This window comes from Canis aureus, chromosome 31 (genome assembly GCF_053574225.1).
Source record: "Canis aureus isolate CA01 chromosome 31, VMU_Caureus_v.1.0, whole genome shotgun sequence".
Lineage (NCBI taxonomy): Eukaryota > Metazoa > Chordata > Mammalia > Carnivora > Canidae > Canis > Canis aureus.
In genome coordinates, this window is record NC_135641.1 from 6761902 (window position 1) to 6906080 (window position 144179).

The window sequence follows — 144179 nt, forward strand, 5'->3', positions numbered from 1 at the left end:
ATAGGAGAGATAAAGAGCTTCCAAGATATGCAGAAACTGAAAGAATATGTGACCAACCACCAAACCAGCTCTGCAAGAAATATTAAGGGGAACCCTGTAAAAGAAAGGGGAAGCCCAAAGAAATAATCCACAAAAACAGGGACTGAACAGGTAATACGATGACACTAAATTCGTATCTTTCAATAGTTACTCTGAATATGAACGGGCTAAATGATCCCATCAAAAAATGCAAGGTATCAGACTGAATAAAAAAGTAAAACCCCTCTATATGCTGTCTACAAGAGACTCATTTTAGGCCTAAGGACACCTCCAAGCCTGAAAATGAAAGGGTGGAGAATCATTTACCATTCAAATGGTCTCCAAAAGAAAGCTGGGGTAGCAATCCTCATAGCAAATAAATTAAAGTTTATCCCAAACACCATAGTAAGAGATGAAGAGGGACACTGTATTATACTTAAAGGATCTATCCAACAAGAGGACCTAACAATCATGAATATTTATGCCCCAAATGTGGGAGCTGCCAAGTATATCAATCAAATAATAACCAAAGTAAAGAGATGCTTAGATAATAATACACTAATACTGGGAGAATTCAACACAGCACTTTCTGCAAATGACAGGTCTTCTAAGCACAATATCTCCAAAGAAACAAGGGCCTTAAATGATACACTGGACAAGATGGGTATATACAGAACTTTCCATCTGAATGCAACTGACTACACATTCTTCTCAAGTGCACCTGGAACTTTCTCCAGAATAGACCACATACCAGGTCACAAGTCAGGTCTCAACCAATACAAAAAGATTGGTTTTGTCCCCTGTGTATTTTCAGACCACAGTTCTTTGAAACTAGAAGTGAATCACAAAAAGAAACTTGGAAGAAACCCAAACAGGTGGAGGTTAAAGAACATCCTACTAAAAGATGAATGGGTCAACCAGAAAATTAGAGAAGAATTAAAAAGATTCATGGAAACTAATGAAAATGAAGATACAACCATTCAAAATCTTTGGGATACAGAAAAAGCAGCCCTAGAAGGGAAATACATCACAATACAAACTTCCCTCATAAAATTGGAAAAAAACTCAAATGCACAAGCTAACCTTGCACCTAAAAGAACTGGAGAAAGAACAACAGGAGAAACCTACACCAGGCAGAAGAAGAGAGATGATTGCACCCCAATGTTTGTAGCAGCCATGTCCACAGTAGCCAAACTGTGGAAAGAGCCTCGGTGTCCATCGATAGATGAATGGATAAAGAAGATGTGGTCTTTGTATTCAGTGGAATATTACTCAGCCATTAGAAAGGACGGATACCCACCATTTGCTTTGATATGGATGGAACTGGAGGGTATTATGCTTCTCCTCAATCAGAGAAGGACAATCCTCATATGGTTTCACTCATACGGGGAATATAAGAAATAGTAAAAGGGATTATAAGGGAAAGGAGGGGAACTGAGTGGGAAATATTAGAGAGGGAGACAAACCATGAGAGACTCCTAAATCTGGGAAATGAACAAAGGGTAGTGGAAAGGGAGGCAAGCGGGGGGTTGGGGGCACTGAGGAGGACACTTGATGAGATTAGCACTGGGTGTTATACCATATGTTGACAAATAGAACTTCAATGAAAGAAAGAAAAAGAAAAGAAAGAAAGAAAGAAAGAAAGAAAGAAAGAAAGAAAGAAAGAAAGAAAGAAAGAAAGAAAGAAGAAAGAGAAAGAAAGGAAAGAAAGAAAGAAAGAAGAAAGAAAGAAAGAAAGAAAGAAAGAAAGAAAGAAAGAAAGAAAGAAAGAAAGAAAGAAAGAAAATATATGTTGTCATTTCACTGAGATTATAAAGCAACATTTCTCTCAAATCTATGCCATGTCTTAATAAAATCCCTCTTGAGATGTTTTCATCTACCTTTTATTTACTCTGCTTTCCTCGCTTTTCATTTTGTTTTTTTTTTAGAGTATTTATGAATAACATTATGCTATTTCTTTTCTGACCCATATTCAACTTTGATTGGAACAAAGAATGACACAGGGACGTTCATGGAAAGTGAAACAGATAATTCTGTCAATTTAAGTTCTGCTTTGCTCTTCTAAAAAAGCCTTACCAAGACTACATCATTTAGTTTAGATCCTTAACATTTAGTTTGGGATATTAAGCAATTTGTGTTGCTCACTGAAAAATCTATTTTTGTAAGCTCTTTGTACCAGGATATCCCAATCTCCACAGATATAGGAGGCAGGGCTTCCAAAAGGGAAATGAGTCAGACTCCCACCTCCTTCCACTCACTACTTACCCTTCAAACTCCATCCAGTTTTGGGAAAATATAAACCATTTATTTACATTTTAAGATTTTGGGAACTGAAAAATTATGCTTCTCAAAGTCGTTTCCAGCTTTGCTTTTTTTATGCCAGCTTTATTGAAATATGATCGATATACAAAAAAAATGCACACAATAAAGTATACAATTTGATAAGCTTGCACATCCAAAAGTTTACTTGTGTCCCTTTGGTCTTGAGGTGTATGTATGTGTGTGTGTGTATGTGTGTGTGTGTGTGTGTGAAGAACATTTAACATAAGATCTAACCTCTTAACAATGCTTAAGTACACGATACCATATTATCTACAGACACTAAGTGGTACAGCAGATCTCTAGAAGGTATTCACCTTGCATAATGGTAGCTTTATTCTCACTGAACAACAATGCTCCATTTATCCCTGTCCCCATTCCCTGGTAACCACCATTCTATGTCCTGCTCTTACAAATCTGAGTACTTTGGATTCCTCATATAAGCAAAATAATGCAGTATCCATCCTTCTGTGCCTAACTTACTTCATGTAACATGTCTTCCAGGTCTATTCATGTCAAAACAAAAGGTAGAATTTCCTTTTTTTCTTAAGGTTGAATAATATCCCATTAAATTCTGTCAATGGACTTTTGGGTTGTTTCCATATTTTGGCTTTTTTGAATAATGCTCTCATGAACAGCATGGTAGGATTTCATTTCCTTTGGACATATATCCAGCAGTGGGATTGAGTAATTTTATGGTAGTTCTATTTTTAATTTTTTGAGAAGTTTCCAAACTGTTGTCCGTAAGTGGCTGCACTATTTTACATTTCCATCAACAGTGTATAAGGATTCAGTTTCTCCACAACCTCATCAACACTTGTCATCTTTTGGGTTTTTTTTTTTTTAAGATTTTATTTATTTATTCATGAGAGAGAGAGAAGCAGAGACATAGGCTCCATGCAGGGAGCCTGATGTGGACTCAATGCCAGGACTCCAGGATCACTCCCTGAGCTGAAGGCAGGCACTTAACAGCTGAGCCCCCCAGGTGTCCCACTTTTGGGTTTTGATGACAGTCATCCTAAAAAGCAGAAGGTGATAATCTCATTGAGATTTTGATTTGCATTTCCCTGATGAGTAGTGATGTTATACAACTTTTCATATATCTGTTGAATGTATGTCTTCTTTAGACATCTTTTAATTGGGTTACTTATTTTTATTCTTTCCTATTTAGCTGTAGAGGCACCTTATATATTTTGGAAATTAACCTTTTATCAGATATATGGTTTGCAAATACATTCTCCCCTTGCATAGGCTGCCTTTTGACTCTACTGATTATCTATTTTGCAGTGCAGAAACTATCTTAGTTTGAGATAATCCTACTTGTCTGCTTTTGCTTCTGTTGCCTATGCTTTCTGTGTCATATCCATGAAAACATTGCCAAGATCAATGTCAAGAAGCTTTTCCTCTAAGTTTTCTTCTAGGTGTTTTGCAGTTTCAGGTCCTACATTTAAGTCTTTAGTGCATTTTGAGTTGATTTTTGTGTATGGTGTAAAATAGGGTCTAATTTCATTCCTTTGCCTATTGATGTCCAGTTTTCCTAACATCATTTGTCAAAGACACTGTCCTTTCCCTATTGCATATACTTGGCACCTTTAAGAAGGGTGTTGATATCTATTTAATTGTCAAATTGGTCTCTCAGTGCACACTCTCCCTCTTCAGCAGCACACTCAGTATTTCTGAAATCTCATTCGTCTAATGCTGGATTACAGGGGAGGACTCTTAGGATTCATACACTTAATTTTGCTTCCTCTTCAAGATCTGCATGTCTGTGTCATTTGTCAGCTCCCTTTTTTATTTTGATCCACATTCCACATATTTGGCATGTTTGCTTTCTATCTGCATTCAAGATTTTCACCGTTTCCTATTCCTACTAAAGATATTTTCTTCAATGTTTGTTATCATTTTGTTGATTTGGGTGGGTTTGTGGGGATGGGCTTACTCTAGTATGATTAACCAATGTTTTTCCTAATAAAAAATATTTAAAATATTATTTTCTACTAAATCGTATGTGGATATACAACGTTGGAGCATGTGTAAAATACAGTTAAAATGATAAGAACTCATGAGGTTTCAAAGAAATTAGAACTATCATTTACACACTTTTCTAGTCAGTGTTAATTCAGAAGAAATTATGAAACGCTGTGTTACCATAATGAGATTCAGAAATTGACCCTTTCTGGAGACAGCTCATATAGAATTCTATAATTTTAACTTTCTCATTAGCTCATATTACTTTTTACCTCCTCCCAGAAAAGAACTTCTTTCAAAAATTTTGCCTCCAAGACTTTGTTTCTTACACCTCAAATGCTATCTGGGCCCACTCTTTTGCTTGGCTACTTTTAACATAAGGTTCAGCTTTTTATTCTCCTCTTCTGGATAAACTTCCCTCACCACCAAGTCCATGACTCTAACTGGCTTTAAAGTCCTTGAAAACAGGATCTCATCTCTTTTTTCAACATGTCTGCAATGCCTAACAAGATAATAACAATGAAACATCTCTATGTGATAATGTAAAGATATTCAAGAAACAAATGAATGAGTAGATGAATTAATTCTGTAGTTACTCCTTATGGTAGATTGTGATACAATGCCTGGATCCCCCATTAGGAACAAAGGATTTATATTCCAGCTACTGGGAATGTTCCTAGATTATAGCCCCCAGCTGCATGCTCTCTTTTGGATTATCTAATTGAAAACAAGTTTCCCACCAAGGTCGCATATCCTTCCAAGAGAATACTGCATATAATGACTAATAAAAATTAGAAGCTCAGTGATTTATGGCATCACATCAAAAGGTATAACCCCTTGCATAATTGGAATAGCAGAGAAGTAAGAGATGGGTGATATAAAGAATATTTGAACAAATATTGTTTGAGCTTTTCCAAATTTATTTTTAAAGATTTTATTTATTTATTTATTTATTTATTTATTTATTTATTTATTTATTTAAGTGAGAGAGAGCACAAGTGGGGCTGAGGAGCAGAAGGAGAAGGAGAGGGAGAAGCAGGCTCCCCACTGAGCAGGAAGCCTGGTATCACAACCTCAGCCAAAGGCAGACTGAGCTACTCAGGTGCCCCTGAAATTTTACAAATTTAATAATAAGTACAAAAATACAAATATGAGGAATCAATGAAGTTGATGCAAGATAAACACACCACCCCACTCACAAACTTAAAAAAAAGAAATTAGCATTGAAGCCCTTCATAAATGAATACCTTAGAAAAAGTGAATAAGGGAGAAAAACATAAAATCATGGAAAAGAAAAATAGGTACCCATACAACAAACCAAAAATGATAATTATAATTATTATATATATATAACATTGTTATATATATGATTATATTTAATATAATTATAATAATTATTATTGACTTCAGACGAGAAAGTCTGAAAGTTCAAGCCAATTTAGTTCTTTGGAAATTACCTTGGCTAAAGAAACTGGCTTCCTTTGAAAGTCACACTTATTTCCAATGGAAGCCTGTGATTTTCCTTAGCTGATTACGACTGAATAATGCTGGATTATAAGGGCCTGAGTTTCATATTCCAAAAAAAGAAAATGCCAAAAGACCATCCCAGGTCCAGAGATCCCAGTATAGTCAGCTAGACCTTTATTACAACTGCATCACTGCTCAAATTCTCCCTAAGCCCTCACCTGCCCCCTGTCACAAGTAATGCCCAAGATAATTTCCTCATAAAGCTTCTGCACGTGTTAATCTCTACCTAGAGTCTGTTGCCCAGGAAACCACCTTGCAACACTGACCATGCTCCTTATCTTTGTTTCAATTTTTTGCATGTGTTGTTATTCCTGGCAATAATCTGCAGTTACTCAAAATTGTGTCCTTTATGTGGTTCGCAATAATACCTTAGATTTTGTTTGTCTACTTCTCTCTTTTTATTTATTTATTTATTTATTTATTTATTTATTTATGATAGTCACACAGAGAGAGAGAGAGAGAGAGAGGCAGAGACACAGGCAGAGGGAGAAGCAGGCTCCATGCACCGGGAGCCCGACGTGGGATTCGATTCCGGGTCTCCAGGATCGCGCCCCGGGCCAAAGGCAGACGCCAAACCGCTGCGCCACCCAGGGATCCCTGTTTGTCTTCTTCTGAAATCTGTCCACAATCTCAGCTTCATCACTTCCACTGTAACTTTTTAAAAGGAAAAATAATAATGTTGTAAAACTCCGGAGTTGGTTGAAACACCTAAGGCCTAAGGCTAACTTAACCCAAAGCTTTATGTTCTAGGTTTTGGCAGTTGGTAACATAATTTTGAGCAAGTGCATAAATTATTCACATTCTGAAGCAATATTTTCTTTTGTTTAAGGAGGGTAAATGATTTTCCTTACCTTGCAATATTTGTTGAAAGGATTAAAGGAGATATTGCAGAGAAATCACATTTTCTGGCATCTAATAGAAACTATAAAATTACAGCTATTATTTTTCTAAAATCTGAGAGTTAGGTAGCCCTGGTTAGCCCAGAAGAGCAGAGACTCTGATGTGGGGTAGCCTGGGTTCACATGACATTTTTGCCACTGACTTGTGCAGCCCTGGGGAAGTATATGTCTGTCTCCATCTGAGTTTCCTAATCTCTTATGTGATGACCACGACAGTCTGTCTCTCACAGGGCTAAATGGGATTAAAGGAGGAGATTCATAAAATATTCAGGATCATCCCTGATATAGTATAACCAAAAAGAAACAAATAGAAAATTGCTACATTATTATGGGTCAAATTGAAATATTTATATATATATATATATTTAAATTCAATTAGCCAACATATAGTACATCATTAGTTTCAGATGTGGTGTTCAATAATTTATCAGTTGTGTATAACACCCAGAGCTCATCACATCCCATGCTCTCCTTAATGCCCATCACCCAGTTACCCCATCCCCTCACCTACTTCCCCTTAAGCAAGCCTCAGTTTGTTTCCTAGAATTAAGAGTCCCATGGTTTTTCTCCCTCGCTGATGACTTCCCATTCAGTTTTCCCTCCCTTACCCTATGATCCTCTGTGATATTTCCTATATTCCACATATGAGTGAAACTATATGATAATTTTCTTTCTCTGATTGACTTATTTCACTCAGCCTCATATACTCCGGTTCCATCCATGTCAATCTAAATGGTAGGTTTTCATCCTTTCTGATGGCTGAATATTACACACACACACACACACACACACACACACATACACACACATCTTCTTTATCCATTCATCTGTTGAAGGACTTCTCAGCTCTTCCCACTGTTTGGCTATTGCGGACATTGCTGCTATGAACATTGGGGTGCAGATACCCCTTTCAGATCACTACATTTGTATCTCTAGGGTATATATCTAGTAGTGCAATTGCTGGGTGGCCAGGTATCTATTTTTAACTTCTTGAGGAACCTCCACACTGTTTTTCAGAAAGGCTGCACCAGCTTGTATTCCCACCAACAGTGCAAGAGGGTTCCCCTTTCTCTACATCCTCACCAACATTTGTTGTTTCCTTTATTATTAATTTTCACCATTCTCACTGGTGTGAGGTGGCATCTCATTGTGGTTTTGATTTGTATTTCCCTGATGACAAGTGATGCAGAGCATTTTCTCATGTGTTTGTTGGCCATGTATAGGTTTTCTTTGGAGAAATGTCTGTTCATGTTTTGTTATTAAGTTCAGTGTTCACAACTATGAATAAAACAAACTTAGCCAATGCAACCCTAGTTAAAATGTAAGTCTTATATATCCCTAATATTTACTACTATTTTAAATATAAATCAATATCAATCAATTAAAAGACAACTCTCAAGATGAATAAGGGCATTGCTTCAAAGCTGTTAAAATGCTCCTCTGAAAGCATGCCCTTTCTTTCCAAAAAATTTTGCTGTATCATATGTTTTCTTGAAACATTAAAGCACAAATAGTAGAAAGAATAAAATCAGTCATTATTTGGTGGACTTATTTTACCCAATTAATATTTCTTAGGAAAAGTTAAGTATTAAAAGATATCTTATGATATTGAAAACAAAGATTTTGAACTCAATTTTTCTGCTCTTGTTTTATAGTTCAAGCTTTAAGTTAGAAATAATGAAACTATAACATTCTGAAATATTTGACTTGTTATTCACTATGTAAGATCAAATCTGGACACTTCCTCTGACTTTACATCTCACAACAGTCCTGATTGGAATAACCTGCAAGCTTGCAGTTCTCAAAGAAGTTATTGATTGACTTCACTGAGAGACCAAGAGACCACTGTTCTCCAATACTTTTTAAGCACAAACTAGTTACTTTCTCATACATAGAACCTAAGTCTGAAATAAAAGCAACAGGAAATTTTCCAGATTATTGGTTTATTCAATAACTTTTAAAACCATTTTTTTTAAATCATTGTTGTCTAAAAGTTAGAAATTGAAAAATTAATACAAGGGGTTATTTACACAGAATTTATACTCAAACTGGTTAGCATATCTCCTAAGAATTATAATTATTTATAAGAAAATATAAAACAGTTTAAGGAAAACAGCTTGTGTGAAAATAAATACCAATGTATACTCTGGCACACTAATTACTCTTTGGAGAGAAGGGTAGGATTTTAAATATATTTTTTAATTTTGGTCAGTTCCTCCAGGGTTAGATGACTGTGTCTGATGTTACCTGGCAACAGTGAATTAATATTTTTCAAATATCTCATGCTAAAGATCTCCAGGAGTTATACAAGGTCAGTGAGTCAATACGGTTTCCTTTTCAATTCTAAACCATTAGGAAGTAAGTTAGATGTCTGGTATATTTATTGCCAACTATTTTAAAATAGACTGTGATAAGTGTAAGGAATTCCTTGTGGATGTTGGTGGTGTATGATTTCTTCGAGAGAGGAAGAAAGGCTGAAACCAATAGGATCATTAGCTCATCCATTGGAAGGATTAAAAAGAAATAGGGACAGAACTAGAAAAGAAAGAAAGGGATGAATGGATCCCTCGCTGCTCTACAAATACTTCTTAGCTTTATGGTAATTTATTAAGTACAAGAGATAAACATTATAAGAACCTCTATTTTTTTCATGTCTTAAATGTCGGCACACCCATTTCCTCAAAATTTAACTATCACTCTGATAACAATCCCTTTAACCTGGTTAATTTCTCCCAAGACCTTGTGTTTCCATCAAAGGCAGGAGACCTTGTCAGTTCATGTGGGTTGTTTACTACAGCAGTAGGCAATTTGACATACAGCAACAACAACAGAAGTTTCAGTAACACATTTTATGAAAAAATTAACTACACTATAAAATCCAGGCTCTAATCCTATCATTTCAAGTTGAAGTGGATCATTATGAAATCAAACAGATTTGAACTTTGCTTGTATCTGAAGAACAATTCCAGTTAGCTGCAATAAAAAAGAAAGTATGTTTGAATTAATGGGAGAAATCATTCCAACCCAGCAAAAGAAATATTAATAATCCCACTTAGCCTCTAAGTGTATAAATGTTCTCCCACTAAAAGACATTTAAAAAGCAATGTACATTTAAAGGAGGACACAGAATTGCACCAAAGTAGTACCTGTACTGCCCAGATATGCACAATAATGTTCTTTTAATAAATAAATTAGAAGAAAACAAGCAATAAAATATATTTTATTAATGCTGTTCAGTTGGAGAAATAAAAGAGATTTGCAGGAGAAATGAAAATCTTCCTTAGCATATCAGCCAAGGTAAACTCGATGACCAGTCCATTGAGTACCATTAAGGCAGAATGACCTCTCCCATTGACTCTGCTCTGAAGCAAGAGCAGCAGGACACTGAACAAGAAGGAGAGTTTATATGTACCTGGCTGCTGGCAGGTCGACAGTTTAGGGTGGAACTGCCATACACTCCTCCTCTTGGAAATTAAAGGCAGCGACCCTTGGGAGAATGAGTAAGGTCTACACCTTCATTCCATTAGAAATTCAAAATATAACACTGACTTGGGGACCAGAGAAAGAATAAGTGTCAGTGGGATTGTAACAAATGGAAATATTCAATCTATAACTAAAGAAATGTAACCTTACTGCTTCCAGGTTATGCATTCTCCATGTGATTCCACGTGGCACCAGAAAATCATCACAGACGAGAGAATAATTTATAACAGTCATTCACTCTCAGTGGCCTCAGTGTGATTGGTCTGCATGTAATGTTGGCAAAGTATGTATTTAAAACAGCAAGGATAGATATTTAAACACACATACATTTCTTTCCTAAGCATCTAACATCTGTTTGTTTGTGGCCCAAATCCATTTTAAATAGATAAATGAAGAAAATTAAAGTTGTCCAAGGGGTCACAATAAGTATCACAATAAGTTTATATTCTAAACATGTATTTCAGAATTTAAAAATGCACACATAAAACAGAACTCTAACCAGAGAAACATAATACACTCTTTGAGACGGAGGTAAAAGGATATTCGTAGGAGACATTTGGCTATTTATATGGCAGTACTTGCTGAATTGACCATTTGTGTAATTATCTTACATTCCAAAGTGACATAAACACACTGCCCCTTCCCTCAAAGGACAAGGGTATGGCCTTTATGCACAGCCTTGTATATATCTAAGTTATATAAATAGATTTAAATTATATCATCTGCCCTGGACCTTATATAATTTCAAAAAAATCAGGCATTTATTAGATTCCCTCTATTTTACTCCCAAAGCCAATAATTAAAAACTATGACCTTGGAAATCCTCAATAAATATGTATTAAATGAATAAAAGGGGAAAAAAGGACTTCAGTCAAGTACTGTAACCCAAATCATACAGTGAAATGTTTTTGAATCCCATGAAGGGTTTATAATAGGAATTCATCATCGAATCACATTATTAAGCACCCAGGTGTGCAAGGCAGTGTGTCGGGTGCTAAGTGGAGCATAATGAAATCAGTGTGAAATCAGTTCAGTGCTGTCCTGAAAAGAAAAATTATAATTTTAAGTAACATTTGCAGAAGTAAAAGTCTTACAGTCCACCAGGCATATTCCTTAGAGAAGTAACACATGTACTGTTGGGAACATAAAGGTTTGCAACTTCCAACTAGATGCTTCTAAAACATATACACTTCTAGATGTGTACCCAGGGAGAACTTGATTTTATAACAGAGTGCTCAGGTTGAACATAAAGCCAATCTTCGATTGTCTGTGGATAGTGCTGCTTTTATTTCCTTATTTAAAGCTCAATCAGAAAGGGTGGCAGAAATGCTTATTTAATTTTACTTGCACATGCTTCTGTCCACTCAGGTGGCGTCTTATAGCTACAGGGTAATGGCAACAGAAATGGTGCTGTGTGACTTTTGAGGATGGGTCTAAAGTTTGGCATAGCTTCTGTCTGATTTTCCTAGAATATGCACACCTGTATCCAAGTCACCAGATTGTGAAGAAGCCAAAGCCTACAGGGAGATGCTCACATGGAGAGGCGCATGCAAAGAAGTGCTATACCCCAGCTTCCAGCCATGAGTGACCAAACTGTCCCACTTCAACACTGAACTGCCCGCCACCCAGTAAGTGGCTCTTCTATCCCCAGTAGAGCCATCCCAGCTAATGCTGTGCAGAGCAAAGATAAGCCATCCCTTCCGAGCCCTGGACAAGTGGAAGATTCAGAAGCAAAATTAATAACTATTTTTAAGAAGAAACTGCTGGAACTGACCGTCTATGTTAACTACTGCTGGTTTGCTAGGCATCAGACAGTATCTGGGCTACCGAGTTTTATAGACATAAAATTTGGGTCCTTGTGTATGTATGTACACATATATGTGTGGATTTTTTTCCTTTGTTGAGGGTTACAAGAGTTGCTGTTCAGTATCACATGCAGAACAAAGAACAGTTCTTTTTTTAAGGAGGGAGATAGATACATAATTAGAATGTGGGAAAGCTTCTCTGAATTCCCATTATGATTTCAAATCCCAACGTCTTTCATTCTACTTTTAACACAGAGTTCATTGCTATCTTTGAAATGTTTGATATTCCAAGAATACATGCAGATCAAAATTTGAATTTTGTATAAAATTTAAACAGCTCATATAGAGGAGGGGTGAAATAAATTGGCTCAGGCTGAACCATAGTTTTAATTATTCCATAAACCAGCTGGGCAAAATTGCAGATGAGTTAATTTTACCAAATCTCCCTCCATTCATCCATAAGTGGGCATAATGACTAAATGAAGCCATATACCAGAGACATAAATCCAACTTGTTAAATGGTGACCACTATTAGGTTGAGGGGATTATCCACTATTCTACATTATTTGCATGCTTTAGCTCCTATATTAATGTAATACATTGGAAAATTAAAACTGAGCCAAGAATACATGAGTCTCATATGGGTGAGAGAGGAGAAAGCATGTTTTATTTAATGTAAAAGGTGTCATCCATCAGCCCATATTTAATTCAATGGATAGATAGGAACAGCCAGCTGACCACACGATTGCTATAGATCATGATCTGTCATTTCTTCCCCAATTTGGAAACTTCCTCCTCAGCCTTTACTCAAATCTCAAGTGGGATCCTCAAGACACTTAAATGCCACCACTACTTAGTTGAGGAAAATTTATTCTTAGAAACTCCTCCATGAATATAAATCAATGAAAGCAAAGATTTATATAAGCATAGACTTGGGGGCAGGGAGAATGACATCATTTGTCTTCTCAGAAATGAATTCCTACTGTATCAATTAAAAAGCATTCATGTGTCTTAAAACAAAACAATGGCTTACTATTTTTCAGAAGAAAATAACACACAGTGTCACTAAGAAAAAGTAAAGGATTAACTTAATGTCCAATAAAACAAGAGTTTCCTTCTAAACTTGAGATTTTATCCTCACTTTTAAGAAATGTTGGGTCTGTAGAGGATAAAGACTAGATGGATTTAATTAAAACAAAGAAGAAAACCAAATGCATTATCGTTGTATCTACAGTAGTCTGTACCCCCCGGACATTTTGACTTGTATTCCACTTTATCTTGTTTCCTAATTTCACTTACCTTCTCACAAAAGAAATTAAATAGTTCTATAGACAGTAAGGTCTTAAACTATTCATGATCTTTATTATCATTGAAAACACTTGACTCCTCAACAGGCCAGGGCCTGCATGGACAGCACAGCCTATATATATATATATATATATATATATATATATATATATATGTCACCAGGTCACCACTCTGCTGGACCCTTTCTACCAGGAGGCAGAGTTCCTGAGGCAAAGATGGGAAAGTGCTACTCATTGGTTTCCTGGGAGTGTTTCTTGTTTGATGGCTACTGAATGTTCCTCAGCATCATTGATTGGTTTATGTGAGGGCAGGAATGGTCCAGGGGGAGTATGAGCAGCACCAGGCCTGAGGAGGATAATGAAGAAAAAATGAGGAAAAGGCTATTATTTCCTTGCATTAGTTTGGCGGTCAACACTAATGCCATTTTGCTGTTAGTGACCATGGCTTCCTCTCTTGGAAAACACTAGATCAGAAGATAAAAAAAAAAAGAGACATAGGAGAATTGGCTCTCTTCACTGTTGTGTCTGTTATTAACTTTCTTCTAATCTAATGAATGCTCAGAGTGAAAACGTTAGAAAATACATATTAAAAGTAAAATGAAGTAAAAGAACGTGTGGTCCTCCCATACAGAGATCAGTACTGCTCTTCCTTTGGAGCATCTTTTTATTTTATGTTATATGTGAATACATGGTACTAAAATGAAGCAAAACAAAGCACACTTCACATTCTCTCTCTGGTCTAGTCTCTAAGTTCCTCCATACCATAAAGGTCTACCACCCATATTCCACCTACTGTCATTATTAACTAAATATGTTCTACACATTGTTATCAATAGTTACAATAGTTATATAGTATTTCTTTGAATGAAAACACTTATTTATATTTTTTATGATATTGGTCCTCCATTGTTTGTATTGTGCCCTGGTAGTACCGAAACTTATTTAAAGCTCTGTAGAAAGGCTTGAAAAAATTTTGAGTCCTGCGCTTTGAAGGTGTTGGTCAAGCCCAAATCAACTCAATCAGAGCTCAGTGCATTGTCTGTGGCCATGTCCACCTGTTATGCAAAGCTACATAACATTTTTAACATTCACAGTGCTCCAAACAAAAACCGCATGTGATTTTACTCCTGCCTGCATGACACCTACAGACTCTTGACATTTTCCTTTCTCCCTAGCATTGACCTTCTCTCATTTCTCACGGCTTTCAGCAACTACATGTTATTTTTTCCCCATCACATAACATGTCTTCACTTTCTTCTCATGATTTCATTCTGATGAGAAAATACTTCTGATGATTCTCTGCAGAATGAGCTTTTCTACCCAACATGCACCAAATAATGCAGATTGGATGATGTGATGATCTCTCTCAGATCAAATTTGAATGAAATAAATCCTCTTTTTATAACAGGCTGTGAGAATTGGCAGGTGAATGGTGTTGGTTACCTAAACAACACTTCTGCTCTGTATTCTTTATAGTCATGTTCCTTTCAAGATTTAATCTCTGGATATTAACACAAGCTGGCTAGGGTTAGATATTGGAGAATCTCCCCATGGCAAGACCTACCACCAAAACATAATTCTTCCAGGTATGATGATTATGTAAGACCCAAGTATATTCCTTTTCTAAAGGGTTTGTTTTTATGTGGTCCTAAATAACTGTACATTAAACACACTCAGCTTAAAACAGACATTATTGTGACTGTTTGCTGTTATAAATGCCTCAGTTAGTGATTCTCTTTGTAAATGACACAATTTAGTGCCTTCTGCCCAAACATATCTGAAAAAGAAAACAAGTCCATCTATTTATTGATGAATTTCCCCAATGATATTATTAAAAGCACTGGTTTAATTCAATTTTCCTGTTGTGATGCAACTAGTTTTGCCAAGACAAAAAAGGAAAGCAAGATTTTAGTGCAAATCTGCTCCTAGGTGGCGAATATTCAGAATGAATGCCTTCCCTTTTCTCACCAGCTCAATTTGAAGTTTTCATGTTCTCTCAATTTACCCAGAGATTTTCACAACTTTCCAATTGAAGCTAAATGACAGAATGCATCGATTTGGAACCAGTGTAGATGAGTGGAACCAAGGCATATAAGAAAGGCGGTTGGACTTGCTTTGCTCTCCCTAAATCCCCCCCAAAAGAGCAAGTGTTCTGACACCTTTTCTTTTTTTTTAATGCAGAAGCAGACTTGAATGCCAAAGCCGTACTAGTTCTTGTTCGCACGTGGGTTGCCAGGTTACATACATCATCCCATCTGATTATTGGGGCAACTCATTAGAATGTGAGCTATACAAGGATGAGGCATTCAGATTTGGGCTGATTGAATGAACTTCAGGAGCAGGACAGGGAAGGTTTCATTAGTAGAGTGGAGAAGAGCAATAAGATTCAATTTAGCACTAAGGACTGCCTTCTCTTTGAAATTGCTTAATTCCTTCATCCCTAGTTATCTCATCAGGAAAGTTATTATTAGTGAAAATAAATAGGATAACATTTATGAAGTGCTGAACACACAAGCCTACAATCTATTGAGTACACAGTATATGTATAGTTGTTATTTCATTATCGTTTCTAATTATTAAAGATGTTGTCATATATGACAGGACCTAAGCAATGTAGGTTAAATTGTACCAGGCACAGAATATGATTGACTATCCTGGGAAATTTAGAAATTGGGGATACCTGCATGTGTTATTTGGGAAGAAAATCTTTGGGATTTTTCAGGAAATTTAAAATGGACCCATGATCATAAGAAAAGATTTTTCTTGTGGTCACTGGAAGTAAGGAAATTGTTGTCTCTTAGGGTCAAAGAATAGGTGTCTTTTCCCAAAAAATAACTGCAAGGGGAATTGTCATTAGAAATAGTAAGTCATTTTCCAGTCGAAAAAATAGATTATTTTCAACTGAATAGAAAAATATACATACTGGTACTTTACGACTCTGGAGCTCTACCAGTACTTTGCAACTCTGGAGCACTACACCAGTAAATTATATTTATTTATAAATTACAGAAGCTCAAAGCAAACTAAAAATCTGACACAGGAGCAGAATAAGCTATAAACCACAGAGGAGACACCAACAGAGAATTCCAAGACCAAACGAGTGAGGCCACTAGGCCTTTTTCAAAAACTTGTAGGAGTGTTGGATAGGTTTAGAAGGGGATTCTGAGCTGACTGGAGAGATTTTCCTGAACAACAGACACCATGAAACCTCAACAGACACACGGCAGAGGTGGTTTTGAAGCAGGAGAACATTGTCAAGGAAAGGAAAAGATGACTCTGGTTACCGTGGAGCCATAGGAGGTGAGAGTGTGAGGCAGCTCATGAACAGAGCTGCAGGAAAGACTCCTGCAGGGAACAATGTGTGCAGTGCCTCAAGGGAGTAGAGCATATGCCGCTAATTTAGCAAAGTTGAATTATACAAGGTCCTCCAATAGAATGGAGCTTACTATCTGGGTAAGAGAAGAGTTGTATACTTGTTTCAACCACAGATGAATTCATTCATTAAACCGATATCTACGACTTGCATCCCAAAGGTGTTGGAATGGAACAGAAGCAAAAACATGACCTTCTTAGTGCTTCCCTGCCAGTGCGGAAAGACAATGATAATTAAATAAGCAAATTCATACATAATGTGCCAGGTGGTTTCTGTGCCAGTATGAAAAATAAAGCAGAGTAAAGAGATGGATTTGGAGAGAATTATTAGAGATGTTCATCCTGCTAAAATAATTTTAAGCAGACACAGGAATGAAATGAGTTAGCTTGGAAGGAAAGGCTAGATCCAAGCACTTCTGATGAATCGTAAACTGAAGATACAAAGGTTACCAGGTCTTGCTTGGACAGTGGTAACATGCTGTAGCTTGTGTCTCTACTACTTATTTCATTTGTATTTAACCCTATATTACATACAAGATATACACAATCTTACACCCAAATTTTTCATCTTAGTACAGTATGTTATTAGATTTTAACTCCGTATTTTATTGGTGAGCTTGAAGGTGTGTCTTTCTTAGGACTTAAAACTTTTGCTAAAATAGTTGCTGGCCTTGCAAATGTATTTTTTATATTAGCTATGGCCTAAAATAGACATAAAAAATTTGTGTATAGGGCATTCTTAACTAGAAATGTCTGATTGTATTAACATTTAGAGTTGAAATTTCCAAGGAATCCTAATAATCTTCTATTTATCACTATGCAGAGAATGTTTCTCAGTAAGATACAAAATGTACCTTATCTGTGTGAGCCACAGGTACTAGCTACCTATTTTTTTTTTTTTTTTTTTACCATTTACAACAGGGGAAAATACACTTTGTAGAATGTTATGATAAGCTAAGAATCAGATGAAACATTAAATAAACAACAAATTTATCCATAGCAAGCTTTTGTTCCTCTAAATCATAAGGAGTCTATTCCAGTAGTATACACATGCAAATTCAATGACAACACTAAAAACCATTTCAGAAAAAAATTGTGATGCTATTCAAAGGATAGAACGTTCTGCCAGAATGTGGTTTTAATTTATAGCATCAGATAATCTTTTTTCTCTGTAATACACCCAGAGCTCTCCTTGGAGCAGAAACTTCATTTGACAGACATTAGAACGACTAAATTACTTTCATCGTGTAAATTCAGTGTATGCTTTGAATTCTATTATTTCATACCATGTAAATATAAAATGAGCATCTTATTTTTACCTTTAAACTGGAAAAAAATTTTCCAAAAAGCTTTAGTATAGACACAGTTGTGTCTATAAAATAAAAATATACTTTGTAAAATTGAAATTCGAGGGTAAAATAAAGAGAGCAACTCTTCGAACATGCCAGGAATATCTTGATCTCAAAGAGGAAGGCAGCCCTGGTTCGCTATTGGCTCCTTTTGTCTTATTTCTGGTTCTCCCTGAGGAATGCGCTGCAGTTACAGAAAAGGCCAACAGAGGACAAGAGCCAAAGAGGATGAACCCACACCAGGTATTTTTCATTTGACCCTCATATCTTTAATTGATATTTTTAGAAGTCTTTAAGAGAAGTCTTAATTACATAGTTTTTTTTTCCTAACAAAAAAGCATAAATTACACCTATTAAAGGAGTTTTAAAGAAAATAATTGTTTAGTTTCAGTGGTAAAACTTAAATAGACATGCACCAAGCAAAAATATTCTCCAGTACTTCTTCCACACCTTCTGAACAAAATCTCAAAATGTACTTTAACAACAACAGCAAAAAACTAGTACCTGGAGTTGATACTATTGGAAGCCTATTCCTACTGAAAGCTTCAAAAAGAATGTGGAAGAAATATTTATGGAACACTGCACCTCTCAAAAGTAAAATATACTTTCTTTTCATATCTGTAGGATTTGTCTTTGTGAATAAATTAAGAATTTTAAAAATAACATGATCGAAATAGTATGTTCTCCGAACAAAATCCTCAAAGATATTTTTTAAAAACCTCAACTACTGGAAATTCAAAACACACTCCTAAATAATACATTGTTCTGTGGATATCTAACAAAGATTGGAATATACTACAATTTGAATGGAAGTTCAAATACAGTATATAGAAAGTTGTTGAATTTAGCTAAAACCATGTTTATTAGGAAATTAATCACTTTAAATACTTACATTATTTGAAGGGCTAAAATAAGTGACCTATGGTGCTATCTTAAGAACGAGGAAAGGGGAGAAAAATAAATCCAAATTAAGTAGAAAAAAGAAAATAATAATAACAAGGTCAATAAAATATAGTACAAAAAATAGAGAAAATTAAAAAGACAAAACAGATTCCTTAAAAAGACCAACAAAATCTATTTTAAAAAGACCTAGCTAGACTAATTAAAAAGAAATAAATAGAGAATAAATTGTAAATATTAGAAATGAAAGTGGGGGTGGATATTACTATAGATCGTATAAACAAGGAAAGGATAATTGTAAACAACTTTGATAACAAAGTAGACAACAAATGATAACAAATTGGAGAAGCTGGATGAAATGTACAAGCATGTTAAAAACACAGCTTGCCAAAGCAGAAGATGGAACAGAAAATCAAAATGGCCTTACATTAAAAAAATACTAATTACATTTGTTTTTAAAAGAATCTTCCTATAAATGAAACTCTAAGCACACAGAATTTTAATTGAGTTCTGTCAACTACTTAAGTAAGAAATAAGACCAATTTATACAAACTTGTTAGAAAAGAAAGAAAACTTTGCCAGTTCATTATATGAAGCCAAAATATGTCTAATACTAGAGGTTCCAAAAAATAAAAAAATTATAGGATAATTATCAACCAACGTCCTTTATGAATATTTATGGAAAATACCTAACACAATATTAATATATCAAAAAGAGTGATGATTAAGAAGGAGAATAAATCATGGCCTAGTAAGTTATTCCCAAGAATTCAAAGTTGTTTTCACTTTCAAAAGTCAATTCCCACCACAGGGCATGGCCAAACACTGCATGAACTCTGTCTACCTGGATGACCTAACAGTATGCTGACTTCTAAATTGCATATCCCTTATGACTTTCTACTTTACTCAATTCAGTGCCTAAGTTATAGTTACTTCCTAGAATTTTTCATCATCTAAAACTACCTTGGATCTGAAATTTTTAAGACCACCATCTAATTAATTAACTGATTTTCCAAATATATCATTCCTATTCTTTTTTCAGTCTCTAACTTAGATTCCAAAGCTGCCATTTCAGGCGCTCCATTCAGGATAACTGAAATATCATTCATCTGCCTCATGAATGTTTTCTGGCTATAGTTCCATTCTAGGAAATCTAGTAATCTTAGTCAATGCTTGAAACTAATCAGTTTTATGCAATATGGAAAAAAATTATACAATCACAGATGTGTGGTAAAACCTAAATTCTATCCTAAGCAGGACCTTCACCACAAATAAACAGAACTTACAAGCAAGTAAAACCCTTGGCATTCTACTTCAAAGAAAATATAAATCACTAGACTGTAATCTCCTCAACTTTCCATCATCAAATATAAAACAATTGAAATACGTCAGCCCCATCATTTCTATATGACAATGGAATGAGATTCCATCCACCTACCACAAAAATCCAACTCTACCATATGCTATGGTATGCTGATTTCCATATCCTGAATTCCCAGGAAACTCTTTTTTTTCCCATAATCTGATTTCATACCAGTTTGCCCTAGTATCTCATGTCTCTTGTTAAAACAATATCTCCATGAATCCCACACACTTCTCTAGGTACTTGTATTTCCAACCTTCATTAATAGTTGTCTATAATAGATGCTGTCTCCACTTTGCCATTATCAAATGTATTTCACTCCTTTCACTTCTCATTTTGATAAAGTAGCTCTAAGTATAAACATAGATATCATCATCATGAACCCAGTGGACAGTGTTTAAAACTCATCATCATACATTGGTTTGCCAAATGTGTCCATTTTCTTTGTATTGAAGTTGACTACCTTCTTTCTTTATTGTTAGTGTTTATTGAACTAGCTTCTTTACTTTCCTTTTGAAACTGTAGTCATGATTTCTTTTTCATTTAACAGTGAAACTTGGCTTTCATCAGATATTTATCATGGGCTATTTTACCTCTCTCAACATTCTTTTCTTGGCACTTCATAATAATCCATATGAATCCTATTTCCAATCTCTCCAAATATAGCCTCCATATTATTAGCCCCATCTTAACCCACTCATATATCCACCTCCTACCCCCAATTTTCATATAGATGCCTCAAATATCAATACATCCCAAATCAACCTAATATTCTTTACCCACTATAATGTATTTTTGTTCTATTACTTGAGAAAATTTAAAAAGAAGCACAAATAGTATAGATTAAGACTCATCAGAAGTCTTCTAGAGTATGAGTAAATGAGTAGCCTTTGAGATGTAAGCAAGCTCATAAGGAGTTACAGATGGTGAGTAAGCAAGTAAATATCTCAGAAGACATTGGCTGAATCTATAAGATATGTTAGATTTTAACAGTAAGTTAGCAATCTGTAAGACCTGTTGAAGATGTATATGATAAATGGGATATATAATTTAAAAAAACAGATGAGACAAAAGTGTTACTTATAAACAGAACAAATGGAAAGATCAAATTATAAATTCTGGATCATGCCACTTCCAGAGAAACTGCTATCTTCTCCACATCAGCCATCATTTGGGGACACTGCTTATCATCCTTTTCTGGCCCTATGTCCTAAAAAAACTAAGATGATATTTAGAGCTATTCACAGGCTCATTGGAAAGTGACAACTGGTAAACATACTTGACCAATACAGCATGGGTTGACTCCAGGTTCAACTTGACTGCTAAACCACCTTCTTTAACCTCAATTCTGCCCCTAATGATCACACTGTCAGTGGCGGAAACCGGTGCATCTGAAGGAGATGGAACCTATAAGCATTGCATAACACAGGATGCGGGTAGCATGTTCTTTCTATCCTTTTGCACCTCATTCTAAGGTTGCTAACTCACCCCATCTCTTCCTCCTTGCTTTGCTTTATGCGTTAAAAATGAATTAAGTGAAGCACATAATGTTAGCAACTTAATCTAGTCTGTGAACATTTCCAAAATAGCCTGTTTAATAGTACACTTGGGAAGCTACTGAGACAATTTTCCATACAGCACTCCCTACCTCAATTCCCTCTATTATATTTTCTATCTCTCTAAATGGCACCAACATTTATATAAACAACTCTTCTTTTAGAAGTATTTCTAACAATGGATGTTATCGTTGCAGTCTAGGATTTGTCATACTTCCATTCCTCAACCCCTGCCTGACATTTTTGAGTTGAGTTACCTTTTAATTCACACTGCCTTTAATTTGTTAGAAATTAGTTGAAAAATATTTGTCTACTAAAGTACACTATACATTCTGTGAAGCAGAGGCCATGTCTTCATTTCCAACATTGCTTTACTAACATCCATCAGAGTGCTTGGTACTGATAAATGCTGTCTATATTCTCCTTTGCTACAGAAATGCTGACTAGTCTTCCACATAGTAGGAATTTATAATGTGTGCAGAGCTGCCTGGACCAGAAATAGTTTCTAAAGGGGATCTGGGGTAGAGTGCCATTTTTGCCTTGAAAGGAACGCATTGCCACTGTGACAGGACACATTGATAATAGTAATAGAGGTTGAAGTACAGGTTATCTTTTGTTAAAAAAGAAGTCACTTCATGCTGGGAAACTCGACATGCAAATGAATGTAACAATTTCATTGAAAGTTCAACCTTAATCTATTTTGAATGTTAACCCAGATGGCTAAGGGATATTTTTTTAAATCTTCCCTTTTTTGTCTCCACGATTAGAAGCAGCTCTGAAATTATTAACAATTGATATTCCCTACTTCAGTTTTCCCATTATAGAAGTGATTAAAATATTCAAGTAAATTAGTATTTCTAATTAAGAATTAGAAAAATCAACTATGTGAGGAAGCTTTGGTGGGATCATCATGTCTTTTTACACTTTGAATTTTAAAACAATTCTTTCCACACACCCCTATAGAGAAATCTATTTATACATTGGAAACCTTGTGCCAAAATAATAATTTGAGGCAAATACTTGTATTTTCCAATGTTCCATAGGAAACTGACTATTTAAAAAATTAGACAAAATGTTAGTAATTAACTGAATGATAATGACTCTTACTAAAAATAAGAAGTGTTATTTCTTGTGTGTGTCCACATATGTATTTAATTTTGAGTTAATTTAACCACAAACCATAAAATGTGAATTCATTATGATGTGTTAATGTGTCTGAATCTTTCAGCTACCTTAAATGAGGTAAAATCTTAATTCCTTTCTTACATTTTTTTCCCAGAGAAATATGACTTTATGACTCATTTTGTTCCTCAAATGAGAGTTTTCACAAATATAATTCCTTGGCACCCCTCTTTTTTCTTTTTCATGTTTCCAGTGATCATATCTATTTCAAAATCTTCAGCTGAGAGTCAACTAACTTTCTACTGAGTTCCACTTTTATGTTTCCATATGACTGCTCCCATCGCAATTCCTAAACAACAACAAAACCCCAAGTTCAAGGCAACCACAATTGATCTTACATTGTTACACTATGTTAGAGTAGTATTCCTGATTCACAGTTCTGACTGTTCTATCACTCCGCTCAGAAGTCACATATTGCTTATCATTTCTTATTAAAGAAAGTTTCTTATTTTCAAGGAAGTCCACAAGTCATTCCTAAAAATCTCTTATTTACCCTTACCTCCACTTTTCACTACACGCCTTTAAGAATTCTACCTTCTAGCCAGAAAGCAGATGTGCCTTCTTCATGGGAACATAGAACAGTTTTCCATAGATCTGTGGCTTGAATCACCCACTCCATATGTTTGAAATGACTTTCTAAATGCACCTAAAATTGTGATATTTTATCCAAAGTTTAGCATCAAATTAAATGCACTTTTCTTTACCCTGAATGTACCAGAAAGGAGATAGAACTTCCTCTAAGCACCCACAAACCCTGTGTGCTTCATTTAGACTTCTGACCACATCCTGCCTTGTTAGCTGGTTCTTCCTTCTTTCACTGCCTTTGCTACTTTATAAAGTACAGAGACTAGGGACATTATCTTATTCATATATAAATTCTTCACAGAACCTAAAGCTGTGATAAGTAGCCGAACATCTTGCAAGCACTCAAATATTTATTTGTTGAATAAATGAATAATGCAGCATGTACATAAAAAGTGAAAGAAACAACATCAAGACTGCTTCACAAATGCATTAACCATCAAAGAGTTGAAGATGCCAGTAATCATACACTCTGGAAAACATTAGTTCCCTATAGTTTCTTGAAGTTTACTGAGATAACTTCATTATTTTTAAAAACTGTTTCTAGTTCATATCATTTAAAAGCAATAACATATTTAAATATGAAATACATATACATAATTAAAAATCCAAAAGATACAAAATAAAGTGGGCCCTAACATAGTTTCTCAAAGCCTTTCTCCAGTCCCACATGCCATTCCAAAGGGGTGACCAATATTACCAATTTCATGTATTTTTCCAAAGATAATCTATGTCTATACAAGTTTAGCTCTGTGCATTCTTTTGCCCTTTTATAAGAGTAACATAGTTATACACGACGTCCTGCATCCGATTTTTCCCCTAAAGAATCATTTTGGAGATATATTTAATATACATACTATCTTCATTGTTTATAATGTTCTTTAGTGATTATACCATAATCTATCACTACTGATTAGATATTTATTAATAAACATGCAGAGTTTTTTCCATTCTGCTGCTATTACAAAAACTTACTATAATGAATTATTTTTGTACATATTCATAGTAAAACTGTAAAATAAATTCCTTGAATAGGAATTACTGACCAAATTGTTTATTAATATTATTTATATATATCACCAAACTTTTGTGCATAGATGCTGTATTATATATTGCTATATATCAAAATACCAAGTGCAAAATAATGGGCTTAAAGAAGATGAATTTATTTTCTCACAGTTTCCATGGGACTAAAGTCCAGTCACAGCTTAGCTGAGTTATCTGTAAGATCTCAATCAAGCTGTCAGCTGGGCTAGGATCTCATCTGAATTCTCAACTGGGGAAGAATCCTTGTCCAAGATCATTCAAGTTACTGGCAGAATTCATTATCTTGCACTTTAGGATAGAGGGTCTCAGGGTTTTGTAGACTGTTGGCTGAAAGCAAACCTCAGATCCCAGAGGTCAACCCCAGTTCTATATATCATGCGGTTCCCTCACATAGCCATTTGTACCATCAAAACCAGCAAGCCAAGAATCTCTCTGCAAGCTTGGCATTACATCTTTAATAATGCAATCACATACATGAAACCCTGTACATCCCAGGGTTGTCCTCTCAGGCTCTGCTAGCCACCAATGACATACCTCTTTAGAATTATATCAAATATGTGAGAGTGCCAGTTACTATCCACACCCTCACCAAAAGTATTATCAATGTTTCTCATTGCTGCCAGTCTAATAGCTAAAATCAAATGCTATCTCACTGTGGTTTCAATTGACATTTCTCTTATGCCCCTTGAATTAAAGCATCTTTTCACATATATAAATGAAATAAACATTTCTCTCTTTGCGGACTGTCTGTTCTTAGAAGCCCACTTTTCTAATGCTGTTTGGTTTCCTTCTAGTTCTTTTTGTATTAATCTGTAGGAATCATCTACATGGTTTAAAAAGCCATTTATGTCTAATAATGTTGCAACATTTATCCTTATTTGATCATTTATTGCTAGATTTTGAAGATTTTTTTTCCTATGCAGAGATTTTTTTCCCTTCATTTTAATAGACTAATGAAAACTACATAACTTGAGTTTTATTTCATTATAAAGAACTGAATCCAGGTGGATAAAAGACTTATTTTTTTTTAATTAATAAGGAACAAAAAAAAGCACTACAGGGTAAAATTCTTAACTTATAATCTACCAGGAATGAAGTTTATAAACCAGCGCATTTTCCAGAGTTCTGTGCCAAGTAAGGTGGGAAAGTGACCTCGAGTTACATATACAGGTTATACAGCCAGCTGAAGGCAGATCAATTATTAGGACCCTCCAAGAGAAACCCAGACCTGTTTTCCCAGCCAGAACAGTTCTCCCCAGCAGAACCCTCTCACTGCTGGTGGAAGCCTTTCCAGCCCTCCTGTTGTTGCCCAGAGGTAAGAAGTCTGGACTCCAAAGTCACATCCTCAACAGCATCATCTTTCTTGTCTAAAATTCCAAAATCCAGCACACCTTCTATCTCATTTTCTTCATTTCTTTTCCTTTGTGTTTTTTATTTCACTAAGATACAAACTGTTTAACTTGTCTTTTGGTCTCCCCAGAAAACAGAAAGTTCCATCATCACAAGGATTTTGTCCACTTCTATCAGTGTTGATTCACCAGAACCATGCACCGTGCCTGACACACAGAGCATAGTATCCACTCAACTCCATTCTCTTTAATAAATAATTGAATGAATGAATAAAAGAGAAACAAAGATAAGATGTGAAAGATTCTAAGTGGAATCCATTCAGATTATCTCAGAATAAATAGGCCTAGGAATAAGCTGCCCAATTAAGCATGATCAAGATTTTTTTAAATGGTGGTAATTAACCATATAACCTTATAATAAATATATCTGCATACAAATATGCATATGGCACACATATATACATTTTTACAAGAACACAGAATGCAAATATCTGATAAGGAACCCAGAGTGAAAGAAGTTACCTCAAGAAAGCAGAAGAAAAAAACTCCTTTGAGTGTTTAATAAATAAAACCTCACAAAAATGTAACTAATAAATCAGTAAATTGAGAGATTAAAATTATGATAAAACAATGAAATGTAAGCAAAAGGAAATTGTTTGCCAAGACAGGTAGTTAATGATTCACATTTAAAATCCATGAAATAGGGATCCCTGGGTGGCGCACAGGTTTGGCGCCTACCTTTGGCCCAGGGCGCGATCCTGGAGACCCAGGATCGAATCCCACATCGGGATCCCGGTGCATGGAGCCTGCTTCTCCCTCTGCCTGTGTCTCTGCCTCTCTCTCTCTCTCTCTCTCTCTCTGTAACTATCATAAATAAATAAATTTAAAAAAATAAAATTATAAAAAAAAATCCATGAAATACATCAGGAGCAGCAAAGAACAGAATATACAAATTTGAAAGGAACTTGAATCAACATAATATTAAAATTACTCTAAATTCATTTAATAGGTCTCCAAAGGGTTGTCAACAGAGAGGAGGTAATTTCTGTTGAGACTGACAGATATTTAGAACTTGATATATTCCACTAAAGAACATAATTCCTCCGTGAGAAAATATGAATGATCTATTTGCATTGGGCCCTTTTCTCCTTTTCATAGTAGGTTGTTGTCTTACAGAAGCCTTAAACCAAATATCAAAGATTATTTTTTACGCAAATTGTGAGTTATTTTCCTTGGGTATCCAAGGTAATCTTTACTTGGATATACTTTATCTTAATTTAACTCTTTAAATTCATCTTGTAGAAATCAGAATACCTATTATAGAATTCTCAAATAGCCTCCTGATATTGAATTTTTTTTTTGCTACCTAGACACTTTAAGAACTCTTTTTACCTAACTTTTTTTATTCTATGATTTTTAATGTAGCTTCAACCACTGGGAAAGTCATAAGGTGATTTAAAAACATTTAAATCATTTAAAAATACATTTAAAATAAATTTTAAGTGTTTAAAATAAAAATTCAAACAAACCAGGGCCATTCCAAGTTCATGGATAACCAGAGCAATGATGTCTTTGAACCTGTTATTTAATGGAAAAAGTCACCATCCTGGTCAGCCAAGGCTTGGCTTACAAACCTTAGGATGCCAGTACTTTAAGTCCCAATATTTGTTTTTGCTTTTGTTTCCCTTGCCTTTATAGATGTATCTTGGAAGAAGTTGCAAGAACTTGTGGCCAAGTTCAAAAAGGGTGTTGCCTGTGTTTTTCTCCAGGATTTTGATGGATTCTTGTCTCACATTTAGATCTTTCATCCATTTTGAGTTTATCTTTGTGTCTGGTGTAAGAGAATGGTCTAGTTTCATTCTTCTGCACATGGCTGTCCAATTTTCCCAGCACCATTTATTGAAGAGACTGTCCTTTTTCCAGTGGATATACGTACCAGCTTTATCGAGTATTAGTTGACCATAGAATTGAGGGCCCATTTCTGGGTTCTCTATTCTGTTCCATTGATCTATGTGTCTTTTTGTGCCAGTACCACACTGTCTTGATGACCACAGCTTTGTAGTACAACCTGCAATTTGGCATTGTGATGCCCCCAGGCTCTGGTTTTCTTTTTCAATATTCCCCTGGCTATTTAGGGTCTTTCCTGATTCCACACAAATCTTAAGATTATTTGTTCCAACTCTCTGAAGAAAGTCCATGGATTTTGATAGGGATTGCATTGAATGTGTAAATTGCCCTGGGTAGCATTGACATTTTCATGATATTAATTCTTCCAATCCATGAGCATGGAATATTTTTCCATCTCTTTGTGTCTTCCTCAATTTCTTTCAGAAGTGTTCTGTAGTTTTTAGGGTATAGATCCTTTACCTCTTTGGTTAGGTTTTTTCCTAGGTATCTTATGCTTTTGGGTGCAATTGTAAATGGGATTGACTCCTTAATTTCTCTTTCTTCAGTCTCATTGTTAGTGTATAGAAATGCCACTGATTTCTGGGCATTGATTTTGTATCCTGCCACACTGCCAAATTGCTGTATGAGTTCTAGCGATCTTGGGGTGGAGGCTTTGGGTTTTCTATATACAATATCATGTCATCTGCAAGAGGGAGAGTTTGACTTCTTCTTTGCCAGCTTGAATGCCTTTAATGTCTTTTTGTTGTCTGATTGCTGAGGCTAGGACTTCTAGTACTATGTTGAACAACAGTGGTGAGAGTGGGCATCCCTATCTTGTTCCTGATCTTAGGGGAAAGGCTCTCAGTTTTTCCCTATTGAAGAATCTTCTGCATAGCCAAAGAAACAGTCAACAAAACTAAAAGACAACCTATAGAGTGGGAGAAGATATTTACAAAGGACATATCAGATAAAGAGCTAGTATCCAAGATCTATAAAGAACTTATTAAACTCAACGGCAAAGAAACAAACAATCCAATCATGAAATGGACAAAAGACATGAAGAGAAATCTCACAGAGGAAGACATAGACATGGCCAACATGCACATGGGAAAATGCTCTGCATCACTTGCCATCAGAGAAATACAAATCAAAACCACAATGAGATGCCACCTCACACCAGTGAGAATGGGGAAATTAATAAGACAGAAAACCACAAATGTTGGAGAGGATGTGGAGAAAGGGGAACCCTCTTGCCCTCTTGGTGGGAATGTGAACTGGTGCAGCCACTCTGGAAAACTGTGTGGAGGTTCCTCAAAGAGTTAAAAATAGACCTGCCCTATGACCCAGCAATTGAACTGCTGGGGATTTACCACAAAGATACAGATGCAGTGCAACGCTGGGACACCTACACCCCAATGTTCACAGCAGCATGTCCACAATAGCCAAACTGTGGAAGGAGCCTCGGTGTCCATCGACAGAAGATAAAGAAGATGTGGTCTATGTATACAATGGAATATTCCTCAGCCATTAGAAATAACAAATACCCACCATTTGCTTCGATGTGGATGGAACTGGAGGATATTATGCTGAGTGAAGTAAGTCAATCAAAGAAGGACAAACATTATATGGTCTCATTCATTTGGGGAATATAAAAAATAGTGAAAGGTAATAAAGGGGAAAGGAGAGAAAATGAGTGGGAAATATCAGAGAGGGAGACAAACCATGATTGACTCCTAACTCTGGAAACAAACAAGGCTTAGTGTAAAGGGAGGTGGGCAAGGAGGTTGGGGTGACTGGGTGACAGGCCCTGAGGGGGGCACTTGGTGGGATAAGCACTGGGTGTTATGCTATATGTTGATATATTGAACTCCAATAAATGTATACAATGTATAAAAAAAAAAAAAAGATATCAGTACCCAACCCCCACCTAACTAGTCTCAGTATCCACTGATGGACAGGAGATAAACATTCCAGGACTTTTTTTAGATGGAAAGAAAAAGTGACAGAGATGCTGCTTATTAAGTAGATGCTCTACTTTAAGAAGAGTAATAAAATCCAAATGTTAACAAGAAACTGCTTAGGATGAGAAGTTACATGATTATAAATACTTGCTGCCCTTCATTTGCCAAAATATATTTAACAATTTACCTGAATTAAAGCAATGATCTTGAAATTTTCTTAGCAAATCTGTTAGAACTTTATTTTATTACCACAGCATTCCCAACACTTAAAACAGGGTCATGAACAAATAAACACTCAATAAATATTTATCAAATGCTATTTATTTGATGGATATATGTAAGACATTTATTTTTAGTTTTCCAACAGGCGTAAGAAAGCTCTCATAAAATAATTCATGATTATTTCTGGTAGTAGGAGTAAGAAAAATTCAATTTTTTTAGGTAGCAGATGGGGATTTTCACATCACAATTTTAATCATCCAAAATGTATCTTTTTCATAACGATTTATGGAATTTACTTTGAATTCCATTCTGCTTGCTAACAGAAAAATGATATATTCAATTCCAGGAAAATTCAGTAAAGTATTTTTTTTACAAACTTATTACAAAGCTGAAGTTTTCTAAATTGAAAAAAATTAATCAATTCATTACATTCTTCATCCTCATCTTCCTCTATAGGCCAGTCCACATTTATCAGACTCTTGGCCACACTCACTGGACTCTGGGGACCATGATTCTGCCTTCAGTTTCACATGTGCACCTGGATCCACGAAGCCATCGCTGCCACATTGTTTACTTGGTTACTCTGTCCTCTGCTGTAGCATGGGACTTGCAGCTTCAGGAACAGGTCTACAATTTGCCTGTTGTTTATACCTTTAAAAGCACTTGTGGACTGTGCCAAAATTATCTGTTCTTCCCTCACTCCACCCCTTTAAAGTTCTGTCTTGAGGAAGGTGAATAACTTTTCAAAAACTTCCATCTGTAGTGAAATCTACTGACACTTCTTCCAATGACAAATGGAGTTTATGCAGAGACCATTATTCAGGGTTCAGTAAGACACAGAAATAATAAAAAGTGAAATTATAGTCTTGCATACTAGGCTATTAAAATTCACAGAGGACACAGTGGTCTTAATGAGAAAGGCATTCTCTCTCTGGAGAGAATGTTTTGATTTTAGAAAACTTGGCTTTGTATTTCGCTACAGGACTTGACACATAAATGCTCTGCCCGAAAGCTCAAGTGTCATATTTTGGATTGTCCAACTTCATTGGAGAAATGACGCTAATGTAGCTATGTATTTATGTATAAGTTACATGCATAAATGTCTATAGTAATCTATTATATACATTGGAGATTTCATGCTAAAATACAAAAGAAGATAAAAAGATAAATAGAAATAAAATTCAAATGTGGATTGTTTCAAGTGCCCTCTGGGCAGTATGGCTCATGCTTCAGAAACCAAGACTTCAAATGCTAGCTTTGGGAACACAATGTGATGATGAAGGACTTTGGTCTACAGCTCCAAATGAGGAAATGCTCAATGTCTGGCAAAAGGGTGGAGAATTTTGGAAAATTTTAAACATACGATAGAGTCGAAAGAACAGTATGATGAATAGCATTTACCTAGATTTACTTGATTTAATAATCATTATTACCATTACCATTACCATTATTAGCATTGCCAAATTTATGTGTTCTCTCTCTTTCTGTCATTCATAACTCTAAAAACTTGAGAATATACTGCAGACATGTGATTTCATAAAGATTTCAAGGTGTAGCTAAAAACAAGGACATCTAAAATACAATCATCAAGTATACACAAATTAAAACTGATATATTGGGACACCTGGGTGGCTCAGTGGCTGGGCGTCTGCCTTCGGCTCAGGATGTGATCCTGGGTCCTGGGATCAAGTCCAGCATCAAGCACCCCACAGGGAGCCTGCTTCTCTCTCTGCCTCTCTCTGCGTCTCTCGTGATTCATAAATAAAATATTTAAAAATAATAAAATAAAATAAAATAAAACTGATACATTATCTGAACTTCCCCACTTTTGCCAATAACATCCTTGAAAACTGCCTTGCTCACTCCAAGTTTCAATTATGTGTCCCCTGCTACACACACTTTGCATTTAGTTACCACTTGCTCAGCCTTACAATATACACAGATTTGTGTCAAAATCGCTGCTTCTGAAACATAACGTGACATAACATACATAACATCAGTAACAAACTAGGAAATATTTAAAATTACTTTGCACTAGTTTGCATGCTTAGAATACATCATACCAAGAGTGGTCAATCAGAATACTACGTCCAAAGGCTTCTTAGATCATGTCTTACTTTCTTTATCCTAATTTATTTGATTAGATCTGAGCAATAAAGAAAATCTAAGAAGGCCTTAACTTCCCGTCTTCAACTAAACTTAGATTTTTTTTTCCCTACTCTAGGCTGGACCTCCCTTTCTTAGTACTTACGTTAGAAACGTAATCTTAAATTCTTTCTCTTCCCTTTTGAGATATAAATCTTCCCTATGCCAGGAACAGCTTTCTCAAGGACCTGGGAACCATAGCTCTGAAATGTGATCAGGGAATCTGGCTCCTAACTGCTAGGGCGGCATCCAGCCCCCCAAGCTGCAAAGTCACCTCCAGCGATGAAGAGACAAAGTTGACTTTATTTTGGGTAAAGCCAGCTAGCAAACACAATTCACCTCTGAACCTTGTTATATTTTAATACTTGTCAGCCAGAATCCTGAACTTTTTCTTCACGTGAGGATTACAATCCCAGCTTTCTTGTTATTCCTATTTTTGTTTTCTTTTGCCCATCCTCTTGCTTTTAAACTTTCTGAATCTCTTCATTTTAGGGTTTGTCCCTTGTACATAGCATTGTGGGGGCTAATTTGAAATTTCTCTTTTTAATATTTGAGTGAGGACCATATGCATTTAGTTACATGACTGATTTGATTATTATTTATCAGAATTTTTTTATTCATGTGATTCTTTTCTTCATTCAAGCTCTAACTCATTTAGTTCTTTTGCTTCATTTTGAGTCTTTAGGGATGCCTGTATTTAGCTCTTGAGGTTTTTACATATTTACTGATATAGTTATAATGCTGTCCTTCAATCTCCTTTATCCTCACTTGGGCGTCTAACACTGGGGTCAGTTTTATGTGATTTATTTGACTCCCACTTATTAACAATGTGACAACAAATCATTGTATCACTTTCTTTTTTGTACATTACTCCTAATAGTTTCACATTACCCATACATTTTTTTACATTACTCACAGCAGTATTTTTATATTGTTAAATAATATTTTCCACATTAGAATCCACATTTATTTTAGAATGAGCTCTACAATTAGATATATTTACTTCCCTCCCTCAGTTCCTTTAGAAAATTTTCCCTTTAATGTTTGATTAGATAAACAGACCTCTCTTTGGTATTTTTCATAAATACTCTCTTTATACTTTATTTTTCCTATTTTATTGAAAATGCTGAAGTTTCCCTTGATTTGTAGATTTCATTTAAGTGCACTGTCAACTTGATCTTTCCTTTGAAGATGACTTGATCTCTTTGCCTTAGGCCTTGAGACTTTACTTTCATTTCTTATTAATATCATCTTATCAGAATATGTCCTAGTTTTGAAAGCTGGAGGTCAACTTTTCCAGGTACATGGTGGCCCCTTTAAAAATAATTTTAGATCCTTTATTTCCAGAAAAAAAATTGGATTATAGTATTAAATATTTTTATTTAGCATTACTTTTTCCTCTCTAACTTTCCAATAAAAATATAATTGAATTTGTTTCCTACTTTCTAGATAGATCATTTATTTACAGATCCATTTTAAATCATTAAAAATTTATTTCCTTTATTATTTTGAAAATATCTTTATTATGCTTTTGGTCAAATCTTTTGGTGATTTTGTATTTTAGTCCAAAATAGTGATTTTTTCTTTTTCTACAATTTTTTCTTCAATCTTTAAAAATGTTTTCAACTTTTTTTTTTGGTTTAATTCTCATTTAATATCTTCCTAATTTTTGTTTATTTGTTTTAACTTTGTTCATTTATTTTCTGAGTTTTTGTCAATATTTCTGAATAAAGATTTTCATCATGCCTACAATTGCTTATTTAAGGATATTTAATTCTGGTTCAGAAGATATGTTAAAGTTTTGTTCTTTATAATTGGTGCCTATGGAGAATTTTTGTGACCTGTTAAGTTTTAATTCTCATATCCTATAGTCTTCTTACTGTAGAAATCATTTGCTATTTTCTCTTTGCTTTGCAATATCATACTTTCCTAGATCAGAAACAGTGGCTATATGTAGGTGGGTGTGTTGTAGGGAGTGGTTACTTGCAAGGTACATAATTATTGACAGTGTCCATGGTCCTTGGTTTGAATTGTATTTTTTGTGTTGTTTTCTTTTGTTTTGTTTTAGAGACATGGGGAGAGAGAGAAAGCAGGTGAAGGGCAGAGGGAGAGAGAGAGAGAATCTTAAGCAGGCTTCACACTCAGCATGAACCCCAATGTGGAGCTTGATCTCATGACCCTGAGATCACTACCAACTGAGCCACGCAGCTGCCCCCGATATCATTTTATTTAACTGTAAAAGATACAATGCAGACTCTTAAATGCCTTTATTGCAACTTTTGGAAATGCATCCATCTATAATTAAAATTAATTTTAAACAAAAGGTAAATTTATTCTCAAATATGAATGGCCATAAATCTGTCACACTATGATAATCTTACAATATCATTCCTTAATAATTTATATAATCTTTATGAGTCTGACTAGGTTATTTTTAAGTTTCTCTCCAGAATTTCAGTTAAATTACTTCTCAACATTTGCCTATGGTCAGAGAAGGCATATTACAAACATCAAATACAGTCCCTTTACTTGTAGAAAAGCCAATTCTCAACTTGAAGTCAAGTATTTTCATCTTCTGTGTTTACTGTTGAATCCTGATCCTCCCAGAAAGGTGACTGACACATAGAATTTTCTCATTGAATATTTTTTAAATGTTAAACAAATATTTGAATCTAATCACATGATATATAGTCAAAATTGATTATTTTTATTCCGTTGGAAAGAAAAGACTGGATGGTGCCTACATCAATATACAATATCTGAGTTGGCTTAATAACTATGTTAACTTTATAAAATCCTTCAGTGATAGCCTGAAGGAAGTTTTAACAACATACCTGCATTTAGCATTAGAAACTCAGGAGAAGTTTAACTAGATAATACCCAACTCCTGAATCTAGGTAGTCTCTCCACCACCAAATAAGAGTATGATATTAGGAAAAATAAGTTAATATAAGAGTAAACATAGCCATGAATTGATCCAGGGCAAGGTGCCTGTAAAATGACATTTCTATTACCTAAAAGTTACATAATAAATAAAGAAGCACAGCACAGGGTACAAAGGACCAGAGTGAATCATTAGAGAAAATAAATCTAATATACAATCTAAGGTAATATTCCTGACGGCCCTGCAGTTTAGGAATCAAAATCCTTCCAGCTGAAAATTCTATGAAAAGTAAAATGAAATCATGTGACCTTACTGGTATCAGGGAGCTGCTGAGAATGTCATAGGAGCAAGGCACCTTTTATGGACTTGTCTCCAGAGAGAGGAGAATAATATCTCCAATCAAGCATGCCATGTACTATGATCTTTGTTATAGCTTTGGATGACTTATACTTGGTGACACAAATCAGTTAGATACTTTAACAGCCAGGAAAAGTGACAGTCCCTAAGAACAACTATCGCAGCCAAGAAATTTATTCTTCTCTCGGAACAAGCCAAAACACTCTCACACCCAGGAAGGCAGTCTTGGAATGCCCTTTTGTGAATTGTGGAGTTTGAGAGAGTAGCTTTTGTTATATGGAACAAGCTTTGCATGCAGAAGGAATTCATGAAATGCCCTTGCTAAGCCGCTGGAGGAACAGAGTATGAGTTACAAGATGTGCAATTTAATAACAAAACTCGATTTTTCTGTTATAGTATTTTTCGGCCTGGTAATTGCCAAGCACTTAAAAAATTATTTTTAATTACTAAATATACCTTATATGTCAGTTTAGTCTATAAGCTACCAAGTACTCTAAAATGAGGAAGGAAAATCCACAATACATATCTGATTTTATTTTCGGTAGTTTGCCATTTTGTCTTTCTGGAAGTGTTTTTTCATCAGGAAACTTGCAAGCCATGAAAAGTTCCTTGTCTTTTATGGGGATCGGTATGAGGTGGGGGCAGCTTGTTTCGGGAGCATTCCCCAGAGGTCCAGTTACCCTTTAATCCTTTTTTTAAAAAAGATTTTATTTATTCATTCATTCATTCTCTGGCACAGAGAGAGAGAGAGAGAGGCAGAGACACAGACAGAGGAAGAAGCAGTCTCCCTGCAAGGAACCCGATGTGGAGCTCGATCCCAGATCCCAGATCCCGGAGTCACGCCCTGAGCCAAAGGCAGACATTCAACCACTGAGCCACCCAGGCGTCCCAATCCTTTTTATCTGCTGTATCTCTCTCACCAACTTGCACAGCTAGGATCCTAAAATCTCTGTGCCGCTGGTCACAGCACAGGTCACAGGGAATACAGTGCTCCAGGAACACACCCCTGTCCCCACAAATCTCAGTAAATGCATTGGTAGCCATTGTGGGAGATGTATCCCAGCACCCCTCTCTTGCCTCAGTGACAGCTGCATCCAAATACTCATAGGACATTAAGGTTCGCAGGATGGGGAGAAATTACTTAGGAAAGAAGAATTCAGGACTGTGCACTACAACTACAAGATGTGGGGAAAAGTGGGGTGGAAAGGAAGGAAAGAGAAATTGGCTGACATAAGGAGCCAGAGCAGGACTGGAGCTGATATTGGTGCCCACTAGCCAAGTAGTCTTAAGAAATTTACATATTGTTCTGAGACTCAGTTTACTCACCTATCAAATGGAGAACCTTAATAGCACCAAAATCATTATGATCGTAGACTTGTGGAAAGGACTAAATCAACTGAAACATTGAAACTATTTAGAGCAAAATCTTGCACAAAAGCAGTGATCAATAAATCTTAGCAATTAATGGGGGTATTAACCTAATAACTAACACATTATTTATATTTTATAAAATATAAAATTTATATTTTATACTTATATTTTATTTATATGTGTGTATGTATAAATTTTCTCATGGTATGAATATAAAAGCTGATAAAATACCAACATGAGAAGCTAATAGTCTCAATTTCTGGTTCCCATTAATAATTAAAACATTGGTATTTGTTTTTAAAAATGGCACTTATAGTTTTTTATGGCACATTCTTGTAGCATTTAACTTTTATTCCTAAGTATTATCTTGAACCACATGAAATCACCATTTGTGATCATCCATGACCTAAAAAACAATTTAATATGATTCAAACTAATATGTATCAAGATTATATGAAGTATCCCCAAACTGGACATCTTAGTATAAAAAATCCCATACAGGTGAGAATATCCAAGAGGTGGGGAAGAACAAAAACAGATCATTTCTCATCATCTTTTCTATCTTCCTTCCTACCCACCCCAACCCTGTGTATTATGTGCTGATCAACTGGGAAGTTTAGGGATAACAAACATCCCTCAACATATAATTACTAAAGACCAAAATATGTTCTATCACAAAATATTCACCAAAGAGCAATAATGATGTCTAATATATGCTAATTTGCTTTAATGAAAGTGAGTACTCTCTTTGGTCTTTTAGGAAATTCTGTGAAACATAGTTTCTGGACTGACATGTCGATTTCTTCAAGGAATAAGAATCAAATGCTAAAACCAGAAATGTGTTCCCAATAGTTTTGGATAGAATTCAGCAAGACAAACTTTTTATTTATTTATTTATTTAAAAAATTTTTTTTTTAAGATTTATTTATTTATGATAGACATAGAGAGAGAGAGAGAGGCAGAGACATAGGCAGAGGGAGAAGCAGGCTCCATGCACCGGGAGCCCGACGTGGGATTCGATCCCGGGTCTCCAGGATCGCGCCCTGGGCCAAAGGCAGGCGCTAAACCGCTGCGCCACCCAGGGATCCCCGACAAACTGTTTTTAATGACTTATATAGAACTAGAAACTGAGGGGAGGTATGAATAATTACAAGCTGACCATACTGCGTCTGCATGCAGGTAAACAGTAGGAAAAACATTTCCCAGAGAGCTGTGGCCAGTTACACAGACCGTGTGGGAAGTGCAAACTCTGGGGGCCAACCTACATGAAAAATCATGAACTCGTTTAAACAGAGAAGAAAAATTAGCAACAGGATTTCGAAATGCCTTCACTATGGCCCAAAATGTGAAATGTGATCCCTTGCAGTTCTAAGTACGGACTGTAGAAAAAGATTGATATGGTTGAAGAAGTCAGCAAGAACTGCTTGTGATACTCACTGTTACAATTACCAAAAATGGGCTGAGTGAATTCAGAACAGCAAATAGGAAGCTGTTCATTAGGTTTGGCATTAGGTTTCCCATTATCGCCCCTATTTTTCATTCCATGAATGCTATTTGCAGACAGTCCTCAACTTGCTTAACGGCCTCAATCTAGAAAATCGAGCGACCCCCCTCATTCCCAGATGGAGATCCCACATTTCTTTGCCTAGCCAACAGCCTAAACTGATCCTGGCAGCAGGAGGTTAGAGAAATGGACAAAGCACTGAAAAGCATGAACATCTTAAAAGAACAGAGGGTAATACTGTAACTCACTGTGTTTAAGAAGCCATGTATTTTACAGAGCACCATTATTCTACGTAGCATTAAGAAGAAAAAAGTAATGATGACAAAGTATGACTTAGTGTTTCCTAATCATTAAGAGTTTTAATTTTATTTATCTTGAGTTTTTTAAGAATTATTTAGACAAAGATTTTTATCAATAATCTCTCTCATTCAGAAATAGCAATTAAAGTATAAACAAAATAAATTAGACAATAGCTCAAAAAAAGGCTATTACAGATATTCCTCCCACGATGAATATTCGTGTCGCTAAAATATATTTGTCCACCACTCTATTTCTTTTTTTTTAATTTTATTTATTTATTCATGAGAGACACAGAGAGAGGCAGGGAGATAGAAGAGGGAGAAGCAGACTCCCTGCGGGGAGCCCGAGGTGGGATTCGATACCAGGACCCTGGGATCATGCCCGGAGCCAAAGGCAGTCACTCAACCACTGAGCCACCCAGGCGTCCCCCACCACTCTATTTCCTAGCTAGATTCTATACATAGTAACTTTTCCTTAGCATCAAGTCGTAGCAGAATCCTTTGAATACATTTCAAAAGACAATTAAACTCACTGCATGTAGTTTAACTGCAATCGAAGGGATGAAAGGATGAAAAGCCAAGATGAGGTTTATCACTGCACACAAGATATAACAGCCACCGAGTAGTAAGTATCCTCAGTCATATGAAAAATCCCCAGAACACAAATGTTAAAATACAGGGGAAAAAAACAATAAGATGAAACAACAGGAATAATAATAAACTCAAAATGTATGTGTATAAAGCATTAAGGAATTGAGGATCCCTGAGAGATCTTTTATTTTGCAATATTGTAATAAACTACTGTTTTTATCTGCAATCTAATGCAAAACAGCAAATTTTCACTATACCCAACCAAGTAGCTAAAATGATTAACAATGTCAAGTTGTGGTGAGTATGTGGAACAGCACAAACACCCTTACCTAGCCAATTGGGGTGTAAAACAGTACTGCAAACGTTGAAACAGTTTGGGGTTTCTAATAAAGTGAATTATATTCCAATTTTATGACCTAGCAATTGCACCACTAAAGAAGTGAGTGGGGCAGCCCAGGTGGCTCAGCGGTTTAGTGCCGCCTTCGGCCCAGGGCATGATCCTGGGGTCCTGGGATCATGTCCCATGTCGGGCTCCCTGCATGGAGCCTGCTTCTCCCTCTGCCTGTGTCTCTGCCTTTCTCTCTCTCCGTGTCTTTAGAAAAGATGAAAAATAATAAAAAATAAAAAAATAAAGACATGAGTGTATCAGGGTACCCAAACATGTGTCCATGAATGTGTGTCTCTACCCACACAAGAACTAACTCATAGCAGCAGTGCCATTATCAGCCCAAAATAGACTACTAAAGTCTACCAAGAAGTCAATGGAGGGGTGCCTGACTCTTGATTTTGGCTCAGGTTATGATCTTAGGGTCCTGATATTGAGCCCTGCATCAGGCTCTCTGCTCAGTGGGGAGTCTGCTTGTTCCTCTCCCCCTGCTCTTCCCCCTGCTCATGATCTCTCTCCCATATAAATAATTAAAATCTTTTTTAAAAAGAAGTGAATGGAATATTTACACAACAGGAAAAGCTCAGGCAAAGACAAATTTAATAAAACATGGAAGTCAGAATTTCAAAAGTTACTTTTAGAGTGTGTGTGTATGTGTATGTGTGTGTGCATGTGTGTGTGGGGGGGTTGCATAGACTGGGAATGTGTCTGAGAGACTCATATAACCCTGAATATGTTCTACATCTTATTCTATGTACACATGTACATACATATGTAAAATAATTGAGCTATATACTTCAGAGTAGCATTGAGTATATACATTATTGCATGTATGTCCCCTCAATTTAAAAATATTAAAAACCAATTATTCAAATTGTCTGAAATGATTTATTTCTTGACTCAATTCAACATGCTTCACTTTCTTACAGATCAGAGATATATTCAAGTTCCTTACCATCAGCTCTCTAAATAGGCTTAGTATGGTACAAATTATTTACCTTTTACTTGACACGAGTTAAGCTGGATTGCTTTCCCCTAGTGGCAAGTCGAGGCCAACAAATTAGCTATTGTTTAGGGTCAATACATAGGCAAATATATTTTGAGCATGAAACTAGATGTAGTCCCTGTAGTTCCTCCTGTAGAGGAAAAAAAACACCCCAAAAAGGGTTCAGAAATAAATCTGAGAAGTTGTTCATTTAAAATATATGCTATGAGGATGAACAATAAAAAAAAAGTGAGAGATTTCTCTACCTATGTGCTTTTCAGAAGTACAGACTAATAAAGTGAATACACTGGTTTAGATATGTTAATAAAGTAGATATTGTGGGGTGATATGAAAACACAAGCAGCACATGAAATATGGACAATTTGGTTAAGCAGATTATATGGGAAAATTTGTTAGGGATTACACCCCTTCCTCCCAAAATATCATCTTACAGTGACTTTTTAAAAAATACTGTGTAAATTAGGGAAAATCTGTACTGTATTTAAATGCAGTTAATTCAAAGTTAACTTTAAGTGCTAAAAAGGAAATTTTGTCCACATGTATTATACCGGTTGCTTTTCCACTTGGATGCAAAGTGCAATATTTGCAGATCTGAACTTCAAGTGGTCTTCCTTGGAGGAATGGGTGTTCTCCTCCTCTGGCTGATGTGGAAAGCCAAAAAGCTATATAGAGAGTGACCAAGAGGAGGAATGCAATTTTGAAATGTGCCAGTGCATCAATTTCACAATATATTTTCAATATATTTCTCTAAAGGCACATACTTTTAAGGATATATGATGCAACATGAGTTTTAAGTGAAAAATTAAATATCTAACCGTTTGAGATCTGGGAAGTAGGAATTCAATGCCTTCATTCCATGAAATATTTAATAGCCATTGAAACTATAGGATAGGGGCAGCTGGGTGGCACAGTTGGCTAAGCAACTGACTCTAGTGATGATGTTGTGATCTCAGGGATGAGATCGAACCCCCCATCGGGCTCCATGCTCAGCATGGAATCAGCTCATGTTTTTCTCTCCCTTTGCCTCTGCTTCTGCCCCTCCCTTCTACATGTTCTCTCTCTCTGTCTCTCAAATAATTCTTAAATAAAAGAAACTACAGAATGAACATATTCATGTTGACAATAAAAACTGCTTTTTAACTAAAGGAAACATAAAGAAGACTAAAGAATTTATAGAATTATACCAAAAAAATTATATACATAATTAACAAAATCTGAGAGTTGTACATCAAATGGTAGCAGTTATCTAGAAGCGTAAACAGTAGAAAAACTTCTAGTGCATTTTTAAATTTTTACAATATACAACAATTGTCTATTTTCAGCAAAAAGTATAGATTATAATTCTTGAAAACTGAAAGAACATGAAGGAAAACTCAAAAATCATATTCTGGGCCTATCATAAGACCAGTCTTGTCAATAATTCTCAACCTGCCACTTCATAAATTAACAATGAAAATGGTCCTGCTATATCATTTTCCCAACTTTCTCATGAAAGGAACTAATTTCCTCATAAAATGATTGAGCAGGGCAGCCGGGGTGGCTCAGCGGTTTAGCGCCACCTTCAGCCCAGGGGGTGATACTGGAGACCCGAGATCAAGTCCAACGTCAGGCTCCCTGCATGGAGCCTGCTTCTCCCTCTGACTGTGCCTGTGCCTCTCTCTCTCTGTGTGTGTCTCTCATGATTAAATAAAATAAAATCTTTTTTAAAAATGATCGGGCATTATTTAAAGCATCTTTGTAACATGTATTAATTGTGGAAACAATCACACACTTTACATAATTCTGTCTCTCAAAGAATTCTATATTCTATTAGTAACCACAGGGTGAAATCCATGATTTTACAATTGCCCACATTAATTGAGAAATTAATAGCTCATTAATAGAGGCTTCCCTCATTCTATTTCTTGAGTACATATTTCAAACCAGCAAATAAATTTCTTATTTAATAATTTTATATTGTATTCTGACACCTATTCTTTAGGGTATTCATTATGCCCCAAATAATTATTCTCTATTTATCCATTTATGTTGCAGGGCTACATATTTAACTAAAGGAAGTGAATTTCTGTCTTAAATTGAATAAAGTACTGTATTTATATGTCTGATGTTAGGGGGAAAAGTACCCATTTTAGAGGAGATGCACTTAAGTAAGAAGATCTGTAGTTTAGACTGAAGAAAAGACAAATGTTTTTTGGAAAAAAAGAGGTTTTAACTGATGTTATCAATTGTCCATTTTTTTTCAGCACTTGCTGAGACTCCAGTTGCTGGTTAGCCATTCAGATTGATACATACAGGGCTTCTGACCTCAAGGGGACACCTTTAGGAAGCCACGTAATTACCACCTGGAGCAAAGCATTCTCTAATGGCAAGGAGCAGAGTGCAATGGAATCCTTAGGAAAAGTTCCCAGAAATGGTTGGATTGGGTAAATGAGACAGTCACAAAAATAATTTGCTAAAGATGTTCAAACTGCTTAAAATACCACTTCATTCAGAATCATAATCATGATCATTCAAACAAAAATGAGATATCACTTCTGTTTATAAAATCTTTTTTTAAAAAAATAAGAATAGAATGACCTAAGATATCCATTAGTGCATGAAAATTCATATGCTTATTCAAAGCCGGTTAATAGTCTTCAGAGTAGGAACTAAGCTAATACTATGTCCATTTGATCACATGGGCAAGCCAGAAAAGGCGGTTAAGAGTGAACTTGGAATAATTGGCAGCAAAACAGACATAAGAAGAAAATCCATGGCAGGGGGAATTGATCTCAAATCCCTTCTCTTCTTGTTTTATTTGTGGGCAGAGGGACAGCAATCTCATTGAATCTCATTTTTGCTGTTGTTGTTTCAAGTTTTTATTTAAATTCTAGTTAGTTAACATAAAGTGTAAATTAGTTTCAGGAGTAGAATTTACTGATTCATCACTTACATATAATACCTACTGAATCTCATTTGAGATTACTTCAGGAGCTAAGATTTTTTTTAAGCCTGTCACCAAATAGGAGGGAAGCTTTAAGAAGCCAAGGAAAGTAATTGAGACTAACAGAAGCAGAATTAATACAAATTAAGTACCCATCCTCCACTTCTATCCTTTTTCTTTGTTTGATTCTTACAGAAATATTCTGATGCATATGAGAAAATGACATCATAAGCCAAGAAGAAATTCTTTTTACTAAAAATGAGGAAAGAGGCTGAAGCCAAAAGAGGTAGAAGGTAGGTAATCATAAATGAATATGGATCTCACAAAGTTCTTCGCATGAAAAACATGTGTGAAAACACAAGTTAGGAAATCATTTTGAAAGCTAACCAAAGCTGAGAGAAGTAAGTCAATTGGAGAAGGACAAACATTATATGGTCTCATTCATTTGGGAAATATAAAAAATAGTGAAGGGAATAAATGAGAAAAGAGAGAAAATGAGTGGGAAATATCAGTGAGGGGGACAGAACATGAGAGACTCCTAACTTTGGGAAACGAACAAGGGGTTGTGGAAGGGGAAGTGGGTGGGGGGGATGGGGTGACTGGGTGACGGGCACTGAGGGGGGCACTTGACAGGAAGAGTACTGGGTGTTATGCTATATGTTGGCAAATTAAACTCCAATTAAAAAAATTTTTAAATAAATAAAATAAAAATAAATAAAAATGTTTAAAAAGTACTAATGTTTGAGTGCATGACATAATTTAATAGAAATAAAGTGTAAGCCAAGATTGAATTTTTGATACTCCAAAAAAATGTTTTTAGAGATTTTTGATAGTCTGCAGAGATTTTTGATACTCCACTGACAATAATGTACAGAAAGGAAAATCCCAAAACACATCAAATCCCTGGAATTTGTTGCCTGCTTTCAAGTTTCATAAGTGTACAAAACATATTTTAGATTTGTATTTCCTGCTTGGAAACAACAGATCTTACAGACATCTTAGTCAAACTCAGTGGGGTGTTCAGTTAAATACAGTCATTTTTCAAATATTGAAATTTTATGTTGAGTCCATTTAACTTTTGTGTTAATATCCCATGATGTGAACCATTTGTCTTCAGTCTCAGTCTCAATTACAAACCTTGCTGATCAAGTATATCTACTCTCTAAAATCACTCAACTCCTTTAAAGGGTCACTCCTCTGGGGAACTAGGAGGCCTGCCCAATTCCCTAATTTGTATCTAAATTCGAAGCAGTGACAAGGACAATAAACCAGCGTTAATGTCTACATCTGTATTGAGTGATAAAGGGATGGTAATTAAATGTCGGTGTAAATGGGTGCAATGGGGAAATTATTTTGAGAGAATTAAACTATTTTTACAGGTGTATATTCTCGTCCTCTCAATGATCCATGTTCTTTCAGAGGTATTCCAGCTTTTTGGTCCTTCCAGGAAAGAGATGAGGGTTACCAGCTTTGGAAGAAATAGCATACAATCTGGGGAAGTGCCAGGCGTAAAGGAAAGAGAAATAACTAGATTTCTTCTGGTTCCTGGAGTCAAGGGAAAGAGAAGAGGAAGGGGAGGAAAGTTGTCCATATGTGTTCTGACTCCCCTATTGAGGATGAACACAGGCAGGTTGATGGAGCAAATGACAGCAAAATGTCTTGTGCTCTGGTTGTCTGCCATAGGCTAACTGAATCACAGGGAAAGGGTGTTGTATTGGGGTTCGGCCATGAGAGGACCTGATTGAGCATCTGGGACCCCTTTCTATTCCTTCATGTTAGGGAAATGATGCTGTTTCTTGTGTAGGGTACAGAAGGGGCTAATGGGTGAGTCAACAGCCTCCTGCGTATTCATGAGAATCTGCAGCACAAATAACAAGGAAAATGGGGAAGGTCAGCAAGGAAAAACAGTTGGCCTCAAGGAACAGAATCCACTGTGAGTAGGGCACTCAGAGAACACCAGCCACCTAAGTAAGTGACCTGTGGTGGCCTGAAGGCAGCCTGAGCACCTGCCTGCCCTTGGCACTGTGGCCGCCTTCCCTCCTCCAGGCAGGCTGATGACCTTCCTCACACTCTTCTTCAACTTGAGAAAGAGAGAGGAGGTCACTGAAATGCTGAGTTTTGACACATCTACCAAGACATTTTTTTCAGTATCCCAAACAATGAAAGAAACCTTGTAATTTTGATTTCCCTCACCAAACGTCTTTGTTGTTCCCTCATTTAGTAAATAATCTAATCAAGACAGAAGTTGGAGAGCCATTCCTGATATTGTCTTCTTCCTCATTACTTTTCTCTAAGCTACCAGCAGTTCCATTTGATTTTACCTAGAGGCCATCTCAAACCCATCCAGTTCACTCTATCTCAGCCTGAATCACTATCATCTTTTGTCTAAATTGATGTATTAGCCCCTAAGGAATGGGCCAGCATTCAAGGCAATGACGGGTAGATAAATGCAGACCATGAAATCAGACTGCCACAGCTCTGCCTTTTAGCATTGGGCTGACACTGGGCAAGCTTCCAACCTTCTGAGGCAGTTTTTCTAACCATAAATTGGGAAATAATAAGAGTATACACCATATACAGCTAAGGCAAGAATTAAAACTTCTCATATGTGAAATGTGCTTAGAACAGTATCTGGTACACAGAAAGTACTATAGAAATGCTCTTCTTTTTTTTCCCCTTCTTCCTCCCTCCCTCCCACCTTCCCTTCCTTCTTTCCTTTGTCAAATTCTAATTCCTTGCATAGGCTGTTCACAAACTACTCTTCAGTTTAATTTCATGCTGAACTCTCCTTCATCTACACTTCTCCAGTCACTCTGAAGGTTTTCATTCTTCCACCACCTCAAACACATTTCCCTCCCAGTATCTACTCACTGGTTATGTGTCTGCCCAGGGAGCTCTGTCTCCCATTATTGGCAGGGTTGGTTGTATTTGAGGTTTTGTTTATAGCTTAAATACAAAGTCCTCCAAAACCCTGCTTCAAACACTCAATCTAAATTAAGTTTCCCCTGCACCTACCACCATAGCTTTCATTTTAAAAATTAAATTATTTTGGAATAATTTTAGAGTATTTAAAAGTGGCAGTGAGAATACTGAAAGTCCTTGTATAACTCTCACCCATTTTCCCCTATTAGTATCTTAGATAACCAAGGTACATCTGTCAAAACTAGTAAAACAACATTAGTACATTATTATTAACTAAACTGTAGACATTATTTGAATTCTGTTGTTTCCCCACTAATATCTTTTATATTCCTGAAGCAAATTGAGGTCAAACTAGGAGCACCTGGGTGGTGCAGCAGGTTTAGTGCCCAACTTTTGGTTTTGGCTCAGGTTGTAATCTCATGGTCGTCAGACTGAGCCCCCATTGGTCTCCCTGCTCAGCACAGAGTCCGCTTGAAATTCTCTCTCCCTCTCCATCTCCATCTACCCCTTCCACTCATGCTCGCTCGCTCTCTCTAAAACAAATAAATAAATCTTTTTTTTTAAAATGAGGCCATACTAAATTAGGATAAACCTCAAATCCAGTGACTGGTATCCTCATAAGTAGAGGGACATTTGACATATAATCACCCCCTAAAGGAGAAAAGCCATATGATAATAGATGCAGAATGATACAGATACAAGCCAAGAATGCCAAGGAGTACCAGCAACCACATGAAGCCAAGAAGAGGCAAGGAAGGAATCTTCCTTAAAGTCTTCAGAGGGAGGATGACCCTGCCAACATCATGATTTTAAACTTCTATCCTCCAGAACTGTAAGAGAATAAACTTTTGTTGTTTTATATCATTCAATTTGTGTAATTTGTACCACATTTCTCTTCAATAAATGCATAGTAGTAAAAATGCAGATTATATGGTGGATACGGTTTAATTTTATAGATAACCACCAAATGGTTTTCAAAACGGCTGAATCATATTGCATTTCCATGAGGAAGATGAGGGTCATACTCCTCCACATCTGTTGGTGTTGGCCAAAACTGGAATCTCAGGTGAAGAGCCACCTGGGGATTGTCCAGTTGCAAACTCACTTTGCTGCTTTTTCATAGGATCCAGTTCCTTGAGTACCATTGGACTTAGAGTCTTAGTTTCTTACTGGTTATTGTCTGGAGACTGCCATCAGTTCCATGTCACACAGACTTCTGCGAATGTACAGCTTGCTTAATCCAAGCCAGTGATAGAGAGTGATAGCAAGTCAGAAGTCACAACCTTCCTATAACCTAATCATAGCAATTACATCACATCAAGTGCTCCATTGTCCATTTATTGCAAGAAAGTTTTTCAAGTCTGGGGGTTATTAAAAGAGCATGAATATGAGAAGATGAGGATGGTTGGGGATCATCCATGAGGATATATACATCACAACAGCCTCACCAGTCATTTTTTTTTAATATTTATTTATTTATTTATGATAGACATAGAGAGGGAGAGAGAGAGAGGCAGAGACACAAGAGGAGGGAGAAGCAGGCTCCACGCCAGGAGCCCGATGTGGGACTCGATCCCGGGACTCCAGGATCACTCCCTGGGCCAAAGGCAGGCGCTAAACCGCTGAGCCACCCAGGGATCCCCTCACCAATCATTTTGATCCTAGCCATTAAAGTCAATGTGAAGTATTATCTCAAGTTTTAATTTTCATCTCCCTAAAGAATAATGAGTATTTATTGACCATGTGTAGACTCCTTCTGTGAATTTTCCATTCAAACATTCTGCCCATTTTTTTAAATGGAGTTTCTTTTTTTTAAATGATTTTATTTATTTATTCATGAGAGAAAGAGAGGCAGAGACATGGGCAGGGGGAGAAACAGGTTCTATGCAGTGAACCCCATGTAGGACTAGATTCCAGGGCCCCAGGATCAAGCCCTGAGCTGAAGGCAGGCACTCAACCGCTGAGCAACCCAGATGTTCCAAGTTTCGTTTTGAGTAGTAAGAATTCTTTATATATTCTGGATACAAGCTCTTGGTCAAATATACGCAAAACAAATATTACATCCAAGACTGGGCTTTACTGTTTATTCTCTTTATAGTATCTCTTGGAGAACAGAAATTATTCATTGAGATAAAGTCCAGTTTATCATTTTTTTTTCTTTTCTGCTTGGGTTTTTTACATTTTGTCCAAGAAATCTTTGCCTACCCCAAATTTGCAAATAGAATGTTCTATGTATTTTTAGAAGTTTTACACTTCCAGGTGATAGGTTTACAACTATGATCTATCATAAATTAATTTTTGTGCATGGTATGAAGTAAGGATAAAGTTTCATTTTTCCAAGAAGATATCCAGTTGTCCCAGCACAATTTATGGAAAACATTATATCTTTCTCTATTGAATTAATTATTTTAGTATCCTTGTTAAAAATCAGTTCATATATGCATGGATCAATATAGACTCTCTATTTTGTTCCCTTGATCTATTTGTCTGTTTTATACCAATATTACCTTGATTACTCTATTTTATAATAGATCTTATCAACGTTAAGCCTAATTAAGGAAGTATAAGGCTTCCAACTTTGGGTGGGTTTTTTCAAAATTGCTTTTGCTCCACAGGAATTTGAATTTCCACATAAAACTCTGAATCAGTGTGTCAACTTTTATATTAAAAAATTTGCTGGAGTTTGAGATTCTTTGAATTTTATTAATAATACTTTAATACATTAAAATTATCTGAAGATTTTAGATTTACTTAATATTTTACAAATGATTTTAACACTAATCTTTGAGAGAAAAAATATTGGTGAATAGAAAACTCCTAAAAATAAAGACTCATATAGGAAGATTCCCAACCAGTTATCAAGCTACAAAACTTTTAATTAAACAACATGGCATCAGTACAACACTGATAGTTATAATTAAATAATTCAGAAATATACCTGCATATAAATTGCTATTGAATTAGAAAAACTTGAGCTGGAAAAATTAACTATCAAATTGACAAAAAGACCAAAAAAGATGTAATTAATAACAGCACTATTTCTAACTTGAAGTACATAAATATTGTAAATTCCATATGTTGCAAATACGTTTTAAATTATAAACTGAAGGGGGGGAGGAGCAAGATGGCGGAGGAGTAGGGTCTCCAAATCACCTGTCTCCACCAAACTACCTAGAAAACCTTCAAATTATCCTGAAAATCTATGAATTCGGCCTGAGATTTAAAGAGAGACCAGCTGGAATGCTACAGTGAGAAGAGTTCGCGCATCTATCAAGGTAGGAAGACGGGGAAAAAGAAGTAAAGGAACAAAGGCCTCCAAGGGGGAGGGGCCCCGCGAGGAGCCGGGCTGAGGCCGGGGCGAGTGTCCCCAGGACAGGAGAGCCCCGTCCCGGAGACGCAGGAGCTGCACCGACCTTCCCGGGGGAAAGGGGCTCCAGGGAGGTGGAGCAGGACCCAGGAGGGCGGGGATGCCCTCGGGCTCCCGGGGACACTAACAGACACCTGCGCCCCGGGAGAGTGCCCCGAGCTCCCTAAGGGCTGCAGCGCGCACGGCGGGACCCGGCGGGACCCGGAGCAGCTGAAGGGGCTCGGGCGGCGGCTCCGCGGAGGGGGCTGCGCGGCCCCGGGAGCAGCTCGGAGGGGCTCGGGCAGAAGAAGAGGCTCCGTGCGGAGGGGGCTGCGCGGTTCCAGGAGCAGCTCGGAGGGGCTCGGGCGGCAGCTCCGCGGAGGGGGTTGCGCGGCCCGGGAGCGCGAATCCACCAGCGCAGGCTCCGGAGCACAGGGCGCCGGGACACAGCCCAGGATCCCCCCTCCCCCCGGGACAGGCAGAGGCCGGGAGGGCCCAGGACAGCGAGGACGCTCCTGCCCCAGCTGAGCAGAGCAGCGGCCCCGCCCGGAGCCTCCAGGCCCTGCAGACGGAGTTCCTGCCGGAGCTGAATCCAGGTTTCCAGAGCTGCCTGCCCCGCCACTGGGGCTGTTCCTCCTGCGGCCTCACGGGGTAAACAACCCCCACCGAGCCCTGCACCAGGCAGGGGCACAGCAGCTCCCCCAACTGCTAACACCTGAAAATCAGCACAACAGGCCCCTCCCCCAGAACACCAGCTAGACTGACAACTTCCAGGAGAAGCCAAGGGACTTAAAGAACACAGAATCAGAAGATACTCCCCGGTGGTTCTTTTTTTGTTTGTTTGTTTTTGTTTTTGTTTTTGTTTTTGTTTTGTTTTGCTTTTTGATTTGTTTCCTTCCCCCACCCCCTTTTTTTCTCCTTTCTTTTTCTTTCTCTTTTTCTTCCTTTTTTTTTTTTCTTTTCGTTTTTTTTTCTTTTTCTTCCCTTTTTTTTTCTCTTTCTCTTTTCTTTCCTTCTTTCTCTCCTCTCTTTTTCTCTTTTTCCCAATACAACTTGCTTTTGGCCACTCTGCACTGAGCAAAATGACTAGAAGGAAAACCTCACCTCAAAAGAAAGAATCAGAAACAGTCCTCTCTCCCACAGAGTTACAAAATCTGGATTACAATTCAATGTCAGAAAGCCAATTCAGAAGCACTATTATACAGCTACTGGTGGCTCTAGAAAAAAGTATAAAGGACTCAAGAGACTTCATGACTGCAGAATTTAGAGCTAATCAGGCAGAAATTAAAAACCAATTGAATGAGATGCAATCCAAACTAGAAGTCCTAACGACGAGGGTTAACGAGGTGGAAGAACGAGTGAGTGACCTAGAAGACAAGTTGACAGCAAAGAGGGAAACTGAGGAAAAAAGAGACAAACAATTAAAAGACCATGAAGATAGATTAAGGGAAATAAACGACAGCCTGAGGAAGAAAAACCTACGTTTAATTGGGGTTCCCGAGGGCGCCGAAAGGGACAGAGGGCCAGAATATGTATTTGAACAAATTCTAGCTGAAAACTTTCCTAATCTGGGAAGGGAAACAGGCATTCAGATCCAGGAAATAGAGAGATCCCCCCCTAAAATCAATAAAAACCGTTCAACACCTCGACATTTAATTGTGAAGCTTGCAAATTCCAAAGATAAGGAGAAGATCCTTAAAGCAGCAAGAGACAAGAAATCCCTGACTTTTATGGGGAGGAGTATTAGGGTAACAGCAGACCTCTCCACAGAGACCTGGCAGGCCAGAAAGGGCTGGCAGGATATATTCAGGGTCCTAAATGAAAAGAACATGCAACCAAGAATACTTTATCCAGCAAGGCTCTCATTCAAAATGGAAGGAGAGATAAAGAGCTTCCAAGACAGGCAGCAACTAAAAGAATATGTGACCTCCAAACCAGCTCTGCAAGAAATTTTAAGGGGGCCTCTTAAAATTCCCCTTTAAGAAGAAGTTCAGTGGAACAGTCCACAAAAACAAAGACTGAATAGATATCATGATGACACTAAACTCATATCTCTCAATAGTAACTCTGAATGTGAACGGGCTTAATGACCCCATCAAAAGGCGCAGGGTTTCAGACTGGATAAAAAAGCAGGACCCATCTATTTGCTGTCTACAAGAGACTCATTTTAGACAGAAGGACACCTACAGCCTGAAAATAAAAGGTTGGAGAACCATTTACCATTCGAATGGTCCTCAAAAGAAAGCAGGGGTAGCCATCCTTATATCAGATAAACTAAAATTTACCCCAAAGACTGTAGTGAGAGATGAAGAGGGACACTATATCATACTTAAAGGATCTATTCAACAAGAGGACTTAACAATCCTCAATATATATGCTCCAAATGTGGGAGCTGCCAAATATATAAATCAATTATTAACCAAAGTGAAGAAATACTTAGATAATAATACACTTATACTTGGTGACTTCAATCTAGCTCTTTCTATACTCGATAGGTCTTCTAAGCAAAACATCTCCAAAGAAACGAGAGCTTTAAATGATACACTGGACCAGATGGATTTCACAGATATCTACAGAACTTTACATCCAAACTCAACTGAATACACATTCTTCTCAAGCGCACATGGAACTTTCTCCAGAATAGACCACATATTGGGTCACAAATCGGGTCTGAACCGATACCAAAAGATTGGGATTGTCCCCTGCATATTCTCGGACCATAATGCCTTGAAATTAGAACTAAATCACAACAAGAAGTTTGGAAGGACCTCAAACACATGGAGGTTAAGGACCATCCTGCTAAAAGATAAAAGGGTCAACCAGGAAATTAAGGAAGAATTAAAAAGATTCATGGAAACTAATGAGAATGAAGATACAACCGTTCAAAATCTTTGGGATGCAGCAAAAGCAGTCCTAAGGGGGAAATACATCGCAATACAAGCATCCATTCAAAAACTGGAAAGAACTCAAATACAAAAGCTAACCTTACACATAAAGGAGCTAGAGAAAAAACAGCAAATAGATCCTACACCCAAGAGAAGAAGGGAGCTAATAAAGATTCGAGCAGAACTCAACGAAATCGAGACCAGAAGAACTGTGGAACAGATCAACAGAACCAGGAGTTGGTTCTTTGAAAGAATTAATAAGATAGATAAACCATTAGCCAGCCTTATTAAAAAGAAGAGAGAGAAGACTCAAATTAATAAAATCATGAATGAGAAAGGAGAGATCACTACCAACACCAAGGAAATACAAACGATTTTAAAAACCTATTATGAACAGCTATACGCCAATAAATTAGGCAATCTAGAAGAAATGGACGCATTCCTGGAAAGCCACAAACTACCAAAACTGGAACAGGAAGAAATAGAAAACCTGAACAGGCCAATAACCAGGGAGGAAATTGAAGCAGTCATCAAAAACCTCCCAAGACACAAGAGTCCAGGGCCAGATGGCTTCCCAGGAGAATTTTATCAAACGTTTAAAGAAGAAATCATACCTATTCTCCTAAAGCTGTTTGGAAAGATAGAAAGAGATGGAGTACTTCCAAATTCGTTCTATGAAGCCAGCATCACCTTAATTCCAAAGCCAGACAAAGACCCCGCCAAAAAGGAGAATTACAGACCAATATCCCTGATGAACATGGATGCAAAAATTCTCAACAAGATACTGGCCAATAGGATCCAACAGTACATTAAGAAAATTATTCACCATGACCAAGTAGGATTTATCCCTGGGACACAAGGCTGGTTCAACACCCGTAAAACAATCAATGTGATTCATCATATCAGCAAGAGAAAAACCAAGAACCATATGATCCTCTCATTGGATGCAGAGAAAGCATTTGACAAAATACAGCATCCATTCCTGATCAAAACTCTTCAGAGTGTAGGGATAGAGGGAACATTCCTCGACATCTTAAAAGCCATCTATGAAAAGCCCACAGCAAATATCATTCTCAATGGGGAAGCACTGGGAGCCTTTCCCCTAAGATCAGGAACAAGACAGGGATGTCCACTCTCACCACTGCTATTCAACATAGTACTGGAAGTCCTAGCCTCAGCAATCAGACAACAAAAAGACATTAAAGGCATTCAAATTGGCAAAGAAGAAGTCAAACTCTCCCTCTTCGCCGATGACATGATACTCTACATAGAAAACCCAAAAGTCTCCACCCCAAGATTGCTAGAACTCATACAGCAATTCGGTAGCGTGGCAGGATACAAAATCAATGCCCAGAAGTCAGTGGCATTTCTATACACTAACAATGAGACTGAAGAAAGAGAAATTAAGGAGTCAATCCCATTTACAATTGCACCCAAAAGCATAAGATACCTAGGAATAAACCTCACCAAAGATGTAAAGGATCTATACCCTCAAAACTATAGAACACTTCTGAAAGAAATTGAGGAAGACACAAAGAGATGGAAAAATATTCCATGCTCATGGATTGGCAGAATTAATATTGTGAAAATGTCAATGTTACCCAGGGCAATATACACGTTTAATGCAATCCCTATCAAAATACCATGGACTTTCTTCAGAGAGTTAGAACAAATTATTTTAAGATTTGTGTGGAATCAGAAAAGACCCCGAATAGCCAGGGGAATTTTAAAAAAGAAAACCATATCTGGGGGCATCACAATGCCAGATTTCAGGTTGTACTACAAAGCTGTGGTCATCAAGACAGTGTGGTACTGGCACAAAAACAGACACATAGATCAGTGGAACAGAATAGAGAATCCAGAAGTGGACCCTGAACTTTATGGGCAACTAATATTCGATAAAGGAGGAAAGACTATCCATTGGAAGAAAGACAGTCTCTTCAATAAATGGTGCTGGGAAAATTGGACATCCACATGCAGAAGAATGAAACTAGACCACTCTCTTTCACCATACACAAAGATAAACTCAAAATGGATGAAAGATCTAAATGTGAGACAAGATTCCATCAAAATCCTAGAGAAGAACACAGGCAACACCCTTTTTGAACTCGGCCATAGTAACTTCTTGCAAGATACATCCACGAAGGCAAAAGAAACAAAAGCAAAAATGAACTATTGGGACTTCATCAAGATAAGAAGCTTTTGCACAGCAAAGGATACAGTCAACAAAACTCAAAGACAACCTACAGAATGGGAGAAGATATTTGCAAATGACATATCAGATAAAGGGCTAGTTTCCAAGATCTATAAAGAACTTATTAAACTCAACACCAAAGAAACAAACAATCCAATCATGAAATGGGCAAAAGACATGAACAGAAATCTCACAGAAGAAGACATAGACATGGCCAACATGCACATGAGAAAATGCTCTGCATCACTTGCCATCAGGGAAATACAAATCAAAACCACAATGAGATACCACCTCACACCAGTGAGAATGGGAAAAATTAACAAGGCAGGAAACAACAAATGTTGGAGAGGATGTGGAGAAAAGGGAACCCTCTTACACTGTTGGTGGGAATGTGAACTGGTGCAGCCACTCTGGAATACTGTGTGGAGGTTCCTCAAACAGTTAAAAATATACCTGCCCTACGACCCAGCAATTGCACTGTTGGGGATTTACCCCAAAGATACAAATGCAATGAAACGCCAGGACACCTGCACCCCGATGTTTCTAGCAGCAATGGCCACGATAGCCAAACTGTGGAAGGAGCCTCGGTGTCCAACGAAAGATGAATAGATAAAGAAGATGTGGTTTATGTATACAATGGAATATTACTCAGCTATTAGAAATGACAAATACCCACCATTTGCTTCAACGTGGATGGAACTGGAGGGTATTATGCTGAGTGAAGTAAGTCAGTCGGAGAAGGACAAACATTATATGTTCTCATTCATTTGGGGAATATAAATAATAGTGAAAGGGAAAATAAGGGAAGGGAGAAGAAATGTGTGGGAAATATCAGAAAGGGAGACAGAACATAAAGACTGCTAACTCTGGGAAACGAACTAGGGGTGGTGGAAGGGGAGGAGGGCGGGGGGTGGGAGTGAATGGGTGACGGGCACTGGGTGTTATTCTGTATGTTAGTAAATTGAACACCAATAAAAAAAAAAAAAAAAAGAAATATAATACTCAAAGGGACCTCAACAAAAAAATAAATAAATAAATAAAAAATAAATTATAAACTGAAGAATACTTACTCGATTTTATCATAGGTAAGAATTCAAGAGGAGTTTTTAACAAATTGGTCTGAAAAAGAAAAATTCCTGAGAAAAACATAGCCAAAGAACATAAATAAGTAATTTAGAACAAAAGAAAGGAAATAAGGGCCAGTAACTTTTCAACAAACATTAACCACATTAATAAGTGAATTCAAATAAAAGCAATAATAAGACATCTTTGCCATTTAACTGATAAGAAAATATGAAGAAATACATTATATAGTTCTAGGATTTGTTATTGCTGTATGAAAACCAGTTCTCTAATAATCTGCACATTTGTGCAAGCGTTGTAAAAGGCAGCTTTACAATATGTATCATGTTTAAAATGTGCATATCATTTGTCCCACCTGTTTCACATCAGTGAACTTATCCTAAGGTGTTAATATAGAAAGTATGTGTTTGTGTGTGTGTGTGTGTGTGTACACAGGAATATATATTTATATATACATAGATTCACGCACACGCACACAATGATTATCATTGCAATGTTGCTTATAATATCAAATAACTGTCCACATTCTATACATTCTCTCATAGGTTAAATTAATTATGTGCATCATACATAAGATGAATATATTACCACTTAAAAATGATTTGACTTTGTATGGTAACTGACATAATAAAGGACCATATGTTATGTTTGGATAAAAGAAAAGGCTCTTGAGAAAAGTACATGCATAATATGATCCTTTTTCATTTGTATGTGTATGCACAACAAACACATTTAAAATCACATTTATAGATGTCTTATCCTGATGTGTGATATTTGGGTTGATTTTACCTATTTTTATGTGCTTTAAATAGCTTAGAATTTTAAGTAATTATTTAAAGAGATGAGATGGGGTAAGAAAGAGGACCAGAAATGAATATGAAGACAAATTTACAGGTTAAGTACACAGGAACTATTAATGGCAAATATGTATACAGAAAGATATTCAACCTCAGTAATTATCAGGAAAATGGATATGTCAACTCAATATGGATTATCATCTTCCTTCATCATTTGGCTGTATATAATTTTTTAATGTGATAAAATCTAGTATAGAGAATGGTTATGAGAAGTATATAATTTCATACATTACTAGCACAGGATTTAAATTGACATCAACTTTCTGGTTGGCAGCTTCATATCTCTAGCAAAACAATTTAATAGCTTTATTGAGGTATAATTAATATACAAAAATGTGTACATGTTTAATGTTACAATATGATGAGTCTGCAAAAATGCAAAACCAAATGATGCCATCACGAAAATCAAGGAAACAGACATACCCAATTCCTTTGATGGTTTTCTTTGTTCTTTTTCTTTCTTTTCATTCTTGTAGGGGGGGCGGTGTTGTTGTTAAGAACACTTAACATGAGATCTACCCTTAACAAATTTTGAAGTGTACAATACTCTATTGTTTACTACAGGCATTATGTTGTACAACATCTCTAGAACTTATTCATCTAGAATAACTGACTCATCTATAATACTATACCCACTGAGTTTAAATTGATAGCAGTTTTGAAGTAATACATCAGTCCTAGATAAACTGACAAGGAAATAGCTCTAAGATTATAATTGCCTAGAAAATTATGTTAGAAGACAGTACTCAGTTCCTCATTGTAATGTGATTAATACAAACTAAAATATTTTTCTTAATTTTTAAATGTTTAGGAAGATACATGAAAAACGTTGAATGTTTAATGTAGGAAATGGGAAATAGAATAATGAGAATACTTAAAAAATATATAGCTTCTCTTTTTGATGATTTTACAAGTAAAATATGATCCTATCTAAATATGTCAAATAAATAAAAAAGCTTCAAATAGTGTTGAATACAGATTTTCATAATGCCCAAAATGTATTTACTTCTTCCCATAATTGGATTCTCCTTCCTTCTGCAGAAGCAGATGAAGAGGAACCTCTAAGGCTCCATGAAAACAGAAAAAGCAATTGTCTTACTCATAGCTTTAGCTACAGCACACAGCACAAAGCAGACATTTAAAAATAATTGTAAAAGTAATTCACAAATAAATGCATTAATTATACCAATTAACTATCAACTAAATGGAACACGCAGAAGCCTGGTATGACTATTGACCAGGACATAGCCACCTTAATACAAGAAGGTAGAAGAGTTTATCACTGCTGGTTACATCGTATTTTTTCACTCAGGAAAATGTGCTATTTGTAGATTTCTCCACATTCTGAAATACTATCTTATTAAAATAGACCATTATAAATATACATCACCATAACATCTTTTATAATATACTATTAATGTTACAAAGCATACTAAGTACAGTTTTATAATAGTTTTTTTCATGAAAGTTCTTTATACACTTGAAATGTTGATGCCTTTCTTTTACACAACCTTAAAATTAAATTAAATTGTATCCTTTTAAAGTATAGTAATTATAATTAATAGTTAAAGGTTAGAAAACAAAGTCTTTTTAAAAAAAGCAATCAATATTACAAGTCCAATTATTTAAATGAGACTGAGAAACTAATTTTTTTTACTGCTTAGTATATTGAGTAAAGAATGGAAGGTTGTCTTGACAACAGAAGATAGTAAAATAAAATGTTAGTGAATTGCAATTGTTCTACTCATTATAAAAAGTATTGACTTTATAACATGTAGAACAAATACTTATTATATTTTAAATCACATAACAACAATTAAACACAATACTATCTTTTAATATATATCCCAAAGCATTAATTTTGATAGTAAACTAATTGCTTCTTAAATCAAATTAATGTGACTTATACAGTACAAAGTCAAGTTTGCCATCTCCTTTCATCTTTCAATAATAAATGGCCCAGAGACCAAAAAAAATTGGAAGATTATGAGAAATTAATAAATAACCACCCTCTTTCCAACATCCTAACACTTGAACCAATTGAAAACTGAAGAACAGTAAGGCAAGTGGAGAGAATATTGGCATTTTTATAAAGCTTATAGTAGACAGTATGGTCTGGTTGCAAATTAACACTGGATTTCTTTTTTGTCTTTTTAAAGATTTATTAATTTATTTATTTTAAAGACACAGAGAGGGATCCCTGGGTGGCGCAGCGGTTTGGCGCCTGTCTTTGGCCCAGGGCGCGATCCTGGAGACCCGGGATCGAGTCCCACGTCGGGCTCCCGGTGCATGGAGCCTGCTTCTCCCTCTGCCTGTGTCTCTGCCTCTCTCTCTCTCTCACTGTGTGCCTATCATAAATAAGTAAAATTTAAAAAAAAAAAAAAAAGACACAGAGAGAGCACCTGCACGTGCACACGTCTGAGCACACCACACATACAAGCAGAGGAGGAGGCAGAGAGGGAGAAGAAGAGAATTTAAGCAGACAGACTCCCCACTGAGTATAGAGCCTGATTTGGGGTTCAATCCCAGGACCCTGAGATCATGACCTGAGCCAAAATCAAGAGTCTGATGAGCCACCCAGACACCTCTTAACACTAGACCTCTTAATATTGTGCTCTATTTGGTCATGGGTAGGCAGTTAGATAATCAAAGTGCTTCTAAAATTGGAGTCTGCTTCTTATAGAACTTGTTTCTGCAGGAGCAAATCACTGAGCAACTGACTTCCAATAAGAGAAGAGAAAAAAGAAAGCTGGTTCCTAGCTGCCCAGCTGCTTCTATCACTCCAGTAAGCTAAACAACTCCATTTCTCCTAAGGACGTATTAAAAAAAAAAAAATTTAAATAAAGAAAAGTTTTAAAAATGAAGTGTAAAAATGGACATGTCAGGGATCCCTGGGTGGCGCAGCGGTTTAGCGCCTGTCTTTGCCCCAGGGCGCGATCCTGGAGACCCGGGATCGAGTCCCACATCAGGCTCCCGGTGCATGGAGCCTGCTCCTCCCTCTGCCTGTCTCTCCCTCTCTCTCTCTCTCTCTCTCTCTCTCTCTGTGACTATCATAAATAAATAAAAATTTAAAAAAATGGACATGTCAGTAGTATTAAAGACTATTGCATAGAAATGTTAGGTGTGGGGAAAACGGCCTCATTCTAACATTCACCAATATTATTAAGCATTTCTAAATATGGGATTTAACGTCTCCACTGTTTACACAATTGTTTATACCATTCTTGGGGAAGTTATAGCTACCATACCATTGCTAATCTGCTCCTACGTTCAGGAGGCCCCAATGCCCCAAAACTAACCAATTCACCTTTGTGTATCTTCCAGGAATTTCTATTGGTTAGTAATTATTTGCTTCCCAAAGGCTCTGAAACATATATTTATCAATTCCAGAGCTCTCTTCACCCAGGACTAAATATTCACTCCATATACTATGTCTTATTCCAAATTGCTGTACATAGCCCATCAGAGATGGGCATTTGGATGTTACATACAGCTACTTCATAAATAAAACACAGCTACACAGAACTGCCAAAATTGTTAATGTCGGTTACAATAATTAAAGCTTCTTAAGGTGTTAAAATCCAAGGAAATTAAAATCCAAAATAAGGTTATCTCATTCTTGTAAGTCAAAACAAAACAAAACAAAATGCATATCTTAAAGTGCAAAGCAAACAAATCTGCCCCCACCCACCATTTTCTCATTCTAATAACTATTAACGGAAAGCTTCTCAATACCTGGTTGGTGGCGCTGTTCCCACAGCAACTGCAACCTGGCTGCTTCTCACTGGGTGGGGATGAATCCTTTGCAGCCTCACAAGTTTAATTAGATCAGCACCAAACCCCAGATGCATTGTTCACTTTTTTAAATGCCCAAATCTGTAAAATAATGTTATTTTCCCAATTCAAGACCTACAGTAACCAAATTTAAAGCACATGTCACATTGCAACTCTGACAGCAATTACCCTGAGGATAATTGTAATACCAGAACTCAACGCTTAGTGATGTAAGAGGGCCTTTGAAGAGACTCTAGAGGACTGATTACTGAGGGGTGATTCAATTTGAGCAGAACTTTTCAAATTACCTATTTCTTCTTCAGTAAGCTCTGGTGGTTTGTGTCTTTGGAGAAATTTGTCCATTTCAATCATTATCAAACTGATTGGTATAAAGTTGTTCCTAATATTATTGCTTTCTTCTTTTCTGTGTATGTAAAATCTGTAGAGATGTCCCCTTTGTTTTACTAATATCAATAATCTGTATCTTCTTTTCATTCCACTCAGTGCATCTGGACAGAGGTTTATTAATTTTATTGACCATTTTCAAGAATCAGCCTCATTTGGTCTCATTGGTTTTTTCTTTTCTTTTTTTTTTTCTGCTTTCAATTTCATGGATTCTTACTCTTTGTTATCGCCTAATTTCTTCATGTTTTAGGTTTATTTTGCTCTTCTTTCTCATTTCTTAAGAGGGAGACTTAGCTTATTGATTTAAAACTTTCTTGTTTTAAATTCTGAGAGGAACATGTGATAAATATCATTATGAAAGCTAATTTTATAGCATCCCACAAATTTTGATAATCTTTTTAATTTCATTCAATTCAAAATATTATATAAGTTCCTTTTTGACTACCCAACTCTGTAATCTGGAAGTTATATAGAAATTTGTTATTTAAATTCCAAATATCTGAGGATTTTCCCTGAATATCTTTCTGCTATTCATTTCTTTTTTTTTTTTAAGACTTTATTTATTTATTCATGAGAGACACAGAGAGAGAGTGAGAGAGAGAGAGAGGCAGAAGTAGGCTCCATGCAGGGAGCCCAACATGGGACTCCATCTCGGGATCCAGGATCACGCCCTGGGCCAAAGGCAGGCTCTAACCTGCTGAGCCACCAGGGATCCCCTGCTATTCATCTCTAAAGTAATACTATTATAATCAGAGAACATACACTAAATGGTTTCAATTCTTTTAATTTTTGAGGTTTGTTTTAATGGCTCAGAATATGGACTTTCTTTCTTTTCTTTCTTTAAATATTTATTTATTTATCCCAGAGAGAGAGAGAGAGAGAGAGAGAATGCATGAGTGGAGGGAGGGGGAGAGGGAGAGAAGGAATCCTCAGGCAGACTCCCCAGTGAGTGCAACGCCCAACATGGGACTTGATCCCAGAACCTTGAGATCATAATCGCAGCTGAAATCAAGAGTTAGCTGCTTAACTGACTAAGCCACCCAAGCACCCACAAAATATGGGCTTTCTTGATTAATTCTCCATGTGCACTTGAGAAGAATGTGCATCCTAATATTATTGTTCTGTAAAATCAATTAGGTTTAGATGTCCACAAGTGCTGTTTAGTTCTTCTACTCCTTTACACACTATCTACCTACTTGTTTTATGTTAAGAATGGAGTGTTGGAGTCTTCAAATATAATTGTAGGTTTAACTACCTTTTTGGTACCTGATTTATGTATTTTGAGGCTATCTTGTTAGGTGCATACATATTACGATTGTATGTCTTCCTGGTAAGTTGGCCTGATTAATATTATGGAATGTCCCTACTATTTCTAACCACATTCCTTGTCTGAAGCCTACTATGCTCCAGCTTTCTTTTGACTAGTGTTTGCATATTATTTTACTTATCTATTTATTCATATTGAAAATCAGTTTCTTTTTCACAATTATATTGTGATTTTTTTAATCGAATCTGACAACTCCTATTTTTTAATTAAAGTTTTTAAACATTTTAATTTATTGTGATTATTGATAGAGTTGGATTTCATTTATGGTCTTACTAATTGCTTTCTATTTATCATAATTCACCTTGATGCTGTGCCTTTTCTGTATTCTTTTGGATTTGTAATTTTTAATATTTAATTTTATCTCTACTTTTAGCTTATTATTTATGCCTCCTTTTATTTTTAATTGATGCTCTCTTCATGTTTCTTAATTTTGTAAAATCTACTTTCTAAAAATACTAAAAAATTTCACATAGAATGCAAGAATCTTAAAACAGTATATTTCCTATCCCTTCTTCCTATTCTTCTGCTGTTGTCATGCATTTACTTTTACATGTTATAAATTTCATAGTACGTTGTTACTATTTTTTGTTCTAGACAGTCATTTTTAAAGCAATTAAAATTTCTAAAATATCTTCTTTGTATTTTGTTCTTCACTTTCTCTTTATTTCTTTCTGTAGATCCAACTATTCCTCATACCTTCTGTTTGAACATTTTCTTTTAAAGTTTCCTGTAGGGAGGGCTGCTGGCAATAAATTTCTTGTTTTTTATTTGCCATAAAAAGTTTTTACTTTGCCTTCAGTTTTGAAATATATTGAAATGGAAAAAGAGTAAAGAAAGATAAACTGAAATCTATATTAACAGCTTTTGTTTTTATCATTTTAGCACCTACTATCACTCTATTAACTCAAGGTTTTCAGAATTTCTGACAAGAATTCTGTTGTCATTATTGTCTCATTCCACTGTATAAACGTCTTTTTTTCTCTACCTTCAATTTTTTATTTTTCTCTTTGTTTTCAGCAGTTTTACAATGTCATATTTAGATTTTGTTTTTGTTTCATCCTAAGCTTTTTATGTCTGTCATTTGATATCTTTCATTACATTTGGAAAATCCTCATTGATTTCTTCAAATATTTATCCTGTCCTATTCTCTCTCTCTCTCTCTCTTATCCTTCTGTGACTCCAAACATATGTATATTACACCATTTTACATTCTCCCATCAGTCTTAGATATCCTACTTTGTCTATTATATTTTAATTATTTGTCTCTTTATATTTCAATTTGACATTTCAATTGATATATCTTCAAGATCACAGATTTCTTATTCAAATGCATAATTATGTAGAGTTTTCAGATGACCCCATCAAAGGAATTTCTCATAGATGATATTATTTCTAGCACTGTGTCACTTCCCTTTGTCACTTTCTTATCATTTTCATTTCTGTGCTAAAATTCCCCATCTGTTCATGCTTATTGTTTACCTTTTCTACTAGATCTTTAGCATATGAATCATAGATATTTTAATTCCTGATTGACACTTCCAACATCTGAGTCTCATTCTCCTGATCACTATATCTCTTGAAAATACTTTTCTTTATCTTTTGCTTTTTGGTGCCTTGTAATTTTTGATATATTGCCTTTTCTGCAATAGTTGAATTTTTATTTCAGTTGTGTTTGCTAATTAAAGTACTCTTGACTACATAATTCTGATGCAGCTAGCTTCCTTTCAGTTCATTATTGTAAGTACTAAGGCTGGCATGTGTCTTGTTTATAGACAAGCCACAGCAGACTGAACACATTAAGTGGAGTATTTTATTAATACCGCCAATACAAGTCTCTGGCTATTGGCCTAAGACCTCACATACCCTGCTTTCCATTTTTTTACCAGTCTGCATATGTATATATACAGACACTATAAAAACAGCCTCTCTGCTTTATACAAACATCTTATCATTTTGTACCATAATATCACAATCTTCCTTAACTCAGTAAGTCACTTGCTTAGTTATTCTGCATAAAATCTAAATATACAGATGGAAACTGCAACAAAATAGGAGTGAGCATTGCACAATATGACATAAACAAACATTTTTTAAAACAAACATTTTGAACTTTAAAAGTGCAAAAATGGAGACTTTGTGCATATTTACTTAACAATAATTATAATTTTATTTAACTATAATTTTATATAACATACCTTATTCTAATAATTACATGATAATACAATAAAAGACATACTTTTAGGATATGCTTTCCTAAATAATTTTATCTTATTGATCCATTTTCTCCTCTCTCTCTTTTTTTTTTTAAGATTTTATTTATTTATTTGACAGAGAGAGAGGGCACAAGATGAGAGAGTGGCAGGCAGAGGGAGGAGAAGCAGGGTCTCCACCCAACAGAGAGCTAGATATCAGGCTGGATTCCAGGACCCTGGCTGGGATCATGACCTGAGCTGAAGGCAGACACTTAACTGACTGAGCCACCTGTGCACCCTTTACTAACCATTTTCAAAAGGCTTTATTTTATGTCAATTTTCAAAACAAACAAACAAAAAAAGAAATCTAGTCATGATCAAATCAAATTATATAATTTGTTATTAAAGTTCCTTAAGCTCTGAAAAAGTGATTAAGATGTACTTCTCACGATAATGTTGACCATAGTGGTGATAGTACCCTCATTTTCCAGAATAAAATAAATTATGACTACCAAAAAGAAAATTTTCATTCACCGAAGTCACTTTTTTAAGTGGCATTTATTCAATTGTTTGTATGGTTGACTTCGTTATTCATTCAACAGTGATTTCAAAATAGGCAAAGTCCTTCTTATTACTTGAAGGCGTGTACAGACAGACAAATGCAGACAGCAAATGTAGGTAATAATATACATACATACACACATGCATACCTGTGTATGCACACACCCAAAGGCATACACCCACAAATTCTCAGTTTAAGTAATCTAAGATATAATATGATCATGGTTATGACCACAGACACTTAATTTAGTTTGCTGCAATTATTTTTAACCCATAGGTGCCTTGATAAAAGAAGGGTGATAATATCATCTAGTTCATAAGGTTATTATGGTTATTAGATGGCATAATCCATTTAAATCTTTTGGAAACTTATAAATCTTTGTACGGTCTCTGAAACCATCATTAATACTATATTTTTTAATACTACTTTTTCTAAACATCATTACAAATATCCATAAGATATCATATATGTAGGGGATCCCTGGGTGGCACAGCGGTTTGGTGCCTGCCTTTGGCCCAGGGCACAATCCTGGAGACCCGGGATCGAATCCCACGTCAGGCTCCCGGTGCATGGAGCCTGCTTCTCCCTCTGCCTGTGTCTCTGCCTCTCTCTCTCTCTCTGTGTATGACTATCACAAATAAATAAAATTTTTTTAAAAATATTTTTTAAAAAAGGAAATCATATATGTAGCAGCCACTATGTTAGCCTCTGGGTGCAAAGTTGAACATCATTTCCAACCCTCAGTTTGACCATAGTCTACTAGATAAAGTGAATATGTCTAGCTAACAATAGAAAGGAAGTGGGAATTTCTTTCTTCTCAGGGAGCAAGGTAGAGGAGCCCTGGGAAGGTGTAGTCAGGAAACTAGCTTAGAAATATATACCTGGATTGAGTAGATAAACTGTGAAAATTTTGACAATTCAGGGAAGAAAATTTCCTTTGGGGATAATATTTATAATAGTTAAGATTTTATCACACCAGCTAAAAATGGTTATTTTGAAGAGTTTTGAGCCAGTTTTCTAAGTAATCATATTTGAATTCTAGGAAAACAGTTTTGACAGCAGTATCCTTCAAAGAAAGATGCGAGGCATTTGGTTAGTCAGAAAAGACCATTTGTACTCAGAATTTTGAATGAAAAGGTCAGGATAAGGCAAGTGGCAATGGGAATGGTGAAGAGGAATCAGAATGAGGAGTTTAGGACAAAAACACTTATATTTTGTGAACAACTGGTAATCGGTATGAGAAAATAAGATGTCCAGATTGACTCTAAGTTTTCTCTGTGGAATAATTGAGCAAGTGGTTTTTTAACCACTAAATAAAAATTATAGTAGGTTAGAGAGGAAAATTAAAAGCGTGCTTTACAAATGCTGAAATTCAAGGAAGCTGTGTCACATCCTCATTGAAATGCTCAGTAAGCAAGAGAAAGTACAAGATTTGAGATTCATATCCATGCAGTTATCAGCTATTTGTTTTAGACCAACAGCAAGTCTGCAAAGAGAATAGGCATAATCCCAAAGAAATATGAAAATATAGGTAAAAATATAATTATTCGTGGCAGACATTTCATCAGGTGACAGATCCAAGCAAGGCCAAGTTTCCTAGTTCCTCTTGACAGTATAGATCAGAAATGAGCACATGGCTGATTCTTTTTTTTTTTTTTAAGATTTTATTTATTTATTCATGATAGTCACACAGAGAGAGACAGAAAGGCAGAGACACAGGCAGAAGGAGAAGCAGGCCCCATGCACCGGGAGCCCGATGTGGGATTCGATTCCGGGTCTCCAGGATCACGCCCTGGGCCAAAGGCAGGCGCCAAACCGCTGCGCCACCCAGGGATCCCACATGGCTGATTCTGATGTTGAGGTGTGAGTGGAAATATGGTGGTGGGACTTCTGGGGAAGCATTTCTTAATCCTAAGAACAAAACATAGTAAGAAACAGTCTTTCTCTTCTGTCTCTGGGATATGAGCCTCAAAATGCTAAGGCTTTCTTGCTATAAAATTGAGGATAAAGTCAGCATGAAAATTGAAAAACAGAAAGAATCTAGTTCCACCAACACAGGGGTCATTTGATTTCTTTTGATGGGAGGAAACGAGTAGCTTGACTATTCAAGTCATTTTGATTTGAAGCTTCTGTCAATTGAAGTTGAAATCTTAATTACTGATTGTGATGGTTAATTTATGTGTTAACTTGACTAGACTGGTGACAAGATGTTTTTTCAAACACTTGTCTAAATGTTTCTGTAAAGGTATTTTTTAATGTGATTAACATTTACAATCAGATGACTTTATGCAAAGCAGATTCCCCTCCATGTCTGTGTGCCTCACCCAATCAGCTGCAGGCTTTCAGAGCAAAGACTGAGATTTCCCAGGGAAGGAATTCTGCCTTCGACTGTAACAAAGAAATCCTGCCACGATTTCCAGCCTTCGGACTCAAGACTGCAACATCAACTATTACATAAGTCTCCAATCTGACAGTTAACCTTCAGATTTTGGTCTTGCCTGTCCACACAATCTTATGAGCCAGATCCTTAAAATATCTCTCTTAATATATATGTTATCCTAGTTCTGCTATTTTGGACAAATCTGACAAATACACTAATGCAGTAGTTCTATTTTGTAATTAGCAGTATTATTTTCAAATAATAGATAATGATAATTAATAGATAACTAAAATAATTACATAAAATCGATTGTCTGGTTCTTTCATCTGTGAAATAACCTACATTTGACATGGTCCAGAAAACTAACAGATTTAAATAATTTTAAGCCCAGATTCGTTTTATTAAATATTTTAATACCTATTCATTTAAGACTTTTGTTTAGCATTTTCAAAAATACTCTGTGAGTATTTATAATATTATTTTTAACTTAAATTGAACAAAACCAATTTTGCTTAACCCCCTTTCTTTTGAGTTCTCTGGATCTGGGTAATTTTGACATTTCTTTTATAATGGCAGGACTATTTTACCTAGATTTGTTTAGTACAAAAGAATTTTCTCACAGTAAAATTAAAACAATATGTATCTAATTAAGAAATAACATAATCTTAAATTCACAAATAAATTTTTATTATCTCTTGTTGTCAAGGAAACCACTTTGTATGCCTTTGTGTTGAATTACTAAAAGGTAAGTTTTTTTCAATGCAAATGTTTATTCCTATTTCACTTTGTGTGTTACATTAAATTAATCATTACAATTTATATTTGATTAAGCTATTTTAAAGTGTTTGCCAATAAAACACATGAAAAATAGAACAGAAATCAAACAACTATTGCCATGATATAGGCATTATTGTGAAAAAAAAATCTACTACTCATCAACTAAAAGATGTGTGACAATAATTATATATGCCAGGTAAGAATAATACTATAAATCTGAGTGAATATTGAGATATAGTGTTGTAATGTGCCATGTGAGTTATGTCTCAAAAAAAGACAAACATTTTACCAAAAGTGATATCACCAAAAGTGATAAATATTTGACAATAACTCTAAAACTTAAACAAATCTATTTATGTAGGCTTAGAAATCATCAGAATATTATAAATTCTACATGGAATCAGGTATTTCTTCCATTTGCCTGACTGGTCTCAGTCTGAAATACCATTGTGTATATTTTGAAAGGCATTAATAACCAAAATCCTCAAAAAAGAGAAGACTACACTAAAGGCAGTCTAAGCATCCCTCAGTAGGGTTTCATGGCAAAATTAAATAAAAATATATTGAACCAATTTTAGTTTCTAAATGAAAGTATATGGGTGTAAAGGAAGCACATCTTTACAATATCTTGATTGCTTTCATCTTAAATTTCAACATTTTAAAATTTTGGAAGTGTATTTATTCATTAAGTCTATGTTCCTAGTCTAACCTATGATGAGAATGATGCTAAATGGTAGAGCAGTGCTGAAGCATTCAAGTATCTGCTTTCCTAAGCCATGGAGAGTCTGACAGAGAACACTAGAGACCTGGGACTGCATGGGGAGCATATAGACAGGTATAGACACAGCAACTTTGAAATTAAACAATCAAACAAAATGAAAACTGGTCCAATGATTTGTGCCATGGCCCAAACTGGGTGGCAAGAAACACTGTGGATAACATGTCACTAGTAAGAAAGAAAAGTGAAGTCACTGAGTCTGTATGGACCCACAATGGCAAATGCACATCCTCACACACAGAGAGGCACACTCAAACACATGCAAGCACAGGCCCTGAGATTTCCCAGCATCAATCAGCCATTCAAGATTGGAATACTCACCCTTATTAATTTTGTCTTGCAGTGCATATGAAGTGCTCTAAACCAAAGATAGAGTATAATTATTTACCTAAAAAGTGAGCATATTGTTCACCATCCTCCAATTCTTATCTTGAGTCAACACGCCAAAAGGCAGGTTGAATGTCCTATGCCTATACAATTTGATGTCTGTGTCATAAACAAGGAATGAAGAAAAAAAAATGCATTTTCTCTGTTTATAGAAGGAAGGCCAGCTGCTCTCTTCCTCCTGAAGAGGCCTCCTTGAAAATGTAATGGGGCTGGGTTCTGACTCCAACTCTTTAATTCGTTTATAAATAAATCTCTCCATGGGCCAGATAAATTATGTGTATCCAGGCACAGATGTCTCCAGAGCCCCTGCCATCACTCTTCCTTGAAGATGGAGTTGTGCAAATCTCTCTGTGTAGTTCTCACAATCCACAGAGCTGTAAATTATTTTTAATTTGCTTACTCCTTAGTTCAGGATCCCAAGTTTCATCAAAATTAGTTCAGAAAAACTGACTTTCAAAATACAGACTTTTTCTCCATTATCTCACAAAAATGAAACAACATAATTACCCACTGTAATAAAAACTGTAATAAATCTACTATTATAATGCAGAGCTGGGATAGAAATTAAATGGGTAGAGTGTTTCTAAATGGCCAAAAGAAGCATGCCTGAGGAGGTAAATTTTAAACTAATACATGAAAGTAGAAAGGAGCAGACTGTGGGCCAGTAAGCAGAATTAATAGCAAATGAGAGAATTCCTGAGAAAGGAGAAGGTTTGGTCTGTATAAAATTTAAAATAATGATATTAGTAATAATTAAAATCATTGTGAATGAGATGAGGGGAAATAGCTGAGTAGGTCTCATTCTGCAAGGTTTTCAGACAATGATGAGGTATTTTATTTTATGTAAATATTTATTGACTTCAGAAATTGCAATAATATCACCATGTCAGGCATCACCTTGCTTTGTACATGGTGTTTCCTTAGCAAAAATTCGTAATTTTGATGTTGCCAAATCATTCAATGATTACCATTGTATTTAGGGCTTCAATGTCTTAAGAAATTCTTCCCCATTTGAAGTAATATAGATTGTCTCCCACATTATTTTTCTTATTGCATACTTTCACATTTAAATCAATATTTTTAGATATGTTTTTATAGTTGGTGTGAGATAGGGATATAATTTTCTCCATGCAACTAGTTGAATATCCTAATAACACCACTTATTCCTAGATTCCTAAAGCATTTCCACCAAAGAGAAAGGTCTGCCACAAGTGTGGGATAACATATTTCTGAACTTATTAATCTCTCTTCTTTTTTTTTTTTTACATTCTCATATTAGTACCATAGTACTGTCATTACCATGACTTTGTAATTTGTGCTAATACCTGGTACGGCAAGCTTTGTTCTTTGGGAATATTAACATCTTCATGATGTTATATATCTATAATTATTCAGATATTATTATATGCCCTTGTACTAAGGATTTCTAATTGGCTCACTCAATCTCCTTTATAACATAACCACAACTTTTTTGTCTGGGCATATTGCTTCTCAGATATAGTCTCTATTTTCCAACTTTCCTAGCAAGTAGAATTGCTGAACACATTGAGATAAGTAAAATGCTGTGTTCATGTCCTTCTGTTTTCTTTCTTTCTGACTGAAATATGACTGTGATATCTAGAGCTTCAATAGTTACATTGTTGAAATAGTATTGAAAATCAATATGCTGCAAGATTAATGAGAAATAGATTTTTGATAACTTTCCTGGTTTCTATTCTGGTAATTTCCTTAATTTTTCATTCTCTTTTTATGTCAACTTTATTTATTTATGTTTTATCTATTTAATTTATGGTATTAAGTTTATTTGTAGATTTGAGCAAATGGTTTCTTATAATTTTTGAATTTGCTCTGTATTTATAATTCCTTTATAAGGAAATTTTATTTCATAATATCTTTATATAATAAACATAAGGAAAAAGTTTTTTGATGAAAATTTCATGACATTTTTAAAAAGTTTTGAACTGTTTGAAGAAAAATTATTACAAAGCTATAAGACAAAAGTAATATTTGACCTTCAGAACAAACTAATCCCTTTTATCATATTCTGTATTTACTCACTTTGCCCTCTTTTAATTTTTTTATTTGAGTATAGCTGACACACAATGTTACTTTGATTATTCCCCTTTATCATTTCCAAAATTCTATACTTCTTCCCTTATTAATTCTTCAGAACATCTAATGTCTCTTTTATTCATTTTCCTTAAAAACCATCATTTCACTTATTCATAATTTCTATTCTGAATAAAAATTCCTCTTCTACTTCAGAATTAATTTATGCTTTAGTATTTATTAAGCCCTGTGACTATCTTTTCTTATATTTATCTTTTTATTTTATTACCTTTTTAAATAGAAGGAATTACTAACAATTTCCTCTGAACACCATTTTCATTGTGTTTTTCAAGATTCAATATAGAGTATTTTATACACCTTTCTATATTTTAAAAAATTATAAGTATAAAAGATTTTATATGGTGAAACTTGTATGGAGAAAAACAAGCCATAAGAAAGATATAGAATTTAGGAATCATAACTTCAGTAGGAATTATCATGAAAGCCCATTAAAATGTGGCATTTCAGCAAGACCTTAAAGGAAATAATGGAGCAAGGCATGTGCATATTTTGGTAATGAACATCATTGGCCAAAGAGACAGCAAGTACAAAGGCCCTGAAGTAGGAACATTTCTGGACAGTGTGAAAAACACAACAAGGATCATTGCTTTTTTTAATGTTGACTAATAATAGGAACTTGTCTCTTACTTTGATAGGGATGAGAAACTATTTCTTTTTTTTTCTTTCTTTCTTTTTTTTTTATTTTTTATTTATGATAGTCACACAGAGAGAGAGAGAGGCAGAGACACAGGCAGAGGGAGAAGCAGGCTCCATGCACCGGGAGCCTGACGTGGGATTCGATCCCGGGTCTCCAGGACTGCGCCCTGGGCCAAAGGCAGGCGCCAAACCGCTGCGCCACCCAGGGATCTCTGAGAAACTATTTCTGACATAATTTGCCAAACATCTTTAAGAGGAAAAGCCTAAGCTCCAGCTATTGTGTTGAGAATCCACTGGGTTAGCATTGGGAGTGGAAACATGAAGAGGCTGATGAGATTGTCTTGGATTAGGCTGGTAGTAGTAAAGGCAGTGAGAAATGACCTGAATTAGATATATTTTGAAGTATGGGTAAAATGGGATATAAAAGAGTTAAACAGAGACACAATTCGTTAAAGTTTGGTAGAAAACAGGCCATAGTTCCCCTGGTGGTGAAGAATGTTGTGAGTGGTTTGAAAAGAAAGAGTGAAGATTGGAACAGATGCTTGAAATTGAGAAAATGAAAGATTTGCTGTTACAGATACTGACAAAATGTGGGCTATGTCCTGAGAATGAGTTGCTGAGTGTGGAGGGTATGATCATTCAAGAAACTGGGAGCACAGGGTTTCAGGAGGTTCATCAACCCAGAAACTGAAATTACCAAAAAAATTAAGTCTAAAGTCTTGCAGGAGAGAGGAGGTGAATTAGGTGATAATATCCTAGTCCAATAAAGATGATTTAATTAAGTATTAGGAGGTGAATGTCAGAGGTGGGCAATTTGATGATACACCCAATGACATTAGACTCAAAAGCTGGGAATAGAGTTCAGAAGGACGGAAGGAAGCAAGATTAAGAAGCAGCCGGGTTATCTACTCCACCTCCAGGCCAATTAGTCAGGAGCATGGAAGAGAAAAGAGCCTTTACTGGAGGGGACTGCAGAGGAAGCAATGGCTGTGGCAAAGAGCCCACTTCTAATTAAAACAAAAGTCAAAGAGAAGCAGTTGAGAACAGAGTGATACACAGTGAATTTCAGAGGACAGTTGGAAAAGACTGAGGAGCCAGGAAAAGATAAAATAAGGAAAATGAGGCAGAGAAGTGTTGAGGCATAGGGAAATTGGAATGTAGGAGATGAGGTCTGACCTGGAGTCCTGGGATTATAACAGCAACGCACATGTGACTAATCTTCAAGGTCTTGCTACGGCAGAGGAGACGCTATGATTTTTGAAGGAGACTGTGCAGTGGGGACCTGTCAGAAGCACCTTTTCCTTCCCGCCAATAATGTAAAGCTGGGAAAACAGCTTAGTTAGTGCAACTAGATCTCCAGTGGTGCTATCTCTGCCCCAACAGCAACAGCAGCAACAAGTTAGAAATGTAAATTCTTAAGTTACAAACCAGATTTAGAAATAGAAATAGAAATAGAAAGCCCTCATGTGCTATACAGTCATCTGTGTTTTAATAAGTACTACAAGTGATTCAGATGTACATAAATAGCTGTTTGAGAACAACTGTTTTAGACTATAAGTTCTGGGGCTTTCCCCTGCTTGATTTATCTCTATGTTGCTCTGGAAGCCAGTATTCACGGCAGATGAATCTGATTCTAGGAGCTGTGTTCTAACCAATGTACTGTATTTCCTCATAATAGCTTAGTTTGTTATACAATATTTTAAAGAATTTCAGTGATATTGCCACAGAAGGAATAATTTATACAGTCAAAATTCATCCAGAAGAGTAAAATTTAAAACTATTAAGACTATTAATTCTGTTGAATTTAATTTCCTAAATAAAACGAAAATTTTTTAAAGATTTAATTAATTAATTTATGATAGAGAGAGAGGCAGAGACACAGGAGGAGGGAGAAGTAGTCTCCATGCCGGGAGCCCGACGCGGGACCCGATCCCAGGACTCCAGGATTGCGCCCTGGGCCAAAGGCAGGCGTTAAACCGCTGAGCCACCCAGGGATCCCTGAAAATGTATTTGTTGAAATAATTATATGTATATGCCCCCAAAACAAAATTGATATCCTTTCAGAAATATGAAGACTTGAAATTGAAAATTAAACCATATTTCTAGAATAATGAAAATACCTACATACAGCATCTTATAAGGAAAAGTCAAAGAGAACTGCAGGTTATTGAAGCTGAATGGGATTCTTTCCAGAAAATTCAACAAAATTTGATAAAAACATTTGTTAATCTAAAACTTTTTTTTTCTTTGAATGGCTGCATTCAATTTAGATAGCATATACACTTTATACTGCACATTTGATACAATAAAATGGCTAAATACAGATGTTTAACCCATCTGCTACACAGAAAAAAAATCCTTTCAAAACTGCGATTGCAAAGATAATTAATAAATGGATAAAATGGAAATGGAGTCATTACTATTAATTTATGTTTGACTCCACATGAAAAATTGGCAGATTTCAGATCTCATTAGTATTATTGAGACTGTTAGAACAGGAAAAAATCAGTTTTTCATAAAATATTAGCAGACAGCTTCACTCAATAAAGAATCAGGCTAGATTAATCAATTCATTTATTCAACAAATTCATTCAGCTCCCCAGTCTGCTGTATTAGCGCTGGGCTTAGGCAAAGCTGGTGTTTCTGCACTTCAGACATTCATACTCCCATTAGTACAGTGGCAGTGTGAGACATCCTTTTCCATTTATCCATCCACAAGAAAAGCTCCACCTTCCTTAGTTTGACATCTTGATAATTAGGATTTATGTGTTTGGGCTTTCAATATTTTCAGCCATGATTATATATATATATATATTTGGTCTTCCTCCCCATTCCTGGAAGAGCTCTTAAAACCCTTGGAATTTCCTAAGTGATGGGAGCCATAAAGGTGTCTTTTTCTGGGGATCCCTGGGTGGCTCACCAGTTTAGCACCTGCGTTCAGCCCAGGGCATGATCCTGGAGACCCAGGATGGAGTCCTACATCAGGCTCCCTGCATGGAGCCTGCTTCTCCCTCTGCCTGTGTCTCTGCTTCTCTCTCTCTGTGTCTCTCATGAATAAATAAATAAAATCTTTAAAAAATAAAAGTGTCTGTTTCTATGTTAAAGAGATGACTTTTGGAAAGCCCTTTGGTAACCTAGGGATGACAGCTGATTGTCTAGAGAACCAGCCATGGGATTAGAAAATTGGGGAATCCCTGGGTGGCGCAGTGGTTTAGCGCCTGCCTTTGGCCCAGGGCGCGGTCCTGGAGACCCGGGATCGAATCCCACATCGGGCTCCCTGCGTGGAGCCTGCTTCTCCCTCTGCCTGTGTCTCTGCCTCTCTGTGTGTGTGTGTGACTATCATGAATAAATAAATAAAATCTTAAAAAAAAAAAATTGGAACCTTCAATCCCACCCTCTGATCTCCAGGAAGGCAGGGAGGAACTGCAGGTTGAATCGGTTGCCAATGGCTAATGATTTAATCAGTTACATCTGTGTAATGATGCCTCTATAAAAACCCAACCAGTTACTGTTCAAAAGTATCCAGATTGGTGAACATGTGGAGACTGGGTAGGGTGGCATGTCCAGAGAAGGTAGGAAAGCTGCACACCCTTTTCCCATACCCTACTCCATACATCTCTTCCATCTGGCTGTTCCTGAGTTATATCCTTTTATAATAGACTAGTAATCTGGTAAGTAAAATGTTTCTCTGAGTTCTGTGAGCTGCTTTTGCCAATTAATCCAACCAGGGGAGAGATTTTAGTAATGTCCAATTTAGCCAGTTCAGAAGCACAGACAATAACCCAGGCTTGCAATTGATGTCTGAGTGGGGAAAGAGGCAGTCTTATAGGACTGAACCCTTAACCTCTAAGATCTGATGCTATCTGCATGTAGAGTGTCAGAATTCAGTTGAATTGTAAAACACCCAGTTGGTTTGTTGCAGAACATTCTTTATTAAAGCTGTGGAAAGACACTTCCCCACCCCCCACACACAGAAATTCTGTCCAGGAACCCAGTTATGCACATACTTCTGAAAGAAGACATATCTTAACTTTCATTGGTGATTAACACCTAGTAGTTTAACAAAGGAGCAACAAGAATCTGTAAAGTGAGACATTTCTAGAAAACTGCAGCAGGCATTATACTCCCACATAGAATGGAAATGGGAGATACATATGTGAAGTAATCATTTCTTTGTCCTATATTTGGATAAAGCCCACCCTATCAGAATATATGGCAGAAAACCCAAAGAAATGTGGCCTTTAAAATTTAGAGACAAAAACCTACTTGTCATCTTCAGTGTAGCCAAGATCTTATCTAAAGTCCAAGTTTTTCATCTACAATAAGGATAATGTTAGCTGAAATGAATGGGTTTTAGTGGGACAATTAAAATATCTTTGTTACTTTAAAACTCATAAGAACATATTATATGAAAGCATAGTTATAGAGTTTGATTGATAATGCCAAACAATTTCAATGGCTGGCTGGATATATAATAAAAGAGATTGCATTTAGGCAAAACAGTCATAAATACTTCATGGAATTAATGTATTCTTACAAGGTAAAGCTAAAAAATTTGTAGGAAAAAGTGTAACAAAAGTTCAACTGAGTGTCTCAGTCAGTTAAGCGTCTGCCTTTAGCTCAGGTCATGATCTCAGGGTTCTGGGATCAAGCCCCACATCAGGCTCCCGGCTCAGCAGGGCGTCTGATTCTCCCAATGCTCTACCCCCTTCCCCACTTGTGCGCTATCAATCTCTCTCCCAAATAAATAAATAAAATCTATTAAAAAAAAGAAGAAATAAAATCATATTATAAAATTAAGCCAAAATAATTAGAAGTCTTTCTAATAGGACTAAAGAAGTATGTGAGGCTAGAAGAAAAACGTACCAAAAAATTCAGAAATATCAAAAAACGTTAATTTAATGCATTATAGAAAATAAATGCCTGGATTGATGAGTTTGTTGATTGCTTCAAACTAATTGGAGGTTTTCACTTACAGTTACTTAAATTGGAGCCACAAATCAAAATACTTAACTTCTCAATGCCTGACATATGAGTAACTCAGTGGTAGATCACTATATTCCCTTAGACAATAAGCCCTAAATTACTGAGTTCCACTCATGCTTCCTAGGGCAATTCATTTAAGCTTATTGATCCATAGTTCTTAATTTTTTTTTAAAAAAAGTAGTATCAATAAAAATAAAGTTTTTATGAGTATTGAAGAAAACAGAGAGTTTAAAATGTTTTCATATTGTATAGAACATAAAACTATGCAAGAAATAATCATAATGATTATGATTATAAATAAGGTGTTAAGAAGATAATCTACTCTTCAAAGCCTAAATCCAAATCTCTCCTCTCATACTCCAAAAAAGTCCACAAAGGGAAAAAAAAGGTTCCCACCTAAAAAAAAAAAAAATCAAAATGAACAAATAAAATCTCTAATCAAGGCCCATAGCATAACCAGGAGATAGAGATTATTCTAAATTTCAATCTGTAAATAGGATATAAAGACCAAAACTCAGCAGTCAGCTTCTGAGTCCTTCTGGAAGTAACAGAGTCAAGGGGGTACTCTGTGAAAAATACAACAAGGGAGGACCTCAAGGTGATAAAACACATAAAGTTACCTCAAAAAATGGAAAAGCTCCATGTTAAATATAGAAAATCCGAAAACAGTTATGAGACCAGGTGGACAACAGTGAGTAGTGTCAGTGGATGACAGCAGCACTTCACGGAGACCCTCTCAGCTTCCTTTTGATGGCATTTTTATGGCTCTTACCTTTATTCTACTCCATCCAAAAGCCAACATCTATACTGTGCCTCTAGAGTCCTTCTATCAGACCTGTGAAGCCCTGTCCAACCGCAGGCAGAGAGCTAGAGGTGGTCCTTCACCAGGGATTAGAGTGTGGAATATGAAAGTCCAGCCTCACTGCTGGCAACCAAGACAATTCTATGGCTCAATGCAACTGTGCCAGATATCACAAGCTCATTTGTTACTTCTCTTCCTCCTTTTGCTTTTTAACTGCCTTGCCAGTTTCCTTTGGGAGCATTTTGAAAATTTTTTTTTTCTGGAAAATTCAAGCCAAAAAAAGCTAGCCACTGGAGAACTGAAAGAAGGAGACCTGAAATTGCATGAATTCACAGGAGGAAGTAGTGCTTCTGAGGACAGATGAGAGCATGAAATGAAAGGTGTTCTTTGGAGGCTTGATGCTGAAGGTGAAGAAAGATGCCTGAAGAATAAGTTAGAGTCTTATAGAAACAATAAAAAATGATGACCCGTGGACATACTAGCATGTCCGCCTACCCCGATAAATACAATCAATTTAACAAAATTATACTTAACTATATCAATACCATTGACAGACTCGGTGTCAGCCCCTTCAGGATTATCCAAACTGCAGAAAGCTACTCCATCAAAGGTAATGTTCCTTCTTCTTTTAAAGATTTTATTTATTCATGAGAGATACAGAGGGAGAGAGAGAGGGGGAGAGACACAGGCAGAGGAGATAAGCAGGCTCCATGCAGGGAGCCTGACATGGGACTGGATCCAGGGTCTCCAGGATCACACCCTGGGCTGAAGGCAACACTAAACCACCCAGGCTGCTTGGTAATGTTCCTTCTTGAGGTGGCTCACATACAAGACTTTTTGGAGCAAGAGTGTGAAGACCTGGCCATCGGCCCTAAATGGGACAATTTTGAAAGGCCACTGTAGCTCCAGATCACTTCATGGGGACAGCCACAGCTGTACCCCTGCTCTACTTCTCCCTCTGCCACCCACTACTGCTTTTGCCCACTACCTGCCACAGGTGTTGATCTTAAGAGCACTCTTCAATGAAGGCCAAATTTTATTTCAGTCTGTTGCTAAGGCACCTAACCTGTGCCGTAAACCAACCCAAATCCTTGGCATCTGTTACATACCTCTGTGATACAGGAGGGGAAAAAATCATTTATACAAATCTATTGTAAGAAGAAAACAGAATAAGATAGATTCTAGCTCATGAAAATTCTCCTACAAAACATGCATGAAGCAGAAGAAAATTATAACCAAAAAAGTCCTTGAACAATTATTTGCATATGATAAAATCCCTGTGTCAGAACAGCAAAAACAGAGGACAGAAGGGGAAAAAAAAGAAACATGCAAATTAAGAATTGTGTATAATGAAGGGAGAAATTTGAAATAACTCAAAAAATATCTTAGAAATAAAAATTACAAGGATCAGTGAAGAAAACCATTACAGTAATCAAGATAAAGAGAATGAAATAAGGGGATATAAAGAATAAGAAAATAAAGTAAGAAGTAAAAAGAATCAGTGTTTGATCTGAAGACAAAAACAGAAGCTATACTTCTGCATAGAATTCATTTAAAAAAAAAACAAAATGAAGCAAACATCTATTTAAAATTATCTAAGATAATTTTCTAGAAATAAATGAAGATCTGAATTTCATGCTGCAAGATTCCATGGTCTATCTGAGGAAATTAACCTGGGATGGTCACTTCAGTAATATAGCCTACCATAGTAAAATGACTAGACTTTAATAAACAAGCAAGTGAGCAAAAATATCCCAAGAATTCTAGGAAAATAATAGCAAGGCATTTATTTAAGGAAAAAAAAGGAATTAGAGGAGAAGGAGGAGGAAGAGAAAAAGGAAATCAACTTGACATCAGATGTTTTGAGAGCAATTTAGAACACAGGAATGAAAAGTAGCACATCTACAGGAAACAGAAAAATGGAAATGTGAACCAAGAATTTAATATTCAACAAAACTGTCCAAGTATCAAGACCTTAGAAAAAGAGCTTAAACATGCAATAACTCAGGGATTACTGCACTCTTGAATCTCCATTGCTAAAACTGTCTAGGACACAGGCTTTGCCACCCAAGGTTGGTGGGGAAAACTCTGGCAAAAGAACTAATAGGAAAGCAAGGCATTTACTGATTGGTAGATCTAGGCCTAAAACAAGGTGAGGACAGAATGAAAAATAATAATTAAATACTCTGCTCCAACTAAAAAATAATGAAAAACGAGTATACAGTTTAAGGAAAATGGAAAGTAGAGTAATCCCATTAATTGTACTATGCCTAACAGGTGGAGCAGAGAAATATCAGGTAAAACTGAAAAATAAAGAATAAGAAACTAATTTAGAAAGACTGGGAACTTGCATTATATAAGGCCTTAGTATAAAAGTGACACTAGCAGGTGCCTGGGTGGCCTAGTCCATTGAGCTGCGGACTCCGTTTCAGCTCAGGTTGTAATGGCAGGCCCATGAGACGGAGCCCATGTTGGGCTTCACGCTGGGCGTGGGAGTCTGCTTAGATTTCTCTTTCTCCCTCTCCTTCTGCCCCTCTCCCCACTCCTGTGCCACTCTCCAAATAAGTAAATCTTTAAGGTAACACTAAAATAATAAACATGAAATATTTCTGAATTAAAAAGAGAGACAAGAGGCCAATATGGAGAAGTAGATGCAGAACATGTGCATATATAAAATGTAAAATAATATGACTGATTTTAGACTAAAGACGTCAGTTATGTCATCAGTGTAAATTGGCTTTATTCTCCTGTTATAAGAGACTAAGCAGATTGGCAATAACAGTGAAGAGAAAGACCTACTGAGAAAACTCCATAGGAATATATATACACAAATAGTTGATATCTGAAATCAATAAAAGATGGACTTTTCAATAAATAGTACATGGACAACTGGGTAACCAACAAAGAATAGGTAATTTTTTTAAAGATTTTATTTATTTATTCATGAGAGACACACACACACAGAGAGAGAGAGAGAGAGAGGCAGAGACACAGGCAGAGGGAAAAGCAGGCTCCATGCAGGGAGCCCGACGTCGGACTCAATCCCGGGACTCCAGGATCACGCCCTGGGCCAAGGGCAGGCACCAAACCACTGAGCCATCCAGGGATCCCGAGAATAGGTAAATTTGAATCCATACTTCAAGTCGGAATAAAGAAATGACCCAAAATAGATGAATAATCTAATTATAGAATGAAATACAACCCTTTTGAGCAGAATTAGTATGACTTTACTTTTGAAAGATGTGGTTTTACATATTCATTAAACAAAATTAAATTAGAGTAAAGGGGAATATAAGAAAACATCACCATTAACAGAACAACTTAATTGTATATAAAATTGAAAACCAAACAAAAAAAAAGTAGCTTTTTAACACAATGATCTGATTACAATTCAGTTGGATATTTTCTAACTACAAAAGGAACTCCAGGGACGCCTGGGTGGCTCAGCAGTTGAGCGTCTGCCTTCGGCTCGGGGCGTGATCCAAGGATCCGAGATGGGAGTCCCGCCTCGGGCTCCTGTCGGGAGCCTGCTTCTCCCTCTCCCTCTGCCTCTGTCTCTGTGTCTCTTAGGAATAAATAAATAAATCTTAAAAAAAAAAAAAAAAAAAGGAACTCCAAAGGGGTTTTTTGTTTTGTTTTGTTTTGTTTTTTAGATTTTATTTATTCATTCATGAGAGACAAAGACAGAGGCAGAGACACAGGCAGAGGGAGAAGCAGACTCCCTCCGGGGAGCTCGATGCAGGATGCCCCATGCGGGACTCGATCCCAGGACACTGGGATCCCGCCCTGGGCTGAAGGCCGACAGTCAACCACTGAGCCACCCAGGTGCCCCAAAGGAATCTTGTACTAGATTTAAAATGCACTACAGCTAGCAATATTGGTTTCATAATTCTTAAAACTATGTTTATGTATTGAATATTATGATACAGGAAATTGGTAAATACGTTGATAAGTGTGGTAATCATGTCATTATTGTGGGAGAAATATGATATAAATGTAGACGGAGAAGAGGAATATTCCTGGATTGTTGAACTGGCTGTGAAGGTATCAGTACAAGGTTTAAATAGTTTTACTATTATTTTTCTAGCTCATGCCTATTGAAATGACCTAGAAGCAATGACAGCCAGGACCAATTAGCATATCTGGTGCCCAGATTTTGGGCTATCATATCATTCCCCAATAAAAGCAAGAAAGGTTCTTTAAAAAAATTACCTGTTCCAGACACATAGAGAATAAAATATGCATAGTGTGCCTGAAGTATCTTGTTATGCAGGAAAATAAGGAAATGCAAAAAAATTAAAACAGGCATTTCATAAGGATACAAGAACCAGCTTTATGGGGTTCCCACTGACAAATGTGGGAAAATTTGAAGATCTAAAAGAATAATGACAGTAATAATTATAATACATTTTTAGAGTGCATAATTATAATAAAAATTAGAAAATAAGCTTGTTTTTCCAGAAGGATACCACATTATAAATGCACAATATCCAAGTAATAATTAGTTGAAACAAGGATCAGGAATAAATACTAGATCATTGAATAAACTGTGGTTGGGAAACTGGATAAGGAGACAGACTCAAAGTATCATCCTGTAGATGATTTATTACAAAAAAAAATGATTCTTTTATCAATGAAGAGTCAACTGATCCAATTTAATGTTGCCAGTGATGGTGCAAACTCTCATTGTGTGAATCTGATCATGATGAAACAGATGAGGCCAGCTGCCCAACTACTGGCCTCAGTTCTCCAACTTATCAGTGCTATAATAGAAAAAGAATTATCCTACATTAAATATAGTTAAAGAAATATGAAAACAAATACAGTGTGTGATCTTTAATTGAATTCTGAATGAAAAATGCTATAAATCTTTTATTTGGAAATTGAGCAAACATGAATATCTCTTCAACATTAAATTCCTTGAATGTGGTTACTATACTGTGATTATATCAGAGAATATCCTTGCTCTTAAAAAATTCATACTAAGGTATTTAGGGGCAAAGTATCATTATGTCTCAAATTTATTCTCAAATGGTTCATCAGACAAAAATATTATTATTTTCCAGGAAGATTTTTTAAAACATGGCAAAATGTAGGTAATTGTGATAACAAAGTGTTCATGTATGTTCATTAAATTCTTAATTCAACTGTTTCCTTATGTTTGAAATTTTCAACATAAGTTGTAGGGGAAAGAAACATGTTTGAATTTTTACCAGAGCTGAAAAAAATATATCAAGACAATGTTTCTAGGCTGCTTAATATATTAAAACCAACTGGAAACTAGAATATATAATTTACGTATATAATTAAATTTTTCAAAATAATAGCTGTAAGATTCTTGATTGGTTATAAAGAAAAAAATTAGGAGAAATAATTTGGAAACTCATTAAAATCATGTCCTTTAAATGTAGGGAATTTATTTTTGAGTTTGCTTTTAAGAAATCACAACATAGAAGAAGATAAGCATAGGGGCACCTGGATAGCTCAGTCCATTAAGCGGCTGCCTTGGGCTCAAGTCATGATCCTGGAGCCCTGGGATCCAGGCCCCAGAGTGGCTCCCTGCTTCTCCCTCTCCCTCTCCTTCTGCCCTACACTCCCCACCCGCCCCCACCTCCAGCTCCTGCTCTCTCTCAAATAAATAAATAAAATCTTAAAAAAAAAAAAAGGCAAGCATAGATGTAAATATCACTATATATTTTAAAGTTAACCGAAAACACAGGTTTCTGTCAAAAAAAAAAAAAAATAGCCCTGGCAATGAAAACTACCTTGTATAACACTGAAAGCAAAGCATGGCTTTACTGGAGACTCTGCTTTCTTCACTTGCCGTCACTATCACCATGACAACCTCGATTACTTGGACTTGTCAGCTAATTGATACTCCATTGGGCTTTAACATTTTCTTCCATGTTCTGCTCCCAGAACATCACAAACTACTTTTGTTCTTAAAAGAGCACAGCACTAGAAGGCCTAGACTCTGCTCAAATTCAGGCTAAGCATCCTGTACACTAACAACTTTGGGTACGCTTCCCCAGTCTCAAGAGCTTATCCATTGAACTGCAGATCTATCTTTCATCAGTGTTTGAATAAAGAATACATCGGATACTGCCAGAAAAAGTGCTCACAATATCTATAAAATACATTCTCTTAATTTTATTGTGCATAAACACCCTCTCTGCTTCAAACTTCATTAGAAAAAATTACAAAATTCACTAATTCACTAAAGGGAGTGGTATTCCCTTTTCATTCTTGATCATGGTTTCATACAATTTTTACGATAATATTTTCTAAATTGCTTCCAACTTCTAAATACCACTTATAAATGTGGACTATCCAAAAAATATATTATTATTTTTCATATATTAAAATACTAGTAAATACCTAAATGTTTTGTACCTGCCACTTCCTATAAATTATTTTTTGTCCTACATCACCTTACTAAGATTATTAAAATTCCTACTAGGCTGTAAAGTCCAGGAGGTCAGAGGCCTTATCTTTCTTAGTCACCATTGAAAGTCTAGCAAGTAGCACAATTCAGGGTTGCCAGTTGTGAGGGCCTGCATCATAGCTCCTCCAAAAATGTCCATGTCCTAATTCCCATAACTGGTAAATATGTGAATTTATACAACAAAAGGAAACTTACGGATCAGATTAAGGATTTCGGAGTGGGGAGACAATCCTGGATTATCCCATTGGGTGCTATGTAACCACAAGGGTTCTTATAAAGAGGCAATGGAAAGGTCAACATAGAGATCTGGAGATGCTATACTGCTCTCTTTGGAGGAAGAAGCCAAGAGGAAAGCAGGTAGCCTCTTGAAGCTGGAAAAGACAGGAAATGGATTCTCCCCAAGAGATTCCAGAAAAAACAGCCGTACTAACACCTTAACTATAGTACAGTGAGACTGATCTTAAAGTTCTGACTTCCAGAACTCGAAGATAATCAATTTGTATTGTTCTAAGCCACTATAATTGTAGTAGCAATAACTAATGCATCAATCAATAATCTTTGGATTTTACTGTTGTAAATTCAAGTTTTGTACATTGAGGTGATTCGTATTAGATCATATGTAAGTAAAACCAGGATACAAAACGAAAATTTTCTGGGGTACCTGGGTGGCTCAGTCAGTTAAGCATCTGACTCATGACTCAGGTCATGATCTCAGGGTCCTAGGATCGAGCCCTGCAGTAGGCTCCATGATCAGTGGGGAGTCTGCTTGTCTCTCTCCCTCTGTCCCTCCCTCCAACTTGTTCTTGCTCTCACTCTATTTCTCAAATAAATAAATAAGAAATCTTAAAAAAACATTTAAAAATTCAAAATGAAAATTTTCTGACAGTACGCCCTATGCTATTTTTATCACATTTGCTAAATTACAGCAAGCACTCCCATAAGAAGTTGTATGTAAACCGTCCTATATGTTTAGTACTAAAACATTATTTCCTGATAATTTTATTCATTTTCAGTAAAATAGAGATCAGCAAAAAAATGAATTTTAGTACATTTCAATTATTAATATGCATTTCTGGGGTGACTGTGGTAAATCAAAATAGTACCTATAAAATGTACTGGTATCATTTTTCAAGTTTACTTGCTAATTCATGCAGAATGTTTTCAGAAAATCATCATTAAAATGATGGAATAAATGTTAAAACTGTTTTCATATATTCTATAGCCATTTTGAAATAAGTTTTACAACATCTCATTGATTATAATTTAGTATGAATTCAACTTTTCTTAATAATTTCAATAATGTAGTGCATCAATTTTTTATGCATTTAATGTTGCAATTAAATTGTATATTATTTCAACATCCACATCCTAAAAATGCAAAGATTTTTTAAAAGTGTGCTGTTTGTTTAGGGATGCCTGGGTGGCTCAGTGGTTGAGCGTCTGCCTTTGGCCCAGGGCATGATCCTGGAGTCCTGGGATCGAGTCCAACATCGGGCTCCCTGCATGGAGCCTGCTTCTTCTCCCTCTGTCTGTGTCTCTGCCTTTCTCTCTGTGTCTCTCATGAATAAATAAATAAATAAATCTTAAAAAAAAAGTGTGCTGTTTATTGAGTTTTGACAAATGTACACTATTGTGGATTTATGACCACAATGAAAATACAGACTATTTACACCTCCCCAAAAAGTTCTCTTATGCTGCTTTCCAATGAAAACTGTTTTACCCCCCAGTCCCTAGCAACACTGATCTGTTTAGTGTCACCTAAGTTTGGATTTTCACAGAATTTTATATAAATGGTATTATACAGTACGCAGTCTTTTGTCTGGCTTCTTTCACTTAGCAAGAAGCTTTGAGATTCATCAATGCTCTTGTGTGCTTCAGTAGCTCATTCTTTTTATTTCTCAGTTGAATTCGATGGTATGAATATACCATGGTTTGTTCATCCATTCACTAGCTAATGGCCACTTGTGTACTCTGTAGTGTGGGGGCCACTGTAAATAAAACTGCTATGAACATTCACATACCTCTCTTTGTGTGAACATACATTTTCATTTCTCTTGGATAAATAGCTTAGGGTGGCATTGATAGGTCATATGGTAAGTATATGCTTAAGTTTATAAGAAACTCCAAAACTGCTTTCCAGATTGAAACATTTTGTATTTCTATGTGTAATATAGGAGAATTATAGTTTCTCCCTATCTTAGCAACACTTGGAATTGTCAGGGTTTTTAATATTAGCCATTCTTATGAGTTATCTCCATTTTCTCAATGAAAAAGACTTCCTAAATTTAAAAAAAGTTTTGAAATCTAATTTTCCTGTATCTTTCATGTATATTATCATAGCTCTCAGATCCTGATTTCCTAACTAAAGCCTCTGGACCGTCTTGAAATGGACTTCATTTAATCGTATTTTTCAGTTGAGAAAGCTACAGACTTCCTGGTCCTTTTTATGTTAGGAAATTTTGGATTTGTGTTTTGAGAAAAACATTGTATTTCATTGGAAAATTAGGCACTACCTAGAATACATTCCAGGGTATCTGATTCCGGTTTTACAACATTGAGCTATTTTATAACTCTTTAAGCTGTGGCTAACGTATAGATCTGCAAATTCTATCCCAACTGGTAAAAGTGTATTTGACTTCACTCTTCACTGTAGGAAAAAAACAAAAAACAAAAAACAAAACAAAACAAAAAAAGCTTTGCTTCCATTTGAACACTCATTTCAATATTCTTGATGTATATCTTTAAACTGGTTAGAAAATCTATCTGGTCACTTTCTAGATAAATAAATAGAATAAAATTTTACACAAGTGTTTTTTATATCTGCATGAGGCTTATAACTTTACCTCATTGTTTTTGAAAGTTATCTTTGACTCTGTCCTAGATATTTTGAATTTTTAGATGTACAAACTCTGAAATCTATTCTCTATAAGCAATGCCTTTTTTGTTTTAGCAGCCAATGAACTTGGGTGACTTCAAAGTAAAAATTATTTGGGGGGCAGTAGTTCTACTCTTGGTTCAGATCTCTTGTCTTTTGATTTTCTCTGAGTCTGCTCCTCTCAAGGATGCTTTAGGGATCAGCCAAAGGAGTCTAAGACTCCTTCTCTGGCCTTTCCAGAACAAATACAAGATGTTGTCATCGGTATCTTGACCTATCTTCAACGTGGCTGAATTAGCAACTCCTAATGTGGTTCTTGAGGCCAGAAAGACTCTGGTCTTTCCACCACACCCCTCCCCACTTACACGTGAGCTCACTGCTCCTGAGGTAAGAACGATGGAGATCTAATACCATGCAGCTCCTCTCCAAATAAGTATTCCATGCCTGCCTGCTCTTCATTCCCCAGTGGCTTCAGGCAGCTGCTTATTATACTGTATCCAAATTTTATCATTGCTCTCTGTGGCAATAGCAGTCCACTTGGACGTGACTCAGTCACTGTGGGAAGTGCAATTCTGAATATACTAAGGTTTTGAACAAATGTGGATTTGTTACACAAATGAACACTGTGCTTAACAATGTACCAACATGGTGGAGTCCCGGAGGCTTCATAATATTGGATAGATACACATATGAGTGGAACATATACATTAATAGGTGATCTATTTTCCCCACTTGATAGATATAGTCTAAGATTTGGATAAGAGTGTAATCTCTATAATATATAAATTAACTATTTTCATATTTCTTGGAATTGACAGTAGTATATAGTGTCTTAAGAAATAAAATGGACAAAAATTTGAACTTTCTTTTTTAAGCTGCACACTCTATTATGTCTTATTAAAGGAAGAACGAGAATAAACTTAACACGATGAGCACTAAGTAATGTATGGAAGTGTCGAATCACTATACTGTACACCTGAAACTAATATAACAACATATGTTAACTATACTGGAGTTAAAATAAACTTAATACAATTTTTTAAAAAAGAAAGAGGAAGGAAGGAAAGGAAGGAGAGGGGGAATAGGAAGGGAGGAAGGAAGAGAAAGAAAGGAAACAAGCCAGTGATAACAGTGATTAAGAATAGTTGCAAATGAAAACTCCAATATAATAGTAGAATCGAATTTTCATGAGCTGCTCATCTATCTTAATATGCTTTTGTTATTACCCTTTCCAAAATGCTCATCCTTATTTGTGAGTAGATCTTATATTACCCTTTCCTATAATGGCCTTGCATTTGTCCCCTCTGTGGGATGCTGCTCTCATAACTCTCAACTCCTCAGTTCCATGATGTAACAAAACAGTCTGTTGCTATGGCAATGATCAGCATCTTGCAGCATGAGCCACTGTGATTACAGGTCTCTAGTGCTAGACTCTTCTTCTTTCAATCAATTTGTAGAGATCGCTTTTGTTCTTCCACACACTCCAAATTCAGTTCTTAATGTGCTTTGATTAATGTTTCAAAGTTTAACCAGTGTAGTGATGTGTTAAGTGGCAGTGCTTTATCTGCATTTTCCTATAAATGCATTATTCAGCCCGTATTTCACTGAATCACAGTAAATTAGGTGTATCTGACATTTAAAAATACACAAATCAGCCTTGAAATAGCAAATATATGTATTTTATAATTTATTTACATGAGATCTAGGTACTAGGACTCAAATCTTTAACATATAAATAAATTACAAGGGAAAACTTTTTATTTCAATGTCTTGATTATTAAACATGGGTTATGAATCTAAATTATTGTATGCTAGAGGATAGGAAGACTGTTTCTACCACATAGAGTAAGTCATCCTAAGCATGATACCACAGAAATATTACCCTGTGTTTATCAGATAAATTTTAGTCAAACACCTAGCTTGCAAGGTTAAATGGGTATATAAAATTAAAGGCATAAATTCTGCCCAAATTTTACCCTCACTGCTAAGTACATCCATAAATAAAAGGCCCCTTCTCTTGAGTGTGTATATATACATATTTTTGTAATGTAAAGAACTGTGTGCATTTTTCTCATTCCAGTTAGATCACAACTGAAAGTCCAAATAACAATGAATTTTTATTTCATAAAAATAATAAAAATGCATGGCAAATTATATTGAAAGTAAATTATCATATAATAAACATACTATGAATTTTCTAATTAGTTAAATTTTGTTTTTTTATTTCATATAATATTTAAATCAGTGTTTTTGCAACAAGGCAAATAACCTATGAAATGCAATTTTGTTAACGTCTACCATATACATCAGAAGCCTTACTTTCCAAATTTGAAGAATAAATTAATAACCACTGATGTGAAATATCTCCCAAGTGCCCATAACTGTCCTACCTCTGATTCAATCTTGCATCCAATTAAATGTCTCCTGGTAATTTGGATTGCCTTAAAAGCCTATACTTTATTACGCTAGATCAAATTCTTTCCTCTCTCAGAAGAACAAAGATATTCAAGCTTAAATGCCATTTAAAATTCACTAGATAAGAAAACCAATTTTGTGGAATGTCACCCAGTACTACATTTGTATTTCCTTATATAATTAATAACATATAAATATAAAAGTTATATAGTTTCAAAAACTATGGGTATTATAAATTAATCTATACCAATTTATCAACTCCTAAATTTATTCATTATCAAGTAAATCTAAAGGACTAAACTCTATTTGGAAAGAAAGAGAATAAATTTTAGAGAGTGAAAAATGTACTCATAGATGACCCTATGCTACCAAGCAATGTGCTTTTTAAGTAAAAGAGTATTGGTTATCACAACTTTATAAGTTTACATTAAAAATATGTATCTGGCATACATATCTCTCTTTTTCATACCTGTTCTTAAATCTCATTGATATCTAGTACTCTATCCCATATACCCAGTGTAATTCAGTCTTTCAAGCTGCACTGTTTTCAAAACTCACTCTCTGAAAAGAATTTGTCAGGCTACTTTAACCCCAAAAGTGAACTATTAATAATCTTAATCATTAGCGTGACATTTCTCTAGGAAAAGCTGATCTTACTTGACAGTTAAGAGTTTCTAACTGAGTCTGCCCATACTTGAGTCAGCAAGGTGAGGTGGGTCAATTTCATGGCATTCATGTTTACACCTTTGAATAAATCTCTACCTCTGGTGAGGCACATGCCAAAATCAGCCTTCTGGGTAGCAGCAGTGTGCAATAGTAATTGTTGTGTATAATGATGTTATATTAAAAGATCTTACAGGACCCGAATGAATCAAACAGAGATGACATTATGTTCCTCTGGTTCTAGCAGTTTACTACATGTACCTACAAAAACATATTTTAGAACAAGGCCGCATGTATTTCAATGCCAAAACACTGACAATGATTTTGAGTGAAGCAAGAGCTTTAAACAATAGAGATAAAACCTAAAGAGAAAGTTGGAATTTTAAAATGAGGTAGTTTTAGATTAATTCAAATGCATTCATGTGGAGAATGAAAGTGCAATTTTCAAAGACAGCTACCATGAGGCATAACTTGAAGTTAGTGACGATGGGGTAAGCCAAATAACTCAATGTGCCAACTAACTGTATTCAATTATGCAAATTAAATTTAAAATAGCTATCTTGTTTAATGATCTTTCTTTTGAGTAAAACTAATCTATAAATTAGAAAACATTTTTGTAGGAATTAGCTATATATTTTTAATTACTACTTTATCATTCACATAGGAACAAATGCTATAGTTTAAAATGTATTGCAAATTTAAATAAAAACTGTATCTTATCTATATTATATTTCTATTTTTCAAACCTGAAATGTTATTAAGCAAAATTTCTAAAGCAAATGTTTAGCTTTCTTACAACTGGCTTCTACCTGTTACCTATGTGACTGAATTTATATAAATACTAAATATTATAGCACACTTATTAGAAACCCACAAGCCAACAAATTCTGGTCACTTTATTTAAATTTTGAAATTGCAGATAAAAGATTAAATTTTTCCCATGTTTTTCTTCTAAATATTATTTTTAGAACAACTGAATATGGATAGGTTTAGAACAGTATGAGTTGATTACACTTTGCTATTACCTTGAGTGAAAATTATTAATTACTCATTTTTATTTTTAATATATCTGAGCCAATATTTTATACCATTGATCTGTACCATTATCGCACCCCTACTATCTAGATTTCTAAAACTGGCTATGAAAAACACTGCAGTAAGGTAAGGAAAGAAAATATTAGAACATCTGTTTATGATTATCTCATTCTCTAGAAATTTCTCATCCTGCATTTTATATAGAAGTGTGAATATGTGTTATTTAAATCACATATGACTGTAATAGTACACATAAAGAAATTATAAATAGATAAGTTATACTTCTTATTTTTAAAAGCCATAATTGAGAGAAGGGTACTTTCAAAGAGTCCAAAGACATTATGCAGTAAACTGTTCTAAGGTAGAATTAAGAATTGAAATATAAGTCCTATTTTGTATCATGTTAGCTTTTCAATGTTCAGCATTTTTTTTATGTAATAGACTTAACACTGGATACAACAATAAATTTTGACAGAAAGCTAGGAAAACTTCACATGTAAATCACCTATTTAACTTTAAAATGGACCCTAAAAACTGAAAAAATGAGCCTTGAGAGTATAGACTTGAGAACACAAGACATTATATAAATTCAGGTTATGTTAAATAAAAGAATTAAACAAAGATATGGAGTATAATATTAGAAGTCCAGTTCACAAGAAGAAATGCTTCTTTGGAAGTGCATCCAAAAGCAAATATCCCTTGGTTGGCAGAACTTAACTATTCAAGAAGAAATTCTATGAATATGAATATTTGTGATTGTACAGTACATAATCTAATAACACCTAAAACAAGATTACAACCTGCTTTCGGAAAGGATTAATTTATCTAATCAAGATTGGTTAATGCTTTTATTAGAGCTTGTAGTCACTGTATTAATTCAAAATATATGTCGACCAAGGAGATTAATCTATTGGCTACAAAGTGTTTTTAATTCTCTTCATTCAACTTGAGCTGATTTGTCCCTTAAATGATAATACTTAATTTGATCCCCATAAAGCCATTTTTCCCTTTGAGAGTCAGAGGTGCCTCTTTGAAAGCTTAGAGGTATTGCATGGCATTCTAATTCACTTCACATAGCAATGACATTCCCAACATATTTGAGCACACCATGGAGTTTGGAGGTTGGGCAGCTGTCATCTTAACTCCTTTGATCAAAATTACTAATCCCAACATCTATAAATCTGTGCATAAATTTGAAAATCCCTTAAAATGTTTTTTTCCTGACTATGGGCATTGTCACAAAGAACCTTATGGGTAAATTTTACATCTGACAGTATTTGAGATATAATTGCCAGCATCACATTTCTCTGTATTTCATGAAGTTCAAATGCAACATTATTCAAATAAATTAATAAGGACAAATGTAATAGCATATTTGATTCAATGCACTATGACATTTATTTAGTGTAAACTTTAATAACATGAAAAACATGCATGACTTTTGCAATTTTTCTGCTTAAAACTTTTATCTTGAATGGTTCATTGGATTGAAGATCTGCAAAGGACTGAACCATAGTATGTACAATAGCATGGCGCATAGGCTCTAAGCCCTCAAAGGCCCTCATTTCTTGGTATTTGTGCCTTCCTCTTGGTATTTGTGTATTCCTCTCCCCTTGACTATAGACAGAACCTGTGACTCCTTCCTAAGAAATAAAATATAGCAAAGTTAGGAGACCTTGTTTCCATGATTACAATCTATAGTGTTGTAACTTCTGTACTGATAGCCTATTCTCACCCTTGCTGCCTTAGACATAGGAAGTTTTCATGTTGGAAAGCCCCTTTCGTTCAAAAAAACCTAGAGCAGCCTCAGGTCAATAACCATGTAGAAACTCTGGCCCTCAACCTAACAGCCCAAAAGAAGATGAAATCCACCAACACCGTGTGAACTGGGAAAAAGATCCTGCCCTAATCAGGTCTTCAAATTATATTCCTGACAGTCGTTGACACCATGATGCCAACTCACAAGACACCCAAAACATTGGGCAAAGCTAAGCCATGCCTGGACTTTGACCCATAACTATCTGTAGTTTTAAGTCAGTAGGTTTGTAGTAATCTGTTATTCACAATAGATAACTAATGCAAAAAGAGAGCTCATTTTATTCTAGTTACAAAACTGTATTTGTCATTTCAGTAGTTGAAGGATTAATGGAGACTCAGTGTAAGATTTCCAAGAATGAAAGGCTTACCAAACAAAAATAAAGTCAGCATTTTCTCAAGGTCCTAGGTTTGGTGTGTTTTCTTGCTCACTGAACTATCCAATATTTTCCTAAGGACCCACTGTTTAATGTGAAGTGAATTATTAATATGCATTAGGAGTTGGCAAAAGAATTTAATGGGTATAATTAATTCTGTATCTATAAATAATGACATGAAAGAAAGCAAAGGTTCTACTACTATATACTGCCTATTATTTCTTTCCAAAAATTAACCATGTGACTATGATTGTGCTAATTATTTCATCAATATTTCTATTAGCTGCTTAAGCAATATACTACTTCATGGGTTCAGCATATAGTTGCAATTTGAAAAGTATGTTGAGATATATAAATGGGTACAATGACTACACGTACACATGAATGCACGTTCACTCTTAAGAAAAATTTTATATGGTGAGCCTTGCAGATTTCCTGTTGGATGCCTCAAATTCAGATGTCAGTATTATTTCCCTTTTACTATCCCTAACTGTAATATGTCTTCATAATGAAAAGCAATACAACTGTTCTATCTTTAAGAAAAGCTTTATTAAATCTAGTTGTTAAAGGTTATAAAGAAATAATATCATGCTGATTCTTTTTAATTGTAGGGTAAATTTTCAAGAAACTCCATTTTATTTGGAAATAGAAATATCCAAAGATAAGTTGTTATTCCTTTTCTTAAAAGAAAAATCATTATCAACTGTTGGAACTTGATAAAAAATAGAAAAAGGGAAGCAAAAAATAAACTCTGGTTTGCTGATTTGAGCAAATAACAAGTCAAAATGCATCTAAAAGAAAAAAGAATCTTTTTGTTGTTTAAAATAAAAAGCTGAAAGTGAAGGAGGCAAGTGAAGACATTTTTATGAGGAATAAATATGCATCTGATAGCTCAAAAAGGTGAAAATGAAAATGCAATCAGTTCTCTAATGAATTAATAGGTACAGCTGGGACTCTCATGTTACTTTATATGAAATAGCTAATGAGCAGAAAAGAAGTTGCCAAAAACAGGGCAGTCAGCACATTCCAGAAACTCACTTGCCTTTTAAAAGGCATTATAAATAGCACATGGCTGTTTCTTCAAAATCAACATATTTTCCTTTTCCTTCTACATTTAGAAGAAATTGTTAAGTTTTTTTTTTCTATCTAGAGAAGTAATGGTAACAGAAAAGCTTAAAGCTACAGATTTTTTTTTAAAGCTACAGAGTTTATACATCATATTTGCACTTTTTTTTTTTACTTTTCTTAATTTGCATTGCTCCTAATATGAAATTTAAAACTAGTTTCTCTTAGAGAGATCTTTTGTCCATCCCAGGAGAATGAAGCTTCTAAGACCCACTTCATTAATACATGTGAGAGTCACACTCAGATGTCAGCAGGACCTGATAAATAATTTAAGAAACCAGAGTTCATTATCTGGCACATACTGAGTAGCTTCCCCATCGAAAGAGAACTTTTCTTGGCTTTAGGATTGTTTGTAGATATGTGAAAATAAAGACATGATATTGCTTGATTATTGAGTTTTCAAAGTGTTATCCAACTGTTCACATGGAACCTTCTGATTTTTAAATGTTGACACCTAAGTCAAACAATTTCAAATGTTAGGAAGCCTTAAAAAAATGTGTTGTTGCAGATCTCTTGAATTAGTTGTAAGGTTAGTAGGATGGTACTTCTCTAGTGGCATATCCTGAGCTAATCTCCTGGTTTCTTAGTTGAGTGACTCGTTAAGTGAGGGAGTCATAACCATGACTAGACCAAACACACTCTCTGCTGTGAATTTAAAATAAAATAAGAGATATTCATTTGAGGGTGGGTAGGTAACAAATCATCTTATAAGGTGACAACAAAAATAGTAAGACTCAATAACTCTAGCGGAGCATTGATTTATGATCTTCTTTAAATTTTTAGGTGACTCCAGTAGTTCTTCTGACAAATATATTTTCATTACTTTCCCCCTTGGATAGCCAGAGTTGAGTTTGTTACTCAGCGGGAAAAAAAACAAAATAAAACACATTAGACCAACAAGAAAACCTTAGTTAAGATGGGAATCAATCATCTTCTTTTTATCCAACTCCTTTCCTCTATTTAAATGGTTTTCAACTGGGTTTCTAGGGATCCTTAGATGGGAGGATCAATGTTTTTGGTTGTCAATGTAATTAGGGGAGGCAGGTGCCATTTATATTCAGTGTTTTAGGGGGTGGGGTTTGCAGATGGCCCAGAAATGATCAATATCCTACAATTAGAGGCACAGTTCTATACATAAAGATTCATATCTTTCAAACACCAAAAGAAATTCCACTTCAATTGTTTCTAAAAGATTCCAAGAGGTGTGCCTTGATGCGCCTAAACTCAATCATCTTCTATTTCAACTAAAGGTGTCAGCTTGAAGCTTTTCATATGTCTTCACAAACTTTCTCTTGTTTTTGAGTGTTTATAACATGCAATAAATTATATTAAATAGCCTGGAATAATTTCCTTAAAAAAAATAAAACTCAGACAGCCTCAAGAATCTTACACCCAGAGTTTATACTGTCTCACTTATTTGTGTGCCAGCTCACACAGAATGAAATCCTCTATATCACTGCTTTCTTTCTTATGTCATCACTAGAAAGAACTATGAAACTTTTTCACTGTTAACTACCATTTATTTCTGAAATCCTCACTAAAAGAAAATCAAAATTTCCCCCAAATGGCTTCCACTTGTTATTTAAGTAGGTAGTTAATAATTTTATTGCTAAAATAGCATAAGTCTATTAGAGAAAGTGTTTAATACATGCATATATAGATGTGTATATATGCTTAAGCAATATACTACTTCATAGGTTCAGCATATAGTTGCAACTTGAAAAGTATGTTGAGATATATAAATGGGTACAATGACTATGCACGTTCACTCTTAAGAAAAATTTTATATGGTGAGCCTTGCAGATTTCCTGTTGGATGCCTCAAATTCAGATGTCAGTATTACTTCCCTTTTACTATCCCTAACTGTAATATGTCTTCATAATGAAAAGCAATACAACTGTTCTATCTTTAAGAAAAGCTTTATTAAATCTAGTTGTTAAAGGTTGGAAAGAAATAATATCATATATATATATCATATGCATATATATATATGTATATATATACTTTATGGTTCAGAGTTTGTTGGAAACCTTAAGAGTGTGCAGAATTTGTGAGAAGTGTGTTGTAGATGTTTAGTAGTTTGCATTGTTTGAACTTATTAATAAAGCTAAGTAAAATAAGAATCTTTTGGTCTTCTTTATTATTCAAATTAAGCTACTTTCTTCAAATCTACTAATCCCTTCCAAGCCTGTAGCAGGCCTGGTGAACATGTTTATTGAACATCTGCCATATGCCTGAAAAAACCTTTGAATTGCAGGAGATTTTGGTCATCAATAGAAACATATTGCTATGATAATCACAAATGCACTGATGATGGAATATTTTTAATATTGTTGTAGGAGGTGGGGAAAATATTCTAGAAGAGCAGACCTTGATGTTATCAAATATTTTTGTAATTTTGGAGGGCACCTGGGTGGCTCAGTTGGTTAAGTGTCTGCCTTCAGCTCAGGTCAGGAGATCCCAGGGTCCTGGGATGGAGCATCAGGCTCCCTGCTCAGTGGGAAGTCTGCTTCTCCCTCTCGGTCTACCCCTCCCCCTGTTCATGTCCACTCTCTCTCAAATAAAATAAATAAAATATTTTTAAAATATATATTTTGTAACTTTTTCTGTCCTTTTTTATTACCATTGTATCTTGAATACTTGTTTATTTACAAAATTGTAACTTTCCTAGATTATGAGCTGGCCAGAGCAATCAGCTTATATCTCGGTGTCTGGGCAATTTGCCTAGCACATAGTAAATACCTAATAAATGCCTATGAATGAACATATGGAAAAAAATTCTAAATTATTGTTTTAATCAACTTTCTTTATAATTCAATGAGTTCTCAAGATTTTTTTCTTACTAACTTTAAATTCTATTTAGTTAATATACAGTGCAATATTGATTTCAGGGGTAAAATTCAGTGATTCATCACTTACATAGAATACCCAGTGCTCATTATATCAGGTGCCCTCCTTAAAACCCTTTACCTATCTAACCCATCTCCCACTTCCCTGAATCACCCCTTGGTTTGTTCTCTGTCTTTAAGAGTCTCCTGTGGTTTGTTTCCCTCTCTCTTTTTTCTCCCCTCCCCCCCATATATTCATTTGCTTTGTTTCTTAAATTCCACATGTGATGAAATCATATGGTAGTTGTCTTTCTCTGACAGGCCTATTGCATTTAGCATAATAGTTTCTAGCTCCATCCACATCATTGCAGACTGCAAGATTTCATTCTTTTGAGGTCTGAGCAATATTCTTTTATATATACAGGTATATATATATATATATATATATATATATATATATATATATATATTCTTTATCCATTCATCAATCAGTGGACATGTGGGCTCTCTACATAGTTTGGCTATTGTTGATAATGCTACATTAAACATCAGGATGCATGCACCCCTTCAAATCTGTATTTTGTATCCTTTGGATAAATACCTAATAGTGCAATTACTGGACCATTGGGTAATTCTATTTTTAACTTTTTTAGGAATCTCCATACTGTTCTCCAAAATGACTACACTAGTTTGCATTCCCACCAACAGTGCAAGAGGGTTTCCTTTCTCCTCATTCTTGTCAACATTTGTTGTTTCCTGTGTCTCTGATTTTAGCCATTCTGACAGGTGTGAAGTGGTATCGCATTATGGTTTTGGTTTACATTTCTCTGATAATGAATGATGTTGAGCATCTTTTTTTGTGTCTGTTGGCCATCGGGATGTCTTCTTTGGAAAAGTGTATTCATGTCTGCTGCTTGTTTCTTAATCAGGTTATTTGCTTTTTGGGTGTTGAGTTTTACAAGTTCTTTATAGATTTTGGATACTAACCCTTTATCAGATATGTCATTTGCAAATATCTTCTCCCATTCCAAAGCCTGCCTTTTAGTTTTGTTGATTGTTTTATCTTGATGATGACTTCCCAAGATCTTCTAATGCATTTGGAGCACTAGATAGAGGACCATGGCTGGCAATTGTATCTTTCACAAAAAGAGATAAGAGAAGGGAAGGGAAGAGAAAGAAAAGAGGAGAAAGAGAGAGCAAAATTTGACTTCCTATTTTTTAATTAGTTATTTAAGTAATTGGAGTAGTACCCTAAGACTGTGCTTAGGGCACTTGTGACATCTCATCTTAGTAAAATTGACAGCCAGAACTGTGTTGTGATGAATGCACAGAGGGAAAATCATTTCTTAAAGACAGGATGGTTTGTTGCAGAACTAGATGTGAAATTCTTTTAAAAATTCTAAAAATTATAAGTGATAACCTGAGGTAAGCCCAGAATTGTGTGAGCACAGTTTACATGAGATTCCTACACTTTCAAACAGAATCAAAAACATGATGTGCCCACTTGGGATATGGGCTACCTGTTGTTACCAAAGAATATCTGTAATGGAAAGCATTACTATTCAGAGGAAAGCAGCAGGTAGTTTGGACACAGATAAAATTGGACTGCATCCGACTTTGTTACTTATACAGAAAACCTTGTCAATATTGCAGAGCTTCAGTTTCTACATTTTTAAATATACTGATGTTTATAATGTCTCTCTCAAGTGATTTCTAGCTATATATACAGCAATTTTTTATTCCACAAAACTGTCAAGGACCACTCTGATGAGTATTATAAGAGATACAGGGATGAAACATAACCAGTTGTGGCCTTCAGGAACCCTAAGAATTTGAGATGAGAACCAATTATATCACATATAACTTAGAGAGAAGGTGAGCCATGATGAGTGCAATGCTATGGCACAGAACGCTGTTGGAGAGTGAGATTACTCTAAATCAGTTGAATCTCCAAAAGTTTTTCTGAGAATATGTAGGGCATACATAGCCTAAAACTTTGCATCTTATATTAGGTTTCCCTAGCCAGTGCAATCACTAGGGAAATTTTCCCCTCTTACTTTATTGTTTCATGGATAGTGGACTTAACTCATTTATTGGATAAAAAAAAATACTGAAGTTAGTGACTTCATCACAGTTCAAGGCTAGTGTTGATTTACACATGGTGTCATAAGTAGGGAGGAAACAAACAAATTGATTTAGAATAAAAAGACCAGATACGTGTAATCTTGCTCACTCTTAGGAGTTTTTTTAACATACTCATCTCACTAATTCCAACAGTTGGTATGAAGAGTTAACAAGGTAGTATCTATCTTAACTCTTAACTGTCAAATACCATAAAAATGGAAGTTATTTTTTTTATAAGTAGAGCTCGACTAGTAACCATTGATTGATTAAAACTTGTAATTTTACTGCTTAGAAATGATTTACCATTCTCTAAGTGAATCACTGTGATGTTTCATTGAGGGCATCTGAATGAATTCTTAACTCCCTGTTTAAAATTAGTCAACCATACAACTGATATTTCCAAACAACTCCTAGAATTTATTGGACATAATAATATTCTCATAGTAGTGTTGATATTATCTCAATTTTTGCTGTAGTAAATTGATGCAAAACTTTGGTAGAATAAGAATGGCAATCATATTTTAAACTCTGCAGGAAACTAAGTTGAAAATTTTGAGAATACAAGTTTCTACACTATCAAAGTAAATTGTGTTTCCGATTTTAGGCCAATAGTCTTGCAAATAATCAGAACTACAATTTTTTCTTATCATCTTTTTATTTTCCTTAAGAAGTCCTGCACCTGCTAGCTCCTTAGTTAGAAAATTTAGAATATATACATTTTTTTAAATAACCTAACTTCCTAATCGAATTTTCTTTGAATCACATTTTTACTTTATTTAGAAAAAGACAAAGTCTACATGAACAGGTGCACTTAGAATCTAGGCTTATCATTACTAGATTACCTGAGAAATGTACACAATTACTCTGATTTCAATTGTTTTATTTTGAAAATGAAGCACAGCCATTTTTGTAGGAAAATTTCTAAAGTCAATGAGACTATATTTTAAACCATATTTTAAGTATTTATTAAAAGGTTTTATTTATATTTGGGACATCAACTTTCCAAACTCTTTACAAATTTGCATTCACATACAATTTCATATTAATACAGTCCAAGAAAACTACTTATGCCTGTATTTCAATTTGCAGTTTATGAAATGTTTCTTCATTAAAATAAGACCTACCACAAAAGCCATATTTAAAAACAATAAAATCAGGTTTTCAAGTGTATTTTTGAATGCCCAACTTTGTGCCAAATTGAGCCTCTGCTAACTCATGACTGTTAATTTAAAAATAATTCATATTTTTGCACTATTTCAAACTAGTTTCACAAGTAAGTTCAACTTTTAAATCTCAGAGGAAGTACCAAGTGTCTTCTAAACAAGAAAGAAGTAAAAGCTTCCATCAGTAATGCAGAGACCCTAGCTGTCTTCCCAATTCTAACTGTCTCAAGCCTACCTTCCACTCTGACTCAGTCAGCTGGCAACCTTGAAGTGGCAGTCACCCATCCTCTCCCAGAAAGCTCCTTTCCTGATAAACATGAGCTGGATGAACTAGACGATCTCTGCATTTTGACAGAGCTCAAAAAACTCATGTCTTTAACTAACCAAGAGGGAATGATAACAAGGAAATATGTCTTTGTGTATCAGTTATAAATCAGGAGTAACAATTCCCAAACATTCAAAATAAATTAATAGAAAAATAATCAGTTAATTTTTGGAAGCCAATATTACACAGATAATTTTAAAAATCAGAGCCAGTAATATTCCCTTGAAAATACCATCAATCATTTTAATTTAAAATAATTTCAATTTAAAATAAATCAATCTTGCTTTTTTTTTTTTTTTGAAATCTTCCACAAGATGTGAAGGATTGGAATTCAATTAATCTGTGCCTAGTCAAATTTTTTACATCTTTCAGAGCTTCTATAAAATCAGTGGTTTCCCACGTAAAATTCTACTATACATGTCATCATTCTACTATCATGCCAATTCATGGCATACTTCCTTGTATTTTTCTCTGACAGTATTCTTTAAATATTATGATGATAATAGAAACCACTGAGATTGTTGTGCCCAAGATCGCGAATCCGAGAAACCACCAAGGAGCAGACACCGACACACTTAGGAAAACTTTGCTGAATAAAGAAGATGCAATGAATTTCATATGCAAGTACATTGTAATATCCATTTAAAAGTAAAAATCCATTTAATAGTAAATCAGTGCTATCAGGTATGAACATAAAGATATCAATTCACCTTCTAGAATGAAAAGGAAATGTAGTGTTTCCTTTGAACTCCTTACTTGATAAAACAAGATTTTCTTCCTCCACCCTCTTCATCGAAGAACACATTATTGGAATATAATCCCTGTCAAATTTACCTCTACCAAGTGAACTTAAGCCTCTAATAGGCATAAAGTAAGTTGTAAATGATAATCCTTACATAGGCATAGGATTTTTGCAGGTTGGAAAAGGTTTCCTAAATTTGAAAATTTTATGATCTGTTTCAGGTATTTGCTGATTTCTATTATCTGGAATGTGATAGAATATTTCATATTTTAGAGAAAAAAAAAGTGGACAACTCGTGAGCCCTGAGTGAAAGTTTTCTAATAACACAAAAACATATGCAAAGGAGTCTGACTTTCAAGGCAACTGGCATTCAAAGAGTGAAAGCAGTATTTACATTTCAGACTATTGTATAGTCAACAATTATTTCATTGAGATAAACTTCAGTCAATTTTAATGTAAGATGCTTCTGTCTACTTCTGGCCAATTTCAAAATTCAGGGCTTTGGGAATGCTCTAATTTTCCTGGCCTTCAAGAAGTTCCTAGATTTGATTGTCTATATCATATAAATTCATATATATATTTATAAATATAATACATGTATTAAGTGTATATATGTACTTAATATATGTATATATGCATATATAAATGCATATGTAAATACATATATTATATGTGTTGTGCCCAAGATTGCGAATCCGAGAAACCACCGAGAAGCCGACACCGATGCAAACACACGAGGCTTTATTTACAAGCTCGAGCTTGTGTCCAAGTACACCCGACACAGCGGAGCAAGGACTTGGACCCCGAAGTGGGTTTTAGCTTAGTTTTAAGGGCTTGTCTCGGGGACCTCCAGAAGGGTTAGAACAATTCCTCAAGTTCTGTTTACATTTTGAATTGGGGCCTTCAAGGGCATTGAGCTCTGTTCTCATTCAATAGGGGCTTCCTGGGATCCCTGGGTGGCGCAGCGGTTTAGCGCCTGCCTTTGGCCCAGGGTGCGATTCTGGAGACCCGGGATCAAATCCCACATCAGGCTCCCGGTGCATGGAGCCTGCTTCTCCCTCTGCCTATGTCTCTGCCTCTCTCTCTCTCTCTCTCTCTCTCTCTCTGTGTGTGACTATCATAAATAAATAAAAATAAAAAAAAAAAAATAGGGGCTTCCTGCCCTTGGCCTGGACTCTATTCTTATACTAATGTGGGGCTTTCTAGGACATTAAGCTGTAAACTTTTGTGTTTTTCCTGTAACTGAAGTAATGGAAATTTCAGCTCTTCTTCGCAGGGGCCTGGGATGGCTGTACGTGTGCTAACGCTGAACTTAAAGTGGAATGGCCTTAATTTTCTCAGCCTCCACATTTCCCCCTCTCAGAGGAACTTAAGGAAGGACCCAATTATGGGTCCAGGTTGCTCTCAGAGTGAGCCAGGGGGAATGATTAAACCAGGATTCTCACCAACCTTGTTGCTGTTCTCGCTCCCATTTACATTTCAGCAAAGAAGCAACATCCTAAGTTTGAGGCAGCACATAACTCCCCTCCCCCCCTTTGTTGTAAGAAGACTAAGTCTAATCCCCTTCTATTTTGAAGGACAACCTCAGACTAGGGAGTCTTGGAGGTGGGAAATAAGTGAGAATGGCGCAGTCTTAGCTTTAGAGGATTGTCCTTGTCAGGTTGGCTTTTCCATTCTGGAACAAAGTCCTTGAGAATGGCCTGTGGGTGTAGTGGACCGAGGGAGTAATCCCGTCGACCTTGGGAGCAGTGGGAGTGGTCAGGATCACAATGTAAGGCCCCTTCCAGCGAGGTTGAAGTGTCTGTGTTGGTATCTCCGCACGTACACCCAGTCACGCGGATATCGATGGGGATCCGGGGATGGTCCAGTCTCGTAGAGGGCCCTCAGCTTAGGCCACACCTGCTCATGGGTTTGTTGTAACATTTGGAGGGAGAAAAGAAGTTGGTGATCATCAAATTCAGCAAGCCCCTCAGGTTTTAAATTGGGCATAACAGGTGGAAGAAGACGGAATATGATCTCTTAGGGAGTCAGTCCCATCTTATATGGGGAGTTCCTCACCCTATATAGGGCGAAGGGGAGGAGAATCACCCAGTCCCCACCAGTCTCCAGGGCTAATTTAGTTAAGGTCTCCTTTAATGTTCTGTTCATCCTCTCTACCTGTCCTGAGCTCTGGGGCCTATATGCACAATGTAATTTCCAATTTGTCCCAGGTACTAGTGCGACTCCCCGTGTTACCTTAGAGATGAATCCTGGGCCGTTGTCTGATCCAATCCTAACAGGAAAACCATACCTCGGTAAGATGTCTTCCAGCAATTTCTTGGTCACAGACTGTACTGTTTCATGTTTGGTGGGAAATGCCTCTGTCCATCCTGAAAAAGTATCTACAAACACTAGTAAATACCTGTATCCGTATTTTCCAGGTTTTACCTCAATGAAGTCCACTTCCGAGTAGGTTCCTGGGCAGTCCCCTTAGAGCCAGGTTATCCATGGGCGGTGGCATTAGTTAACTGGCATGCGTGGCAGCTCGCCACAATCTTTGCTCAATCTTTGCACAATCGATCTTTGCTCGAGAGTCTTTAATAGTGATCTTTGCATGTCGTATGAGGTCTTCCATCTTCCTTGTTCCCGTGGGAGGACTCCGATGTATTTTGGATAGGACTCGCCGTCCCAGTTCCTCTGGCAGGATGATGCTGGAGTCTGCGGCCCTCCACCAGCCACGGAAGCACTGGGTCATGGGCAAGCGTTTGATCCAGTGTAAATCAGCATCACTATAGTTGGGGGTGTCGGGCAGGGTCGGTGCCCCTGGATCAGGTACTGTGGTTGCTAAGACCTGGGTCACTGAAAGGGCCACCTCCTTTGTCTTCAAATCGGCTCGCCGGTTTCCCCTGGCTACTGGCGTGTCTGCCTTTGGGTGCCCCAGACAGTGGATGATGGCCAGGGCCTTGGGCAGCCAGAGGGCCCTCAGGAGGTCAAGGATCTCCGTTTTGTTTTGAACAGTCTTTCCCTCTGCGGTCAGGAGCCCTCTCCCTGTGAGCGGCGGCGAGGGCGGACCCGCTGTCGGGGTAGATGTTGATTCGTTTACCTTCCCCCACGATCAGCGCCTTGGCCAGTGCGGTCAGCTCTGCCCGTTGGGCCGACGCTCCGGCTGCCAGTGGCCCCGCCCAGACGGTCTCGGCTCCGTGGTCACGGCTGCCCCCGCACATCTGACTCCTTCTCGGACAAAGCTGCTGCCGTCCGTGTACCAGGTGGCATCGGCGTTCGGCAGTGGCTGGTCCTGGAGGTCAGCTCTGACTCCGTGCACCTGTGCCACAATTTCTTGACAGTCATGCAGAGGGGGGTCCCAGTCTGGGTTAGGGAGTAGCGTTGCCGGATTCAGGGTTGTCGGTGGCTTAAATAAAATTCTGGTGGGGTTTAGCGGTAGGCTCTGATAATGGGTCAGACGGGCATTGCTGATCCAGCGGTCTGGGGGCTGTTTAAGGACCCCTTTAATAGCGTGTGGGGTGGTAACACGCAGTTCTTGCCCCATGGCCAGCTTGTCTGCGTCCTTGACCATAGTGGCCACTGCAGCAATAATTTTTACTCATGGGGGCCATCCAGCAGCCACTGTGTCCAGCTTTTTGGAGAGATAGGCTATGGGCCTCTTCCAGGGACCTAAGTAAGTGCTGGACAAGGACCCCTTTTGCCACCTCATCTTTCTCATCCACATACAGGTAGAAGGGCTTGGTTAGATCAGGCAACCCGAGAGCTGGGGCAGACAGCAAGACCTGTTTAAGGTCATTAAAGGCTCTGTTCATGGCCTCTGTCCATTCAAAATTTTGCTGGTGCCTGGTGGCCTCATAGAGGGGTCTGGCCATCTCAGCAAAACCCGGAATCCATAATCGACAGAACCCTGCTGACCCCAGAATTCACATACCTGGCAGACGGTTTGTGGCTGTGGGATCCTTAAGACAGTTCCTTTCGTGCATCCATCAACCATCTTTGTCCACCCTTTAATTTGTAGCCAAGGTAAGTCACCTCTGCTCTGCACATCTGGGCTTTTTTAGCTGAGGTCCGGTATCCTAGGGCCACTATGGTCTGGAGCAAGTCCCTGGTACCTCGCAGGCATGTGTCCTGGTCCTCCACCACCAACAGGATATCATCTACATATTGTAATAAAGTCAAATGAGGGTGCTTGGAACGGAACTCACCCAAGTCTTTGTGTAAGGCCTCATCGAAGATGGTCAGTGAATTTTTGAATCCAGGTGAGCTGGCCATTGATGCCTTTCTCAGGGTCCGTCCATTCAAAGGCAAAGAGGCCTTGGCTCTTGGGTGCTAAAGGCAGGCTCAAAAAGGCATCTTAAATCTAATACTGTATACCAAGTTTTGTCTGGAGGCAGGGTGGAGAGGAGGGTTATGGGTTTGGGACCATAGGGTGCATATCCTCTACTCACCGGTTGACTTCCCTTAAGTCCTGGACGGGCCTGTAATCATTAGAGTGCAGTTTCCAAACCCGCAGCAAGGGAGTATTCCATGCCAATTGGCAAGGCCTCAATATGCCCGAATCCAGTAGTCGTCATGTTTGGGGTGTGATTCCCTTTCATGCTACGAGAGGCATGGGGTATTGGCGGACCCTGACAGGGTCTACCCCCCACTTTAGTTTTATGTATATGGCCGGTCGGTGCCGGGCCAGCCCAGTTTCCCCAGTTTCTGCCCACACATGGGGAAATTCCGCAGCCAATGGTCAATGTCAGTCACTGGGGCTGAGGGTGTTTGGTGGAGATGATATTCATCTTCTAAACTTAGGACAAGCACCCGAATCAGATGCCCCTCTTTGTTTAGGATTTTTGCTCCTTTGGGGTGGAAGCAAATTTGTGCCCCCATCTTGGTGAGCAAATCCTGACCTAACAACTGGTAGGAACACTCAGGGATGACCATGAAGGATACCCAGCCCATGCCAAGATCCACAGTTCTTCAGGTAGTCCATGAGTACTGTTTGGTGCCCGTGGCCCCTTGCACCCATGAAGTCTTGTTTGCCACTTTCCCTTGGGGTTGTAATAAAACCAAATGTTGTGCCCCAGTGTCCACTAGGAATTCAACAGGTTGCCCCTCCACTCTAAGAGTTACCCTGGGCTCAGGGAGGGGTGCTGAACCCCAATTCCCCTAATCGTCCAGGTCCTCCATTTCCAAGATCTTGGCAGGGGCCTTAGATCTTTTGTTACAGCAGTTTTTCACCCAGTGGCCCTCTTCTTTGCAATAAGCACATTTGTTTTTGTTCAGTTTAGGGCGCTCCCGACGGGGACCAGGGCCATCCTCCTTACCTGTCCCTGAAGCCAGCTTCTTGAGGTGCCTCCATCTTTCCTGTGGATCGTCCATGGTTGTGGCCAGCAGGATCTTGGCCAGGTTTCAGGTCTGCCAGTCACTTAGTTTAGTTTGTTGTTCTTCTGGACTTCTCTATTATTATAGACTCGTTCTGCTACTATCACTAAGTCCTGCAAGCTCTTCTCTCCCAGTCTCTTTACTCTTTGCAATTTCTTTTCAATGTCTGGAGCAGCCTGGTTAACAAAAGCCATGATAATTGCGGCCTTTGTTTCCAGGGCTTCTGGGTTCATAGGAGTGTACTGCCTAAAAGCCTCTATGACTCTATCTAAGAAGGCTGCTGGACTCTCATCCTTACCCTGTCTCATACCATATATCTTGGCCAGACCAGTAGGCTTGTGTGCGGCAGCCTGGAGACCTGCCCCTAGAGTCTGGCGGTGGACCCGGAGTCTCTCCTTATCTTCAGCCAAGTTGTGGTCCCAGGTGGGGCGGGATAAAAGGAAGGCAGCATTTTTATGAGGTCTGGGTTTTGAGTTGGCTGTCTGTCCTCTCCCAAGACAGACTTCCGGGCTTCCACCTGAATTCGTTCTCTCTCTTCGATGGTGAAGAGAACCTGCAAGAGCTGTCGGCATCATCCCAAGTAGGCTGGTGGGTAAAGAGAACAGTATCTAAAAGCCCGATTAGATCTCTTGGATTATCAAAGAACTTTGCATTTTGGGTTTTCCAATTATATAAATCACTGGTGGAGAACGGCCAGTACAACATCAGCTGTCCGCCAGTCTCATGGCGGGGGGGGGGGGGGGGGTCCCATGGCGTGGAGGGGAAACGCTAAGGGGAAGGGCAGTGGAGTCTGCCACTCCACCTTAGGGGGTGAGGCCGCCCGGTGTGTCCATCCGTGTGTCCCCGCTGCCAGCTGGCACACAGGGACTCCCTCGTCAGGGAGGGGGGTGCCCCTTCTGCAGCCCCCGGTGCCTCCAATGGAGGGGCAGAAGGGGGAGGGGGTGCTGGTAGGGCGGCGGGAGAATCAGGTCGTCCGGGGAGGAATCCTGGAAGACCTGATAAAGGGGCGCTCGGTGCGTAGAGTCGGTCTCCTTCTCAGCTTTCTGCAGGGCTAGAATCTAGATGGGTTCTGCTTTGGGGGGTAAAAATGGTTTTAACCAAGGAGGGGGATTCTCCATCATGTCCTGCCAGGCCAGTATGTAGGGCACCTGGTCAGGGTGTCCACCGGTTTGTCCCTGAAGATCACGGCCTTAACCTATAAGATAATAGGTAGGTGGAAAGTTCCTTCTCGGGGCCATCCCACATCAAAGGTTGGCCATTCTGATATGCAATAAATTTGAAATTTCTCTCTCCTTATGTAAACAGCTATGACAGTTAACAAAGACACAGTAACACAGACAAATGCACAAACAGTTAACAAGGACATAGTAACACAGACAATCGTTCCAGTGCGGCCGCAGAGACAAAACAGAAAGTAACCCGAAGGGCTGGCAGCTGGCCATCCTTACAGATGAGGACCTCCATCCTCCTTACAAATGAGGACCCCGTCCTCCTTACAGATGAGGACCTCTGTCCCCCTTACAGACGAGACCCCATCCTCCTTACAGAAGAGGAGCTCTGTCCTCCTTACAGATGAGGACCCTGTCTTCCTTACAGATGAGGACCCTTGTCCTCCGGGCAGGGGCAAGGGACATCTCCTCAAGACCCCCCGTCGACAGCCGGCCAGCGCGTCCGCCTAAGCCAATGTCGATCCAATATAGATTGGAATTCCTACAGGTAAAAGTACAGTTTAGAGCTCTCAGAGAATATGCATGCAAAAGGTGGAAAAAGTTGAGTGCAACTCACCATGCGTGAAACCCTCCGGATGGGGTCCTGGGGGTTTCTCGGATCCTGGACGAGCCCCCAAATGTTGTGCCCAAGATTGCGAATCTGAGAAACCACTGAGGAGCTAACACTGGTGCAAACACACGAGGGTTTATTTACAAGCTCGAGCTTGGGTCCAAGTGTACCTGACACAGCGGAGCAGGGACTTGGACCCCGAGATGGGTTTCAGCTGAGTTTTAAGGGCTGGTCTAGGGGACCTCCAGGAGGGCTGGAGGAATTTTTCAAGTTCTGTTTACATTCTGATATGGGGCTTTCAAGGTCATTGAGCTCTATTCTCATTCGGATATGGGACTTTCTGCCACTGGCTTGGGCTCTGTTCTCATTCTAATATGGGGTTTTCTAGGACATTAAGCTGTAGACTTTTGTTTTTTTCCTGTAACTGAAGTAATGTACATTTCAGCTCTTCTTCGCAGGGGCCTGGGATAGCTGTACTTGTGCTAACGCTAAACTTAAAGTGGAACGGCCTTAATTTTCTCAGCCTTCACAATTCATAAGCTCTTTTTGGTCTACTTTTTATTTTCCTCCCATCAAAATGTGTGATGAGGCTGAGGATAGAGAGATTTGCAATCCTGGCACCTTGTTGTGGCCATCCATAAGGCATGGATTTGATTAAACAGTGATTTTTCTTATTCAGAAACATTAGTTTGATAATCTGTTTTATTTTGCCTATATTATTCACAGAGGGAAAACTGTTGGTGTTGATGAATATATAATGATATCCTGTTGTAGGATTTAAAACTAGAAAATATTAAATAAAGAGGCTTTTTAAAGCACCTTAAGTTATTTACTCACCCTATTTCTTGTGTGAAACATAACTTCACTTCCTTTTCGTGTCATTCAGTCCAAGCCTGGAAACTAGACTCTCCAAATTCATCAATGCACCTGCCAAGATATAGCATTCCATATTAACAGCAAAGCTGGTTTTTTGTAAGCCCCAGAGTAGTATCAGATCCGTTGAAAAAGAGGAGTTTGGAGACATATTCTAAATGCAGGAAACACAACCTTTATTTTTTAATTTTGAAATGTCATATCTAAACAAATGGTGTTTTCCTCTCGCATAGCCATGGTTGCGAATTTGTTTTTTGTTTACATTACTCTAATAATTTTTTGCATAAAATTATAGGACTTAGATCACTAGTTAGATCACCTTTTCTAGTTATTCTTGTTTCACTTAGGTTTAATATATAACATGGCTTCCCATAAGGTTTTTATTTTCATGAATTCTGAGGTCAGTTAGAAGCCTCCCCTCAAAATTTGTATCGTTACAATTTTTCAAGTAAATGCTTTTAAACTGATAGTGAAGTAAAAAAAAAAAAAAAATGAAAAAGAAAAAGAAAGGTTTTCTCACAGTCCCACCAGAACAAAGAACATTCAACAATATCAACAATATTTCCAAGCAAATAGCTACAGTTAAACTTTCCCCCAGTTCTATACAGACCTATATAACTAATTCTTGTTCTTCTAATCTTAAGTCAGCAGTTCACCTCCTGAAATCATCTGCTTCAGCAATAAACATGAAAATCCTGACTCAGTCCCCATATGTGAGATGTTTGCTTCAGAAGCAGAGCCATCTGGTACTGGGAGCCTGAGCCTCTGGCCCTACTTCCTGTATCAGGTGTCCAGAGCGCCTGCTACAGCCCTTTCTGCCAACAATCTGAGAAACTGGTCTTATTATTTGTTTTTCCCTGGAGATTTAACTTTTTCTTTATGTCTTGGAGCAGGAGCTTTTAAGCAATAACAAGAGAATAATGCTGACAACCTACTGAGAGAGAATACAAGATCAGAATGGAGGGAGATAGAATTCCTTAGTCAGGCATGAAATACAACTATGTCACATGGAGTCAGCTAACAGTTACTCTTGCGATTAAGAAAACATCAGGATCAGTGAGGGCATTTGTAAACTCCAAGACTTTTGAACCTATCCTATGAAGCAAGTGTTAAGATTTTCAACATTGGCAAGTATATTTTATTCCTAGAAACAAAATTTTCTTAAAAATCAGTTAACAAATACTGTGCTAGAGTTTCCACATGACTTATGATTAGAATATATTTATATCAATTGCAAACATAATATATATGACATATTTCTATTAAAATTATGGTCTTGATAAAAATTTTTCAGTGCCTTATTGAGTTACTTAAAAACATAGAAGGGTACCTGCATGGCTGAGTCAGTTAAGCGTCTGATTTTGGCTCACCTTAGGCTTCTTCCTCTCCCTCAGCCCCTCCCCCTGCTCACATTCTCTCTGTCTCAAATAAATAAATAAAATCTTTAAAAAATAAAATAAAATAGAAAATACAAAATGGGGATCCCCGGGTCGCTCAGTGGTTGGCGCCTGCCTTTGACCCAGGTCATAATCCCGGGGTCCTGGGATCGAGTCCCACATCGGGCTCCCTGCATGGAGCCTGCTTCTCTCTCTGCCTGTGTCTCTGCCTCTCTCTCTGTGACTCTCATGTATAAATAAATAAAATCTTTTTTAAAAAGAAAGAAAATACAAAATTTCCAGACCTTACTTTATCATCCCTCCTTCCAGACCTTACTTTATCATCCCTCCTTCCCCGCACATACCATTGTCTCAGAGTTACAAACTGCTGGAGTGAGCCTTTGGTATTCCCCACAGCTACTTTTAATTTGGGAACTTTTAGAACGACAATATTGAAAAGAATTATCAGAGAAGACTTACTAGCACACCCATAAATAAGTATAAGTTACAGGTATCTCAGGACAAGAAACCATTGCCGTCTTGTTTATACAATTAATGTTAGACACTATTCTTCAAATAAAGAAAACCAACAATGATTATGAATTTTATTTTTTGTAGAAGTCAGAACTTTTGTTAAAAACAACTCAAGAACATGATAAAATTAACATCAAAAGCACAATAAGAAAAAAAAGCACAATAAGTTAACAGGTTCTCATGAAATGAGAGTTTTCTGCTCTGTTACATTTTATTACACATGTACTTCAATAGATTAAGAACATGCATATGCATATTGTCATTATTGATCAGACAATGATCCTGTAACTGTTCTCTGGGCAGAACACACCGATATTTGGTGTGCTGCTTAAAAACAATTTTCTTTCGAGTTAATGTTTTATTCCTCTTATTTATGAGTTACTCTGATCAATAATGACAATATGCATATGCATGTTCTTAATCTATAGAAGTACATGTGTAATAAAATATAACATTAGCGGTTCACCTGGATGGTTCAGGCGGTGAAGTGTCTGACCTGGCTCAGGTCGTGATCCCATCATCCTGGGATCAAGCCCCTTGTGGGACTCCCTGCAACCAGGAATCTGCTTCTCCCTCTGCTCCCACCCCCACCTCAGCTCACGCTCTCTCTATCTCTGCTCTCCCTCTCAAATAAATATATAAAATCTTTTTTAAAAACCCATAACATTAGCTTTAAGTATAGTAATTTCAAGCATATTATAAGTACCTCGTATGCCACATTGAATTTACCATCTTATGTATAATTTACTATGTTTTTTATACAGACAAAAAATAAGCAAGACATTGCTTTGGGACTAATTACTTTGGTTTTCTCTCTTTATAGATTTTTAACCTCCCTTATAAAGTATCCAAATAATCAAAGTTTAATCAATTTAAAACAATTCAAAAGGTTGAAAATTACATTTTCTTTTGATATCTCAAAGTAATACTCTCATTGTTGATAAAAGGACTGTCAGAGGGATAACGCTTACCAGTTTTGCCTGGTGACCGAATTCCTCCAAAGGTGAATGTCCAGATGAAGATACATGGTCAAGCATCTTATTTAGGAGGTGAAGAAAACAGCAGCAGAGGGCAGCGGAGTGATACCTGTTGGAGGAGGTCATCGAGAGGTTGTAACCACCGGCTGAGCCAGGAGCCGAGCCTGGACAATCCGGGGCTCCTTGCATACTCCCTGTTCTTGGAATGTACCCTTGCTTGCTGCTCTCACAGTAGGAACCCTTTTCAAGGATGCAGCCTTGAGAGAGTTGTGTGGGGTGGAGACCATCTGGTCCAGTATTGATTCAAAACTCTCTACTGAGCTTTCTGGGTGAACTCTCCATAGGCAGCGGGAAGGAGACACCAGAGGAAAGAGGCAGGCCACTCCAAGGTGGTAGGTAATTTGAATAAGCAAAGGAAACTTAAAAATGAGGATTGCAACCAGATCCTTGCACCTGCCCACCAGATCTTAAAAATTAATAAAAAGATTTCACTGGGTGTATAATGTATACCAAGTAGGTGTTCTCAACACCACGTGACTATCCTCCAGGGTGTGTTCTTGCAACTGCCTCTGAGGGCGGGAAAGGCAAGCAAAAGCCACGTTCCAAGGATAATGGTGGGGAGAGGAGCCTCCAGTGCCCGGGTCTAGCTCACAGGTTGTTTTGTGGTCATGTCTTCTCGATGACCATCCCCAACATGGTGCATGTGACTGAACTCTGTTCAAACTTCTATGTAAACAGTTAAGATTCTGGCAGAGAATCTTAACTCTCTGGTGGCTGCAGAGATGACTTGTCTCACAGCTGCAGGCACAAGGCCCATAAATAAATTCCCTTGCCTGCTAAAATTGCCACTCACTAATCTGGGGTGCCCTCCCTCTGTCTTCTCCTTGCTTTGTGTACTGGGCAGTTTCAGATTTCTCCTGGGAAATCCCAAGATTGTGAGCCAACCAAGGAGGGAAGGGAAGACAATTATAAACTGCTTTGTCAAGCCAGGTATCACTCTGGATCAATGGAGCTTCAATTCTGCAAACTAATTTCTGGGAGTCACTGGAGAGCACGGACCTCTGTGCTTATCACACGCAGAGTATTTAGTCATATTTAGTGTGCAAATTCCATGTGGCTGATCTTGTGGGGGGGACCTCCAGTTTCCTATAAGAAAAAAATAATAACAATAAGTTAAATTTCTACTTACAATAATAAGGGATGGGAATGAGTCTAATTTAAGGAACTAATAGCTTCCAGAATAGAAAAAGGAGGTATTATCTATAATTCAGATTATTGTAGGGCAATTGAAATTTTTGACTGGATAATCTGGTTTCATTAAAAACCAAACTATTTTATCATGGTATATTTCAAACTGCTCAGCTTTTAGGATGCTCCTGGCACTCAGACTTTCAGAAAACTCTTGTTACTTGAGACTGACTATATCAGAATGCAAAGCTTTTAGAAATGTGTTTTCTGAGTTACAAGATATGCTAATAGTGTCCAAGTGGCTATGGCAAAGGAAAATACATTAATTTGGTTTTATTATTTTCTTAATCATGACAATATTGTCAAATGTGAAAAAATAATTAACATATCATAAAAATATTTACATGCTCTAATCCTCTGTCACTGCATATTTTAAAAAATATTTTAAGTATGATGAGAGATTAACATTTGGGTCAATATTTACTGCTGAAGTGGCAATATCCGTGAAAATAACTCATTTGGGTGATTACAGGATGAACAAATAATGTTTCATAAAAGATTTACTTTGCTTGTTACTAAATTAACTCATGCAGGAACACAGAAATATTGGTAAATAACTATTCTTTTGTTTGCTAGATAATAAATGTATTTTGCAATTACAGTAGTAAACTGGGTTTAAGATAAATTAAAATGTTAAAGAAACAGAAAAATAACACAAAATTGTACTCAGGAAAAATCCAGAAAATATGCATCCTAAGCCACAAAAGAATATTTAAATTCTGGGTTTCACACATCATGATTCCCTAGGTTCTGTGTTATTTGCCAAGTCCTCAGATGGTCTCAACAATTTTACTACACATAGATTTCCTAACTATAAGCAGCAAAAAAGGGATTAACTCTGATGTCAGGCCTGCTCTTGTTTTGGTAAATTAATTTTTATTGGAACACATCCATACCCATTCACTAATGTTTGCCTATGACTGCTTTTGTGCTACAATGGCAGGCTTGAGTTGTTGTGATAAAGACTGTATACCCAAAAACCTAAAATATTTCCCATCTGGCCCATTACAGGAAAAGCTTTCTGATTCCTGTTCTATTTTAACTTTAACAATTTTAAAGCTGGTATAAACCACAGTAGGGCTGACTGAGAATGCTTGAAAAAACTCACCCTCAGCCATCTATTTACTTATTTAATACCTACTTATTTATTTACTTTCCTTCTCTGAAGGCCCAACAATATTACTTTATTTATATGCTGAGATTTATTTTGTATATGAGTCAAACTCTAAATTTTAATACCAACTGTTGTTCCAATGAGCTATCTTGTTTACATATGAAGTGACTTCTAAATTTTAATGTAGATGTATTAATGAGCTATTGCTCATTAATGTAATAATGTGTGTAATAAACCCTCTGAAAATTCAGTGGTATTCAACCATAAGCATAATCATTACTCATGAGTCTGAAGGTCAGCTGGCAGTTGGACAGATTGGGCTGCACCTGTGGAACTCTGGAGGGCTTTTTCATGTACTTGCAAATGGGTTCAGGTCAGCTGGGAGGTGGGTAATCCACCTTCTCCTGAGTCTGAGCTCTCACCATCTAGCTTCCCACTGTTTGGCAGAGATCCCAGAGGCACCAGAAACATGGAAAGCCTCTCGGTACCTTAGTTCAGAATTGAGGGTGAATTACAGAATTGGATGACTTTTGCAATCAATCTTCCATACTTGTTAAAAATTACAACTGAAAGTTTTTTGGGTACACTTTTTTGGGGGGAGCAAAAATATGTACAAAGTACATGGATGCAAAGAATGTTAGGGAATTTAGACCATTTTTGTAATCAATCTATTATCAATGTCTTAAATCACAATTGAATAATTTTTTCATCGTCTTTTTTTCTGGAGTAAGTAAATGTTTCATTTTTCCTTATGACCTGTTTTCCTTTGAAATACTATGGTATTTTGGCAATGATATGGATGGAAGTAGAGGGTATTATGCCAAGTGAAATAAATCAGAGAAGGACAAATACCATATGATTTCACTCATACGCAGAATTTAAGAAACAAAACAGATGAACATAGGAGCAGGGAAAGAAAAATAAAATTAGATAAAAACAGAGAAGGAGACAAACCATAAGACACTCTTAACCATAGAGAACACACTGAGGGTTGCTGGAGGCAGGGGTGGGAGAAGGGCTAGATGGGGAATGGGCATCAAGGACTGCTTGCGTTGTGATGAGCACTGGATGTTGTATGTAACCGATGAATCCCTAAATTCTACTCCTAAAACCAATACTACACTGTATGTGAACTACCTTGAATTTAAATAAAATCTTGGAAGAAAAATAAATAAATAAAATGAAATACTAAGGTATTTTGGGAAAATTTAAAACAAATGTTTTGGCTATTTGTTAATGGTTTTAATTCATGGATTTTTTTTCCTTCTCTGATTTGAAAAGTAAGGTTTTATGCTACAAGTGAAATTCTTTTTTAGAATTTAAGATGCAGATAAAATTTGTCAAGAGTTTAGCTGTCTATACCTTCAATCCAAATGTATCTCTTTAGCATGGTTAGGAAGCTGAGATTATTTCTAAAACATGCAGGTTATTGGGTTCTAGCCCTAGAGTCTTTATTAGGTCTGAAATGGAATCCTGCTTTTGCTTACAAACTATGACTATAGAAGTCTGATATGTTTGGGCACTTCACTTAGTTAAGAATAAAACTATATTTAGGAAACAATAGCACTTATTAGAGAACTTGCCAGTTACACTCTGCTTCATATAAACTACTTAAAATTACGGTCAGTGGAGTCAACTAAAAAACATCAACCACAGAAATCATGGAACTACCTATAGAAACCACAGCAATTTATTTCTGAGCACTGCCTCTTTAATTAATTCAGCCTTGATATTAAGAAATCAGACTTATCTCTAGGTGGTAGTGTAGAAGGTAGCATTTTCTACCAGAGAAAGCAAGCAGCCAGAGCTCATTGGGCAATGAATGAACAGAAAGGGAATTTTGCCTAAATAATAAGACAATAGAATATGACAACATTAACAACTAAAGCTTGAATATCATTTTATATTTCATAAAAAGTTATCTCCTCATCTAGTACTCAAAACAACACAAATTTGTATTTTCACATTATTAGATGACTCTAAGATTATAATGGCACTAGAAGTGCTTGCCTAAGGTTACACAGAAGTAAAAGTAGACAATGCTCATCTTCAGCCTCTGATAGGCTGAATTATATTATCCCTGTAGTAAAAACTGTAGATGAACACATAAGCAAAGTCATATTTATTTATTTAGGTACATACAGCAAGGGTGAATGCAACCCAGGACAACTTTGGGGCATCTCAATAAAAGGGACTTGGAAAGGCATTCATAGGAAATTTGGGCCTATGCTGGAAAATTCTAAGTAAACTGGTTTAAGGAAGCAGGAGCCAGTCCTGGACTAGAACTGTCAAAAATGAGAAGCAATGTTACAGTATAATAACGTAAATATGTGTTATATTATAAAATTAATTGTATTAATAAAAGATAAGTATATTATAAATATAACTATACAATATAAATAAATGTATGATTATATAAATAAAATTATATATTTATTATTATATAGTTTAATGTGTATTATATTCTGCACATAATATATACTATATTAAAATGTATTAGCAGTATGTAACATATGTGTATTATAATACATAATGTATAATTTGTATCATGTGGTTAAGGATTACTATATTATTATTAACCTATAAATTGTAAAATATTTATCAAGGATGTTGAAAGAATAAAATGGGGCTAGCAATGTCATTGGTAACAAAGCAAAAATCATTCACACTGGACAAAAGAAGGAGATATTTGGGCATCTCTGTGGTTAAGGACATGCCTTATTTTTGTCTTGTTCCGTACACTAACAGAGTCATCCCTGTCTGCCTTGTTAATACTCTGTGCTTGCTTGGGAAACCTAAAGATTTAGTTGCCATTTAATGTAAGCTAAGTAGTTCCTCCAGATTCTTGATGGATAAAGTACGTAAAGACCTTTCTAATAATAAATAAATACAATAATAAAACCATTTTTACCTGGTAACAAAATCCACTGGTTAGCAGAACTTAGATAAAAATTATTTTGAGGAAGAAAAATTCTGTGTGCTACCTATCATTTTGTTATTATTCAAGTATAATTAACTTACAGTGTTACATTAGTTTCAGGTGTACAATATAATGATTCAACAGTTCCATACATTTCTCAGTGCTCATCACCATAAGTGTACTGTTAATCCCCTTCACCTATTTCACCAATATCCCCACCCACTTCCCTCTGGCAATCATGAGTTTGTTCTCTATATTTAAGAGTCTGGCTTTTGTATGTATCTTTTTCCTCTTTGTTTTGTTTCTTAAATTCCACATATGAGTGGAATTTATATGGTACTTATCTTTCTCTCACTGATTTATTTCACTTAACATCATACCCTTTAGATTCATCCATGCTGTTTGTAAATGGCAAGATTTCATTCTTTTTTATGGCTGAGTAATATTCCACTTCCATATTTCACATCTTCTTCATCTGTTCTGATGCACAGTTGGGTTGCTTCTATATCTTAGCTATTGTAAATATTTCTGCAATAAACATAGAGGTGTATATATCTTTTTGAATTAGTGTTTTTGTATTCTTTGGGTAAATATCCAGTAATGGAATTACTAGAAAATATGGCAATTTATCTTTCTGAGGAAACTCTATCCTGTTTTTCACAATGGCTGCACCAGTTTGCATTTCCAGCAGTGCATAGGGGTCCTTTTTCTCTACATCCTTACCAACACTTGTTACCTTTTGCATTTTTTATTTTAGCCATTCTGACAGATGGGAGGTGATGTCTTATGAGAATTTTGATTTGCCTTTCTCTGATGATTAGTGATGTTGAGCATCTCCCCATGCATCTGTTGGCCATTTCTATGTCTTCTTTGAAAAAATGTCTATTCATGTCCTCTGCCCATTTAAATGGATTATTTGTTTTTGTGTGTGTGTTGAGTTGTAGAAGTTCTTCATACATTTTGGATACTAATCCCTTATTACATATATCATTTGCAAATTTCTCCTTCCATTTTTATGGATTGGGGTCTCACATTTAAGCCTTTAATCCATTTTGAGTTTGTTTTTGTTTATAGTGTAAAAAATTGTTCCAGTTCATTCTTTTGCAGGTAGCTGTCCAGTTTTCTAAATACCATTTGTTGAAGAGACAACTTCCCATTGCATGTTTTTGCCTCCTTTGTAATAGATTAACTAACCATAAAAGCATGGATTTATTTCTGGACTCTGTATTCTCTTCTATTGAACTGTGTCTATTTTTGTGCCATGTATACTTACCTTTAATTAAAGAATAATATTTCATATAGTCAGACAAAAATTTAACTTATTTTCATTATAACAAAGCAGGATTCAGGGAGGGTTGTTTTGTTTTGTTTTTATTGAAGTACTTAATCAAAGAATAAGCAAGATACCAGAGCCCAGATATGTGAAATAAGTAAATAAGTCATTCATTCACTAAATTAGCCCAAGGCTCTATAGAGACAACAATAAATTCTGAGATTAAGAGTTTTTAGAAGGAAGTAGTTAATATCTATTTAATCTTCAAAGACAGAGTAATATCAGGGATCCCTGGGTGGCTCAGCAGTTTAGCACCTGCCTTTGGCCCAGGGAGTGATCCTGGAGTCCTGGAATCGAGTCCCACATTAGGCTCCCTGCATGGAGCCTGCTTCTCCCTCTGCCTATGTCTCTGCCTCTCTCTCTCTCTCTCTCTCTGTGTGTCTCTAATGAATAGATAAATAAAATCTCTTAAAAAAAGACATAGTAATATGACAGATATAATTCAGAAAAATCAGGAGTTTAAAATGGATAAACACTAATCTAAGGCAAACAACATATGACAAGATATTTATTAAGTTTAAAATTAAAAAAAAAAAAAGTTTAAAATTAACCGGATATGTTTCTTAACATAAGTCTTCGTGTATAGGTAAAAGTATATCACAGTGAACATGATCAGAAAATAATTATAAGGACCAACAAGAAAGGTGGCAAAAGTGCAAGAAAAATTCAGCTTATAAGAAAGAAATTACTTTAATTAAAAAGATCACTGACAAACAATCCTCATTCCCTACATAATTCAACATATCAGAAAGTTTGGAAAATTCTAATGTAATTTCCAGATATAAGATATTTTAGTGTCTCCCATCCCTGAAAGCTATGTTTTACTTTTTGATATCCTTCATCTCACTCAGTTTCACACTTGCTCTTTGATTTCTCTAAATAAAAACATTATAATGCTTCAAATTAATCAAATCAAATAATTGAATCCTCAGAACTCTAATTACTTTGATTAGACCTTTAAATTATAGGGTAGCTTTTCATTATCTAATGAGTTAATGTCACCTGTCTATAAAAACAAATAAAAATGAAAGGACATTTTAGTAAGTTCATTTCCCAAAATGTATTATTATATATTCATTATGTGATCATTAGAAATTTTTCTAAGAAAATAACATTATATTTAAAGACTAAAATTTTTGTGGAAACTAATTTTCTTATTCTCTTTGGCCCTGATATATTTTTGCTGACATTTGAAGAATCCACTTTTTAAAATAGTAACACCTAAGATACAAACAAATTATTAGAAGGCCAGTATTTGTTTATTTAAGGAAAACAATATTAAAACATACCAAAACAAATGTTAATGGTTTACATTACAGGATATTTGGACTTACACACAAGAATAAAATTTATAAGATGAGTCCTATAGAAAATAGGATGGCCTGATCTTAAACACCATCACAGAATGAAATGCTTTTCAATTAAAAAAATAATAATAATAAGTCTCTACATTTTTTTTGCGTATTGCAAGTTACAACCAATGAAGAGTGGTTTATACCTGTATTAATACCAGGACCCTTCCCAACCAGAAAACAAATTGTTCCCAGGTGAACTCTGCCCCTTCCCAATTAATTATGAGAAATGGTAGTGCACATTATTTCTGAGTTCCTAGAATTGACAATGATGGATTAGCAGCCAATCCGTTCTAAGGCATTACTTAATCTATAGTCTGAGTTCAAAGGATCAGCTGATGTGGTATCTGGTAAACTGTCTAGAGGCTTGCTGATAGCTGTCATTTCAGGCAAGACTAGTGATAAAAACCTCACCTCACCCTCCTCACCTCTCCAACCTCTGCATCAATCGAGTGTTGTTCAACCTTATTCTTTCCTCCTCTACTTTTTGGGGTGTTACATGCTATATATTTTTTTAATTTTTATTTATTTATGATAGTCACACAGGGAGAGAGAGAGAGAGAGGCAGAGACACAGGCAGAGGGAGAAGCAGGCTCCATGCACCGGGAGCCTGACATGGGATTCGATCCTGGGTCTCCAGGATCACACCCTGGGCCAAAGGCAGGCTCCAAACCGCTTCGCCACCCAGGGATCCCTACATGCTATGTTTTTTATGCTTACTCTATTTAATGCACATAATCTTAAATTTTAACTTAAATCAAATTATGGCTTTATCCATCACTTCTGCTCTCGCTTTTATTCAATCAATGTTTGCTGAGTTTTAGTCTCATTTTTACAAACATCTTTGTTTGTCCTTCCTTTTTTTGTTGGAAACTATCCATTTTCTCTCCTTCCTGAGAAGGGTAGTTGGTGGTAAATTTTGCTCTTATTTAAAAGTATCTTTATCTTTCTTCTTTCCTAAAAGATCTTTCGTCAAGAGTAGACTACTAGATTACAGATATTTTTTTCTGATTCAATATAGATGTAATTCTATTATGTTCCACCTTCCCTATTGCTACTAAGAGCCTATTAGTCTTCCTTACTCTGAAAATGGCCACTTCTCCAAATTTATCCACCACGTTAAAATCTTTTCCTTTGCTTTTCTGTTCTACAGTTTCTCTGGGCTGTGTCTAGGCTGGAATATATTTTTTTAATTTGTGTTGTTCTGAAGTCTTAGCTTATTCATTCTCTTGATTATCTAGATCATACTGGATCTACAGGAATCCAGACCACCCTGCTGAATTCTTATTCACCTTGTTATCTTCTCCACATTAAGCAAACTCTAAATATTATCACTGTCATATATAGTGCCATTGATCATTAAGTCAGAATTCAAGTTTTCTAGTGTGTGGCAGAGTGAAAGTTAGTTCTGGCCCTTACTTTCCTCCCAGAAATTCTGCTTTCACTGTGCTTTGGGTCTGAAAATTTCTTATTTTCATGTCCATTCATCAATACACTCTTCTTTAGATGTATCTTAGTGTACATAATGATTTGCAAAGTCACTGAAAATGTTGAATACAGCAATGCATAGAAAAATCCCCAACTTTTTTATAATGAGGGTTATGAAGGAAGAGGAAGATAGTGACTCCTTTATTTAAGAATGTAGAGTTTTCGACTCTCTTCCCCTTTTTTCCCTTTCCCCTCCATGGGCAGGTGGGGGGCAGGGCATGGTGCTATGTTAGATTTGTTCTCTTTCAGTCAAGGGCCTGACTTAAGATTTCTTATGTAGGATTACAATGGTTCAGAACAAAACCAACAAGAAGGAATTTTCAATTTATACCATAAATAGAGAACATTGTTTTCAATTCTCCCTTCCCAAAATACAACCCTAGGAGAAATCTAGGGAGAGGAAGCCTGTATGTGAAACACATGAATCCATATCACCACCTGTACTGCAGTCTCAGCTCAAATAGTGACATCAGAGTCTCTCCAAACGGTGAGCCACAGAGGCACCTTTGAATTAAAAATGAGATTGAATAAAATTTATTAAGGCTGAATCAAAAGTGAACTGGAATGTCTTAATAAAATAACTAAAACTATAAGATTGAATGAACAGTTGCTTCCTATCATTTGCTTTCTCAAAGTTCATTTCACATTCCTGTGTACAAATCTCTGGCTTAACTTGGTTTAGGTGTCTATCCCATGGTCAAGGTGCAGTGAGCATTGGCATTGATTCCCTATCAGGAATACATGATGTGAGGAAGGGGTATTTCACTAATGGGACAGCACAATAGCCACAAAAGGCAAAAGAAAAGAGATCATGGACAGACAGGACCACTGCATGACCATAACAGATCACATTGAAATTAAGATATTAGTGGAACAGGAAAAAGGATAGTAAAGTGTGTTTATATATAAATAAGTATAGATAGTATAGATAAAAATATACATATATCTGTCTAGAAAGATATTATAGAAATATAATAATATATAAATAAGTATAGATAAGTATCGATAAATATACATATATCTGTCTAGAAAGATATTATAGAAAAATGTAGCTGTACACAAAAGGGAATCCAAGATATTAGAGATTAATATTTAAATGTGAAAGTAACTTGAACAAAATTGTGAATACACTAGTATGAAAAAACAAAGATCTATATTTTACATGAGGTGTTAAATTTGTGATGAGTGCATTAAGCAAAAGAAATGTATTTGTGTGAAAAAAAAGAAAAAAGAAATGTATTTGTGTGGATAAAAGGTGTAAAAATTAATAATACCTTAGCCACGGGTTGTCTTCTTACTTTCTTTGAAATCACATAAACAATGCCAATGGTCTAAATAACTATATATACACAGACATATATGCAGATGTGTGGTCTTGTGTTTCTAAGTTAGATTTATACATTTCCTATAATAAAATATAACTTTCTTAAAAGCAAAAAATTATTTATTCTGAATAAATATTTCAATGTTATGTCTATTAATAAATAAATCGATTAACAGATTAAATTGTATAGGAACTCTGATTTGACCACTTTAAGCAGGTATGCTCAGTGTTCTAGAAAACCAGTCACTGGCATATAATAGAAAATAGAAAGGAGTATTTTGTGGCTTCTTTTTTATTTTATTTGTCTCTTCCCCATTCTTCTTAGGCAGAATTGAAACGCTCTTTCCCAATGTCAGCCAACATCAGGCATTTTGCCAGACAGGAAAAAAGTGGAAGTAATATCATAAAGGGTAATGACTAAATTTATTTTAGAGCCTCTGCTTTGATAGCTTTGGAAAGAAAGTGATTCATAGCTGAGAAATCAGAATAATGCAATCAAAAGTCCCTGTGGTACCATTCTTGACCTTTAAGCCAACACACATTTGCAGAATGGAAAATTGAGCAGGGAAGCATGCTTTCAAACACTTGCCTAGTGGTGCTTGGTGGTTCATCAGCTAGACAGTGTTCCTTATCAATATTTTAGAGTCTGATGGAGCAGGTGCCCTTTGCAACCAAAGGTCATATCAAGAACTGGAAAATAGAGTGGCCTGAAGAAAGTCAACCCCAGTAGTATTAATCCTAACTACCAAAGAATACTTAAAAAAACAAACAAACAGATATTTTTGAGAAACATTTCAGAAAACATATTTCTCATGGTGGACTTAAAATTCAGAAGCCTCAAAAGCTATCATGTATTGGTTATTTAATTGCAAGAACAGAAAGACATTCATGCTGATACATGTATAGAACTTTATTTTGTTAACACATATAGATGATCTTACAAATATTTGTGAAACTAGAAAACATGCTTATCCAAGGTAAATGCATCTGGAATTGGAAAGTTAGAAACAGAAGCCATCCTTTCATTTCTACTTCTCACTGGTAAATTTAATGAACTTTCAATTCTCTACAAATACAAAACTCATAATGAATTTTGCCTTTGGTTATCCCCAGTGGCTCCAGCAAGCTGTCTCATCTACTCTGGCTTTCTATCTAATGACCTCTTGACACTTAGCAATATCTAATTAGCCTAGACTCTAAGGTTTCTTGTCCAAATCCTTACCGAATCAGAAAGATTCACTCTATACCATACCATATGGGTTAGGTTCCTTGGGTCAAAACTCCACTCCTGTTATGCTATTAAAGGAGTTACACGTTATCCCAAAGGGGGGGGGGGGTGTAGAAAAAGATGGTTGCACCTTTGATTGGCTGCAGAGTATCTATAAAGACAGTATAGATAGGGAAGCAAGTATCAGCTTCTCTACTAAAATCAGTAAGGTATATTTAGTATATTAGGTTTACCAGCCAAAGTCAAATGAACTAATTTATTTTACAAATAATGAAGGGTTATGTTGTGATCTCCCGGTGAACACTCTGAAAACAAGTATGGTTGAACTATACTCCTTTCCCTTTTTGGTTTTTTAAGGATTATGAAAAAAAGAAAAGGAAAAAAAGTGGGAAATGGCCCAATCACTTTCTTAGAGTCCCCAGTCAAATTAGCAAATCCTTGGGATAGAGGAAAAGCATGGTGGATGCAAGGTGGGATAGAAAAAGACATGCTTTCTGGATGTAGACATGAATTTGTGAATACACAGGACACTTGAAAGCAGAGTTTGAAAGTCTTACAGATTCACAGATTTGAACAGTTCTCCCAAATAAGGTCTGTATTCCTCCACCATCCAGCCCTCACAAACTTTCCAACTTCTACCTCAACCTTCTCCTCTTGACTGCTGGCTACACTGTTTTCATTTAGTGGTCCCTGTATGTAACATGTCCTCCTTGCCTCCCTGGCTAGGAACATCCTGCCCTTCCCCTTCTATGTGATAAACCCTTGCTCATCTCTTCAACTGGAGATCAAGCCTTCCTGTCTATTGGAAACATTCCGTGACTCCCACAGAAGGGACTAGATGTTTTCTCATCCATGACTGTCACTGTGCATTTCACAGTGCACTTAGAAAAAAAAGATGTATTTTTTCTTTTGTCTTTGTGTCTCCCTGTAAAATATTTAAAAGTCAGTGTGGGGATCCCTGGGTGGCTCAGCGGTTTAGTGCCTGCTTTCAGTCCTAGGGTGTGGTCCTGGAGTCCCGGGATTGAGTCCCCAGACAGAGTCCTGCATCGGGCTCCCTGTGTGGAGCCTGCTTCTCCCTCTGCCTGTGTCTCTGCCTCTCTCTGTATCTCTGTGTCTCTCATGAATAAATAAAATCTTAAAAAAAAAAGTCAATGTATAAATTGCAACTGGCTACAGGAACCAATAATAATGAAAATATTAAAATAACGATTTAGATCTTCATCATCACCAAAGGTTATGTCTTTTTAAAAATCCCTTTTCCATTCCTGAACAGTTTGTAATCAATTAAATAAATAGAGCACACATGTGTCAGATTGATATCAAGAAAATGGCCCCTATTCTTTTTTTTTAAGTTCTTATTGAAATTCCACTTTATAATATAATATTGGAAAATGGCCCTTTCTTTAACCCTACCATGCTCTCTCATTCTTTGCTACCTGATTTTGGAATTTTTTCTGTGGAACCTGGACTGAGCCTATGACTTACCTAAGCCCCTAGATGCTCACTCTACCGACTCTCTTGGTGCTCTGACCATAACAAGAAACAAGCCTGGGCTAATAGTGTTCTGGAGCATGAGGAGCCATGGGGAGCTGAGACAAGCGCAGCAGGCCCAGCCTAGGTCTTCCCAAACCAGCTCACTCCCACAGATCCAACTACCGATGCATGACAAGTCCAGCCCAATCATAAAGCCATCAAATCGAAGTAGGCACATGTGAAATATTGTTTATTGTTTGGAGCCACTAAATTTAGGGGTGATATATTACTCAACAACAATTAATTGACACAAAACCATCCAGAGTTTTCAAAAGAAAAATATCCCCTTACCTTAAAATAGGGAATAAATGGAGGAAAGATCAAAATTGTAAATATTTAAGTATTAAATATTTTATATAGAATAACAGATAAAAGAATCAATATAAACCGGTATCTAAACTGGGCTAAAAATCATATATTCTTTTTCATGGAAATATTTTTGTCATATTATTTTGTGAAAAACAGTTATCACTACATCAGGGTTTTATATTCATATAAAAATAATTAAGTGTCATAATAAAAGTACTTTATTCATAAGAACATAAACACTTATATCAATATCCCATTTTTTTATATTGCTATCCAGAATCCAATTTTCTTGTAAACTTATATTTAGACTCACAAAAATGATTGAAAATGTATCTTCCTCATTTGATTGCCTGGCTTTGCCATTACTAAAAGTGAAGACTAAAACATTACCATCGTTCTGCTACTTCATTCTATCTTTTCTTTTTAATCTCTTGGATGAATGACTTATTCAGATCAATATCCATGATTTATAAAGATATTTCATTATCTGTAGTATTATTTGAAGATTAATAATCCTTCTATTAAAATACTACTATCTAGAAATAAAGGTGTGGAAAAATCTGTTTATCTTAGACATAAATGTCACCACACATAGCTAAAAACAGTTCCATTTGGATTTTTTATCTCACAGACTATAAAAGTCACATTTATTTTGTATTGTGTGGGGACTTCGATATTAATTTGATTAATTCCCTGCATGAGTCTTTTTTTTTAAATAAATCATAATGCATCTTTTCTTCTTTTTTCTAAAGAGAAAGGTCAGAGATTCAAGGGCCTTGGCAAAGCTTTTTAAGATTAGAACGTGTAAGGTCTTTAAACTAGGTATTTCTGTTTAATAATATATATATGTAATTAGAATTTAGAAAACTCAGAACCATGTATGAAAGAAAAAAATGTATAACTATGGAAATTTTTACACTGATTTTAAGTTATTCTTTTTAAAAAAAGATTTTATTTATTTATTTATATGAGAGAGAGAGTGAGCAGAAGCAGGGGAAGGAGCAGTAGGGGAAGGAGAGAGGAGGAGAGAATCTCAAGCCAGCTCAAGCCCAATGCGGGGCTCCATCTCATGACTCTGAGATTATGACCTAAGCTGAAGCCAAGAGTCAGGCTCTTAACCCATAGAGCTACCCAGGTACCCCTGCATTTCAGTTATTCTTAAGGGATCAAGCACAGACTGCAATGATATCACTTATCTGTGATCTAAAAACGCTGAACTTCTACAAACATAAAGTGGAATGGTATATACCAGAGGCTGGGGGTAGACAATCTGGGGAGATGTTATTTAAGAGTACAAACTTGCAACTAGTAAATAGGTAAGTTCTGGAGATCTATTGCACAACTTACTTGGTGATTATAATCAATAATACTGTATTATAAATCTCAAAGTCACTAAGAGACCTGACCTTCATAGTTCTCACCGTTAAAAAAAGAAATAATAATTATGTGATGTAATGGAGATATTCACTAACGCTAAGGTAGTAACCACATTGCAATATATAAATGCATCAAATCAACAACTTCAACACCTTAAACTTATGCAATTATATCTCATTTTTAAAAATTTCCAGTCCAGCTCTGATCTCTTTACTGAGCTTTAAACCCAAGTATCTAATTATTCACCAGACAGGTCGATTTTAATACACTATGGATCAAACAAACCAAACCTTCTTCTTCCCCACAAGCCTTAATCCTGTGAGCAACATCATGATTCTGTTCGAATGCATTGTTCAAACCACAAACCTGGGCAGTAGCCTTAATTCTTGTTTTCAACAGAATCTACCTTCTCTGTTTGAAATACTTCTTTTTTTTCTTTTTTTTTAAATTTTTATTTATTTATGATAGTCACAGAGAGAGAGAGAGAGAGGCAGAGACATAGGCAGAGGAAGAAGCAGGCTCCATGCACCGGGAGCCCGATGTGGGATTCGATCCCAGGTCTCCAGGATCGCGCCCTGGGCCAAAGGCAGGCAGGCGCCAAACCGCTGCACCACCCAGGGATCCCTGTTTGAAATACTTCTTAAGCTATTTACTTCACAATTTCATTCACCTAATTTAGACTAAAATCATATCACCAAAATTCAAACCACAATTCTCCAAATAGCCACTTGACTTAGCCAAATCTGAATCCTGTTATTTCCAGACAGGTGGATTAGGTGTCTAAACAAAATCCACCAGATCCTGCATGCCCCAGGTCCTGATAAACTCTTAACTCTGAGCGCAGAGTGCTGAGCTACTTGCAAGTTCCATAATCCTATCTTCCCCTGGAGATCTTGCAAATTTAGGTTCTTCTTCCTGGAATATTTCACAAACTCCATTCCTTGGATAAATCCTACTTGATTTTAGACACCATACCCTCCAGGAAGTCTTCCTTCATGCACAAGATTGGATATAGCTCCTCAAAAAGTCCCCAGAGCTTCCTATGTTTCTCTTACATCACATCCTCATGCTATTGCTGCCTTACGTGTGTCTCCAATTAGGTCTTGGAAACTGCAACCTCTTCTCATCCAGCCTGATAATATCTCTAATGCTCAGCAAAGTTCCTGGCTCATAATGAAAGAAAAAAAATCAAATTGAAGAAATCAAATAATGAATAAAAAACGTATAATAATTGTTTTAAAAGATTTTATTGATTTATTCATGATAGAGAGAGAGAGAGAGAGAGAGGCAGAGACACAGGCAGAGGGAGAAGCAGGTTCCATGTCAGGATCCTGATGCGGGACTCGATCCTGGGACTCCAGGATCGCGCCCTGGGCGAAAGGCAGGTGCCAAACCACAGAACCACCCAGGGATCCCCCCGTATAATAATTAGATAACCCTGATTTGTCCACTAGCTATCACTATTTCCAACGTGGATTTGTTAGGTTGGGTATTTTTCCTAATATGCCTTACAAGAGTAAGTATACTGAAGGAACCAAGAAGGCAGATTGTTATAGTAGAAAGTGCTGAATCTATCCAGGATAGAGGAGACCCAGTGTTGAAATACTAATTTATACCTGTGAAACCATCACCACAATCAAGACAGTGAATATGCCCAATACTTGTCAAATTGTACACTTAAAATAGTGTAGTTTAGTGTGTCATTTATACTTCAATAAGCTGTTTTTTAAAATGAATAACATTAAATTGGTCAAGGGAAAATAGTGACAATATGGGAGCTTTAAATATAACACATTAGTATGTAACATGTGCATTCATTCATAGATAGTAGTTTTTGCTGTAAGGCAAAGGAGAGACAATTACATGGTAGCCACATAACAGGCGAGTTGAGTTATTAAAAATACCACTCACCTGGATTGGTTTACATGTTATGCTTCTTTCCACCATATACTCTTCCATCATCCTTTCCTGTAAAAATATCATATGAACACAATGAGAAGACAGTTCACATTTGCCGCTGCCCAAGAATGTCGTAAGCCACTCATGTGGTCATTTATACAATCTGTTCAAATTGATTAAAAATAAGGGGGAAATTGTGCAATTGCACTTTAAACTTTTGGAACTGGAGAGAACCTTACAGACAATTTGGTTCATATTCCTGATATCACAGATGAGCAATCTGAGATCCAGAAAATTAGCTGAGCCACACAACGGGCAGGTGGAAATAGCATTCGTATCACCCATTTAAAAATTCCCCAGAAGAGAAGCACCTGGCTAGCCCCATCCGTGGAGCATGAGACTTGATCCTGAGGTTGTAAGTCTGAGCCCCATGTTGGGTGTAGGGATCACTTAAAGAAATAAAGTATCTTTCAAAAAAAACCCCAAACAAACAAATTCCCTGGTAGAACACCGTGCCAGAGTTCTTTTTCTAAGTAATTTTTTGGTACAATTTATTATTTAATCAAATTCTGTGTCAGTTATATTCTCCAAAAAAAGAATACAAATAATAAATCACTTGAGGAACTTAATTCTATCCACTTAGGTGAAAATTAAGTCTACTCCTTGCTGTGCACATCCATTTTCACCACTGCCTTCATGTTTCTCTCCAGCCCACCAATAGAATTATCCTGCTGAACTTCTCTTCTTCTCTGTCTAAATTATTATATTCACATAGTAGGTGATTGGCCAAAATAAACCTACATAATGAAATTTTGGATTAAGAAAAGGCTATCTGAGAAATCTACATTTTTACAGAAACACTTAGAAAAAAGCAACCATAGAAGGTAATCTCAATATTATATTTTCTGTCAGAGCTCTGAAAGTTTACTTATTACCAACTACTTATTTTAGGCTTGAGCATTGAGATTATGGTTAGTTTAAAGATAAAACATTTACAGGGGCTCCCCATAAAGTTGCAATATATAAACTTTCCATCACTAGACAATATTCTTCTATGGTAGTAGAATATCTGCCTGCAAAAAGTTTTTGCATTAATCATTGCTGTGACTCTTTCATTTTATGAGCACTAAAGCTGTATTTTGTAAAACTGAAAGGCATCTCAAAGAATGCAAATGTTGTCGGCTGCTTTGCTGACTTCGTTTTCTTATTTATAGAATCATAAAAATAAGCCGTCTCTTTTTTTTCTTTCATTACTTTTTTTTTTTTTTTTTGGCAGGGGGTGGGGTGGGGGCAGTGGTTATTGTTGTTGTGATTATTGCTTTGGCCAAGTAGGGAAAGAAAATGGACAAAGAAAAAACCTGAAAAATTGTTTTACTTTTCCCAGTTACCCAAAGAGCTACATAAGGCATTCCATATAGTATTCATGTTATGATTCTAATGAAATTACAGTCCTAGATAAGGTGACTAACTGTCAGACTTGTCTTTTACACAAAGCAGCTATTGTATTTATAGCTTTAAATTATAATATTATGGCTATTATCTTTCAATTAAGTCATGCAAAAAAAAAATAGGACAACTGGAGCTTAGCTATATTTAGAAGCATACAATGTGGTTTCTGTTAACCACTAGAAATGTCCACTCATAGTACCGTTCCACATCTGAGCATCCCACTCAAAACGTGAAGATTTGATTCAGCTCAGACAATGACTCATGATTTCACAAAATCTGTTTGTTTCCAGTAAGGACTAAACTGGTCTGTTTAAGTTCTGATAGGGCTTAAAATGGTAACTCCCATATAGCCAAATTACGTAGCATGCCCTTACCAAACACACGCTTCCCACTAATTAGGATTTTACTTGAACGCCATAAACAAAACTAGCTAGACAGCTCATGGGACATCTGTGTGTATATTACATGACTGTAGCTCAACACATCTTTACAAAGCAAACACACACATGAAACCAGCACCGAGATCCCAGATGGAGAACAAGCATCACAATTTCAGATACACAAACCCCCTTTTGGGCATTACTCCCACCCACAGTCAACCACTAGCCTGACTTCTAGGAACCTTGTAAGCATTGTGTGATTTTGACTGTCCCATAAATGGAATTGTACAGAATGTTCACTTTTGTATTTAGCTTCTTTTGCTCAACATTAGGTTGATGATATTTATTTATCTTTGTGTGTATAATTGCAGTACATTCTCATTGCTAATTAGTATTTTTAATTGGACAGGTTTTTTAAGACTTAAAATTCAATGTTATTTATATATAATAAATGTGTTTATTCTATATGAATATATTATGTGAACTGTAAATGTATTTGCCAATTGACAAGTTTTTTAAATAAAAATGAAAATTTATTGCCTTTTTCCCTAGGTACCATGGTTTTCTCACGATATTTTCCCTTTGCCTTTTGATTAGCTAGAGAGAATTATAGACAATAATGTAGCTTGAAAGAAAAATAAGAAATATCTCTTAACCATCCTCCACAGTAAGTGCCAAAATTGTAAATTACAAAATAATTACTTTTCAAATTTATAACAATCCTCAGTTTGCATTATGTCTACTCTCTTCAGTATAAGATTTTACATTTTACTTTTGCATCATGCTTGAGAATAAAGCATTTTTATATATTTTTTTCATTTGTATGCCACAGACCTCTGTTAGAAAGGGCAGTTATCTCTTAAGTACCTCGTATGTCTTACATAACACTAACTATGGTGTGATATTTTTAAAAAGCAAACATCCACAACCACAAAATAATACTATCATGGTTATTGTGCTTAAGGAAAATAGTTAGAAAGTTGAATAACTATTTTATTAGTTATTAATAACTAATTTGGTTAGTTATAGTTCTGTCTTGATTATGACCAAGACGGAAAGTCCTTAGAAAAGCAAGCTTTCATAGCGTTGGTTAGGTTGACATGTAAGAGTCTGAAGACAAGTAGTATGTTTTATCCATAATAAATGAGAATCATGGGTCCTTCTACAGGCTGTGTGAAGTTTGTGAGAAGAGAGAGGGCTGGGAGGGAGAAAGTCAGGACAAACCTCCTAAAGGACATGATGCAGGGAAACATGGATATGATGTATATCACTTGCAAATGTCATCCAGTCACTGACTATTGCAATGAACAAAGCAGGGATCCAGTAACAAGGTAAAATCAACTGCAGGTGGGTGGATATTCAGAATTTCAGCATTAGAAATTCTAGTTTTTAATCTGAATTATTTAGCGCTCATTCTAGAATTCCTTATACTTCTGCCAGCTGGGGATATAGTTGGCCTTGGGTCTGCTGTACTGCTGATTTGACAGCTGGTGTTGAAGGCCATGAGCTTAACATAACATCACTCAATTGTTCTTTTCCTACCTTCCTCTTTGTGAAACTAGAAGGTTGAGTAAGACCATCTCTACAGTATTTTCTTGGTCAGCAATTCTCAATTTTTTTCATCTTTTTATCATTTTTTCACATAATCTTTTTAGAGGTTAGCATTTCATAAGGTCATCTCAACCATATGATTCTGAAAAGTCAGACTCATTGAAATAGCAGAATTAATCTAGCCATAAAAATAGACAGAGGTCAGCACAGTATCTAAGGCCAAAAGGAAAAAAGCAGGGGAGCCTGTGATGAGAGAATTCTGCTCGACCTCACCTTTCTATTTCCTTTGGCTTTGGCTTTTATTGGATGCTATATTTCTGGGGAAATCATTCCTACTTGCTGCAAGTAAATGGTTGTGTTCTGAATTTATTGAGACAGGCAGCAGAAGGTCAAGGTATAGGCCAAGGGTAACTAAAACAGGGAAAGAGAACATTTGAGAATGATGTAGACAAATGCAAACTGCATGGATTAGGCATGTATTGGCTGGAGAGTGGTAAGCATTTTCAGGAAAGCACTGAGCCCATTTATTTTTTTCATTTCTTCCATTCCCAAAGTTGTCCTGGGTTGCAAAAAATAATGCTGACAAATGATAGTACTTAAAATTATAAGCATTGCCTATAGAATTTTTGTATTAGTCGTATACTTAACTAGTTTTTAAGAGGAAAAAAGCCAGTGATTTTTACATAATACAAATTCAGTCTCTGGGTTCTTAGGAAACAGGTAGCTGATCCAGCCAGATGACACCTTTTTTTTTCCTAATGTAAATGGTCAATTTATTTATTTATTTTTAAAGATTTTATTTATTTATTCATGAGAGACAGAGAGAGAGGCAGAGACACAGGCAGAGGGAGAAGCAGGCTCCCTGCAAGAAGCCTGATGTGGGACTCGATTCCAGTTAAATGGCTTTTAGTTAATAGCAAAATAAACTTTTGAATATGAGCTCACAATTTAATGGCTTCTTGCAGAGAGACAGATGGGGGACTCCATCCCAGGACCAGAGATCACGCCCTGAGCCAAAGGCAGACGCTCAAGCACTGAGCCACCCAGGCATTCCAATAAATGGTCAATTTAAAAACCATTCAAATGGGTTTAACTGAGTACAAATCTTCTAACCAAAAAAAGGAAGAAAAAGCTGTAAACTAACCATATCTTACACAGTTTCCTTTACAAAAGATAGATTCTGTTATCATAGATTAAATAGCTTAGGAATGCTTTCCTTCTTAATAAATATTGAAAGCCCTAAATTAGAATACTTTTTTAATTTGGTATAGCCCTTTCCAGACAATGTAACTATTTCTATAGATTTCAGTTTGGTCAGAACAAGAAGTCTAATAAATGGCTTTTAGTTAATAGCAAAATAAACTTTTGAATATGAGCTCATAATTTAAGTGATATGCTCTTACAAATGTATATATAAATATTTAACCTGGTCATTAATCTGCTAAAAGATTGCAGTTTGTATGTGTGTGTAAATCAAGGGACTATTGTTAAAGAAAAACAAAGTTGTGTTTTCTTTAAACTCTTTTTATTTTGAGATAATTATAGATTCATATGCAATGGTAAGTATCAATACAGAGACCTCCTGCGTATTCTTTACCAGTTCCTTCCAGTGGTAATATCTGGCAAAACTGTAATATTATAACACAACCATCACAGTGACATTGATGCAATCCACAGATTTTATTCAAATTTTACTTGTATTTGTGTTTGCATGTATTTAGTTCTATTCAGTTGTATCACACATGTAGGTTTGTATATCCACTACCACAGTCAAGATACAGAACACTTCCATCATCTTAAGGATATTTCAAGTTGCTCTTTTATAACTGCAAATCATTTTTCATCCCCCAAATGACAGAAGTCAAAATGAAAATGAAAGAAAAAGACTTTAAGGAAATTGGAAAAGGTAAGAAAATAGGAATAAGATTAATAAGACACAAAAGAAGATAATAGGAAAGAAACACAGATAATGAATGCCTTGGCCTGATTTTCTCCCAGAAAGCAGAGCCTGGAACAAAAACTCATATATAAGGCATTTATTTGGGAAACGGACACCAAGGAATCAAAATAAGGTATTGAGAAGATGAAGACACAGAAGGTGGAAAAGTTAACTTAATTGTCTGTCTTTTGAGTGGATCACCACTGAATTTGATGGTGTTTGATCCTGCTGGGACACTAGGGGGGATGGTGTAGAATGCACCATAGAACTCACTAACAATGGAACGGAAAGGTGAATCCTCCACTGGCCAAAGGCTGGCTGATGGCTGAAGGGTATTAACTCCTCCCCCCTTTAGACACTGATATATATGGGTCAGAGCCAAGCTGGATCCTTTGGAGAGCCCCTGCGACCGTGTCTCAGAAGGTCCAGGACAGATCACTACTGCCACATGGTGCAGCTGATAAAGATGCAGTGGAGTTATCTTCGTGAGGCAGCTTGGTGCAGTACACAGTAGATGGAGCCAAAGTGAGGGGGCACAGGAAGTGTCTGACACCTGCGTCTCAGGGCTGAAACAGGAGAACCACTGCTTAGTACAAGCAAACTGCTCTCAGATGAGGTGCCCGATCAAACTTCTATTACTTCCATCAAGTGTCTGGAAGGCTCTGATAAATTCTTCTAAATTGTCTTCCTTAAGGAACTGTTCAAGTAGACTTTACTGTAGATTCTCCCTTCTGGAAAGAAATCAAAATGAAACAATTAGAAGAAAAAAAGCATGAAGCTCTGTTTTCTTTAGTAGTTTGTAAAACAGTTTTAAAAAGACCAATAGAGGAGGGGAGGGGCAAGACGGCGGAAGAGTAGGGTCCCCAAGTCACCTGTCCCCACCAAATTACCTAGATAACCTTCAAATCGCCCTGAAAATCTACGAATTCGGCCTGAGAGTTAAAGAGAGACCAGCTGGAATGCTACAGTGAGAAGAGCTCGTGCTTCTATCAAGGCAGGAAGACGGGGAAAAAGAAAAGACACAAAAGGCCTCCAAGGGGGAGGGGCCCCGCGAGGAGCCGGGCTGAGGCCGGGGCGAGTGTCCCCAGGACAGGAGAGCCCGGTCCTGGAGAAGCAGGAGCTGCACCGACCTTCCCGGGGGAAAGGGGCTCACGGGGAGGTGGAGCAGGACCCGGGACGGCGGGGATGTCCTCGGGCTCCCGGGGACACTAACAGACACCTGCGCCCCGGGAGAGTGCGCCGAGCTCCCTAAGGGCTGCAGCGCGGGCGGCGGGACCCGAAGCACCTCGGAGGGGCTCGGGGCGGCTCCGCGGAGGGGGCTGCGGGGCGGGAGCAGCTCGGGGGGGGCTCGGGGGAGACTCCGCGGAGGGGGCTTGGGGGGGAGCAGCTCGGGGGGGGGGGGCTGGGGGGCGGCTCCGCGAAGGGGGCTGTGGGGCGGGAGCCCGAATCCATCAGCGCAGGCCCCGTAGCTCAGGGCGCCGGGACACAGCCCAGGATCCGGCCTCCCCCCGGGACAGGCAGAGGCCGGGAGGGCCCAGGACAGCGAGGACGCACCTGCCCCAGCTGAGCAGATCAGCGGCCCCGCCCCGGAGCCTCCAGGCCCTGTAGACGGAGAGCTCTGGAGCTACTGCGGGGGCTGACTCCAGGGCTGCAGAGCTGGCCCCGCCACAGCGGTTGTTCCTCCTGGGGCCTCACGGGGTAAACAACCCCCACTGAGCCCTGCACCAGGCAGGGGCAGAGCAGCTCCCCCAAGTGCTAACACCTGAGAATCAGCACAACAGGCCCCTCCCCCAGAACACCAGCTAGCCGGACAAGTTCCAGGGGAAGTCAAGGGACTTAAAGTACACAGAATCAGAAGATACTCCCCCGTGTTTTTTTTTTTTTTATTTGTTTGCTTCCCCCACCCTTTTTTTTCCTTTCTTTCTTTTTCGTTCTCTTTTTTCTCTTTTTTTCTTCCTTTTTACTTTTTTCTTTTTCTCTTTCCTTTTCTTCTTTCTCTTTTCTCCTTTTCCCAATACAACTTGTTTTTGGCCACTCTGCACTGAGCAAAATGACTAGAAGGAAAACCTCACCTCAAAAGAAAGAATCAGAAACCGTCCTCTCTCCCACAGAGTTACAAAATCTAGATTACAATTCAATGTCAGAAAGCCAATTCAGAAGCACTATTATACAGCTACTGGTGGCTCTAGAAAAAAGCATAAAGGACTCAAGAGACTTCATGACTGCAGAATTTAGATCCAATCAGGCAGAAATTAAAAATCAATTGAATGAGATGCAATCCAAACTAGAAGTACTAATGACGAGGGTTAACGAGGTGGAAGAACGAGTGAGTGACATAGAAGACAAGTTGATGCCAAAGAGGGAAACTGAGGAAGAAAGAGACAAACAAAAGACCATGAGGATAGATTAAGGGAAATAAAGACAGCCTGAGGAAGAAAAACCTACGTTTAATTGGGGTTCCCGAGGGCGCTGAAAAGGACAGAGGGCCATAATATGTATTTGAAGAAATCATAGCTGAAAACTTTCCTAATCTGGGAAGGGGAACAGGCATTCAAATCCAGGAAATAGAGAGATCCTCCCCCCCCAAAAAAAACAATAAAAACCGCTCTCAACACCTCGACATTTAATTGTTAAGCTTGCAAATTCCAAAGATAAAGAGAAGATCCTTAAAGCAGCAAGAGACAAGAAATCACTGACTTTTATGGGGAAGAGTATTAGGGTAACAGCAGACCTCTCCACAGAGACCTGGCAGGCCAGAAAGGGCTGGCAGGATATATTCAGGGTCCTAAATGAGAAGAACATGCAACCAAGAATACTTTATCCAGCAAGGCTCTCATTCAGAATAGAAGGAGAGATAAAGAGCTTCCAAGACAGACAGGAACTGAAAGAATATGTGACCTCCAAACCAGCTCTGCAAGAAATTTTAAGGGGGACTCTTAAAGTTCCCCTTTAAGAAGAAGTCCAAAGGAACAATACACAAAAACAGGGACTGAATAGGTATCATGATGACACTAAACTCATATCTTTCAGTAGTAACCTTGAATGTGAATGGGCTTAATGACCCCATCAAAAGGTGCAGGGTGTCAAACTGGATAAAAAAGCAGGACCCATCTATTTGCTGTCTACAAGAGATTCATTTTAGACAGAAGGACACCTACAGCCTGAAAATAAAAGGTTGGTGAACCATTTACCATTCAAATAGTCCTTAAAAGAAAGTAGGGGTAGCCATCCTCATATCAGATAAACTAAAATTTACCCTGAAGATTGTAGTGAGAGATGAAGAGGGACACTATATCATACTTAAAGGATCTATCCAAGAAGAGGACTTAACAATCCTCAATATATATGCCCCAAATGTGGGAGCTGCCAAATATATCAATCAATTAATAACCAAAATTAAGAGATACTTAGATAATAATACACTTATACTTGGTGCTTCAATCTAGCACTTTCTACACTGGATAGGTCTTCTAGGTACAACATCTCCAAAGAAACGAGAGCTTTAAATGATACACTGGACCACATTGATTTCACAGAAATCTACAGAACTTTACATCGAAACTCAACTAAATACACATTCTTCCTAAGTGCACATGGAACTTTCTCCAGAATAGACCACATACTGGGTCATAAATCATGTCTGAACCGTTACCAAAACATTGGGATCGTCCCCTGCATATTCTCAGACCATAATGCCTTGAAATTAGAACTAAATCACAACAAGAAGTTTGGAAGGACTTCAAACATGTGGAGGTTAAGGACCATCCTGTTAAAAGATGAAAGGGTCAACCAGGAAATTAAGGAAGAATTAAAAAGATTCATGGAAACTAATAAGAATGAAGATACAACCGTTCAAAATCTTTGGGATGCAGCAAAAGCAGTCCTGAGGGGGAAATACATCGCAATACAAGCATCCATTCAAAAACTGGAAAGAACTCAAATACAAAAGCTAACCTTACACATAAAGGAGCTAGAGAAAAAACAGCAAATAGATCTTACATCCAGCAGAAGAAGAGAGTTAATAAAGATTCGAGCAGAACTCAACGAAATTGAGACCAGAAGAACTATGGAACAGATCAACAAAACCAGGAGTTGGTTCTTTGAAAGAATTAATAAGATAGATAAACCATTAGCCAGCCTTATTAAAAAGAAGAGAGAAAAGACTCAAATTAATAAAATCATGAATGAGAAAGGAGAGATCACTACCAACACCAAGGAAATACAAACGATTTTAAAAACATATTATGAACAGCTATAAGCCAATAAATTAGGCAATCTAGAAGAAATGGACGCATTCCTGGAAAGCCACAAACTACCAAAACTGCAACCGGAAGAAATAGAAAACCTGAAACCAGGCCAATAACCAGGGAGGAAATTGAAGCAGTCATCAAAAACCTCCCAAGACACAAGAGTCCAGGGCCAGATGGCTTCCCAGGGGAATTCTATCAAACGTTTAAAGAAGAAACCATACCTATCCTACTAAAGCTGTTTGGAAAGATAGAAAGAGATGGAGTACTTCCAAATTCGTTCTATGAGGCCAGCATCACCTTAAGTCCAAAACCATTCAAAGACCCCACCAAAAAGGAGAATTATAGACCAATATCCCTGATGAACACGGATGTAAAAATTCTCAACAAGATACTAGCGAATAGGATCCAACAGTACATTAAGAAAATTATTCACCATGACCAAGTATGATTTATCCCCGGGACACAAAGCTGGTTCAACACTCGTAAAGCAATCAATGTGAATCATCATATCAGCAAGAGAAAACCAAGAACCATATGATCCTGTCATTAGATGCAGAGAGAGCATTTGACAAAATACAGCATCCATTCCTGATCAAAACTCTTCGGAGTGTAGGGATAGAGGGAACATTCCTCAACATCTACAAAAAGCCCACAGCAAATATAATTCTCAATGAGGAAACACTGGGAGCCTTTCCCCTCAGATCAGGAACAAGACAGGGATGTCCACTCTCACCACTGCTATTCAACATAGTACTGGAAGTCCTAGCCTCAGCAATCAGACAACAAAAAGACATTAAAGTCATTCAAATTGGCAAAGAAGAAGTCAAACTCTCCCTCTTAGCACATGGCATGATACTCTACATAGAAAACCGAAAAGCCTCCACCCCAAGATTGCTAGAACTCATACAGCCATTTGGTAGCGTGGCAGGATACAAAATCAATGCCCAGAAGTCAGTGGCATTTCTATACACTAACAATGAGACTGAAGATAGAGAAATTAAGGAGTCAATCCCATTTACAATTGCACCCAAAAGCATAAGATACCTAGGAATAAACCTAACCATAGAGGTAAAGGATCTATACCCTAAAAACTATAGAACACTTCTGAAAGAAATTGAGGAAGACACAGAGATAGAAAAATATTCCATGCTCATGGATTGGAAGAATTAATATTGTGAAAATGTCAATGTTACCCAGGGCAATTTACACGTTTAATGTGATCCCTATCAAAATACCATGGACTTTCTTCAGAGAGTTAGAACAAATTATTTTAAGATTTGTGTGGAATCAGAAAAGGCCCCGAATAGCCAGGGGGATTTTTAAAAAGAAAACCATATCTGGGGGCCTCACAATGCCAGATTTCAGGTTGTACTACAAAGCTGTGGTCATCAAGACAGTGTGGTACTGGCACAAAAACAGACACATAGATCAGTGGAACAGAATAGAGAACTCAGAAGTGGACCCTCAACTTTATGGTCAACTAATAATATTTGATAAAGGAGGAAAGACTCTCCACTGGAAGAAAGACAGTCACTTCAATAAATGGTGCTGGGAAAGTTGGACATCCACATGCAGAAGAATGAAACTAGACCACTCTCTTGCACCAGACACAAAGATAAATTCAAAATGGATGAAAGATCTAAATGTGAGACAAGAGTCCATCAAAATCCTAGAGGAGAACACAGGCAACACCCTTTTTGAACTTGGCCACAGTAACTTCTTGCAAGATACATCCACGAAGGCAAAAGAAACAAAAGCAAAAATGAACTATTGGGACTTCATCAAGACAAGAAGCTTTTGCACAGCAAAGGATACAGTCAACAGAACTAAAAGACAACCTACAGAATGGGAGAAGATATTTGCAAATGATGTATCGGATAAAGGGCTAGTTTCCAAGATCTATAAAGAACTTATTAAACTCAACACCAAAGAAACAAAGAATCCAATCATGAAATGGGCAAAAGTCATGAACAGAAATCTCACAGAGGAAGACATAGACATGGCCAACACACACAGAAGAAAATGCTCTGCACCACAATGAGATCCCACCTCACACCAGTGAGAATGGGGAAAATTAACAAAGTAGGAAACAAGAAATGTTGGAGAGGATGCGGAGAAAAGGGAACCCTCTTACACTGTTGGTGGGAATGTGAACTGGTGCAGCCACTCTGGAAAACTGTGTGGAGGTTCCACAAAGAGTTAAAAATAGATCTGCCCTACGACCCAGCAATTGCACTGCTGGGGATTTACCCCAAAGATTCAGATGCAGTGACTCGCCGGGACACCTGCACCCCGATGTTTCTAGCAGCAATGTCCACAATAGCCAAACTGTGGAAGGAGCCTCGGTGTCCATCGAAAGATGAGTGGATAAAGAAGATGTGGTTTATGTATACAATGGAATATTCCTCAGCCATTAGAAATGACAAATACCCACCATTTTCTTTGACGTGGATGGAACTGGAGGGTATTATGATGAATGAAATAAGTCAATCAGAGAAGGACAAACGTTATATGGTCTCATTCATTTGGGGAATAAAACTAATAGTGAAAGGGAATAGAGGGGAAGGGAGAAGAAATGGGTAGGAAATATCAGAAAGGGAGACAGAACATGGAAGACTCCTAACTCTGGGAAATGAACTAGGGGTGGTGGAAGAGGAGGAGGGCGGGGGCGTGGGGGTGAATGGGTGACGGGCACTAAGAGGGGCACTTGATGGGATGAGCACTGGGTGTTATTCTGTATGTTGTCAAAGTGAACACCAATAAAAAATAAATTTATTATTAAAAAAATAAAAAAATAATGAAACATCAAAAAATAAAAAATAAAATAATAAAAAATAAAAAGACCAATAGATTTTTAATGGAGGACAAAGATGATAGAATTAATTTCAAAATCTTCTTGAAGTCAAACTAAATTATTAGAATTTCCTCTGTCACTGAATAATTTAAATTATTTTGTTTTATGTTTTTGCCTCACAAACCACTCTTATGAGACCCCAACTATATATTTATTAATAAACTAAATAAAATTAAATTTAAAATTATCAAGAGGGGATCCCTGGGTGGCGCAGCGGTTTGGCGCCTGCCTTTGGCCCAGGGCGCGATCCTGGAGACCCGGGATCGAATCCCACGTCGGGCTCTCGGTGCATGGTGCCTGCTTCTCCCTCTGCCTGTGTCTCTGCCTCTCTCTCTCTCTTTCTCTGTGACTATCATAAATAAATAAAAATTAAAAAAAAAAGTCTTTAAAAAAATAAAAATAAAATAAAATAAAATAAAATAAAATTATCACGAGGTTGGTTCATTGGTCATGAGTTTTAAGGCCCCATGGGACAAGTATCCCATAGTATAAACTAAAATTATGCTGTGTTAGGGGCACCTGAGTGGCTCAGTGGTTGAGCATCTGCCTTCTGCCCAGGGCGTGATCCTGGAGTCCTAGGATCAAGGCCCACATTGGGCTCCCTGCATGGAGCCTGCTTCTCCCTCTGCCTGTGTCTCTGCCTCTCTCTGTGTATCTCTCATGAATAAATAAAAATAAAATAAAAATCTTTCAAATTATGCTAAATTAATTCCTTTGGTAATTGGAGGGGTTGTTTGTGCTAAGGTCAGAGGCAACTGATTGAGGCCTTTGCTTGATCAATTAGATTCAGTTAGTTCTGGCCTTTGAAGTCAGTTAAAGTATCATACTATTTTTGAGCATAATATAATTTCGAAGACTTCAGAGTGAAAAATACTACCAGATTGAACTTTTTCTGTACTATTTTCATGTTCTGATCATAAGTTCTTCCTCCTTTCCAAATGGTATGAGTAGACTGATAATTGCGGAGGCCGAGAAAATTAAGGCCATTCCACTTTATTTTTTTTAATTTATTTTTTATTGGTGTTCAATTTATCAACATACAGAATAACCTCCAGTGCCCGTCACCCATTCACTCCCACCCCCCCCTGCCCTCCTCCCCTTCCACCACCCCTAGTTCGTTTCCCAGAGTTAGGAGTCTTTATGTTCTATCTCCCTTTCTGATATTTCCCACACATTTCTTCTCCCTTCCCTTATATTCCCTTTGACCATTCCACTTTAAGTTCAGCGTTAGCACAAGTACAGCCATCCCAGGCCCCTGTGAATAAGAGCTGAAATTTACATTACTTCAGTTACAGGGAAAAAAAACAAAACAAACAAACAAACAAAAAAAAAAAACAGCCTACAGCTTAAAGACCTAGAAAGCCCCATATCAGAATGAGAACAGAGCTCAATGCCCTTGAAAGCCCCATATCAGAATGTAAACTGAACTTGAAAAATTCCTCCACCCCTTTTGGAGGTCCCCTAGACCAGCCCTTAAAACTAAGCTGAAACCCCCCTCCGGGTCCAAGTCCTTGCTCCGCTGTGTCGGGTGTACTTGGGTATACTTGGACCCAAGCTCGAGCTTATAAATAAACCCTCTTGTGTTTGCATCCGTGTCAGCTCCTTGGTGGTTTCTCGGATACATAATCTTGGGCACAACAATAGTCAGGTGACCATATAACTTTTCATCACCCTGCATCCTTTAGAGAGTAAAAAGAGAACCATTACTAGTTATTCTTTTTTTTTTTTTTTTTACGATTTTATTTATCCATGAGAGAAACAGAGGGACAGAGAGATAGGGAGAAGCAGGCTCCATGCAGGGAGCCGACATGGGACTAGATC

General features: G+C 36.7%; 1 long non-coding RNA gene and 1 pseudogene across 19 annotated transcripts; both read right to left on the reverse strand.

The window, feature by feature from the left end:
• Positions 1 to 8458: 8458 nt before the first annotated feature.
• On the reverse strand, positions 8459 to 88659 carry LOC144302287 (uncharacterized). Of its 19 annotated transcripts, none has more exons than XR_013369133.1 (7): positions 88531 to 88656; positions 60584 to 60724; positions 55979 to 56027; positions 41187 to 41300; positions 40631 to 40768; positions 10144 to 13672; positions 8459 to 9704 (listed from the first exon to the last, which is right to left on the reverse strand). It is a non-coding gene; the product is annotated as an uncharacterized LOC144302287 (long non-coding RNA). The 19 variants fall into 19 exon arrangements; XR_013369136.1 differs by having other exon boundaries at positions 55979 to 56044; XR_013369135.1 differs by lacking the exon at positions 41187 to 41300.
• Positions 88660 to 104382: 15723 nt separating this feature from the next.
• On the reverse strand, positions 104383 to 107976 carry LOC144302158 (uncharacterized; annotated as a pseudogene).
• Between the last annotated feature and the right edge of the window lie 36203 nt (positions 107977 to 144179).